The sequence below is a fragment of the Perognathus longimembris genome, chromosome 8 (genome assembly GCF_023159225.1).
Source record: "Perognathus longimembris pacificus isolate PPM17 chromosome 8, ASM2315922v1, whole genome shotgun sequence".
NCBI lineage: Eukaryota > Metazoa > Chordata > Mammalia > Rodentia > Heteromyidae > Perognathus > Perognathus longimembris.
Window position 1 is genome coordinate 14,190,727 of NC_063168.1, and position 144,179 is coordinate 14,334,905.

At 43.1% G+C, this 144,179-nt stretch overlaps 2 protein-coding genes and 2 long non-coding RNA genes across 4 annotated transcripts; 2 read left to right on the forward strand and 2 right to left on the reverse strand.

Annotated features, from left to right (window-relative positions):
* Nucleotides 1-5,036: 5,036 nt before the first annotated feature.
* On the reverse strand, nt 5,037-87,766 carry Kcmf1 (potassium channel modulatory factor 1). Its single transcript, XM_048352591.1, has 7 exons — nt 87,434-87,766; nt 39,428-39,595; nt 33,700-33,839; nt 22,435-22,536; nt 17,551-17,725; nt 14,503-14,785; nt 5,037-7,121 (listed from the first exon to the last, which is right to left on the reverse strand). The coding sequence occupies exons 1-7, from the start codon at nt 87,447-87,449 to the stop codon at nt 6,860-6,862; spliced, it is 1,146 nt and encodes a 381-aa protein (XP_048208548.1). The 5' UTR covers nt 87,450-87,766; the 3' UTR covers nt 5,037-6,859.
* LOC125356238 lies at nt 52,195-66,192 on the forward strand. The gene is made up of 3 exons (XR_007211840.1): nt 52,195-52,424; nt 63,328-63,330; nt 66,179-66,192. It is a non-coding gene; the product is annotated as an uncharacterized LOC125356238 (long non-coding RNA).
* On the forward strand, nt 72,443-80,356 carry LOC125356237. Its single transcript, XR_007211839.1, has 3 exons — nt 72,443-72,692; nt 79,724-79,730; nt 80,336-80,356. It is a non-coding gene; the product is annotated as an uncharacterized LOC125356237 (long non-coding RNA).
* Nucleotides 87,767-141,965: 54,199 nt separating the features above from the next.
* Nucleotides 141,966-143,125, reverse strand: Tmsb10 (thymosin beta 10). Its single transcript, XM_048353554.1, has 3 exons — nt 142,997-143,125; nt 142,584-142,698; nt 141,966-142,278 (listed from the first exon to the last, which is right to left on the reverse strand). The coding sequence occupies exons 2-3, from the start codon at nt 142,681-142,683 to the stop codon at nt 142,244-142,246; spliced, it is 135 nt and encodes a 44-aa protein (XP_048209511.1). The 5' UTR covers nt 142,684-142,698; nt 142,997-143,125; the 3' UTR covers nt 141,966-142,243.
* Nucleotides 143,126-144,179: the final 1,054 nt, after the last annotated feature.

Genomic DNA, 144,179 nt, shown 5'->3' on the forward strand with positions numbered 1-144,179 from the left:
AGGTGTGAGCCTCAGGTCCCGGGCCTTAACCTAAAACGTGTCAACTTTCAGGCTTTGTAACTTGAGGAAATCAACCAAGGCAGCTGCCTTGACAGCGCCTGGCTTCAAGGTGACATGGAATTGAGATTCCGAGGCTTATCTCAGAGGTATGAATTATCTTTCAAAATGGAATTTGCTGAGAAAGTAGCAGGAAATATTGTCTCTTTTTAAAAATTGGCAGTGGTGGGAACCGAATGCAGGGCCTCACGCATGCTAAGCCCCCTACCACAGCAGTCCAACCTGAAGAGTGCATCCGCAGTGAAGTTTGCTGCAGGTTCCTTAAGGAACTTCCTGAGCTCAGGCATTTAAAGAAACAGTTCGACAAGAGATGGGCTTTAGAAAAAGGAACCAGAGTACCAAGAATACTAATCAGAGGGGCTAGGAATATGGCCTAGTGGCAAGAGTGCTTGCCTCCCATATGAAGCCCTGGGTTCGATTCCCCAGCACCACATATACAGAAAACAGCCAGAAGTGGCGCTGTGGCTCAAGTGGCAAAAAGAAGCCAGGGACAGTGCTCAGGCCCTGAGTCCAAGCCCAGGACTGGCAAAAAAAAAAAAAAAAAAAAAAAAAAAAAAACTAATCAGAAAGAAACACTGCTTCAGCAAGGCTGAAGTCGATAGGTACATGGAATTACATTATTCTAAACCATTTAAATCAAGCTGGGTGCTGGTGGCTCATGTTGTCCTAGCTACTCAGGAGGCCGAGATCTGAGGATCACGGTTCAAAGCCAGCCTGGGCAGGAAAGTTTGTGAGCTCACGGACAGTGCTCAGGTCCCGAGTTCAAGCTCCATGACTGACTAAAAAAGGTAAGTAAATAAAAGCAAAAATCTGCAAAATGGGGGGCTGGGAATATGGCCTAGTGGTAAAGTGCTCACCTCATATACATGAAGCCCTGGGCTCGATTCCTCAGCACCACATATATACAAAAAGCTCAAATGGCAGAGTGCTAGCCTTGAGCAAAAAGAAGCTGAGGACAGTGCTCAGGCCCTGAGTCCAAGGCCCAGGACTGGCAAAAAACAAAATCTCCAAATTCTGCCCTCCCTGTCCTGCATTCCCATCCCAACTTCTTCCCACTACACACTGGACATGAGACGAGTCACCCATTTCCTGCCTTCCCATTTCCTGAAGAAAATTGTCCTAAAGGCTCTAGGTGAGCTTTAGAAAGAGCACAACCATTACTTTTTTATCAGCATTATCAACTTTGGCCTAATTCTAGGAAAAGTTCCTTTCTAACATTTTACTTTACCACACATGAAACCAGTGTAGCATGTCCTGACTGTGCACGCAAGTAATTAACAAACACAACAGATACTCCATAGGCTGGGGCCCTAGCTGAAGTCAGTGCCAGGTAAGCAAGTCAGGCCTCCAATCCCATTCTCAGTACTGCCAAAAGAAAACAAAAGCTGGGTGCTGGTGGCTCAGGTCTGTAATCCTAGCTACTACAGATTGAGATCTGAGCATCCCAGTTCAAAGCCAACCCAGGCAGGAGAGTGCGCGAGATTCTTATCTCCAATTAACCACCAGAAAGCTGGAAGTGGAGCTGTGGTTCAAAGTGGTAGAGCACTACACTCGAGCTGAAGAGCTCAGGGACAGCGCCCAGGCCCAGAGTTCAAACCCCATGACTGACAAAAACCAAACCAAACCAAACCTCCCAAACAGCCTCACATGGAGCGGATGTGGTTGTCAAGCTTTACAAAACTGTTGTATTTCTTCAAGAATTTCTAGCACTTGCTCTCCCATCATACATATGGCTTTTTTTTTTTTTTTTTGCCACTCCTGGGGTTTGAACTCAGGGCCTGAGTACTGCATAAGCTTCTTTTGCTCAAGGATAGCCCTCATGCCACTTCCAGCCTTTACTGACTATGTGGTACTGAGGAATCGAACCCAGGGCATCATGCTTCCTAGGCAACCACTTTATCACTAAGACGCACTCCCAGCCCATGGCTGCCTTTTTTTTTTGGCCAGTCCTGGGCCTTGAACTCAGGGCCTGAGCACTGTCCCTGGCTTCTTTATGCTCAAGGCTAGCACTCTGCCACTTGAGCCATAGCACCACTTCTGGCCATTTTCTGTATATGTGGTGCTGGGGAATCGAACCCAGGGCCTCATGTATACAAGGCAAGCACTCTGGCCACTAGGCCATATCCCCAGCCCCATGGCTGCCTTTCTTATACACACCCGTTACTGGGCTGTAGCAACCATACTAGACTCCAATCACAGTGGACAAATCAATTCTTCCAGTTTCAGAAATCTTATTTACAAAGCCGTAGTTTCTATAGCATGCACAAAGCGCTGGGGCTCCAACACTTAAAATCCTTTCAGCCCTCCTTTTCTTATTTAACTTCCAATAGTACTATGAAGGACCTATTTGTCCAGCCCCAACTACCATAAAGTAAAATATGTGAAGGATGTAGAATATCTGTGAACTCTTTTGGGGGAAGGTAGGGCCCACTGAGAGAACTCTTGGGGTTCCTTGTCACACCCGTAACCCTTTCTGCTTTACTTTTTCTTTGCCAGTCCCAAGGCTTGAACTCAGGGCCTGGGCGCTGTCCTGGAGCCTCTTTGTGCTCAAGGGTAGCACTCTACTACTTGAGCCACTCCTGATCTAAGATCAGGTGTGACTCACTGTATCTGGCTGTGTGTGTGTGTGTGTGTGTGTGTGTGTGGTGTACATCAATTCTGAGGCTGGAACTTAGGGCTTGGGTGATGTTCCTGATTTTGGGGGGGGGGGGGTTTGCTCAAGGCTAGTACCCTACCATTTGAGCCACAACTTCACTTCCAGTCTTTTGGAGTCTCATGGGCTTTCCTGCCTCAGCTGGCTTTCAAATGTGAAACCCCCTATCTCAAGCCTTCTGAGAAGATAGCCTTACAGATAGTAGCCACCAATGTCTACCTGGCATTTACCTTTTTTTTTTTTTTTTTTTCTGAGATAGGGTCACATTAACTTTTCCCAAGCTGGCCTTGAACTCTCAATCTTCTGCTTCTTGAGTAGTAGTTTCCATCTACCCTCTCCCTCCATTTTTTTTTTTTTTTTCCCTTCTTGCCAGTCCTAGGGCTTGGACTCAGGGCCTGAGCACCGTCCCTGGCTTCCTCCCGCTCAAGGCTAGCACTCTGCCACTTGAGCCACAGTGCCACTTCTGGCCGTTTTCTCTATATGTGGTGCTGAGGAAGGGAACCCAGGGCTTCATGTATAGAGTCAAGCACTCTTGCCAGTAGGCCATACTCTCAGCCCCTGGCATTTACTTTTGATTGAGGTCCAAAGGACCAGAAAAGGTATGAGTTGGGTGAATAGTGTATTACTTTAAAATACTACTATAAAATATTGAGAGAAAAGAGGAATCGATCTCCGTGCTGCTTGTTATTTGTAACAATCAGCTATGTTAAACTACATTTGGGGGCCACAGAGGGAATACTTCTACTTTACCGGAGTCTAATAGTAGGCAAAAGGTAGGCACCAATGGTTCATAGTTCAAAGCTAGTCTGGGTAGAAAAGTCAGTGAGACTCCATCTCACCAGCAAAATGTTGAAATTAGAGGTGTGATTCAAGTGATAGTGTGGCTAGTCCCAAGCATGAAGTTGAGCTAAAGGCTCAACCAGTACACAGAAAACAAAAGACTAATCACAAACAAGGCTCCATTATTCTGTTAGCTCAAACATGGATTCTAATTCTGTGGGTTAAAACTAAACAAGAGCCAGGTACTGGCGTGGCTCACACCTGTAATCCTAGCTATTCAGGAGAATGATCTGAAGATTGCCCCAGCAGGAAAAACCTGTAAGACTCATACTCATCTCCAACTAAAGACCAAAACGTCCGAAGTGGAGCGTGACAAGTTGTAGACTGCTAGCCTTGAGCCCTGTATTCAAGTCCTGAGACTGGCACAAAAAACAACAACAAAAAACACCAACCAAATAAAGAAACTAAACAAAAGCAACAATGCAACCTAAACACAAATCCTAAGAATTCATTTTTGTGATTGTGGCCATAAAAGAAAGCACTACTATTTCCATTTTTCCAGAGTTGGGAAATCTTAGAAAAGCAAATGAATTAGAGAAAGTAAATTCCTTTTTCTTCCCCCCCCGATTGTCCATGAGATACTTTTTCACATAGTTTGTCTGGGATTATTTTGGGGTTTAACATACCATATATTCCATCCTATAAACTTCACAAAAGTAGAAATGTAGTGAGAAACATTCTCTGTACTTCTTACTCTTTAGTATAAGTGCTTACTTCTCTATCAATCATGAAAATTAAACTCCTTCAGAACACCTCGAGCAGAAACAATCATTTCTAAACAGGAAGTAAAGACAAGCACTGTGGAATTTACAAATTTATATTGTAGACTCTTGAAAAATAAAACACACACACACACACATACACACACAAACCCTCTGAAGACTTAAGATTTGGTCCTTAGAAACTTCAGTGTAGCTGAAATAAACAACAGTATGTTTCAATTGTCTTTTCTCCATCAAAATCTTTGCAACTTAGTAATACATCCAACAATATGATGTTGATTCAGAAACTAAAGAAAAAGGACACAAGAATTTCAAGGGCTTAAATATATTTTTATATTGATATTCTGTGTCTTTCTACCCTAAAATAATACATTATTGATTACATACAAGATGAGGTGAGGTATTTGTAAAATATTTGATAAAAATAATTAATATACAGTATTCTACATGAGATGGAACCTTATGAACTTCTAAGTCTTCTGAAGTGATAAGTTGATCATCTAGTTTAAATTGTCCTGAACAGACTTGTATAGTTGTTCCCTAAAACCATGTTCAAAATGGAGGATCTTACAGTTCCCCAAAATTGATGCTGAAAAGGGAAAGTACACAATTGGCAATTTGTTTTTCATATCCAAAGTAATGCATTCACACAAAATTAAGACCTCCATACTTAGCATAAAAAGAAAAAAATACTGTATCAGAGATATAAAATCTCTAAGCAATGGTTAGGCTAATTCACCAACACCAAAGAAATTCAAGTGGTCAACAGTCTTGAAAATGCTTTATTGAAATGTGTGATTTGTGTGTAGAAGATGTGTTTGAAAAAACCACAGCTTGAAAACCGGTTTTTGAAACTTCTCAACACCCAATTAAAAAAAAAAAAAAAAAAGGAAAAAAGAAAAGAAAAATCCCACTGGACTTGACTTCTAGTAGCCCAGTGTAAAATTTTCCTTCAAAACATTTTCCATTACAGAAACTAAAGGAAACAAAGCTATTATGTTTGGAAATTGTTGGAGTTTCAGAGAAGAAGCAACAGTTTCTTAGACATAGAGGTGACTTCTTTTTGGTACACTTGGATGAACATGAACTTCACAGTTCTCAGTAGAACACCAGAGAGGTGCTCAAGTCTGTATGCTTGTCAGGTTGAAGAAACAGAGAAACACAGACAGGAAAAGACAAAGATGGTGGGAGAGAGAGAGAGGAGGAAAGAGGAATGGAACGAGACATGATTAGGTTTGAGTCTAGTTATAAATTTATCAGAAGCTGTGCGCACCTTTTTTAAAAAGTCCTAAAATTACATTCCAAAAACTGCCCCCCCAACCCCCAGACCCATTGTCCCTGCCTTGGAGCGATTGTGAACATCTATGCACAAAACTTAAAACAGAAAACAAAATAACTCGGCCCCTCCAAACCCCAAAACAAACCCAAAAAGGCTGTACATTTTTTTTTACATAGAATTAATAATATAGGCATATAGGTGGCATGATTCAATTAAAAGGCTTTACTTGTTATGCCAGAAAAACCCCAATAAATAAAAGGTGCTAAGGTTAGCATTAGGAATTTGGTTGTAACATCATGACAAAATCTGGGAAGGCAAATCCTCAAAGCTCCCCTCAGACTGATCCGTCTCAGCAAACTACAGAGCAAATACATAAATAACACAGAATATGATTGAAAATGTGAAAAATTTAAAAACAGACAACATAATTCATGTTAACTTTGTTGAACAGTAAAATAAATGAAATTCATCTACACCTGAATGAAACATGTTTAACAATCAGAAAAAAATTTTAAACAACCACAAAAAGTAAAAACTTGAAACAAATAGTGAGTAGGATTTGTTTTAAGGGCAGGCACACAGCGCCCCAGCAGCAGATTCCGAGTTGTTGCACTGGTGTCTTCTACAGGTGAGTTAGACAGGCTGGGCTCCCACGGGCAAGATGACTAACAGGGCGACAGGACAGTCACACAGGCGGAGCGCCACACCTTGCTAGGACCCCCAGATTCCACTGCAGAGCTGGCTTTGTGCATAGGAGGCACACAAAGAAAGGTGATTCAGGCAGACATTATTCAAAAGCTACTTTGTCCCATAACCGTTGAATAATGTTTGGGAAAGCTTTGGGCTTTGTTTTTGTTTTTTTTTTAAAGTTTTACTCCTTGTATTTAATTTTTAAATAACAAGGTCACTAAAACTCATGCACGCTGCAAAAAACCTCATGCAGTAGTTAAGGTAAACCATCCAAGCAGTTTTTATTCATTAATATTCATAAATACACACAGCAGCTTCATTAGAGATTTCAATTTTCCTCTTCAGTTTGAATGTGGAGTATTAGGAGAGCCTTTTGCATGTCAAGGTACAGGAAGCAGAGATCACTCTGCACTGCTACCTACATTTACCTGCTAGAAGTAAAAATTAGTTAAGTGGAAATGATTATCATATATATTTTCTCTCTTCCTTTTGAATGTACACAATGTAACAAGAGTGACAGACCTGAAATTACAATCACCAAACAAACCCAGGATAGTTGTTGTCCACTTTCATTGGCAAATACAGCACAGAGGACACTGTCTGCGAATTGGGAGGTCATCAAAGAGGAGGTGGTGGAGGCTCATTTCCTTTATTACTCTCTTTTAAATTTAGGTTCTCTAAAGCAACATCTAAAGGCATAATATCTACACAGCCCATAGCACCAAAATCTGCCATCTCCCCCCGTTCATCCTCATCGGAGGATGAGCTCTCTTCACGCACTAAAGTGGACAGAAGGAGCTCTTGGACGAACAGGCTACGGTCTGCACGCTCGCTTTCCATGGACTGGCGCTCTGTTTCAGACATTTTAGGATCATTCAACCTGTGTAAGTTAAAAAGAAAGAATTCATTGGTAAAAGTCAGTGAGTCCAGGGGCATAGCGTCCACTGTGCCAGCTCCAGGGGCAGCACTTAGAACGTGAGACACTTCACTGGAAAGTGTCTACCCTATCACCTTATTGTGGTCCCAAGAATCCCTCACACTTGTAGCGAAACCTTGAGGTTGCCTTGAGCTATTTCCTTGAGGTGTGACTGTCTCAACTGGGCTCAGTGAGAACAAAGCAACAAAAATAAACACTTGGGGGCTGGGGATATAGCCTAGTGGCAAGAGTGCCTGCCTCGGATACACGAGGCCCTAGGTTCGATTCCCCAGCACCACATATAGAGAAAACGCCCAGAAGCGGCGCTGTGGCTCAAGTGGCAGAGTGCTAGCCTTGAGCGGGAAGAAGCCAGGGACAGTGCTCAGGCCCTGAGTCCAAGGCCCAGGACTGGCAAAATAAATAAATAAATAAATAAATAAATAAACACTTGGACTCAGCTCCTACTCCCTCTAGAAAAAACAGTGCTTTTTTTCTTTATGTGCTATGCTGGCCTGGAATTCAGGGTGCCTTAACCACTGGTTTTCTTGCTGGCAGGTGGCCACTGATCATTTGCCTGTACCTGTAGTCCTACTTTTTGCTGGTTATTTAGAGATGGGGTCTTTGCCTGGGCCTCAGCCTCCTGAGTCGCTAGGACTACCTACAGGTGTGAGCCACTGGTGCCCAATTTAATTTTTCCTTTTTCTGAGGAAATATTTCTGATGATTAGATTATTAGATTCTTATTTCCTTATTAGCCAGAATTTCATGTGTGGGTTGGGAGAAAAAGCAGCAACCCTACTGACAAAACAAAATCTAAACATAGTCAGACAGCAGAATATTCAAGTTTTGAGGGAAAAAATATAAAATTTCTTTTGACTGTTTCTATTATTTCCTTTTTTTTTTTGGCTGGTTCTGGTCCTGAACTCAGGGCCTGGGCACTATCCCTGATCTTGTCTGCTCAAGGTTGGTATTCGTATTCTACTACTTAAACTATAGCTCTACTTCTGGCTTTTTGGTTTAATTTGAGTAAGTAAGAGTCTCACAAGTTTTCCTGCCTGGGCTGACATTGAATTGTGATTCTCAGATCTCAGCCTTCTGGGTAGCTAAGATTATAGACCTGAGCCACCAGCTCCCTCATCTTAGACTAACATAAAGGTATGTCTAGAAACGCAACAGCAGGGGTTGGGAATGTGGCTTAGTGGTAGAGTGCTTGCTTAGCATGTATGAAGCCCTGGGCTCAATTCCTTCGTACCACATAAACAGAAAAAGCTGAAGTGGCTCTGTGATTCAAGTGGTAGAGTGCTAGCCTTGAGCAAAGTTCAGTGACTAGGACTGACAAAAACAAACAAAACAAAACAAAAACCAACAGCAAGAAAACTGCCACGATGAGCTGACCTGTGTTCTAGTGAAATATGGGCTATGCTAGGAAACATGGCTCATCCTCAGAGCCTGGAGAAATGTTATGAACTGAGAATCCTACTTATTGCTAACTTGTTAAAACAATTTAACAATGTCAGTTCTTGGCCAGGCATGGTTCATGCCTATTATCCTAGCTACTCATGAGTATTGCAGTTCCTGGCCAGCCTGGGCAAGAAAGTATAAATGTGAGAACCCTAGTCAAAAAATAATTAAAGCAAACATGGTTAAGGATATGGCTCAAGTGGGAGAAGGCCTACAAGCGCTCAGGAAATACGAGGTCCCAAGTTCAAGCCCCAGTATGCTTACCCCTTCACACCCCCCAAAAAAGGGTCAATTCTCTAAATTTAAAAATCATGGAGATTTTGCTCAACTCAGGGCTTGAGTGTTGTCTCTGAGCTTTTTTTGCTTAGGACTAAGTGCTCTATCACTTGAACCACAGCTCTACATCTGGCTTTTTGGTGACTAATTGGTGATAAAGAGTCTCATGGACTTCTCCTGAAATCCTGAGTAGCTTGGATTATGGCCATCAGCACCTGGCTCAGTAATGGATTTTACTTTTGGAGGCAAAGAAGGAAAGCCACCTGGAGTACTGGGATTAAAAAAAGTACAAAATAGAGAGAAGATGGGGTATGAGAGAAAGGCCAGCAGCACAATGGCAGCGACTTCTGAAAACCAGGAGCATTTGAGTTCATTGACTTACCACACCCTGTTGTCTGACTAACTTCAGGCTGAAGGCCAAGTGCATCCTAAAGCCACATGGATGACATGTACTGGGGAATGGCCACAGGTCAGGCTCTAGTTTAAGTGTTTTTTGGTATGCATTAGCTCTTTGAACAACCATCAGTTAGGACCTAGTAACATTTTACAGGAATAGGAACCTGAAGCAGAGATTAAATGAGTTGCTCATAATCTTACAGATGTTAATCTCTAGTGGATGATTAGATTTATGGTTCAGAAATGAAAAGCTCTACATCATAGAAATGAAAGAAAATGTATATACACTGTATATATGCCTACCTGATCTAGGGAAGGGAAAGAAAAATGAGGGTGTAACAGATCACAAGAAATGTATGTAACTGTACCCCCTTTGCACAACACCTTGCCAATAAAATTTAATTAATAAGAAAAAGAAAATGTATATAGAAAGTAGCTATAGGGGCTGGGGATATAGCCTAGTGGCAAGAGTGCCTGCCTCGGATACACGAGGCCCTAGGTTCGATTCCCCAGCACCACATATACAGAAAACGGCCAGAAGCGGCGCTGTGGCTCAAGTGGCAGAGTGCTAGCCTTGAGCGGGAAGAAGCCAGGGACAGTGCTCAGGCCCTGAGTCCAAGCCCCAGGACTGGCCAAAAAAAAAAAAAGAAAGTAGCTATATAAAATCCACTAAATCTGCTTTGAAGGGAAATGACAGGTCACATTCACAATTGAAATTAAGTTAAGAGCACTGGGTGTGCTGGTGGCTCATGGCTATAATTCTAGCTACTCAGGAGGCTGAGATCAGAGGATCACAGTCCTAAGGCAGCTGCAAAGTCCCTGTAAGACTTTTATCTCCAATTACTCAAAAACCAAAAGTAGAGCTGTGGCCCAAAGTGCTAGAGTGCTAGTCTTGAGCAAAAGATCTGTGTTCAAGCCCCACAACCACTGCCCCCCCTCCAAAAAAAATTAAGAAAGTCACTAGAGGGGCTGGGAATATGGCCTAGTGGCAAGAGTGCTTGCCTCGTATACATGAAGCCCTAGGTTCGATTCCTCAGCACCACATATACAGCAAACGGCCAGAACTGGCCCTGTGGCTCAAGTGGCAGAGTGTTAACCTTGAGCAAAAAGAAGCCAGGGACAATGCTCAGGCCCTGAGTCCAGGGCACAGGACTGCCCAAAAAAAAAAAAAAAAAAAAAAAAAGCAAGTCACTAGAGAATAGTTAATGGAACAGTGTGTGGGTACAAGGCTATATAGTCTCAATGAGAACTACATAAGTGTTAAAAATCGAATTGCAAGACCAGGCACCAGTGGCACACATTTTGTAATCCTACTACTCAGGAGGCTAAGATATGAGTCTCCAAGCCAGCTCAGGCAGGAACATCTGGGACAGTCCAATTTCCAATTAACCTCCAAAGACCCAGAAGTGGAACTGTTACTAAAGTAGTAGGGTCCCAGCCTGGAATGAAAAAGCTAAAGGACAAGTGCTGAGGCCTACAGTTCAAGCTCCAATACTGGCGTGTGTGTGTGTGTGCGCGCGTGCACGCGCACACACGGAATGGCATTGCTTTGAAAAGGCCAAGTCAAATCTATTATATGAAGGTACAGGTTGCACAGACTGCTACAGTATCAAGAGAACTGTAAACAAAATAGGGGTGAGGCCTGTAGCCCTTTGGAGAACATGTGATTCTGATATTATTGTCTTGATTTTCAGGACATAACCTGATGTGATACCTAAAAGGAATTGTTTAGCAAAGATCTTTTTTTTTTTGCCAGTCCTGGGCCTTGGACTCAGGGCCTGTGCACTGTCCCTGGCTTTTTTTTGCTCAAGGCTAGCACTCTGCCACTTGAGCCACAGTGCCACTTCTGGCCATTTTCTATATGTATGTGGTGCTGGGGAATTGAACCCAGGGCTTCATGTATAGGAGGCAAGCACTCTTGCCACTAGGCCATATCCCCAGCCCCTTAGCAAAGATCTTTAAACAGGGGTTAGCAAAACTAGCTGGCACCATTACCAAACCCTGATTTAAGACAACTCACCACTTTCTACATCAAGTATCTAGGAACCCACCCCGCCACCCCCGCAAAAAAAAAAAAAAAAAAAAAAAAAAAAAAACAACAACAACAAAAAACAACCCACCCAAAACCAAAAACCTATGTTCCCATTATAAGTTCTCAGGCAAGATAAATAGGAACTGCCTATGGTCAAAGATGAGACCAAAGATAAAGTCCTAATATACTAGATACTAATTGCATGATCAGAGACCTTACAAACACCATGGCTGCTTTCCTTACTTTAAAGTATGATAAAATGTGATGTTCTGAGAAACTCAGCAATCAATAAATCTTATTTCTGTTACTTGGTTTTCTACTTTCATCAGAAAAAAATGAATGAACACAGGTAACTACATATTTGTCAGAATATGTAAAGTTTTGGGGAATTTTTTTTGGGAGAAATACTGCCTTAGATAAATCAAGTGAGTCTGGATCAAATGATATAATGAAAGATGTGAGCAAATGGCAACTCCTTTGTATAGCTACTTAAAGATAATAAAAGTGTAATTTAAAAAATGTTCAAAATGCAGGACATGGTGACATATGCCTGTAATTTCAGAACTAGGGCAATGGAAGCAGGAGGCAGTGAGTATAGGGCTAGCCTAGGCTACATACATAATGAGACCTTATTTTATTTAATTATTTATTTTGGCCAGTCCTGGGCCTTGAACTCAGGGCCTGAGCACTGTCCCTGGCTTCTTTTTGCTCAAGGCCAGCACTCTGCCACTTGAGTCACAGGACCACTTCTGGCTTTTTCTATAAATGTGGTGCTGAGGAATTGAACCCAGGGCTTTATGGACGCAGGGCAAGCACTCTACCATTAGGTTATATTCCCAGCCCTGAGACCTTATTTTAAAATAACAAGAATACCCTTTAAAAAATGGTATGCAAACTGCATGCACAGCTTCAAGTGACAAGAAGTCCTTCCAGAATCTACAACTTGAATCCAAGGACAACATTCAAGAGGCAGCCTACGTTATACTCTGGGAGTATTGGGTAGAAAAAAAAGAATCCCAGAGCCGGGTGCTGGTGGCTCATGCCTATAATCCTAGCTACTCAGGAGGCTGAGATCTGAGATCCGGCCCAGGCAAGAAAGTCTGTGAGACTTTTACCTCCAATTAACCACCAGAAAACTGCAAGCGGTGCTGTGGCTCAATGTGGTAGGAGCACTAGCAGCAGTAGCCTGGAGCAAAAGAGCTCAGGGAAAGCACCTAGGTCCTAAGTTTAAGCCCCACCACTGAACTCCCCCCAAGAGGCCCCCCATCCCATCCCAGATCAAGCCCACTGAGTGAGCAGGTTTGGGGTTAAAAAGTGAAAAGTGACAACAGGCCTTTTTCATACCTCTCACTTGAAACCTCCTCCTTAGATCCATAAAGGGCAAAAACTGGCCCCAACATTTCAATAATTCTCTTATGTGGCAAAACTCCTGGGATACTGATAAAAAAAACAACAACTAGGACTTGGAGAAATCAAGTCACTTGTATATGACCCAAACCTGTGACTCTGCAAAATCATGGGCCCTCATACATTTTTTATTTCATAGTTTCTTCTAATACCCTAATGAATTATCATACACACTACAAAGATAGTTCTGTATACTAATTCTTTTTTTTTCTTTATATTCTTCTTTAAAATCCCAAACTGTTTTTCCAAAATATGTTTCTTTTTTTTTGGGGGGGGGGAGGCGTTGTATGCTGATAATAAGGCTTAAAACTCAACACTTGGGTATAGCCCTAGAACTTTTCTTCTCAAGGCTGGAGCTCTACCACTTGGGCCACAGCTCTCCTGGCTTTTGCTGGTTAATAGGAGATAAAGAGTTTCATGGACTTGTTTGCCTTGGCTGAACCACAATCCTCAGGTCTCAGGCTCCTGAGTAGCTAGGATTCGGGAGTGAGGCCGCTGGCAACTGGCTCAAAAGTTCTTTACCTTGAAAATAGACAAGACATAAAGGGGCTGGAGGCACAGCAACAAGTGGGGGAGCTCCTGCTTGGGAAGATGAGGCCCGAAGTTCAATCTTCTGTTTGCCTATGAACTTTGGGCAGAAAACTATTTTCTTTCTTTTTTTCTTTTTGCCAGTCCTGGGCCTTGGACTCAGGGCCTGAGCACTGTCCCTGGCTTCTTTTTGCTCAAGGCTAGCACTCTGCCAACTTGAGCCACAGCGCCTCTTCTGGCCTTTTCTGTTTATGTGGTGCTGAGGAATTGAACTCAGGGCTTCATGTATGCGAGACAAGCACTGTACAACTAGGCCATATCCCCAGCAGGAAACTATTTTCAAGTACCTGTAATTTCAGTTTATCCAGTGGGTGGCTTACTGTGTGCTGAAAATTATTTACACATGGTACATCACTTTTTAAACATGTTGTGTGCTAATTATAAGAATTTAAAAATGGGGGGGGGGGAGGCGGGAGAAAAAATGTGGGAGGAGGTAACAAGTTGGATAAGAAATGTACTCATTGCCTTATGTATGAAACTGTAATCACTCTGTACTTGACTTTGACAATAAAGGAAAAAAAAGTATATCCCATCCAAAAGAATTTATATTTAGTGTTCTTAGAAATTCAAAGAAAATCACCACTGTATTAGGAAATCTTCTTTTTACCTTTTAATATTTCACAGCTGAATGAAAATCATGTTAGTTATGAAAACAAATGTACTTAGTATAGCTGATATATACATGGTGTTTAAGTTTTTATGTAAGGTATAAGAAAGTAAAAGTAAATTCATATTTGATGATATATGCCTTGAGAAAAAGAAAATCAGAATTCTTTATCTAAAATAATTTGTAGTTTTAATTGGGCTGTTTTGAGTTGTCATGGTTTAATCAAAGGAAGAGTTTTTTTGTTGTTTTTTTTCTTGGCCAGTTCCTGGGGCTTGGACTCAGGGCCTGAGCACTGTCCCTGGCTTCTTCTTGCTCAAGAATAGCACTCTGCCACTTGAGCCACAGCACCACTTCTGGCCATTTTCTGTATATGTGGTGCTGGGGAATTGAATCTAGGGATTCATGTATGTGAGGCAAGCACTCTTGCCACTAGGCCATACCCCCAGCCAAAGGAAAAGCTTTTAAGAGCTCAAATATATACATACATATAAAAGAAAAAAATATTACACTGCATAGAGTCAAATAAAAGTGTTTCTTCCCCACAATGACCCCACCCCCAATCTATTAATAAACGAGTACCTTGTTAAAAGAAACTGGGAATTCTGGAGAGACTGCTGACTGCTTTCTGTATTTGCTGTGTTGGTTGTTGCTGAGGACTGTGTGATTGTAGTGGTGACACTGCTTGTGTTAGTGCGCCGGGTCGCGTTGCGTGCGGTCTCCAGTTGTTGCCGTGCTGCCTGGGCATGCTGCCGTTCTAGCTGCAGCTGCATCTGCAGTTGTTGTAACTGAGAAGCGGAAGGGCCAGAAGAATTAAGCTGTCCTCCTGTAGAACGTCTCACTCCTGATAACTGAGATAAAAGCTCTGCCAATGGAAAAGAAGACAGTTAACACAGAGGAAAATAAAAAACTACAGATCATTCTTTTACTGGGAGAATACCAAAAGCATTGTGAATAGGTAAACAGAGCAATAAACAGTTCAGCTAAGGAAGGGCTCAATTCCTGCCTCTTGTAGGCAGAGATTTCTGTTTATGAGGAATGCAAAAACATGGATGCTAGCTTTATATATATATATATATATATATATTTTTTTTTTTTTGCTTAATGCAAAACTTAAGTTTTTGTGTTTTTTCTTTTTGGTGGCACTGGGGACTGCTAGGCATGAGCTCTTTATTTGAATCATGCCACCAGCCCTATCTTTTGCTGGTTATTTTGGAGATGAAATCAGTGGATATTTTCTACCAGAACTTGAACTCAGGACCTCATACACTTGAGTTACATCACTAATTCAGTATTTTGATAGTTAAATGTGGAGTTGTGCAGACCCTCCAGGTCTCAGCCTTCTAAGTAGCCAGTATTATACAGGCATAAGCCATCAGTGCCTGGCTCAGAGATTTTTAAAAATCACTTTCATGGTGTAAAAATTTATACTACCCCTTAGCAATACATTAAAGTTGGTTTATAGGTCCAAATCATAATATAAACCCTCTCAATGTACATTCCACAAAAGCAAGGATCAAGCTTACTGCTTATTATAACCCTAGCTCTTAGATCAGAGCCTGACACATAACAGAAATTAAATATTGAATCACTGAGAAAATTATGACAAATCCAAAATTCTGCTTCCCTTTATAACTGTGGCCCTTGTATATTTGCCTGTCATGTCTCTCTGGCACCTGTTGTTGCAGAGCACCAGAATGCTACTAGCATTTCTCAGCAGGGATGGTCCTGAGAACCTGAAGTATTGACCTTGCAGAGTATTGAGTGGGCTGTTATGACCCAGACTTGTATTTCTGAGAGTGTACTCATCAAGGGCAATGTGAATCTCTTTGACCTTGTGTTCTCATCTAAGAAAGATGCAGTTATTGCTGTCTCCTGAGTGGAGCATGTTACAGGACAACTGATGATGTACTTATGTTCCCAGGTCAGCAACGGCTCTGATTCACTATTAAAACAAGTTGAGTGCTGGTGGCTCACACCTGAAGTCTTAGTCATTCTGGAGACAGAAATCCAGGATCATGGTTTAAAGCCAGCCTGGGCAGAAAAGTGTAAGACTCAAGTTTCCAGCAAAAAGCTGAGCTGGAGGCATGGCTCAAGTGGTAGAGTGATGGCTTAACAAGCAAGTTGAGTAAATTTGAGGGCATGCGTCCAAATCCCAAAAATAAAAATAAAAACAAACAACCAAAAATGAGCTACAACGTAGAACAGGGATAGTTATTGCTTTCTTGCTCATCCTAAAGACTTTTACAGAACTCTTTAATGGGAGAGACAGACAGACACACACACACACACACACACACACACACACACACACACAGAGCCCATTACTAAACAAATTTTCATTGATGGAAAAAAAATGTAGTATTTCAAGTTTGAATTCTGCTTCCAGAAATTACCTTTTGGGGACTGTACTATAAAGATCCTGGCTTTTTTACTGGTTAACTGGGAGTCTTTGTGGACTTTTCTGCCTGGATTGACTTCAAATCTTGAACCTCCAGGTCTCAGCCTCTTGATATGTGAGCCCACTTGTGCTTAGCAAAAAAAATATTCCCCAAATTCAGTTTATTGGGCTTGTTTTATTGTTGCACTCAAATGTTCAAAGCACATCCTGTTATTTTTTTTCTTATTTTTTTTTGTCAGTCCCAGGGCTGGAACTCAGGGCCTGAGCACTGTCCCTAAAGCTTTTTTACTCGAGGCTAGCACTCTACCACTTGAGCCACAGTGCCATTTCCAGCCTTTTCTCTGTATATGGTACTGAGGAATTGAACCAGGGCTTCATGCATGCTAGGCAAGCGGCTCTACCACTGAGCCACATTCCCAGCCCCTTCTGTTTCTTCTTTTTTTGTGTGTGTCAATCCTGGGGGCTTGAACTCAGGGCCTGGGTGCTGTCTCCGAGCCTTTCTGTCCTAAAGGCTAGGGTTCTACCATGAGCCACAGTACCACTTCTGGCTTTTTTCTGAGTAATTTATTGGAGATGAGTCTTGCAGACTTTCTTGCCCAGGCAGGCTTCAATTTGAACCGTGATCCTCAGATCTCAGCCTCCTGAGTAGCTAGGGATTACAGGTGTGAGCCACCAGTGCCCAGCTTCATGTATCATATTTTAAGTAATATCTTATGAGTAAAACTATTTTGTGCATCACAGATGCTATTTTCAGGTGTTGAGCAAGGTGCATCATGGGTTCTAGATACATATTCTGAACACATTTCAGAACTGAATTTAATATATGATTCCTTCAGTATGTTCCAGAGCAAAACAACTCAAGACGAAGACAAAGTATTTATAGTCTTGTCAATGAGCCTTTCTGTGTTCTGGGGGAGGATGGACCAAGAACTTATAAAGGTCTTTTACTCTGAAACCTTTAATGATTTTATTGTGCTTCAACAGAGACCACAAACATAAAAATAAAGCTCTTCTGTTATTTCAATTCTCTACCTAAGCAAAATGTAAAACAACACCAACTCCCTTATAAGGTATACTTAAAAATGTATTTTGTAATTCTGAAATACTCTAAGATATTTTGCGAGGGAGCATAGGTATAAGAAAAGACTAAAACCACGAATCCATGAAAACATTTTAAAAGGCACTTTTTACCCCCTGCCAATTCCTAAATGAAACTGAGATAAACTTACCAGCGATAGGATCCATGGCTTCCCTATTGCTTGGAGAATATGAACTCTGAGAAGAAGAAAGTCCACCAGTAGAACTGCTAGTAAAGTGCATGTTTGATCTACGAGCACGAGGACCTCCTAATCCCCGGCCAGGGTGAAACATTCTACGTACATGTCGAACACCACTCGATTCATCATAACTTTAAGTTAAGAAAATGACCAACTATTTCACAAAAGGAAAAAAAAAAACCAGTTGAACCACTGCTAGATAACACATTCAGAACTCCTAAATTGTAAACAGCTTAAAAAAGCATATATAAATTCTAAAGCAAGTTTCCCAACTTTATCTATGGAGCCCATTAAACCTAAAAACGTTTCTCAAAGATAAAGATGTGTGTGGTTCCATAAAATGGGAGAAATTTCTTTCTGGGCTTCAGAGTGACAATGCCAGTTAAGGTAAAAGGGATTACTGGCTAGATATCCAAGGTGAACATGTTCCCTTACCACAGTCACAGTCTCAGTATTAAATTTCAAATGTTTACATGTAAGTAATAATAATAAGTGTCAATTTTTATATTTGATACCTTAGGAAACTTTCTTAGTGTAAAAATAAAAGGAACACAAAAATAAAAAAGGAAACCTTTTTGTCTATAATGAAAAAGGGACAATTTGAATAATTTTAATTCAATAGGTAAGTCTTTTAAATTAGTTTTCTCCTTTATCTTCAAGTTCTCCCCTCCAATGCTGCTTTATGTCAGTGGATGCATAATTAACAGGACATTTATTAAGAAATCAGATTTCTGGGATGAAAAATGAACAAATGCAGGACTGGTTCTCAGTAGATACTATGTGGGAAATGAACTATGCAACCTGTAGACAGAGAAGAGAGGAGGAAGGAAAGAGAAGGGATGACATTGTATAAAAACAAGTACTCGGGCTGGGGATATAGCCTAGCGGCAAGAGTGCCTGCCTCGGATACACGAGGCCCTAGGTTCGATTCCCCAGCACCACATATACAGAAAACGGCCAGAAGCAGCGCTGTGGCTCAAGTGGCAGAGTGCTAGCCTTGAGCGGGAAGAAGCCAGGGACAGTGCTCAGGCCCTGAGTCCAAGGCCCAGGACTGGCAAAAACAAAAAACAAAAAAACAAGTACTCATTGCCTGACTTATGAAATGGTAATCCCTCTGTACAATGTCTTGATAACAATAAAAATATGTTTTAAAAATTGGATTTTTAGAGGGAAGGGAATGGAACAAAGGAAGTGAATTAGAATACAGAGTGAACATGGGTAGAAAGGTAACAATGAACTCCCCAATTTAAAAAAGAATGAGTTGTCTTTTTGAAAAAAGGAAACATATTTCTGGCACCTCTTCCATCTTACATAGCTGAGTGTGGGTTGAACTAATGAAGGTCTTGAGTAGCAAATACCTCTCAAAACTATGAGGACAACCTTGTATTTTCCCATAGGGATGGGAGGGGATGGGGGAAAGACAAATATTGTTGAAGAAACTTCTTTCAAAGTAGCAAAGAGAGCAGCTCTGTAATTCAGACTGTCTTGCTGGCTTCTCAGTTTTTCAACTGATGGGGTAATTAAGGGGCAGGGTGGAGGGCAGGGTGGATAGTTCTACAGGGCAGTGAGCACGGTTTTATCGTGGTATTCAAGATGGTGGTGGTAGGCTCTTCAGAAAGGGATAGTATGTTTACAAGAAGTAACTGAGTGTGGAGTGCACTTTAGGAAGACATCCTAGTGCTTAGTAGCATAAAAAAAGGTTCCCTCTGATATTAACAAATTTACTACACAGTAACACTGGAGTACCTATACAATGAGATTTTCAAGCTAACTTTCATAGCAATTTGCTTTTAGAATTTAATGGTAAGAAAAAATTTAAATGTCATTTTTCTTACATTTTTTCATAATTTAATCTTTTTTTTTTGGGGGGGGGGGCAGTCCTGGGGCTTGGACTCAGGGCCTGAGCACTGTCCCTGGCTTCCTTTTGCTCAAGGCTAGCACTCTGCCACTTGAGCCACAGCGCCACTTCTGGCCGTTTTCTGTATATGTGGTGCTGGGGAATCGAACCCAGGGCCTCATGTATACGAGGCAAGCTCTCTTGCCACTAGGCCATATCCCCAGCCCCTCATAATTTAATCTTGATGACCAGAGATATTTGTAAAAATCTCGGGAAAAGGAATGTAGATAACATGGGATAATATCCTGCTGAATGGATACTGATAAAACTGGAGGCCCCAGAATTTGCTGAAGATGGAATGATGAATGGACCAAGGATAACCTTTCTGGGTATTATTAAGGATTCTTTGTGTGTGTGTCGGTCCTAGAGATTGAACTCAGGGACTGGGCATTGTCCAGGTAGGCTAGTGCTTTACTATTTGAGCCATAGCTCCACTTCTGGCTTTATCAAGGATTATAGGCATGAGCCATTGGGCAGCCAGTAAAGATTCTTTAATAGATAATGAACAGGTACTTCCAAGTCAAAAGTATTCCTAGGCCACTTAGATGTTTACATTATGTTTTCTTTGTAGTTTTTGTGTCCCATGCCCATAGAGAAAAGAAGGGCTCACTGGTTTCTTTTGTTCACTGACTGCCAGCCTCTGGCCTGACTCAGGTCTCTTTATTATTCAGCTTGGTTCCATTTTTCATCCTTAGTTTCTACTTTGTCTCATCTGAAGAGCCACATATCCAACTAGAAAATTAAAATCTGTGAAGGAGGATGGGAGCTGCAGAATGAGAAAACTGCAAGCTTATTTGGTATGGCGGTACAGGCCTATAATTCCACCTACGTAGGAGGTGGAGGCAGGAGGATTTTGAGCTTGAGGCCAGAATGGGCAAAGGTAACGCTGAGAGTGGTAAGAGCTTGTCTCGTTATACATAGGCCCTAGTCAACTTCCTGTGCTGGGAAAAGACACCCACCCACCATACACCAACAGGTCTAAAGTTGTGTTATGACTGCTAAGAGGTAATTAAAGGAATCAGAAGAATGTTAAGCAGAGAGAACAGTTCTGGTTAACTCTGAAGTGCTTCACTAAAAACTGAAACTTCGGTAGAACAGAACCCTAAATTTTAAAAAGATAATCATAGCCTGAAAGTTTGCAGAAGCATCGAGTCTTCAAAATAATTGCTCCGGTAGGAAAGTTATCTCAGGAAACAGAACCAAGAACTACTAAGAGATGGGGGAAAGGATAAAGAAATGAAAGCAGGAAAGAACTTAGATAAGACCTATCCTTCTCAGAGACTGGAGAAAGAATGGCTCTCTCTAGAGAAGGGAAATAGGAAGCTCACCTACCTCCTCATCCCGTAACAGGATAAAGCATCAGAGGAACAGAGGTGAAGCAAGTACAGTTTCCTTCTATTTAAAAGTTCTACTTTAATTTGAATGATTAACAGTGTCCTCTCTTTCATGAAAACACCTTCTTGAAAGCCTAACAGTTGTTCAAACTGTCTTGAGGTCAAATGTCAAACACAATTATCATGTTAACAAACATCACCCATATAATAGTGAAAAGTCCATGAAAAGGTCCAGGCATGGGGCTGGGAATGTGGCTTAAGGGTAGAGTGCTTGCCTTGCATGTATGAAGTCCTGGGTTTGATTCCTTAGCACCACATAAACCAGAAAAGGGCACAAGTGGTCCTGTGGCTCAAGTGATAGAGTGCTAACCTTGAGCAAAAAGGAAGCCAGAAAGAGTGCTCAGGCCCTGAGTTCAAGTCCCATGACTGGCCAAAAAAAAAAAAAAGAGAGAGAGAGAGAAAAGAAAAGAAAAGAAAAAAAAAAGAAAGAAAAGGTCCAAGCACAATAGTTCACACCTGTAATCAATCTCAGCTGCCTGGAAAGCATAGGTAGAAGGACTGTGTGGGGGGGGCGGTGAGGGAGGGGGTAACAAGTTTGACAAGAATTACACTCATTACCTTACATAACTATAACCCCTCTGTACGTTGACAATAATATCGACAACAAAATTAAAAAAAAAAAAAAAAAGGATTGTGGCCTGAAAACAATTTGGGTACAGAGTATGGGACTATCTGAAACATAACTAAAGCAGAAAGGGCTAGAGGAGGGGCTCAAGTGAACTCAAAAGGCTCTGAACTCAACTCCAGTACTTCTTTCCCTGTCCTAGAACAAGTTTGTAGAACGAGAAATAAGAAATTGCCTCTCAAAAAGTGAGTCACTGGGGCTAGGAATATGGCTTAGTGGTAAAGTGCTTGCCTAGCATGCATGAAAGCCTGGGTTTAATTCCTCAGTGCCACATAAACAGAAAAGGCTGGAAGTGACACTGTGGCTCAAGTGGTAGAGTGCTAGCCTTGAGCAAAAAGAAGCCAGGGACAGTGCTCAGGCCTTGAGTTCAAGCCCCAGGACTGGGGGAAAAAAAAGTGAGTCACTGGCTGGGTGCTGGTGGCTCACGCCTGTATTCCTAGCTACTCAGGAGGCTGAGATCTGAGGATCATGGTTTGAAGTCAACCTGAGTAGAAAAGTCTGTGAGACTATTATCTCCAATTAACCATCAGAAAACTGGAAGAGGTGCTGTGGCTCAAAGTGGGAAAGCCCTACGACTGACCAAACGAAACAAAAACAAAACAAAAAACAACCCTAATGCTGGGCATAAGTGGCTCACACCTATAATCCTAGCTACTCAAGAGGCTCAGATCTGAGGATTGGGGTTTGAAGCCAGCCCAGGCAGGAAAGTTTTTGAGATTCTTATTTTCAACTAAGTACCAAAAAAACGGGAAGTGGAGCTGTAGCTCAAGTGGTCGGGTGCTAACCTTGAACATGAAAGCTCAGAGACAGTGTCCAGGCCCTGAGTTCAAGTCCTAGGACCAGCACAAAAACTAAAAGCAAAAAACAAAAATGACTAATGTTACCAAGAATTCTTTCCCCTGTTGCACTTATAAGGATATTAAATCTCTAGGGGCTCTGTGTTCAAGCGTAAGATGAGCTGCAAAGTCATCTGTGACATGATTAGGATCGCCTCCAGGTAACGCTGCACATATTGGACAAATCTGAAATGAAAGTAAGGAAAGCAGGTTTAATAAATGGATGTGGGTCAGGCACCTTTCTGGATGAGAATTACTATTAGCACGTTTTAACCAGGCAAAAACATAGTAGTAGATCTTAAACTGCTGAAGAGCAGTAGAGACCTAAGCAAGAATGACCGCAAATTAATGCTCCCACACAGCTAAAATACCACTTTTCAAGGTTACATACATAAGGAAGGGGTGACATTGTCCAAAAGGAAATGTACTCACTATCTGACTTATGAAAAGGTAGCGCCTCTGTGTAACACCTTAATAATAACAATAAAATTATATCAAAATTGTTTTACAAAAATATTCTGCAATGCATATTTATGGCTAAATCCAATCTTGAATGGTAAAGAAAGATATAAGCCTATGCTATACTTCTCTAAAGCAAGGTATCCCCTTGAGGGTCAATTTTCCATGAATATTGATCCTGGTGGCTCACACCTATAATCTAGCTACTGGGAGGGAAGGGGGGTACAGTGGTGTACACCTGTCATTCTGACAGTGACGGGAAGAAGCAGGTGGATTGAAGTCTAAGTGCACATTTGGACAGAAATTGAGACCCTCTATAAAAATAGGCTAGGGGCCAGTGGCTCAAGCCTATAATTCTAGCCACTCAGGAGGCTGAGATCTGAGGATAAAGGTTGAAGTTCAGAATCAGGCCAGGCAGACAAATCTGAGAGAGTCTTATCTACAACTACCCAGCCCAAATCCAGAAGTGGAGATGTGACTCAAGTGGTATAGTGTTAGCCATGCGTTGCGAGAAAGCTGAGTGAGGGCATAGCTGAGCTCAGCCCCAGTACTGGCACAAAAAGCAGTACGAAACAAGGTTGGAGGCATGGCTCAGTGGTAGAGCATCTAGCTAACAATACCAAGGCTCTGATTTCAAATCTCAGTTTTACTCCCACCCCTCAAAATCCTGATTAAAATGCAACTGTACAAATTTATATCCACAGGGCTGGGCACCAGTGGCTTATGCCTGTAATCCTAGCTACTCAGGAGGCTGAGAGATCTGACCATCCTGGTTCAAAGCCAGCTGGGGCAGGAAAGTTTGTGAGACTTTTTTTTTTTGCTAGTCCTGGGACTTGGGACTCAGGGCCTGAGCACTATCGCTAGCTTCTGTTTTGCTCAAGGCTAGTGCGTCTACCTCTTGAGCCACAAGCCCCACTTCTGGCCTTTTCTGTTTATGTGGTGCTGGGCTGGCATGCTAGGCAAGCACTCTACCACTAAGACACATTCCCAGCCCCTCCTTGAGATGCTTAGACTCTTATCTCCAATCAACCACCAGAAAACAGCAAGTGGCACTGTGGCTCAAGCACTTGAAGAGCTCAATGACAGCACCCAGGCCCAGAATTCAAGCCCCATGACCAACCAAAACAAACAAACAAGTTATATCTACTGACAGGTAGATTAAGATTGGTAATGGTTACTAATGTACAAATGTGTTCTGTAAATTCATGAATTCAATTTTGGAGCACAGAATGGGAGCTCATTTAGGAAGCTTTGTTTCTCTGAAAGATGAGCAGTGTGGTAGGAGTTTGTGACCAGGTCAAGTTCAAGGAGTAAAAAAAAACACACACAAACTTTCAAGTTCTTCCTACTCAGCAAGACAAATAATACACAACATGTACAAAGCAGAGTTCAGAGGAGGACTGATTGGGAAGATCATTTCTGAAATAGTAGTTTCAATAAACAAAATCACAAAATGGGAAGCAGGGGAGAGGAAGGACAGGAAGAATGAGAACCTTAGCTGGGCTTTGGTGGCTCATGCCTATAATTCTAGCTACTCTGGAGACTGAGGTTTGTGGGTGGTGGTTTGAAGGCAGCCCAGGCAGAAAAAGTTTAAGACCCCCCCCGCACCAGTGCCAGTCCTGCTTGAACTTAGGGCTTGGGTGCTGTCCCTGAGCTGCTTCTGCTCAAGGCCAGCACTCTACCATTTGAGCCACAGTGCCACTTCTGGCTTTTTCTGAGTAGTTTTTTGGAGATAAAGAGTTTCATGGCCTTTCCTGCCCGGGCTGGCTTCAAATTGCAATCCTCAGATCTCAGCATCCTAAGTAGCTAGGATTATAGGTATGAACCACCAGCACCCAGCCAAGAGACTCTCATCTTCAGTTAACTACTGGGAAAAGTCCAAGAGACTCTTACCTTCAATTAACCACCAAAAAGCAGGGAATGGAGCAGTGGCTCAAGATAGAGTGCTACTAGCTTTGGACACACAAGTTCCAGGACAGTGCTCAGGCCCTGTGTTCAAGCTACAGGATCAGCACAAGAAAGGAAAGAAAGGATGGAAAGAAAGAAAAAGAAAGAAGGGGAGAAGAAGGAAGGAAGGGAGGGGGGAGGAGAGAAGGGAGGGAGGGAGGGAAATATGATTCATCTTGCCAGTACATTGCCATGTGTAAAATTCAGGCCACCAGCTGACTTTATTGTTCGCTTACAGCAGAGTGGGAGATGAAAAAAGGTGAGATGCAGAAGGACAATGGCTCTGATAGCTAAAACCTAAGCAAATACAACTAGAGGGAGATCCTTGAGAGCCTGACTCATTTGAAACCAGTCTCTTATGTTCAATTAGCTGTCCTTATTTTGTGACTCAGAACTTGAGAAATATCCTCAAGAAAATCTAAAGATGCGCTTCAAAGATAATGCATGACAGCCAGGAAGGCGAAAATGGAATGTGCCTGAGGGCTAAGTGAAAAAGACAAGAAGAGGGCTTGGAATGTGGCTTAGTGGCAGAGTGCTTGCTTAGCATGCATGAAGCCCTGGGTTCCATTCCTCAGCACTACATACACCGAAAAAGCTGGAAGTGGTGCTGTTGCTCAAATGGTAGAGCGCTAGCCTTGAGCTGAAGGACTCAGGAACAGTGCTCAGGCCCTGAGTTCAAGCCCCAGAACCAGGGGGGGGGAAAAAAGACAAGAAGACAGGCTCATGATTTTCTTAGAAGATGTCAGACATTCTTTTCCTCCCTGCTCACAGTTTATTATTAATTTTCTCTTCAGTAGAACTTAGGTTTTATAGTCTGTATCACTCTTGTGCTCTGATATATTTATCTTACTTCCTGTGTATTTTTCTGTATTGCTGGCTAGATTATAAATTTGCTTGGGGATGGCTTGGTCTACAACTCTCTTATTTATTACATCTGCATAGCTAGGATTACAGGCATGAACCACCATCCCAGCTTAGATAGTAAACTTTTTAGAGATGCTGGGCAGTATAAGTTGCCTTTGTTTTTTAACTGAGAGGAAAAGAGAGACAAAGAAAGAGAACAAAGTAAAAAAAGAGAAACAAGGTTCAGTTATAGACAAAATAAGCATATTTTGGAGACAGTTCATTTTACAATTGACATGTACTAGACTATGTTCTGTTGTTTTATTACAGTATCATAAGCCACATAATTGTGTGTGTGTGTGTGTGTGTGTGTGTGTGTGTGTGTGTGTGTGTGTTGGTTGTGGGGCTAGAACTCTGGGGCCTGGGGCTGGCTGTCCTTGAGTTCTTCGGCTCAAGGCTCTACCACTTTGAGCTACAGTACCATTTCCAGTTTTCTGGTGGTTAATTGGAGACAAGAGTCTCATGGACTTTCCACCCAGGCTGACTTAAAAGCGATCCTCAGATCTTAGCCTCCCGAGTAGGTAGGTTACAGGCATGAGCCACCAGTGCCCAGCATAAGGCATATAATTTTTATCCAAAGAGAAAATAGTACCCAAAGAGATCTTTCCCCAAGATAGTTCCTTTTAGGCAGGCCTTTGGATAAAATATAGAGAGAACTGGAACTGAACCAAGACAGCTGAAGAAGCTTCAGTGCTCTAAGGGCAAAGTTAGATATTCTTAGATGAGCTTATAATTCTAGTTGAGATCAGAGGAGGCTGAGAGGAGGCAGGAAAGTACTTGATTCTCCATCTCCGAAAAAATGCCAGGCTGGTATGTGGCTCAGATGGTAGGGCAACAGTTGTGAGAACCTTGCAGGCCTGAATTCAAGCCTCAGTATCAGCCAATTAAAAATATACATATATATTTATATAGAATATATACAATATGTATTTTTTCTTAGATGAGAAGCCACTTCAAAGACAAATACTCTTAGAAGACAGTATATAAAGCATAAATACATGTATTAAGAATGCCTTAATTAAGATAATCTACAAACTAGAGAAGTACTTTTGACATGGGGATCTAAATTAGAAAATCAAGATCTCACAATTGTGTATTAACTTCAGTTCGATACTCAAAAAATTTTAAAGTACATTGCAGAAACTGTGCTAAGAGAGCAGAAATGAAGATATTCAGGGAGAAATAAAACAATCTGGCAATCAGCTTCCCTGATGACTCAAAATGCTAGTCATTCCTACAGACCAAAAGGAAACTATTCAAGTAGGTGGATTAATCAGTTTGGCAACTGGTATGGAAAATCAAGAGAACAGATTTAGAACCAAGTAGATGATATTGCTGTCATGTTTGGGCTACATGAAGTTAACTCAGATGATAACCTGAAAATAAAAAGACTAAGTTCCAAGCTGAGTGCCAGTGGCTCATGCCAGTAATCCTAGTTTCTCAGGAGGCTGAGATCTGAGGATCATGGTTCAAGCCAGCCTGGGCAGAAAAGTCCGTGAGACTCTTATCTCCAATTACCCACCAGAAAACTTCAATGGTGCTGTGGCTCAAGTGGTAGAGCTCACTGATATCACGTAGGCCCAGAATTTAAGCCCCATAAATGGAAGGGGGAAAAAAAAAAAAGACTAAGTTCCAACGCTGATGGGCAGAGGTCTGGAGAAGTTTTAAACTTCGTATGTTATACCTATCAGATGAATTAGTGTTTAGAAATAAGTAGAATAAGATTTCCCTCCCCTCTTCTCCCTCCTTTTTCTTTTTTAAAGGTGCCAGTATTAGAGCTCAAAGTCAGAGCCTTGAGCTCTCAGCTTTGTTGCTTCTGGCTGGTGCTCTAACACTTGAGCCACACCTTCCCATTGAAATTGCTATTTTGCTGGGTAAATGGAGATGAAGTTGCACAAACTTTTCTGCACAGGCAAGCTTCTAAAAACAATCCTTCTAGGACTCAGCCTCCTGAGTAGCTATGACATTACATTAGGCATGAGTCACCAACAACTCAGTTTTTTGTTTTTTTAATTCCTCTCTTTAAGTGTATAACCAGCTTTTAAATGCTTATATTCTGATTGTAAGGGGGGGGGGATTATCTTTTTGCTTGCTATCTGCTTTTGTTTTCCTTTCTGGAGTTGGGGGAGTACTGAAGTTTGAACTCACAGCCTTGTGCTTGCTAGATAGGCACTCCACTACCTAAACCATGCCCTCACTCTATGGTTTTAGTCTTCCATGCTTTCAAAATTAATCATCTTTTGGGGAGGAAAGGAGTCAACTCAGATTTTAACTCAGGGCCTTGCACTTGCCAAACTGGCAGTACTGCTAGGCTATGCTTCCAGCCTCATTTTCCCTTTTTTAGGGGGCCCAGTCTTGGAGCTTGAACTCAGGGTCTGGACACTGTCCCTGAGCTTCTTTTGCTCAAGGCTAGCATGGCACTCTACCACTTGAGCCACAGTGCCACTTCTGGCCCTTTCTGTATGTGGTGCTGAGGAATTGAACCCAGGGCTTTATGTATGCTAGGCAAGCATTCTACCACTAAGCCACATTCCCAGCCTCCCTGTTTTTTTAATTCTTATTTTTTTAAAATTTTTTGTTGTTGGTTGTGAGGCTTTAATTCAGGGCTTGTGTACGCTACCTGAACTTTTTCATTCAATGCTAATGCTTTACTACTTTGAGCTATAGTTCCACTTCTGATTTTCTTTTCTGTGGTTAACTGGAAATAAGAATTGCACAGACTTCCTGGATAAGCTGGCTTTGAACTATGATTCTCAGATCTCTGCCTCCAGAGTAGCTAAGATTATAGGAGTAAGGTAACAGCACTTGGCTTCCGTGGTTATTTTTAGGACAGGGTTTTGTGTCCTGCACCCACCAATTTTACCCTTCTTGTTACTGATGGATCATAAGTGGGTATCACTGTGTTCAGCTTCCTTGTGTGGCAACAAAATCTCTTGGGCTCCCTAGAATTGTGATCTTCTGATTTGTTAGCCTCCCTAGCACCTAAAATAACTGATTGTGTGCCACTAGCATACCTCAAAACTAAGCCTGCTAAGTTAATTTAATCTTAAGGAGACAGACAAGTGCTAGAGAAATGGCTCAAGTCATAAAAGTGTTTACCTGGCAATCAGGAGGCCTGAGTTAAAATCTCAGTTCTACAAGCTCAAAAGGAAAATAAGTTTTTTTTGTTGCTGTTGTTGGCTCCATTGGGAAAGGAGGCAAAACCAAAATGAAACAAATACATATATACAAAACACATTAGACAGACAGAGAGATAACAAGATTGTTGGAAAAATTAAGTCTTCAGTAGACTTTATTAGCTTTGTCAGCTCTCCATAAGTACTTATTACGGTAACAGTGATATTTGCTGTGACATATCCTCGCTCCTAAATGTTCCAAAGGTATATTGCTGAGAGTAAGATCCTACTTCTTCTACAGGAATATATGAATTGGTGGTCTAGCAGACAAATGTAGGTAACACTGAGGTAAAAGCAAGATATTGTGAAGAGGAGCTGTGGCTCAGGCAGAACGCTAGCCTTGAACACAAAAGCTCAAGAAAAGCACCTAAGTCCTGAGTTCAAGCCCCATGACTGAGAAAAAAAAAGAAAGCTAAAACTCAACAAAAAGCAAAATAAGTTGAACTGGGCACTTAGAAAACCAAACATTAAGAGGAACAGAAAAAGAGAGATAGTTACTGCTATGTGAATATAACAGCCCACCAAAATGATATGGTTCACTCTTGAACACAGTGGATACAAAAAGAAAAGTCTGATTTACTACAAGTGGCAAAAGACTGTACGGTGATACTGAAATTTTCATGTAACTAACGTACTGGAGTTGATAATACAGTGTATACATGTATAGGGAGGCCTATCTGGCTGTCATCAATCCTAAGCATACTTTAGTATGCTTGGTGAATATATCAGTGCTGGATGGAGGACCTGATCCACATAATTAATGAGAAAACTCTGTGCCTTCACATTGAACATCACTTTTTTTATTTGGGTCGGTTGTGGGGCTTGAACTCAGCACCTGGGCACTGCCCCTGAATCTCTCTGTGCTTATGTAGAGTGCTAGCACTCTACCACTTGAGTCACAGCACAACTTCTGGTTTTTGAGTGGTTAATTGGAGACAAAAGTCTGCCCCGGCTAGCTTCAAACCGCGATCCTCAGATCTCAGCCTCCTGAATAGCTAGGATTACAGGTGTGAGCCACTGGTGCCCAACTTTACATTAAACATTTTTACTTGCTGTTTTTCACTTTGAAATGTCTGGGTGTGTTAATCATTCAAAGTAAGGGTTAACTACATCAGAAAATGAAAACAAGAGGCTTTTTTTTCTTGTTGTTTTTGTTTTCCTTCCTTTTTGTTCATTTGTATAAGGGAGGCACAGAAATAGAGACAAAAGGTGAATAAATGTAGTAATGGCACTCACTAGACACTGTTGAAAATGAAATATACAAGCTGGGTGCTGGTAGCTCATGCCTGTAACCCTAGCTACTCAGGAGGCTGAGATCTAATGATCCTGGTTTAAATCCAGCCCAGGCAGGAAAGTCCATGAGACTTCATCTCTAATCTCCAATTAACAACCAGAAAACTGAAAGTGGTGCTGTGGCTCAAAGTGATAAGAGCTCTAGCCTGAAGCAAAAGTGCTCAGTAACATCGCCCAGGCCCAGAATTCAAGCCCCACAATCCCTCTTACTAACAACAACAACAACCAAAAAACCATAACCGAGAGAGAAAAAAAAAAAAAAAAAGAATAAAGAAAATGAATTATACAACTTGTGAATGGGGATGGAAGGGGAAAATGGGGAGAGTGAGGGAAGGGGTGACATTGTCCAAAAAAGAAAGGTACTCTTTACCTGACTTATCTAACTATAATACCTCTGTATATCATCTTTATAATAACAATTGAAAATTGAAGGAACAAAAGACTAAGGGTTTAAAAGGAAGGTGAAATCCTTAAAACAATAGGAAACCAATAGGAAAAACAAAAATGGTGTCTGCTTTGGGCTGGGAGCCAAAAGGCCGACAACCTAATGTAAGTAAATAACTGAACACAACTTATTGGTGGCAGATCACAAAAACATTTGGAAATGCTTGGTATTTAATTTCCAAATGATCTAATAGGTTGTAGAGGAATGCAAACTGATAGTAACTCTTTTTTTTTTTTTGAGGTGGGGGTCAGTCGTGGGGCTTGAACTTGAGGCCTGGGAGCTGTCTCTGAACCTCTTTGTGCTCAAAGCTAGCATTCTACCACTTGAGCTATATAGTGCCACTTCTGGTGAGGTAAGAGTCTCATGGGGATTTTTCGCCTGGGCTGTCTTCGAACCACAATCCTCAGATCTCAGCCTCCTGGGTAGCTAGGATTACAAGTGTGAGCCACTAGCACGAATCTTTACTTTCTGCAAATAGTACAAAACACAAGGCTGCGTCATGGTGTGTGTATGTGTATGTGTGTGCCAGTCTGGGGGCAGTCCTTGGGCATTTCTGCTTAAAGCTCGTGCTCTATTTGACCCACAGCTCTACCTCCTGCTTTTTGGTGGTTAACTAGAGTTAAGAATCTCATGGTCTTTCCTACCTGGACTGGCTTCAAACTCCAATCTTCAGATCTCAGTCTCTTAAGTAGCTAGCTGGGATTACAGGCCTGAGCCACTGGCACTCAGTTTCTGATTCTTAATTTATAAAAATTAGTAACTCGATTTTCATTTATGAAGTTAGCTTACACATGTATTCTTCAATTTTGGATATGAAAACCAGGTACTTTCCTTACCTCCTTGGTTAATGTACTAGGCCTATTTGCTATATATACTAGGCCTACTGCATAAAGACTTCACAAATGTCTAACCTACAATAAGGGAAACTACTCCCACTCTACTCTTTGCCTTGTAGTATCTAGGTAAATAAGGACCCAAACATAACAGAAATTAAATAAATAAGTGTAAATTTTCTACAACATCAGGATGGTGATACAAAGGGTCAGGCTTTCTTTACTTTGTTAATGCAGACTGCACCAAATGAAAGCCAAGTTATGTTACAGAATGAAAAGAACCAATGAGTAGGAGTAAAATGGGACAATAGTACCCTGAGACTCCCCTAGATGATGAGACCATTCCTGACCTGCAGACAGAGACATCTGTCTTAAAGACTACACAAAAGTAAATTTACCAATTATCTGAACTCTAAATCTTATGACATTTTAGAAAGCACAAACTGGCAGTGTCCATAGGAACAAAGGTGACCTTGTATTATTATTCCAGACAGCAGAGATGCAGCCAAATTAAGCAGAGACTGTGGATCTCACAAGGCCTCTAGCAAAATGCAAACATCTGCCTGCCCTTGAGTGTGCTTGTTTATTTTTCTGGATTTCAGTTAATTTGTCTTTAATACACTTAGTAGTTGAAGTGTGTACTACTACTGGGCCCAAAGTCTCCAAATTCACTGTCTGTGGTTCTCCACAGAAGCTTCACTTTATCAATTATTGCCAATAGCAAAGAGTAACATCTAAATCAGAATTCAAATCTGGTTCTGCCTGATATAGTTACAATATACCCAGATACCTACCTACTTGTGCACGCATCTAGCCATCCATTTATTTCTATGCATTCCTCCCTACCTCCATCTGTTCTTCCCTACAGAATCAATATCTTGAATTTCACACCACTCATTTCCTCAGAGACTCTTTTGGGTGTATTTATCATTTCTTCTTCTTCTCCTCTTCCTTTATTTTATTTTGTTTTTGTTGGTTGTGGGGCTTGAACTTGGGGCCTGGTCACTGTTCCTGAGCAATTTTTGCTCAAGGCTAGTGCTCTCTACCCTTCTGAGCCAGGGCTAGGAATGTGGCTTAGTGGCAGAGTGCTTGCTTAGCATGCATGAAGCGCTAGGTTTGATTCCTCAGTACCACATATACAGAAAAGGCCAGAAGTGGCACTATGGCGCAAGTGGTAGGGTGCTATCCTTGAGCAAAAAGAGGCTCAAGGACAGTGCCCAGGTCCTGAGTTCAAGCCCCAGGACTGGCAAAAAAAAAGAAAAAAAGAGTCTTACAAACTTTCCTACCCTTGCTGGATTTGAGCTGAGATCCTCAGATCTCAGCCTCCTGAGTAGCTAGGATTAGAGCCACTGGTGCCAGGCATTAATCATTTCTTGAAGTTTAATGAATGCCAACTCAGATGTCAAATGAAATATCTAAAAAGTTCCAATGTAAGACTTCTGTAGTATTATGGGTCCCTGGTTTTTAGTTATTAAAAATGATCAGGAAGGGAAATCTGCTGGTGATAACTTTAGCCCAAGAAGCAAGAGATTTGATCTGATGAAAACCAAAGAAGGTCAATGGCAATGATCACTACTTAATGTATAACCAAAGATTTTTTTTTGGGGGGGGGGGGGGAGGGTGGGTAGGTCATGTGGCTTGGACTCAGCGCCAGAGTGCTTCCCCTGAACTCTTTTGCTCAAAACTAGTGCTCTCTACCATCTTGAGCCAAAGTTCCACTTCTGTTTTTTTGATGGTTAATTGGAGATTAGAGTCTCATGGACTTTCCTGCCTGGGCTGGCTTTGAACTGTGACCCTCAATTTTCAGTCTCCTGATTAGCTAGGATTACCACTTCTAGTTTTCTGGTGGCTAATTGGAGATGAGTCTCACAGACTTTCCTGCCTGGGCTGGCTCTGAACCACAATCCTCAGATCTCGGTCTCCTGAGTAGCTAGGATTACAAGCATGAGCCACGGGTGTCTGGCTGACAACCAGAGATTTTTTAAAGAGTCCTTGTGAAAGTTCCTTATAGAAGAAAAATGAGGCATGCAGCAATAACAAATGTAGTTTAAAAAGGTCAAGACTTCATGCTGTGCTCTCAGTAAGAGGGCAATAAAATCTAGTGTCAACAAGTATCTTATATAATGCAACATCCTAGAACTGAAAAATGATTTTGTAAAATAATTTTAATTATTATACAAACAACACCAGTATACTAAGCATGCAAGAGGTAGATGATAAAGTTATTTAGCTCTGTCAAGGTTAGGAATAACAAACTTTATTATATCATTTTAGATCAAGATTATTCACGTACCACTTCTGTTGATGTTTCTGCATGTTCAGAAGTAACATGTTCTTGAAGAGATGTCTCCGTATAGCCCATTTTTCCACAATAGGGACAAGTAAAAGACTGTGGCTGCTCTACAGAGAAAGCTTCCCCACCATAGTATAAATCTGAAAAATAAAGTGGAATTGCATTGAGGATTAATAATTAATAGTTTCTTAAATGTATAAAATAAAATCATAAGGTATAAAATTCTAAAGTAAAATATGTACCTAAAATTCTGTCAATACTTCCTTCTAATAAGGTCTTAAGTGCCTCTCACTCCTCCCATCCCATTCCCTCATCAAAGGTCCACTATAAAAGGCTTAGTCCTCAGTTTGTGGCACTACTGGAAAGTGGTGGAAACTTTACAAAAGGGTGGGGTTGGGGCTGAGAATGTGGGCTAGTGGTAGAATGCTTGCCTAGCATACATGAAGCCCTGGTTCGATTAAAAAAAAAAAAAAAGCCAGATGTGGCGCTGTGGCTCAAGTGATACAGTGCTAGGCTTGAGCAAAAAGCCAGGGACAGTGCTCAGGCCCTGAGTGTAAGGCCCAGGACTGGCAAAAAAAAAAAAAAAAAAGATTCAAGGGCTAGGAATATGGCTTAGTGGTATACATGAAGCCCTGGGTTGGATTCTTCAGTACCACATATACAGAGAAAGCCGAAAGTGGTGCTGTGGCTCAAGAGGTAGAGTGCTAGCCTTGAAAAAAAGGAAGTCAGGGACAGAGCCCAGGCCCTGAGTTCAAAACCCAGGACTGCCTGCCCCTCAAAAGGGTGAGGTCTAGTTGGAAGAAGTTAAATACTAGGAATGTACCCTTGAAGAGGATATTGGGACCGTAGCCCATTTCTTTCTCCTCATTCCCCGCCCCCTTTGTTTTTATTGGTCATGGAGCTTGAATTCTGGGCCTGGGTGCTGTCCTTGAGCTCTTCAGCTCAAGGCTGGTGCTCTACCACAATGCCACTTTTGATTTTCTGGTGGTTAATTGGACATAAGAGTCTCATGGACTTCCCTGCCCTGGCTGGCTTTGAACCTCGATCCTCAAATCTCAGCCTCTTAAATAGCTAGGATTACAGGCGTAAGCTTCTGCTGCCTGGCTCACCACCCCCCCCCCCCCCCCGCTTTAAGTTTAAGCCAAGTATTCATTTTATTAAAAAAAAAAAAAAAAACAATTTTTTTTGCCAGTCCTGGGCCTTGGACTCAGGGCCTGAGCACTGTCCCTGGCTTCCTTTCTGCTCAAGGCTAGCACTCTACCACTGGAGCCACAGCACCACTTCTGGCCGTTTTCTATATATGTGGTGCTGGGGAATCGAACCCAGGGCTTCATGTATATGAGGCAAGCTCTCTTACCACTAGGCCATATTCCCAGCCTCAAGTATTCATTTTAGTATAGTAGGGTCAAGAGAGAAATAGGAAAGGGGAAACATTTTGTGCTCCCTATGTAGTAGTAAATGGGAGTTAAAGACTCCTTGCTCTTTACTTTCTAGCTGCCATTAGGCAAACAACAGCCTTTGTCCGCCATGGGGTCCTGCTATAATGCAGTACCCCACCAGAGACTAAAACAACAGGGCCATACAGTCATGGAGTGAAAATTCTAAAATTGTCATCTGAAACAAATTTTCTTTCTCTCTCTTGGTGCCAGTCCTGAAGTTTGAAATCAGGGTCTGAGAGCTGTTCTTAAGCTTTCCCCCCCCACCCCTCCCAAGGCTAGTTCTCTACCACTTGAGCCATAACTCAGTTGGAGATTAAGAGACATATGGCCTTTGCTGCCCAGGCTCGCATCAAAATGCAAGCAATCCTCAGATCTCAGCCTCTTGGGTAACTAGGACTACCCACCTAGGTAGGTGGGTGAGTCACCAGCACACAGATCCTTTCAAACTGATTATTTCAAGTGTTTTGTCACAGTGCCCAAAAGCTCACATCTTTAATTTTGAAAATGGTCATTCCATAACTGTATCCAATTTTATTGTAATTTACTTTTAATTTCCTCTCTATACACTGTGACAACATTAATATCAGCAGATTTTTTTTTTAAAAGCATTCCACACAAAGGATATAATGCTTTGAGGTATAAAACAGATGATCATGGCCAATATGCCAACTCTTAGATGGAACTACTTGTCCATATACCATACTATTCTTAAAGCAGGAAGGATCCCTAGGTATTCAGTTCCTGTAGATGTAAACTTAAATATGATATGACTACAACACACTGCCCAATGGATTATGGTCTGTGTGGAAAGTGTATTTGCCTAATTAATGTCTCTCCAGGAATAACCCTATTTTTCTCTATAGGTAACATAAAGGAAAGTCAAAGTACATTTACTATGCTATGCCACTTCACCACAAACAACTATTTATTAGCGAGGCACTGGTGGCTCACACCTGTAATCCTAGCTACTCAGGAGGCTGAGATCTGAGGATAGTGGTTCAAAGCCAGCTCTGGTAGGAAAGTCTCCCTCACCTCCAATTAACCACCAGAAAAATGGAAATGGTGCTGTGGCTCAAAAGTGGTAGAGCTCCAGCTTTGAGCAAAAAGGTCAAAGACAGTGTTCAGGCTCAGAGTTCAGGCCCCATGACTGACCAAAAAAGAAAAAAAGATTTATTAAATAATTTCTGCAAAATACTGAAAAAAATTAAGCATTCCAAGAAAGCATAAACATTCTTTTACTTGGAAATGAACTCTGTAGGAAAGGAATTATTGGCATCCTAGGGGATTCTGTACTGTTACATATTGTTGGCACCTCTATTCGTATTATTGTTAAACCTCTAAAGCCTCTGCTTTTGTTAGCCTGTATGCAAAAGTAACCCACTGTTAGGTGATGCGTGTAACCACAAGAGCACCATTGTTCTGTCCTGTTCTCACACGTTCACAAAGGATTATTAACTACACCTGGGCTGATCCACTCACTGTGGGAATGAGAAGGGTGGTCAGAATGGGAGGCAGAAGGTTAGTTCCTCTATGATCCATTGGGTCAGAGCCTCAGCAACCTTCACTGTACACAGGGCCAATCTCCATGTCCCTCTTCCTTTAGGGCAAACCTGTATGGTTTCTGAGAGCACTAATGCCTGTGTGAATGCTTTGTACACACTATAAATTGTTTAGGAAATTCATCAATATTTCTTTGACTCTTATAAAAATATATAATATTTTGTTATGAAACAATCTAATCGAAAAAATGGTTAAGTGCTCTTTTTTTGGGGGGGGGGGAAGGGTAGGTCTTGAACTCTGGGCCTAGGCACTGTCTCTGAGCTCAAGGGTAGGGCTCTACCACTTGGGCCACAGTGACACTTCTGGTCTTCTGGTGGTTAACTGGAGATAAGAGTCTCACGGCCTTTCCTGCTGGGGCTGGCTTTTGAACTGTGATCCTCCGATCTCAGCCTCCTGAATAGCTAGGATTACAGGAGTGAGCCACCAGCACTTGGTTTAAGTGTTCTTTTTCTTTTTGTGGTGAAACTGGGGTTCAAACTAGGGGTCAGGGCACTATCCCTTTTCATTCAAGGCTGGTGCTTTCTACCACTTGAGCACAGCTTTACTTCTCACTTTTCAGTGGTTAACTGGAAATAAGGTTCTCATGACTTTCGGCTTCTAACCACCATCTTTGGATTTCAACCTCTTGTGTAGCTAGGATTAAAGGAATGAGCCTCAAGCACTGGTATTTACTTTTTAAACATGAAACTAATGCCAAATTTAGGAGTATAAGATCACTTCTCTAAGAAGAAGAAGGACAAAGGAGGAAGGAGGAGGAGAAGAAGAAAAGCCAGGTGCTCGTGGCTCATGTCTGTAATCCTAGCTACTTAGGAGGCTAAGATCTGAGGACTGCAGTTCAAAGGAGCCCAGGCAGAAAAGTCCCCCATGAGACTTACCTTCAATTAACCACCCCAAAACCAAAAGTGGAGCTGTGGCTCAAAGTGGTAGAGCACTAGCCTTGAGCAAAAGTGCCCAGGAACAGAGCCCAGGCCCTGACCTCAAGCCTCACAACAAAAATAAAAATTAAAAAAAAATGTTGCCAGGCATTAGTGGCTTATACCTGTAATCCAAGCTACTCAGAAGGTTGAGATCTGAGGATCATGGTTCAAAGGCAGCCGGGGCAGGAAAGTCTGTGAGACTCTTATCTCCAGCCACGAGAAAACCAGAAAGGGCACTGTGGCTCAAAGTAGTAGAGTTTAAGGCTTGAGCTGAAGAGCTCAGGGACAGTGCCCAGGCCCAGAGTTCAAGCTCCACAACTGACAAAATAAAATAAAAATGTTCACTATATAGTACATTTGTTCATATTAATTCCCAGGGAGATTTATATATTGAGCATTTATTATATGCACAAGATTTGCTGGGTAGATTTGGGGTAGTCGAGGATAAAGAACAGGTTTTCTCATTTGATAAAAGGCATTTACCAAAATCGAACAAACTTTACACTTCTGGTAAAAGGCTTTTAAATATCTTTCTCATAAGATCAGAAAGACAACAATGTGATGTCTACTTTTGCCACTTCTATTTAGTATTTTATTGAAGGATGTAATCAGAGTCTGTAAGAGACATCCAGACAGAAAGGAAGAAGTAAAACAATCTATGAGTTTGGAATATATAAAATCATAAGGAATCTACCAAAATCAAATAAACAGGTACAGCATGACTGCAGCATACAAAATTCATATATAAAAAATTTCTATATATTTACAATGAATAACTTAAAAAAACATTTTACTTACAACAGTGAAAAGAATACTTAGGAATATATTCAATGAAAGAAACACAAACTTATACTTTGATAATTACAGAATTTTGTCCAAAGAAACCAAAGACCTAAGTAAATGGAAAAACATTCTATGTTTATGGGCCACTAGATTTAGTATTTTGATGATCATATAAAAATTCCTATCAAAATCCTATTGACTCTGTTGAATAAATGGTTGGGACATCCACACAATGTCAGAACTTACATAAGGCTATAGAGATGAAGATAGTATAGGACTGGTATAAATATGCAGATACAGAACATATGTATATATCATGAATTATTATAATTCAATAATTAATACATATTATATAATTTAAAAAACAGGCAAAGGATCTGGATATTTTTTCAAAGAAAATATACAAGTGAAGAATAAGCACACATAATAAGATGCTATGAGAATTAACCATCAGAAAAATGCAAACCTCAACCACTGAGATACCACTTCACACATACATACTACAAAGGCTATAACAAAAACAAACAAACAAAAAACCCAAAAACAAAACAGTGATGGCTAAGAAGTTATAGCATGAAACATTTATAACTATTTTTTTTGTCTGTTTATATGGTACCAAGTAATTGAACCCAGGGTTTCATACATGTTAAGCAAGCATTCCATATTCCCAGCCCAGCTTTTCTAACAGATCAACAATGGCCTTCATACACTACAGAAATAATTCTCATTCTGGTTCCCAGAGCAAGAACTAGTACTGTATGCTATTAGCAAGAACAGTCTGCTTGATTTGACTCCTTTCCTGAAGTACTTTCAATGTTTCATATGAACTTGTATTTCATAGCTTGCAAGTTGTGGATTTTACAGAAGAGGTTCCATAAAACTCTGATTGAGAGACAAATACTTATTCTATTTTTAATAAATTTGGATATATGCTATACATAGTTTTAGACTTCTTTTGTTTTGACTTCTTACATACATACGCACAAAATTCTAAAATATAATTCATGGAAATTCTCACTGAATACTTACCAAAATCTACCCTTGTTAATATGCACTGCATTGGGTGGTCAGTTGTATGCCTTGTTGTTGTTGCACCACTTTCATAACAAGATGCACAAAGATCGTAATCGTAGCAAATTAAACACTTATATCTGCGACCTCGAAAATTTCCTTTTAAACATGCATCACAGCTGACACCTATTGAAAATATTAAAAAGGAATATATTTAATTAGCAGCTATAAAATTACACTTTCCATTTCACTTGTATCAACAACTAAGGGTTGATTTAACACCATATATCCTTTCCAAAATCACTAGAAACAACACAATGAAGTAACAATTTCCAGCAGTATGGTGGGTTTATATACTTGACAAAATAACTTTAAGCTAGTTAGGTACTGATGATTCACATCTGTAATTCTAGTTACTCAGGAAGCTGAGAGCTAATACTGTGGTTCAAGGCTAGCCTGGCAGACAAGTCCCTAAGACTTCAATTAACCAGCAAAAAGTCCAGAACTGAAGGCCTGGCTCAAGAGATAGTGTGTTGGCCTTGAGTGAAAAAGCTAAGGGGTGCTATAAGGTCCTGAGTTAAAGCCCCTGTACTGGCAAACAACAACAACAACAACAACTGAAAAAAAAAAAAAAAAGTTAAGGCTGGGCACTGGTCTTTCCTGCCTGTAATCCTAGCTACTCAGCCTCCTAGGCTGAGATCAGGATTGCAGTTTGCCTTCCCTTAGGGGATTACATAAAGTGTTCTAGTGAACTTCCCAACCTGAATATGAAGAATAGGGATAGGCGGGGGCAGGGGAAAAAAATCTGAAAAGTCATAACCACAAAGCAGTTTTTTTAGGTTTGCCTTCTAAATTCTACAAAATGGTTCCAAAAGCCAGGGTCAACAATGTAGTTTAATGTACTCTTATAAGTTAGTATTACCTAAGAGGACTAAGCTTCTAAGGAATAAATACACTTTAAATAGAAATCATCAGAAGTAATTATCACAAATTTGAAACAGGGTCTCTGTGTAGATCAGGATAGCCTCAAACTCAAAATCTTCCTGCTTCAGCCACCTGGTTCTGGTCTTACCTGTTTAAGGCCATGCACCACACTCCACCTGACTCCTTGTAACAATTCTTGTTACGTGAAAAACAAAACAAAACCCCCTAAAATTTCAAACTCAACAGACAAGCTAAAAAAGGCCATGTATTTACATATAATGTGCTTATTTATGCAGAAATCTCACATACAACTAGAATCTGAATTATGTATTAATAAGCAAGAGTGCTAGGTTAAAAAAACTAATATTTATTGCATTTCTTCTTTAAAAATATATCAAGTTGGAAGCTGGTGGCTCATGCCTATAATCCTAACTACTCAGGAGGATGAGATCTGAGGATCAAGGTTATAATTTAGGCAGGAAAGTCCTTAAGACTCTTATCTCTAAATAAACAAAAAAAGCAGGAAGTGGAGCTGTGGCTCAAGTGATATAGTGCTTTCCTTGAGCACAAAAGCTCAGGGACAGTACCCAGGCCCTGAGTTCAAGCTCCAGGATTGGTACAAAAAGAAAAACAAAACAAAACAACAACAAAAACTCAAAAAATGTTACCAACTGAGCAGAGTGGTACATTCTTATAATCTCAGTACTCAGAAGGCTGAGACAGGAAGAACTTGAGTTGGAGGTTGCTTGAGGCTATCTGGGAAAAAAAAGCTAGAACAAAAAATAATTTGTGATTTAAGCTAGATCAGTCAAACTGAGAGAAAGTAAAATACTGATTACCAAGGGGACAAGGAAGGGTGGGAATTGTCTAATGTATAGGGTTTCAGTTTGTGATGATATCAATTGGAGATATAGTGGCTAACAACAATGTGAATGCATTTAATGGCACGGATCTGCAAATTTGAGAGGTAAAAACTTTAATTTTATGCCACAAAAAATAAGCTACTACTTATGTCAGGTGCCAGTGGCTCACACCTGTAATCAATGCTAGCTACTCAGGAAGCTGAGATGTGAGGATTGCTGTTCTAAGCCATCCCAGACAGGAAAATCCACGAGTCTCTTATCTCTAATTAACTACCAAAAAGCCAAAAGTGACTTCACAGACAGGAACTGTGACTCAAGTGGTAGAGCACTAGCTTTCAGCAAAAAAGCTCAGGGACAGTGCCAAGGCCTTGAATTCAAGATGCAGGACACACCAAAACCAAAATAAAAGCCAGTTGCAACAGCATTAAAAAAAAAAAATGCCTATGAGGGGCTGGGAATATGGCTTAGTAGTAGAGGGCTTGCCTAGCACGCTGGAAGCCCTAGGTTCGATTCCAGCACCACATAAACAGAAAAGGCCAGAAGTGGTGCTGTGGCTCAAGTGGTAGAGTGCTAGCCTTGAGCAAAACAAAGCCAGGGACAGTGCTCAGACCCTGAGGTTCACGCCTCAGGACAAAAAAAAGAAGAAAAAAGAAAAAGAAAAATTAGGTTCATGAATAGGTGGTTCATAATAAAACTAATTTCTCTTCAAATTCATTTGTGGAGTTAACATAATTCTAATCAATATCAACAAAGAATCTTTTTTTTTTGGTCAGTCCTGGCTCTTGGATTCAGGGCGTGAGCATTGTCTCTGGCTTCCTTTTTTGCTCAAGGCTAGCATTCTACCTCTTGAGCCACAGTGCTACTTCCTGCTTTTCTGTTTATGTGGTGCTGGGGAATGGAACCCAGGGATCGTGTATACTAGGCAAGCACTCTACCACTAAGCCACATTCCTAGCTCAACAAAGAATCTTTTTATGATATGGTAAGTTGAACAGACTTTTAGGCAAGCTGCAAAAAGCCAAGATGTGTTAAAAGACTTCTAAAGAAAAGTAAGATGGAAGGACTCAGCACATCAAGATAAATACAGGATAGGAGGAAGGAGCACAGGGTAAACTGTGACCATTTATCTATATGAAGAAAAATAGTATTGGGTCTCTTCCCTATATTCTCTCTATAAAAATCGATAATAGAATACAGTATAGGGAAAGTATTTTATGTGCTCAGAACAGGAAATAATTTCTCAAATCAATTTCTCTCTCAAACATGCATAGAGCACACAATCCAAACCATAGAGATAAAATAAAACACACTAAAATTAAGACTTTTAGTTAAGCGCTGGTGGCTAATGACTATTAATCCTAGTTACTCAAGAGGATCCCTGTTTGAAGGCAGACCTCGCAGACAAAATCTCGAGACTCTTATTTCCAATTAACTGGCAAACAGAACCAAAGGCCTGGTAAAAGTGACGGAGCCCATGGCCTTGAGCAAAAAAGACAAGCTCTGGGTTCAAGCTCCAGTACTGGCAAGTGTTTGTACATGTGACTTTTATCACTTGACTAAAAAGACAAGGCCCACAATGGTGTTATGCATGACATACATAATAAAGTTTTATACTCAGAACATATCAGCATCTCTGATCTATCAATGACTTATATACAGTAGAAAAATGGACAAACTGTCAATGAGCACTATAATGAACAACAACACAAATACACGAAAAGATGCTCCATCAGATTACCTCATCAAAGAAGTACAAATAAAAACATGAGCTATCTTTTTACGTCTGGCAAAAAGTCATATGATATCAAGTTCCAGTGGGGAGAAAAAGGGGCTACAGAAAGAACTTTGGGGGCTGCGAATGTGGCCTAATGGTAGAGTGCTTGCCTAGCATGCATGAAGCCCTGGGTTCGATTCCTCAGCACCACATAAACAGATTGGAAATACTGAAAGGGAATAAAAATCTAGTTAATATGACTGAGTACCATAATCTTGACAAGTAGTGTGATGTGAGCTTAGAGGCCCAAAAGGTAAATATAGCTCTGAACATTTGACTTTCTGGTGTGTGGCTTAACAGATTTCCCACTTAAAATTACATTTTTTTAAACTGTATTATTATTATTTTTTTGTCTTTTCTTTTTTGGTAATAGGGATCGAACCCAGGACATTGCACTTGCTAGGCAAGCAAGCGCTTTGCCACTGAGCTACATCCCAGCCCAAAATTTCATTCTTTCTATATCTATTTTTCAGAACTTCTATCAATGTATATCAGAGAGTAACAAAATTTGCTCCTTTAGGTAATTTAAAGTTCTTATTACAGAAAACAAGTTAATCCTTGTTTAAATCCTTGTTTAACAATGTTACTACCTGGTACCAGGAGGGTCAGGAAAACTTCAAACAGAAGAGTGGCATAAGTAAAACTGTCAATACATGGTAAGGACAGATTCTTCTGATGAAATATTAGTAAATTATGCATAAGATATTAAGAATCAAAACTCCTGGGCTGGGAATGAGGATGAACCTGGGCTATATGGTTCTAGGCCAGCCTCCACTATACAATAAAATAAAATAGCAAAACCTAACAAAACCAAACAACTAAGCCAGTAGTTTCATCAAATGTCTACTAGAATAAGTCACATCATAAGATGGTGGTGGATTACTTGTGATTCTTATAGGATCAAGTTCACCTAGCCAGATAAATAAAACCATCAGCAAAGTGTTTAATACCAACTCTGACACTGGCATGAAAAACTTGACAGAGAACAGTGTGCCTGACATCTCAACCTGAAAATCTAACTCTGAACACATTCGTATCCTCAGTATTTACCATCAAAATTTAGCAGTTCTGAAAAATGGAATATGTAAAAGCTAGAACAAAAATCAAAGGAATCCCCCTCCTGTGGGAATGCTTTTTTTTAAAGCCACTGAAATAGTAAGAAGTCTTTTTTAAACACACACACACACACACACACACACACACACACACACACACACACACACACACAATGTGGTTTTTCAATTCTGTGTATAGCTTTCTAAAGGGGGAAACCTCCAGGCTAATAAAGTCACTATTATCTTTTTAGGGACCATGCACCTCAATAACAAATTTGACTTTCTTAAAAAGTGTATGTAGGCTGGGTGCCAGTGGCTCGGGCCTGTAATCCCAGCTACTCAGGAGGCTGAGTTCCAAGAGGATTGTTGTTCAAAGCCAGCCTGGGCAGAAAAGTCCATGAAACTCTTACCTCCAATTAACCACAAAAAGTGGAAGAGGAACTGTGTGTGGCTCAGTTGTAGAGCGCTAGCCTTGGGCACAAAGCTTAGGGACAGCACTCAGGCCCCCAACTCAAGCCCCCAATTCAAACCCCAGGACCAGAAAAAAAAGTGTACATATCTATATGTTATACTGTAAACTTAATATTGAGAACTGAACAGAAAATGACATATACAGTGCTACTAAAATAACCACAAGTAAAGATAATTCTCCCTAAGACACTCTTTGCATTTAGACAGCTGAAAAATTATGCAATCCTTATTCAGATGTTACAACAACTTAGTAAATAGCAGAAGCAGTCAGATTATTTGGTTTAAAGAAGATAATGAAGCCAGGCACTGGTAAGGCAGGCCTGAAATCCTAGCTACTCAAGAGGCTGGATCTAAGGATTGATGTCTGAAGCCAGCCCTGGCAGGAAATTCCTGCCCATGAGACTATTACCTCCAACTAACCACTCAAAAACCAGAAGTGGTGCAATGGCTCAAAGTTAGAGCCCTACCCTTGAGCACAAAGAGGCTTAGGGACAGCACCCAGGCCCTGAGTTCAAGTCCTACAACCGACCAAAAAAAACCTGAAGACATGTTTACATGTTTATAATACTTCTTAGCGGAGAGTAGAAAGCTCCTCTGCCCTCTTCTATGTAAAATAATCATCTGGAAAATTAAAACAATTATGCTTTACAACAATAAAAGGTAATACTTTTTTTTTTTTTGTAGTTGTACTGTGTTTTGAACTTAGGGCCTAGTAAGCACTATCACTTGAGATATGCTCCCAGACCTTTCTACTATATTTGTCAAGACAGGGTTTTATGACCAAGGCTGCCTGTAACCTCTATTCTATTCCTATTTATCCAGCATCTGGGATTGCAGGCATGTACCACATCTGGCCTATTACATGTCTCTTTCTTTTATTATTCTTTGATTCCCATACTTTTGTTGTGGAACTGGGTAGTGGGTTTCATTGTAACATTTCCACGTTTATACAATGTATGCCAATCTCCCTCCCACTTTGTCACTCTTTCTCCATCCCTTCAATCACTTCTTAAGACAATTTCAATAGGGTTTCACTGTTCTATTTTCACACATGCAAAGAAATTACAGGAACCATTTTCATGCTCGCTCATCCTCTTTATTAGCCTTTCCATCCCTACTAGTGACACACCCATCCAAAGCCTGTTTTAATTTCCTGGTTTTGTTTTTTTTAGTGTGTATTATGGTATTTCAGCTGTGCATGTATTACATTTTGCATAGAATAACCCTAGATTCCTTTCTCCTTCACTTTATCATCCCCCGTCCCCTAGTGATCAGTAGCTTTTATTGAAGTTCCTTGTATATAGTTGTACTGGATTTGGAAATATTTATCCTCCATTTTTCTCTTTTCTCCTACCTTGCCCTTCATTCTCCTGCACAAGCCCATAGTTAGAATCATGTATTTTGTGTGTGTGTGTGTGTGTGTGTGTGTGTGTACCTGCATGTGCGCACACATTCATGGCTGTTTGTCTTTTAGGTCTAGCTTTCACATATAGCTCAACCAACTGAACTATGCTCCCAACCATTTCTGCTTTGTTTATTCATTAAACAGTGTCTTTTGCCTGGGGCCAGCCTCAAACCTCTACTTTCCTTTTTTTTTTTGCCAGTCCTGGAGCTTGGACTCAGGGCCTGAGCACTGTCCCTGGCTTCTTTTTGCTCAAGGCTAGCACTCTGCCACTTGAGCCACAGCGCCACTTCTGGCCATTTTCTGTATATGTGGTGCTGGGGAATCGAACCCAGGGCCTCATGTATATGAGGCAGGCACTCTTGCCACTAGGCCATATCCCCAGCCCAAACCTCTACTTTCCTATTTCCCAACTTTTCAGTAGCTGGGATTACAGGCATGCACCATCACCCCAGGCCCAATGTATGTCTTCTTAAAGAGCACTCTACTTATTTTTACAATTAGTCACACACACACACACACACACACACACACACACACACACACACACAAAACCAATCTATGCTATACATTTAAGAAACTCAAATGGAGAAAATGGGGGTACAGGGAGCTCAGAAACATATCCTGGATTGAGAATAAATCATGTTAAGTGCTCAAAGAGATGCATGGCTCATGTTCTCTCATATGCAGAATCTAGATCTAAAATACATGATAAATTATAAACAACTCTAGGTGTTCACACGCGGTGAGACCAAAGAAGGACACTCTTAGGGGAGGAACAACATGAACATGCAATGCCTATGGGTCTCTGATCATATAAAATAATAGTTATTGAAATGAACTCCAGGAAATGGAAGCAAGAGGGATTTTTTTTTCTTTATTGTCTTGGTTTTCTGTCTCTGGAGACAAGGCAAGAGGAGGCACAAAAATGGAGGGACATAGGGCAAACAAATGAGGCAGTTGTACTTAGTAGAAACTATGCTGAAAATGAACTATGTAACTTGTGGGTAGGATGGGGGGGCTGGGAGAGAATAAAGGAAGGGGTAACACCATCTCAAAAAGAAATGTACTCATTACCTGACTTATCAAACAAATGGTACAGTAACCCTGTCTGTATATTATCTTTACAAAAATAAAATACAAAGAAGCCGGGTGGGGCTGGGAATATGGCCTAGTGGCAAGAGCGCTGGCCTCGTATACATGAAGCCCTGGGTTCGATTCCCCAGCACCACATATATAGAAAATGGCCAGAAGTGGCGCTGTGGCTCAAGTGGCAGAGTGCTATCCTTGAGCAAAAAGAAGCCAGGGACAGTGCTCAGGCCCTGAGTCCAAGGCCCAGGACTGGCAAAAAAACAAAACAAACAAAGAAGCCGGGTGCTGGTGGTTCACTACTATAATGCTAGCTACTTAGGAGACTGAGACCTGAGAATCATGGTTCAAAGCCAGTTTGGGACAGAAAAGTTCATGAGACTCTTATCTCCAATTAACCACCAGAAAACCAGAAGTGGCACTGTGGCTCAAAGTGGTAGAACACTAGCCAGCCTTCAGCTGAGGGGCTCAGGGACAGTGCCCAGGCCCAGAGTTCAACACCCTCAACTGAATGAATAAATGAATGAATGAATGAATGACCTGTAGCCAGGTGCCAGTGATTCACACCTGTAATAATAGCTACTCAGGAGATTGAGAGTTGAGCATCTTGCCAGCCCAAATAGAAAAGTCTGATACTCTTATTTTTCCAATTAACCACTTAAAAAAAAATTCATGCGTTAAAAAGATAGCAACCCAGGCACTCAGTGCAAGCCCCAATAACAACACACACATATACGTATGTGCACAGCTAACTAGATACAAGTGCCTCACACCTGTAATCCTAACTGCTTGGAATGACTACATTTCAAGGCCAATCTGAGCAGTAAAGTTCCTGAGATCCTTTCTTAATGGAGCTGGATGGAGAGTAGCATGCACCAATCATCCCAGGTAGAATGGAAGATTGACACAGGTGGATCTCGTACAGGCAAATGCCCAAACAGGAAATTAAGACTCTTATCTTAAATAAAACAAAACAATAAAAACAAGAAAAAAAAGCAAAATAAGCAGTAAGCATCTTCCAAACAAGGCTGAAGACCACGTTCAGAACTGCAGTACTGACCTCCCCCCAACCAACCAAACAAGTCAAACAAACTTGTAGCTAAAGCGAGTTCAGAAACAGAGAAATGATAATGGGGACACACAACTGGCAATAGAAGCAACGGCCTTTTTCTAGTAGAATAGGGAAAAACACAAAATTAGTAACAGGTTTTCTAATACGTATGCTTCACAGTTTTCCTGCTTGAAACTGTGATAACCTTCATAGCAAATAAAAAAACCAACAACTCTTTTATACTAGAAATTAGCTTTCTATATGTTTTTTACAACAGGATTTTGAAACAGCTATGTAACCCAGGCTGATGAACTTGAAGCCTGCCTGCCTCAGCCTTCTGAATGCTGCGATTACAAACATGTATTATTACTATGTTCAATTCTACACAGGATTGACTTTTTTTTTTTGGATGTCATTACTAGGGCTTGAACTCAAGGCCAGGGTGTTCTTCCTTAGCTCCAATCAACTTCAGAGTACAAGATGCTAAGCCACAGATTTCTGGTCCCCTCCTGCCCCCGGGTCTGAAATGCTCATGCCTCCGTTACCTTACCAACTGTGGGTTCTCCACCAAGCTCATGGTCACTCTGCTTCAGTCTATATCCCAAATTCTTCCACCCTGAACCAGTCTGTCTCTGTCTTTTCTTTCTTTTGTGCTAGTACTGAGGGGCTTGAACTTGATCAGGTGCTGTCCCTTAGCTTTTTCATTCAAGGATGGTGCTGTGCTCTAACACTTGAGCCACATCTCTTGGCTTTTTGGTGGTTAACTAAAAATAAGTCCCACAGACTTTCCTGCCCGGGCTGGCTTCAAGCTGTGATCCTCAGATGTCATCTCCTGAGTAGCTAGGATTATTGGTGTGAGCCACCAGCACCAGGCTGAGATTTTCTTCCCCCAGTAGAATTCTGTAATATTTGTGATATATATGACAATGAAGAGTACCCGTTCTAATATATGTTGAGATACAAAAGTGAACAAAAACATTTGCTAGAGGAAGGTGGAGGTATAGTTGTAAAATGTGTGCTTATCATGTTTGAGACCTTGGACTTGAGAACAGTGCATAAAAGTCTCTGCTACATAGTAGATTACACTCTGGTGGCATTAGAAGCAAGCTTTTCATAACCTATGGTGTGCCAGATGATTTATACATATTATCTTCATCAATCTCCATAAAGTCACTAGGTAGATGGAAGGCATAAGGAAACTTTTTGTGAATATACATGATCTAAACCAAAAGACAATCAGTCCAACAAAATGGATGAAAAGAAGGGCTTTATATTGTATTTAAGATGTTTCTTATGAACGTTGTCAAGGTTCGTAAGGAAGTCCACTTTGAAATAACTGCTTGGTTTTAAACAGCTCATATACGCTCTTATTTGTTCATAAAAGAGGACTCTCATTGGGGCTGGGAACATGGCCTAGTGGTAAAGCGCCTTACATACATGAAGCCCTGGGTTCGATTCCTTAGCACCACATATATAGAAAAAGCCAGAAGTGGTGCTGTAGCTCAAGTGGTAGAGTGCTAGCCTTGAGCAAAAAGAAGCTCAGGGACAGTGTCCAGGCACTGAGTTCAAGCACCAGGACTGGGAAAAAAATTCAAATGTTTAGAGGTAGCCTGCAAAAATCATTTAGAATACCTTCAGTGAGCAATGTTCCCTCAATTAGTATTTACTGGCTTTGATGTCCTAGACAAGATTTGATCATTGAATTTTTGTTCTTCAATGGATGAATAATCTGAGGCACAGAGACGAAGGACTTGCTCCAAAGCATAAGGCAATTAATAGTGATTACGATGAATGGAATTCTAAGACTGAAGAAGCACTGAGGCAGGTGCTTACAAACACTGCTTTCTTATCAGAGGATGAAAACCAATTACACACAGCTATTCACAGCTAAGTCAGTTCTTAAGACTATTTTGTCAGTCCTTAGACTATTTCTACTTTCTCAACACTGAAACTCCATGTTCTTTTACTGGTAGATGTTTCAAAGCTTTGCCATCTCCTTTACATAAAACATTATAAAAAACTAGAATAATATGTGAGGTGTTATCATACATAGAACTGGGGAGAAACAATATGATTCTCAAACATATATTTTACTTTGAGCTTTTGTCTTTTCAAACATATAAGATACAGACTATATGAAACCATGCATATAAACTGCAAACACATAAAAATACTAAATAATTACTTATGGATATATATGTATGAGGAAAATATAGTGAAATGTATGTAGAAAATATACAACACTAGCAGAAAAATACTGGTGGAAAATGGGGGAAAAACTGGGGAAGAGGTGACATTGATCAAGAAGCATTGTATTCATATCCTGACTAATGGAATTGTAACTCCTTTGTGCAATTACATCATCATCACCATTCTCATAATTAATTATGGCATCTGAGAAATAGGAAGAGAAAAAAGAAAATTAAGTGAAATCAAGAAATGGTACAAAGTGGGGATGTAGATAGCACTAAGCAAGTGCTCAAGTAGTAGAGCCCTGTATTCCATACCCTGAATAGCAAAACAAAACAAGGCACAACGAATCTATCTGAAACTAAAATCAGTTTCTTTCTATATATTAAAAATGCTTGGGGCTGGGAATGTGGCTTAGTGGTAGAGTGCTTGCCAATAGCAAGCATGAAGCTCTAGGTTTGATATCTCAGCACCACATACACAGAAAAGGCCGGAAGTGGGGCTGGGGATATAGCCTAGTGGCAAAAGTGCTTGCCTCGTATACATGAGGCCCTGGGTTCAATTCCCCAGCACCACATATACAGAAAACGGCCAGAAGGGGGCGCTGTGGCTCAAGTGGCAGAGTGCTAGCCTTGAGCAAAGAGAAGCCAGGGACAGTGCTCAGGCCCTGAGTCCAAGGCCCAGGACTGGCAGAAAAAAAAAAAAAAAAGAAAAGGCCGGAAGTGATGCTGTGGCTCAAGTGGTAGAGCACTGGCCTTGAGCAAAAGCAGCTCAGGGACAGTGCCCAGGGCCTGAGTTCAAGCGGGGGGCGGGGGGGGGGGGTTAAAATGTTTCATTAAAAATGTCACAATGGGTAGGGAAGGAGGAGGGAGGAGGTAATAAGTTTGCTAAGAAATGTATTCACTGCCTTAAGTATGGAACTGTAAGCCCTTTGTACATCACAAAATTTCCATCTCATTTCATTGTAAAGGAATATGAAAAATGAGTTGTTTTGCAGTGCTGGTGACCAAATTAAAGATCTAGTATATGCTAGAAAGTAGATAACTTTTGGTAACAGGATGTTTTTAACAGGTAAAATAGTTAATCCAGCAAATGTATGGATTAAACTTAGCTTCCTCCCTTGTCCCCATGAATTGTTTGATGCTGGTTAATTTTGCATGAACTGAGTTTTCACTAAGTGCTTCTTAACTCCTCTCCCAAGCATGGTGTGTGATCAAGGCATACTAAACCTTACAAGCCATGTGAAGACTGTACTACTGGCTCTGATATCATGGTCTAGAGAGTTCTTAGAAAGCTTTTTCATTGTATTTGCCAATAATGAACAAAGAGCAGATGACTTCTGGCCCAGAGACACATGTATATAGGAGAGAATGTAATTTCAAACAGCTAAAGGTGAAACACAATCTTCCTCCTACCTAGCTGAACTGGAACTTCTTGACCTATTGGTTAAATGTTTTCAAATTTATTTTTTAAAACAATTTTTTTTGCCAGTCCTAGGCCTCTCTGTGCTCAAGGCTAGTGCTCTACAACTTGAGCCATAACATCACTTCTGGCTTTTTCTGTTTATGTGGTACTGAAGAATCGAACCCAGGCCTTCATGTATGCAAGGCAAACACTCTACCACTAAACGACATTCCCAGCCCTCAAACTGATTTTCCACAATCATTTTTTCTGGGTGGGGGAAGAAGGCAGGCACCAGTGGCTCACACTTATAATCCCAGGTACTCAGAAGAATCAGATTGAGGATTCAGATGTGAAGCTAACCTGAGCAAATAAATCTGGCATATGGTAGGAAGATTATGGTTCAAAGCAAACCCATGGGCAAATGGCCCAAGACTTTACCTTAAAAACAGAACAAAACAAAACAAAAGCCAAAAGGGGATTTGGGCATGGCTCAAGTAGAACACTTGCCTAACAAGTATAAGGCATGGGGTTCAAACCCCAATACTGAATCGAAAAGGGAAAGGGAGGTCAAAAGCAACACAGATAATAATCTATACTATAGAACTGTAATGAGCATACCAATATTCATTTCTCTTCCTGGGGACATTTGAAGTAAACAGTGTGCTTGTTACTAGTACTGTTTCTTAGCTCTAAGACCATTCTTCTATACTCTGCCAGATTGCCTTTTTTCCCCTTTGGGGATTTCCTAGGGCCAATTTAACAATATAAGAAGATATTCTCAGTTGTAACAACTGTCATCAATTGTGTAGCAACAGGAACTGCTAAAGCATCCTCTTGGCTCATTCAGTATGTCAATAATGTCAAGGTTAAGAAATCATGGTTTAGCCAGGTGCTGGTGGCTCATACCTATAATCCTAGCTACTCAGAAGGGTGAGATATAAGGATCATGGCTCAAAGTCAGCCTGGGTAGAAAAGTCCATGAAATTCTTATCTGCAATTAATGAGCCAAAAGCCAGAAGTAGAGGCGTGTCTCAAGTAGTAGAGCATCAACCTTAAGCAATTATAACCCAGTAGCCATGAGCACATCAGGCAAGTATCAGCTCCTGTGTTCAAATGACATCTCACTAGGAGAAATGGATAATCCAAGTGGTTGTGACAGGGCAAGTACTTGAGCATGTGTGTGTGTGTGTGTGTGTGTGTATGAGATGAATGATAACAGAGATGATCCAGAAAGAATGATGGATACATGCCGAAAAAAAGACTGAAGGTTCCCATTGTCATATGGGAATAATCTAAACATCACACTGCATAAAAGAATATTTTAGCCTATTGAATAAGAATTCATGAGTCCACCATACTAATAAAAATGAAAAGGAGGGGCTGGGACTATGGCCTAGTGGCAAGAGTGCTTGCCTCCTACACATGAAGCTCTCGGTTCGATTCCCCAGCACCACATATATGGAAAACAGCCAGAAGGGGCGCTGTGGCTCAGGTGGCAGAGTGCTGGCCTTGAGCAGGAAGAGGCCAGGGACAGTGCTCAGGCCCTGAGTCCAAGGCCCAGGACTGGCAGGAAGGAAGGAAGGAAGGAAGGAAGGAAGGAAGGAAGGAAGGAAGGAAGGAAGGAAGGGAGAGAGAGAGAGAAAGAAAGAAAGAAAGAAAGAAAGAAAGAAAGAAAGAAAGAAAGAAAGGAAGGGAGAGAGAGAGAAAGAAAGAAAGAAAGAAAAGGAAATTAGGGGGAATAAAACATAAAAAAAAATTCAAAATATTCCTTATAGTAGATATAGCTTAAGATTCCAAGTCCTACTTTACTAGTAGTATAACTGCTATCTAGTATCAAAGACATCAGCCTTTGTGACTATTTAAATGTACTTTTTGTTTTTTCTTTTTTTTGCCAGTCCTGGGGCTTAAACTCGAGCCTGACCACTCTCCCTAGCTTCTTTTTGCTCAAGGTTAGCACTCTACCACTTGAGCCTCAGTGCCACTTCTGGTTTTGTCTATATATGTGGTGTTGAGGAACTCAACTCAGGGCTTCAAGTATGCGAGGCAAACATTCTACCACTAGGCCATATTCCCAGCCCCAATGTCCTTCCTTAAAATTTAAAAAAAAAAATCAAATTTAGTTCCTCAATGGCACTAACTACATTCTAAGTATTCCTAAGGTTAGTGGCTATTGCCTTGAACACTGATCTACTAGGCAATGGTATCTGAGACTCTGAACCATAATTTTGAGAAAAGACAGTACCAACAGTCTCAAGATCTTATCTTGATCTTTTTTTGAAACTCTTTACAATTTTGTCAAGGAACTGAAAAGGACAATTTCATCAGGTAAGGAGAATAAAGGTAAATAGGACTGGGAATGTAACCTAGTGTAGAATGCTTGCTTAGCATGGATGAAGCCTTGGGTTTGATTCCTCACTGCCACATAAACAGAAAAGGCACTGTGGCTCAAGTGGTAGAGCACTAGCCTTGAGCAAAAGAGGCTCAGGGATAGTACCTAGGCCCTGGGCTCAAACCCCAAGACTGGCAAAATAAAAAAGAAGAAAAAAAGAATGAAAGTAAATAATAGCAAAAAATATTTGGAAGCTGGAAAGTGGAATTAAGTAACTAAATTAGGAGAATGGGAAAAGTGGAATCTTAGTTATGGCGAAGGAAGACAGACAAGAAACAATTTATAAGAGACACTCAACATGATGCCTAGGAGTAGCTAGCATCATTAGATATTACAGGAACTACGGTAAACTGCTCAATAACAAATGATAGGTAAAAGCTTTTTAAGAAAATTAAATTTCTAAGCTACGTCTCCAAAACTATACTCCACTTTAGAAGTACATTTGTGCTAAGCACAAGTGGCTCACACTTGTAATCCTAGTTACTCAGGAGGCTGAGGTCTGAGGGTTACAGTTCAAAGCCAGTCCAGGTAGGAAAGTGCATGAAACTCCTTTTTTTCTGTTGGTCCTAGGGCTTGAACTCTGGGCCCCAGCACTGTCCCTAAGCTTCTTTTTTTGCTCAAGCCTAGTGCTCTACCACTTGAGACACAGACAGCCCTGTCGTTTATTGGAGATAAGAAGTTTCACAGACTTTTCTGCCTGGGCTGGCTTCCAACTATCCTCAGACCTCAGCCTCCTGAGTAGCTAGCTAGGACTATGGGTGTGAGCCACCAGTGGCCAGTTCATGAGACTTTTATCTCCAATTAATCACCAAAAAGACTCAAGTGGTAAAGCTTTAGCCTTGAGCAAAAAAGTTCTGTGACAGTCCCCAGGCCTTGATTTCAAGCCCCTGGACTGGCCCACACTAAAAAGGGGAAAAGAAAAGGGGAAAGGGGAAGGAAATTCACTAAGGATCATAATACAGTTGGTTTCTAACCAAAGTGCATATTGCAATAAAAAACAGTGAGATCAGGTTTTACAGGGAAGAAAGGGAAGGAGAGAGTGTGATGAAGAAAGGGAATGGAAGAGAAGGGAAAAGGAAAAGAAGACAGGAAAAGAGAAGGGAGGGGCAGATAAAGGAAATAAAACATAAAAGAGGGAAAACTGGAATACCAGTCTAGGAACTTCAACATTCTGAAAGTGAGAAAATAATCAATAGAATAATTCAAGAAATGTTCCCAGGAGGGAGAATCTGAACTGCCATACTAAAATTGCACATCAACACAAGGGATATTAAGGTATTTATACTAATTACACTTCACAAGAGCAACACAAAAAGGGATAGTCCACTAGCTTCCAGGAGAGACAGAGGGCAAAAAAGCAAAGCAAAGGCCACTCACTCACACTCACATGCAGAGGTTAAGAAGAGTGGCATAAGGTCTATAATACAAGCACTGAGGAGGCTGAGGAAAAGAATCCTGAGTTCAAGCCCATTGAGCTGCATAAGGAGACACTGCACCCCACCCCCCAAAAAGTCTGACGGTTTTTTTTTTGCCAGTCCTGGGCCTTGGACTCAGGGCCTGAGCACTGTCCCTGGCTTCTTCCCGCTCAAGGCTAGCACTCTGCCACTTGAGCCACAGCGCCGCTTCTGGCCGTTTTCTGTATATGTGGTGCTGGGGAATCGAACCTAGGGCCTCGTGTATCCGAGGCTGGCACTCTTGCCGCTAGGCTATATCCCCAGCCCCAAGTCTGACGTTTTCAACAGGATCATGAACAATAAAAGGTTATATACTAATGCCATCAAGATTCCAAAAAACTCCAAATTGAAATTTTGTACCAAAGACGTATCATTTATTATGGTGGATGTAATTTATTTACATATATAAACATAGAATAATAAAACCTGTTGAAATTGTTTTAAGAACAGCGAGTGAGATTGGAGAGAGTGGTAGAGGGATTGAGGTTAGCAGCACATAGTGGGTATGTGTGGAAATGTCTACGGAGACTAGCCTTGTACAATTAAAATGTGCTAATTTAAAGAACTGAAAATTATTATTCAGGTATAAGGGGAGTAAAATATTTTCAGATGTGTATTTTGAAGAAAAATCACTTCCTTTCTCCAGAAATTACAGAACCATGTGTATAAGTTTGAATATGAAATGTTCTCCACAGGCTCAGATTTTCAAATGCTCTATTCCCAACGGATGGCACTATTTTGGGAGGCTCTGGAGAAATGGTGGGAGGTGGGACCTCAGTGGAGGTTACTGCAGGCATGCTTTTAAAAGTTATACTGGGTCCCCAGTCTGCTTCTGTTTTCTGCCCACTATTAGGAAGATTCTCTGCCACAGGCTATTGCCACCAAAATACATGGACACCAAGAACATGGGACAAAATCATAGACTAAGTCCTCTGAAATTATAAGCCCAAACAAAAGAGTCTTTCCTCTTTTAAGTTATTTTTAAGTGTTTGGTCATGACAATAAAGTAATATACTATTGGCTTTTTTTTGGCCAGTCCTGGGGCTTGAATTCAGGGCCTGAGCACTGTCCTTGGCTTCTTTTTTGCTCAAGGCTAGCACTCTACCACTTGAGCCACAGCGCCACTTCTGGCTTTTTCTGTTTATGTGGTGCTGAGGAATTGAACCCAGGGCTTCATACATGCTTGGCACTCTACTGCTAAGCCACATTCTTAGCCCCATACAGTTGTTTTTGTTTTTTGGTTGCTCATGAGGCTTGAACTCAGGGCCTGGGGTGTTGTCCCTAAGCTCTTCGTGCTCTAGGCTAGTGTTCTACCACTTGAGCCACAGTACCACTTCCAGTTTTTGAGAGGTTAATTTGAGAGAAGAGTCTCTTGGAGACATTTCTGCTTGGGCTGGCTTCAAATTGTGATACTCTCAGATCTCAGCCTTCTGAGTAGCTAGGATTCCAGACATGAGCTATTGGTGTCCGACTCACTATTCCTTCTACAAAGAGATTTTAAAAAATAATAAGGGGAGATGAAGTTTGAAACCAGTAGATTTATTCTGAAGGTGAAACAATCAAAATTATTAGGAAGATGGTGAAAATGCCATCCCAGGATGACAGCCTTGAAGCCGACAAAGGCTGGAGCTGTGATACTCAAAAGTCTGACCAAGATTCTAAGATCACAATACTGTTTACTAAGGAGTAAAAAAAAAAAAGAAGGTAGGCTGGGAATGTGGCTTAGTAGAGTGCTCGCCTAGTATGCATGAAGCCCTGGGTTCAATTCCTCAGTGCCACATAAGCAGAAAAGGCTGGAAGTGGTGCTGTGGCTCAAGTGGTAGAGTGCTAGCCTTGAGCACAGAGAGGCTCAGGGACAGAGCCCAGGTGCTGAGTTCAAGCCCCAGGATCTGTAAAACAACAAACAAACAAACAAAAAACAACTAAGCCATAAATTCACAGCTTGGTTTTCACAAAGTGAACATCCTATACAACCAATGTTCTGGACCAAGAACATTATCAGAACCCTAAAGGTCTACCCTACATCTCTTTTCACTGACTATTCCAAGTTACTACCCTTAGCATCCTACATTATTTTAGCCTGCTTTATGTACATGTATATTTATGCATTAAAATACAAATCAGGGGGCTGGGGATATAGTCTAGTGGCAAGAGTGCCTGCCTCGGATACACGAGGCCCTAGGTTCGATTCCCCAGCACCACATATACAGAAAACGGCCAGAAGCGGCGCTGTGGCTCAAGTGGCAGAGTGCTAGCCTTGAGCGGGAAGAAGCCAGGGACAGTGCTCAGGCCCTGAGTCCAAGGCCCAGGACTGGCCAAAAAAAAAAAAAAAAAAATACAAATCAATACTTATAGTGTTTCCACAATCATTAGTGTATATATGCACAGAACAGCATAGAAGTTGAAGTGTGTTCCCAGATGAGGTCCCCACTCAGCTCAGTTTGAATTAAGTGATGCTTGCCTTCTTGTTTCAGCTTTCATAATGCACACTTTTCATATTACAAGTGTATTTTTCATGGTCTAGTTAGTGCCATGTTTTTCACTATTTCTGTTATTTACTGCTTATTTCTCTAATGAGGACCCTAAGAGTGATACTGAAGTATTAACAGCCCCAGCATTCCTAATATCTGCAAGACAAGCTTAGTTCAGGCATGAGTCACCATGTTATTGGTCAAGAGTTCAATGTTAATGATCTGACAATATATTAAAGAATCTTTTAACAAAAATATACATAAAATGACAGTATATACTGATAAAAGATTGTGACCAGAGGCTCACAGGAACCTACTTTAACTCTCTATATACCACCTAGCAATAAAAGTTCAGTATTTGTGTTATGTTAATTCAGTAATCAGTAATGCAGTGTTAATATCAACTTTATAGAACATAACTGCTGCAAATGAAGAGAAGTGACCACAAACCACATAATATTGTACATTTTCTTTTTAATCTGAGGACAGGAAGGAGTTCAGGGAGCAAACTACATCCAGCTTCTTATCCCCACTTGACAAGCCTTGTTTGTATGCTGACAAAGTTCCTGCTCTGTCCTCCAGGAGAGAGTATTGGCTAAGGAGTCTGTTCACCCTAAGGAAGTGTCCTGCCCTGACCTGAGAGCTGGGGGTGGGCCATGGTGAGCAGCCGTCTCTCAATGTGTCCTTGTGGAAATCTACCCTGGCCCAAGGACAGTCCAGCCAAATCTCCTTTCTGTGGTGGGCCCCCTATGCTTCCCCCGTGACCTTGCCCAGTCACTTTTTCAAAGCAACTCTAGGGAATTCCTTAGGGAGGCTAAAGGCAGATCTCTCAGCTTCCTTCTCCCCAAAGCCTCAGCTAATGGTACAATTGATTGCCCTTTTCTCCTACAGCGGAGCTCAATTTTCCAACTGGGCAACACTTGGCTTAGCTGGGAAGACCATGTATTGGGCGTCAACTACAGGAGAGTCAAAAGGATGAGCAAGCAAGACAAAGTACTATTTGTGGTTATAAAGATGTTTGTGAGAAGTTGTCAGAAATGAACAATCTAGTCCTAAATAGAAGGAATTATAGGGGCTGGGAATATGCCCTAGTGGCAAGAGTGCTTGCCTAGCATACATGACGCCCCAGGTTCAATTCCCCAGCACCACATATATAGAAAATGGCCAGAAGTGGCGCTATGGCTCAAGTGGCAGAGTACTAGCCTTGAGCAAAAAAGCCAGGGACAGTGCTCAGGCCCTGAGTCCAACGGCCAGGACTGGCCAAAATAGATAGATAGATAGATAGATAGAAGGAATTACAGGATCAAGGAAAATGAGTGACATTTAAACTTCTGGTGAGCAGGGTGCTAGTGTCTCACTTCTGTAATCCTAGCTACTCAGGAGACTGGGATATGAGCATCGTGGTTCACAGGCAGGAATCCTGAGATTTTTTTTTTTTTTTCGTAATCTCCAATTAGCTATCAGAAAACCAGAATTTGAGCTGTGGCTCAAAGTGGTAGAGCATCAGCCTTAAGAACAAAAGCTCATGACAGTGTCCAGGCCCTGAGTTCAAGCCCTACAACTGCAACAAACAAACAAACTTGTGATTTTTCTGCATTTAACATCATATTCTTGCCTACTTCATAAACACCCCATAATAATATGGGAAAACCACCTCACAACATTACATTCTTTTCATTCCTGACTGAACACATACAGTATTTTCCACTCCTTGCATTTACATTGTGTAGATTAAAAGTTTGATCTTGGGCTGGGGATATGGCCTAGTGGCAAGAGTGCCTGCCTCGGATACACGAGGCCCTAGGTTCGATTCCCCAGCACCACATATACAGAAAACCGCCAGAAGCGGTGCTGTGGCTCAAGCGGCAGAGTGCTAGCCTTGAGCGGGAAGAAGCCAGGGACAGTGCTCAGGCCCTGAGTCCAAGGCCCAGGACTGGCAAAAAAAAAAAAAAAAAAAAAAAAAAGTTTGATCTTTTTTTTTTTTTTCTGTTCTGTAAGATGTGAATGAATAAAAGAGGCTTGATTTCCTAATAGGAGTGGCTAGGCGTGTTTTATTCTCTTTTTATTGTAATGTTAAGATCGTTAATATTATGAACAAATCAGTGAGGGTATACAGTAAGTATCCTACTTTTCTCTAAAAGAAAAATAACTCCAGGGGCTGGGAATATGGTCTAGTGGTAAAGTTCTCGCCTCGTATACATGAAGCCCTGGGTTCGATTCCTCAGCACCACATATCAGGCCCCGAGTCCCACTGCTCCAGGATTGGCAAAAAACAACAACAACAACAAAAACAAACAAAAGAAAAATAACTCCAAAATAAAAAGTTTATCTTAAGAAAATAAACCAGGGGCTGGGAATATGGCCTAGTGGCAAGAGTGCTTGCCTCGTATACATGAGGCCCTGGGTTCAATTCCTCAGCACCACATACACAGAAAATGGCCAGAAGTGGCGCTGTGGCTCAAGTGGCAGAGTGCTAGCCTTGAGCGGGAAGAAGCCAGGGACAGTGCTCAGGCCCTGAGTCCAAGGCCCAGGACTGGCAAAAAAAAAGTTCAAATGAAAGTCGATAGGAATTGAATTCTTTTTTTTTTTTTTTTTGGCCAGTCCTGGGCCTTGGACTCAGGGCCTGAGCACTGTCCCTGGCTTCCTTTTGCTCAAGGCTAGCACTCTGCCACTTGAGCCACAGTGCCACTTCTGGCCGTTTTCTATATATGTGGTGCTGGGGAATCGAATCCAGGGCTTCATGTATGCAAGGCAAGCACTTTACCACTAGGACATATTCCCAGCCCCTCATTTGAACTTTTTAACCTAAAATTAAAACTACTTTCTGGATCATATTTTTTTTCTATCTCTATATTTCCATCCCTAATCCTTGTTTCCTATATTCTTAGTAGACTGCTCACTATCATTTATTTTTAATGTTTTTGTGTTTTGTTTGAATTTATCTTCTCTCTTCCTCCTTTAATATTATTCTTTTTACTTATCTCACTCTAACTTTCTTACTAACTTCTTCTAATAAAGCTTAGCTGATACCCTTCTTTCCCTATATAACCATATATACATCCTATATTATTCATCCTTCCTACTAACACCTAGTCAACTAAGAGATATGACTAAAATTTTTTGGGGGGGAGAGGGGAGGCACTAATCCTGGGGCTTGAACACAGGGCCTCGATGTATCTCTGAGCTTTTCTACTCAAGGCTAGTGTTCTACCACTTGAGCTACAGCTCTACTTCTGGCTTTTTGGTGAACAGTTAAGAGATTTAAGTATTTCACGGACTTTCCTGCTCAAGCTGGCTTTGACCCCAAATCCTCAGCTCTCAGGCTCTTTAGTAGCTAGGAGTACAAGGGTAAGTCACTGGCAGTGGCATGACTAAATCTTTTATATTAATCTAAATATACTATACCAGCAATGTAATCGGTCCTCACTAGGATTTGTCACGAATACAAGGTTGTGGTTTATCAACTGTGATAGTTTTTGCAACCAAGCTTCCTTACCTGACTGGAAAAGAGATATGCACAGTGACAGGAACACTGAAAAGTAAATGTTTGACTATGGATCCATGTCCTTCCAAACCAGTAATAGAAAAATATAACACAATGTCTGTAGTCTGAGAAATGACCAACTAAAAGGACATGGAAGATTGGAACCTCACAGTAAAAACTTGGACTTAGAGGCTGGGAATGTGGCTTAGTGGTAGAATGCTTGCCTAGCATGCATAAAGCTCTGGGTTTGATTTCCTACTACCACATCAACAGAAAAAGCCAGAGTGGCTCTGTGGCCCAAGTGGAAGAGTGCTAGCCTTGAGCAAAAGAAGCTCAGTGACAGTGCCTGGGCCTTGAGTTCAAACTCCAGGAATAGCCAAAACAAACAAACAAAATCCTGGACCTAGGTATATAAATCTCAATGGGAAAAAAAAAAATCACAAAATTCAAGTATAAGAAAGGCAACATGTCTCTTTTAGAAGTTAACACTCTACAATAAAGGATTTAAGTAATCAATAGCAAAGTGGAAGAATTTTTTTTTTTTTGGCCAGTCCTGGGCCTTGGACTCGGCCTGAGCACCATCCCTGGCTTCTTCCCGCTCAAGGCTAGCACTCTGCCACCTGAGCCACAGTGCCCTTTCTGGCCGTTTTCCATATATGTGGTGCTGGGGAATTGAACTGAGAGCTTCATGTGTAGGAGGCAAGCACTCTTGCCACTAGGCCATATTCCCAGCCCCAAAGTGGAAGAATTTTAAGCAATGAATTAAAACAAGGATTATCAATAAAATTAAAGGACATATATAAGCAGACCAATGGATTTAAGGTGAAAACTAGCTGGTGCTAGTGGCTCACATCTATAATTCTAGCTACTCAGGAGGCTGAGATCTGGCCTGAGATATGAGGATCACAGTTTGAGGCCAGCCTGGGCAGAAAGTCCGTGAGACACTTTTCTCCAAATAACTACCCCCCCCCCAAAAAAAAGCCAGAAGTGGAGCTGTAGCTCAAGTGGTAGAGTGCTAGCCTTGAGCAAAAAAGCTCAGGAACATGAGCAAAAAAGCTCAGGAACAATTAGCACCCAGGCCCTCAGTTTAAGCTCTAGGACTGCCACCCCCCACCCCACCCCCAAGATAAAAACTGAGATTAATGATAAATCAAAGGAACAAATGATGAAATAAAGAAGACAGGATATGATTAAGGAAAACATAGAAATCTTGAAAAAATCAAATTGAAATCTTGGAAATTATAGAATAGCCTAACTTAAAAATGCAATAAGAAACATAGCTAAAGCTGGGCACCAGTGGCTCAGGAGGTTGAGATCTGAAAATGGTGGTTCAAAGCTAGCCTAGGCAGGAAAGTCATGAGACATCTATCTCCAATTAACCACCAAAAAGCCAGAAGCAGAGCTGTGGCTAGCCTTGAACATGAAAGCTCCAAGACAGTGCTCAGGCTCAGAGCTCAAGCTCCCGGGCCACCAAAACAAAAACAAACAAACAAAAACAACCACCAAAATAAAACCAAAAAGACCTCATAGCTAGTAGAACAGATCAAGTTAAAAATATGAAAGTAGGGCATGAGTGATTGATGATAAAACAGAGGAATATTAGATCAATGAGTCAAAAAACACTGAAAAAAAAACAATAAGAAAATATGGAGTATGCAAGTGTTAAAGTTGGGACAGTGTTCGGGCCCCAAGTTCAAGCCCCACAACCAACCTCCCCTACCCCCAAAAGAGTACGTATTTGGAAAGTGGGACAACATAATCTTTGCATTAGACAATAATAGTTATTCATTTTATCAAATGTAATGATATTGTGGCCACACACACACACACACACACACACACACACACACGATGAAGCTGGGCACTGGTGATTGACACTAGTAATCCTGGCTATTTAGGGGGTTGAGATCTGAGGATTACAGTTTAAAGTGAGCTCAGGCAAAAAGTCTGTGAGACTCTTACCTCTAACTAACCAGTAAAAAGCTGGAACTAAAGGGATGACTCAAGTGGCAGAGCACCAGTATTGAGTGAAAAGCTTAAAGGACTGTGCCCAGGACCTGAGTTCAAATCCAGTAACAGCACAAAAACAAAAATTCATTCTTGAAACTATATATGTGTATGTGTACATATGTATATGTGTGTGTATATATAGATATATATATATAGAGAGAGAGAGAGAAATAGATGGGGGAAATTTCATCAAAAGTACATTATATGCATGAATGGAAATATCACAATGAAGTCTCTTTGTATAATCAATATATAGTAACTTAATATATAGTAACTTATAAAATCCTGGCATGAACATGTGCTATTTGTGTGATTTAGGATGAATAACCCCTCAGCTTCCTAATCTACAACAAAATAATGTACAACTTGCCAGGTTATTTTGAAATTTTAATGTAGCTTTTAAGAACTTAAATCTCTGGTGTATAAATCAGTCTATAGAGTGTCTGATAGCTCAGTGCTAAGAGCTTGGGTTGGGGTGTGAATTCCAACTCTATCACATACAAACACATCTTAAATACAGTAGTTAACTTAATACATACATCAGTTCTTCACCTTACTAACCTATTAAAACTGGGTAATAATAGATAAGTCACAAGATAGTTGAGAATTAAATTAGCTTGTATATGTGGAATGCTGAGAACAGTGATGATAAGCACTTGAAAAAGCCAAAAAATTACCATTATTAATATGGCAATGTATTGGGCACTGGTGACTCACGCATGTAATCCTTGTTTCTCAGTAGCCTGAAATCTGGAGGATTGTTGTTTGAATCCAGTCTGGGCAAAAAAGTCATCAAGAGGGCTGGGAATGTGGCAGAGAGCTTGCCTAGCATCCATGAAGCCCTGGGTTCAATTCCACAGTAACCAGATAAACAGAAAAGGCTAAAAGTGGAGCTGTGGCTCAAGTGGTAGAGTGTGAGCCTTGAACAAAAGAAGCAGGACTGGCAACAAAAAAAGGAGGGGGAGGGAAGGGAAAGAAGAGGAGAGAGGAGAGAGGAGAGGGAGAGAGGGGAGGATGGGACAGGGATGGGGAAAGGAGAAAGGGGGAAAGGGGAAAAGGGGAGGGGAGGGGAAGGGAAGGGAAGGGGAAAGTAAAGGTAGGGGAGGGGAGGGGAGGGGAGGAAAGGGAAGGGAAGGGGAGGGGCGGGAAGGGGAGGGGAGGAAAGGGAAAGGAAAGGAAAGAGGAAAGGAAAGGGGAAAGGAAGGGAAAGGAAAGGAAAGGAAAAAGGGAAAAGGAAAGAAAAAGGAAAGGCAAGAACTGTTACAGAAGATGGCTTTCAAGTTAATGTGTTGGTTCTTAGCTATTTTTTCCTACTCTGGTTTCTTCTGTCTCTTACTCCTAAATATGAACTCCATCCTTCCTTCTCCATACTTTCTTCCTTAGGGATGGCTTATCCCAAGCTTCTTGTAGAAGGGTATAAAATTCTGATCTCTAACCTGGGTTTCTCTCCCCTAAGTCCTAATATGTTATTTCCCAGCTTCCGATTTCTTTTTTTTTTCTCATTTTTTTTATTAATTAAATTTTGTTGACAAGGTGTTGTGCAAAAGGGGTACAATTACATAATAGAGCAGTGAGTACATTTCTGGTGATATCTTACACCCTCGTTTTTCTTTCCCTTCCCTAGATCAAGTAGGCATATATACAATACCCAGTGAACCAAAATCATATACAGTCCAGCTTCCAATTTCTATTTGATGGACTACCATCACTTTAAATTCACAATGTCACAAGTTAAATTCTTTGTCCTGTCCCCTCCCATGTTCCCAACTTACTGGAAGACTCTGCTATTCTTTATTCATCTTCCTGACTGGTTGATCTGAAATTAGGCTTTCTCCTTGCTCTCTTGCAATAAGACTTTATTCTACGTCATCCTTTTTCTTTTTATTCCTATTGCCACTAAAACCAGGTCCTTTTTATTTCAAGCACATTCCACAAAAAGCCTCTAGCCAGACATCCTGCATGAGTCTATAGGTACCAATCCTCTGAACCTTTTCTCTGCTTAACATTTTTTAAATTTTTTCGAGGTAGGGTCTCATTGCCTCCACACTTCACTGTAAGGCCTTGTAAGTTCAGCTTAAAACTCATGGTTCCCCTATCTCAGCACTAGCCTCCACATTTCACTGTAAGGCCTTGTAAGTTCAGCTTAAAACTCATGGTTCCCCTATCTCAGCACTAGCAGTAAGTGGGTGCGGAGCCACCACTCTCCCTTGGTGTATACCTACTCCTTCAACCTGTATGGAAAAAGCAACACTGACTTTGTGAGGCAATCAAAGTACTTCACTTTATCTACCTGGCTCCAACCTCCATTTCTAATCTTATCTCACACAATAAAAATGCCTGTACCACCAAAGGAGGATACTATTAGGGGAGAAACACAAAGGCATGATTGCCTGTGTGCTTTGATCATATAAATAATATTTATTGAGGGCTGTGAATGTGGCTTAGTGGTAGAGTGTTTATCTAGCCTGCACGAAGCCCCTGGGTTCAATTCCTCAGTACCACAGAAAAAGCTGGAAGTGGTACTGCGGCTCAAGAGGCAGAGTGTTAGCCTTGAGCAATAGAAGTACAGGAACAGTATCCAGGCCCTGAGTTCAAGCCCCAGGACTGGCAAAAGAAAAGAAAATGAACTCACGGAAAGAGAAACAAGAGGGTTTTTCTTCCTTGATTTTGCTTTCTTTTTGTATTATTTGTCCATTTATCTGTTTTGGGGAGAGTAATGGGGGAGGGAGGAGGACACAGAAATGGAGGGACAAAGGGTGAACAAATGTAGTAATGGTACTCACTGGGCACTGTTGAACACGAACTATTCAACTTGTGGGTGGGGATGGGAGGGAAAAAACTGGGAGAGAGCAAGGGAAAGGGTAACATTGTCCAAAAAGAAACGTACTCATCTGACACGAGACTGTAACCTCTCTGTACATTCACCTTTATAATAACAATAAAAAAAACGAAGAAACAAAATATTACTAGCCAGGAGCTGGTGGCTCACGCCTGTAATCCTAGCTACTCAGGAGGCTGAGATCTGAGGACTGCTGTTCACAGCAAGCCTAGAGAGGAAAGTCTGTGAGACTCTTATCTCCAATTAACTATCAGAAACCTGGAAGTGAAGCTGTGGCTCAAAGTGGTACAGCACTAGCCTTGAGCAAAAGAGCTCAGGAACAAAGCCCAGGCCCTGAGTTTAAGCCCCAAGACACGCCCCCCCCCCCCCCCAAATCCAATACTATTGCTTCTCACTTATTCACTGCTTTGAGAGAGATGCTAAACAGTCATTAGTTTCACTCTTTTACAGATGGGAAAACACTTTTAGCCCTGAACCGGAAGTCTGAACAAATGAGTCCTTGTACCACTTGGAAACTTAGGCAAGTCAATTAATCTTTCTAACATACCTCACTCCCACTCCCGGACAGGAGTCTTCTGTTTTAAAAACTGGTCTCACTGCTGGCTCACTCACTCTTTTCAATAGACCTCACATTTCCTTGCCTTTGTATTTTACCCTCTACCATTCTCTAAAATGGATAGCTAACTATCCATTTAGGTAAGCATAACTATCCCTACCCATTTCTTTGTATAAAAGTATAATATTTCTGTCAGGCACCAGTGGCTCATGCCTGTAATCCTAGTACTCAAGAGGCTAAGATCTGAGGATTGTGGTTTGAAGTCAGCCCAGACAGGAAAGTCCATGAGAGTTATCTCCAATGAAGCACACACAAAAAAAGTAGAGGAGTGGCTCAAGTGGTAGAGTGCTAGCCTTGAGCAAAGAAGCTCAGGACAGCTCCCAGGCCCTGAGTGCAAGTCCTAGAACCAGCACACATACAAAAAAAAAAAGTATATCTTCATATCTTCCACTTTGATGGTACCTTTGAGGAAATACATTCTTGGACAAACAAGTCATCCCACTTGCTAACACTAATAGTACTTTTGTTTGACACTTGTTGTTTTACCTTACATATTTGGGTCTTTCTGCTCCATCCATACTGTATCTCTCTCTCATTCATTCATTCATTCATTTATTTATTTATTTATTTATTTATTTATGGCCAGTCCTGGGGCTTGGACTCAGGGCCTGAGCACTATCCCTGGCTTCTTTTTGCTCAAGGCTAGCACTCTGCCACTTTGAGCCACAGCGCCACTTCTAGCCATTTTCTGTATATGTGGTGCTGGGGAATTGAACCCAGGGCTTCATGTATAAGAGGCAAGCAGTCTTGTCACTAGGCCATATCCCCAGCCCTACTACATACCTCTTCAAGAGGAAAAAAATTCTATGTAACTCAATAACAACAGTCACAATTCTTTACGTTTAAGGACTAAAACATTTCTGAATAGTCAGCAGAGGCCAGTGTTCTCCAAACAGCAAGCCACAACTCATATGGAGAATGTAAAATCAACCTAAAAGTTTACATAGTTCTTCTTTTTGCCAGTCCTAGAGCTTGAACTCAGGGCCTAGGCTCTGTCCCCGAGCTCCTTTTTGCTCCAGGCTAGCATTCTACCACTTGAGCTACAGCACCACTTTTAGCTTTGTAATTAATTGGAGTATAAGGGTCTCATCACAGACTTTTCCTGCCTGGGTTGGCTTTCAACTGTGATCCTCAAATCTCAGCCTTCTGAGTAGTTAGAATTACAGGTGTGAGCCACCAGTACCCAGCCATGTAGTACTTTTGTTTGTAATGGAAATAACAGAAAACAGATTTTACCCTCACATAAATGTACTATTTTGCAGGGATATACGACACAAGTGGTAGAACACGCCTAGCAAGTGTAAAGCCCCAAGTTCAAACTCCAGTGTCACAAAAAAAGATAGTGGGGAGGGGGTGAGAGGTACTACTTTAAAAATTTCTTGTTTTAAGCCAGACACTGGTGGCTCACACCTGTAATCCTAGCTACTCAGGAGGATGAGATCCTCTGAGAACTGCCATTCCAAACCAGCCTGGGCAGGAAAGTCCATGAGACTCTTATCACTTCCAATTAAGCACCCAAAAAGCCAGAAGTGGAGTGGTAGCTCAAGTGGTACAACACTAGCCTTGAGCAAAAAAGCTCAGGTACAGTTCCCTGGTCCTGAGTTCAAGCCCCAGGGTCAATACACATGTGCGCATACACCCCCCCAACCCCCACATTCTTGTTTTAGTACAAATTTACATAATTATGTGACTACTGGCTCATAATATATGTCTTACTATATATTCTTTTTTAAAAAATGGAAGGCTGCTAACACAGACAATCAATCTACTTTCAAATAAAGGAAATTTGCTTTCTGCCAAATGTTTCACTCTCCAGGAAAAACCAGTTAAGCAGACACATAATACATGGGGGCTGAGACAGACAAAATGTAAGAGTGATGAACACAGAGTAAAGTTTAGGGGAAAAAAAATGTTTCTTAGAGCTGTTTGGAAGATAGTGCTGGATATTTACTTTCCAGTTTGCTACCTGTTGAGACAAAAAAAAAAATCCCTTTTATTGCCTTAGGGCTTCTGATATGTTTCTGAAGCATCTACAATTAAACAATCCTATTACAAGAAATAGTCAAAGGTGAGCAAAATATGGCATGCTAACTTACCTAACCTTGTCTACCATAATCACCATCTTTCAGCCACACATTCCTCTCAGTTTCAAGAACATCCCAAGTTTCAGGACTTGCACACTTGCTGTATCTTTTCTCTTTTAAATATGCTTTCCCTTTAGACTTCCAGTCTCCTTTAAATATCTTTCACTTAGAATTATCTTTAAAGTCCTATTCTCAGATAGGTCTTTCTTGATAACTCTATCTATAAAGAATTCCCTCTCTTCAGATGCCGGTGGATCAGGCCTATAATCCTAGCTACTCAGGAGGCTGAGATCTGAGGATCTTGGTTCAAAGCCAGCCAAGGCAGGAAACTCCATGACTCTTATCTCTAATTAACTACCAGTAAACTGGAAGTGGCACTGTGGCTCAACTGGTACAGCGCTAGCCTTGAGCTGAAGAGTTCAGGGACAGCGCCCAGGCCCAGGGTTAAGCCCCATGACCAATTAAAAAAAAAAAAAGAAAAAGAATTCCCTCTCTAGTTTTCCAAACAAATTATCATCTCCTACTACCCTATTATATAGTAATCTTTTATAGTCTATTGCAAGTATCCACACACTTTCTGTAAAGAGCCAGGTAGTATGCATTTGCACTCTTTTCTGTAACACTGAGTCTGCCATTGAAGCACAAAGGTAGTGTTAAACCATACATAAACAAACAGCTGTGACTGTGTTTCAATAAATCTTTGCTTATAGAAACAGCAGTTCTTATGTGAAATTATTTCTTTGTTCTTCCCCATGGTTTAGCCCCTGTTGTTACTGTATTTGATTTTGGTACCCTGGGTATTACATACATATTTGAATTGGGGAAGGGAAGGGGAACATCAACATGGTGAGACAGAGGACAAAGGGTAAGCCAATGCAACAGCAATTCTTACAAGAAAATATGTTGTAAACCAACTGTACAACCTTGGGGAGGAGGGAAGGTGGGAGAGAACTGAGGGAGGAGGTAACAAGTTTGACAAGCAATGTACTTACTACCATACGTATGTAACTGTAACTCCTCTGTTCATCACCTTGACAATAAAATTAAAATTTAAAAAAGAAATAGCAGTTGTTCTATGTGGAAAATGAACGATGTAACTTGTGAGCAGGGATGGGAGGGGGAAACCCAGGAAACCAAAGGAAGGGGTGACATTGTCCGAAAAAAGAAATGTACTCATTACCTGACTTGTGAAATGGCAACCCCTCTGTATACCAGCTTACTAATAACAAAATTTTATTTAAAAATTAGCAATTTTTATAGGAAATGTAAATCAAAACAACTTTTAAGATTCTAACTCACCCTAGTTAAACTAGCCAACATTAAGAATTCAAACAAAAACAAATGCTGGTAAGGATGGAGGGAAAAAGAAACCCTACTGCACACACTGTTGGTGGGAATCTAAACTAGTACAACCTTTCTAAAAGGTGGTTTAGAGGTTTCTCAAAAAGTTAAACGGGCTGGGAATGTGGCTTAGTGGTAGAGTGCTTGCCTAGCATGCAACGAAGCCCTGGGTTTGATTCCTTAGTACCACATAAACAGAAAAAGCTGGAAGTGCCAATGTAGTGCTCCAGTGCTAGAGTGCTAGCCTTGAGCAAAAGCTCAGGGACACGCCCAGGCCCTGAGTTCAAGCCCTAGGACTGGCAAAAAAAAATCTCTATGACCCAGTCATACCACTCTTGGGCATCTCCACAGCATTACAAACCACGATGTGGTAAAGACACTTGGACATCCACGTTCAACAGCTGCACTATTCACAACAGGCAAATTATGAAAAGTTCAGATGCTCTACAATACATGAGTGGATCAAAAAAATGTGGTACATATACACAATGGAATTTTATACATCCATTACAAAGATTATGTCATTTGCACAGAAATGAATGGACCTAGACCAAATCATGTTAAGTGTGGTAAGCTAAGTTCAGAGAAACAAAACAGTGCATGTTTTCTCTCATATGTGGACACTAGATTTAAAATTAACTGGACATGGTAATTTATGAAATGGTAAGCATTCACAAGCAGACTAAAGGACAATACTCTTAGGGAGAAACCCAAAGGGATAACTCCTCTGAACATTTAAAATATTTATAGAAAAGAATTGTCTTTGATGATGGCTGTTTTTACTTTTGGCTTTTTTTTCCTTCTTAGGGAGGGCTGTAAAGGTGCAAAAAGGGAAGGAGAAGGGCAAACGAATATAGTATAGTATTCAATATATACTATGTAGAAAACAAACTATGCAACTTCTGGGCAGGGATGGGAGAGGGAAACGGGGAAAGCAAAAGAAGGGGTAACATTGTCCAAAAAAGAAATGTACTTATTACCCGACTTATGAAATGGTAACTCCTCTCATAACACCTTAATGATAACGATAAAATGCCTTTAAAAACTAGCAGCTGTTGGGTGCTGGTGGTTCATATCTAAAATCCTAGCTACTCAGGAGGCTGAAATCAGAGGGACGGACCATGGTTCAAAGCCTTTGGGCAGTCAAAACTCAGAGATTCTTATCTCCCAATTAACCACCAAAAAGAAAGATGTAGAGGCATGGCTCAATGGTTGAGTATCAACCTTGAGCAAGAATGCATGAGGCCCTGAGTTCAAGCCCCCCAGTACCAATACACATACACAATAAAAACTGCAGCTGTACTTGGCCTATGAACCATAGTTTGGCTCCCCTTAGTGTATCTCTTTTAAGATAATCTGAGTATCACAGAAATAGGAACTTACTGCTTTGTAGTATCCCAAATACTAGAACAGTGCCAAACTCAAATATGTATTCAATAAATGTGTGTTGTATAATCTGTGATAGGCTGAAATGGGAGAGCTATACTCCTTTTCCATCTCTTCAAGTGACAGTAACTTGGGAGATCAAAAATGAGGCAAAAGCCAGCTGCAACAATTCCATTTAGTAAATGGTCACTTGATCACTACATGTCCATCATCAGCAATAACCACCTCATTTATAAATGCCTGGATCCAGCAAAGAGCTTGTTAAAAATGCAGATTGCAAGGCTCATTCCAGAAATTCTGATTCAATAGATTCAGGGTAAGATCAGAGAACCTGCATTTCAAACTAACAAGTTCCTGGTAATGATGAAACTACAGATATTTTGCACCATACTTAAAGATTTACTGGATAAGAGCATTATCTACACTTGTAACATTTTTATATATTGAGGAAAAAAGTAAATTCCTGATGTTTCAGTATTCTGGTTGAACTGGGGAAAAAAATTATAAAACTGCTGAAAGTCTAGCACCAGTGGCTCATGCCTATAATCCTAGCTACCCAGGAGGCTGAGATCTGAGGATGGTGGGTTTGAAGCTAGCCCAAGCAGGAATGCCCATGAAGCTCTTATCTCCAATTAACTACCAAAAAAGCCAGAAGTGGTGATGTGACTCAAGTGGTACAGTGCTAGCCTTGAACAAAAAAAGCTCAGAGTTCAAGCCCAAGGACTGGAACCAAAAGGAAAATAAATAATCAAAACCCCTGCTTAGTGGAACTGCTGCTTCAGTAAAATCAAGGCAAAAACTATTAACCATTTCATTTCTTACAGACTGTCTTCCAAATCTGGTTTTTGTTTGTTTCATAATGTTGGGGTTGTGCCTGTAGGCAAGTGGCTATTTTGCCACTAGCCCTAGCCTTTGGTTTTTGAAATAGGTTTTCACCTTACATTGGCTGAGAACATTTATGTTTCCCAAACTGGCCTTAAAAAATCAGTTTTAGCCAGGAGCTGGTGGATCATGTCTATAATCCTAGCTACTCAGGAGGCTGAGATTGGAGGATCACGATTTGAAGCCAGCCCCAGCAGAAAGGTATGTGAGACTCTTATCTCCAACTAACCACAAAAAGCCAGAGTGGAGCTGTGTCTCAAGTGGTAGAACACTAGCCTTGAGCACAAAAGCTCAAGGACAGCGCTCAGGCACCCAAGTTCAAGGACTGTAAAAAAAAAAAAAATTGTAGATTGAGGGTAGGGATGGGAGGGAAAAACAGAACGAAGGTGACATTGACCAAGAAGCATTATACTCATAACCTGACTAATGAAATTGTAACCCCTTTGTACAACTACTTAATAACAATAAAAATAATGTAATTCAGTAGACACTATGTTGAAAAGAAACTACACAATTTGTGAGTAGGAAGAGGAGGACGAAACTGAGAGACAGTGAAGGAAGGGGTACATTGTCCAAAAAGAAAGGTACTCATTACCTGACTTATGAAATGGTCACCCATACATCACTTTTATAACAATTTTAAAGTATTACCGGAAATAATAATAATGCAAAAAAGTTTGTAGAAAATTACTCAGAGCAATAAAAGAATATGAGGACATATAATATGTTTTACCCAGACAGTGTGAAAATTCTGATCCTGGCCTAAAATTGGAAGACCATTTTTCCATGAACAAGGAAAATTAGTTCCATCTTTGCCACCAGTAGACATATCTCGACCTATTAGCCCCACAAACACTGCAGTTTACATTCATTCATAACTATAATTAACTGTATCAGAATCCTTAAGAGTCAAAACTTCTAAGCACAATGGTATCTGCTTCCCATCCATCATCCAATTAACCCTAGTTTGTGTTGTGATTTCATTCCTCCTAAAAAAGGACAAGTCTGTAGCTATTCCTTTATATAACCCCTGCCTGCTTCCCTTCAATGTCTTCAACTCCTAATTTAGATTCTTCCCATTTACTCACATTGTCAATCTTCCACAACCACAAAATGCACCAAAGGGGGATATATATTGGTAGACCAGGAATAACAGAAATAAGGTAGGGTCTAGCTGCACCCTAACAGGTGTTAGCTCTATAACCATCAGCACTTCACAAAACCCCAGATGCAAAAAACTAAGTTTATGAACATAAAAATATTTAATTAAGCTCTTTGCATTCTTAGCAGCAAGAGATAATTTGCGAAGCTATGAGGAATATATTTGAACATACTTCAACATACAGATGTATATAAGACTTCAGAATGACTCTATAGTTTAAGGATAACATTATAAGGGAAAGAAATAAACTGCAGGGCAGAAGAAAAAAATTGTGAAATGTGAATGAAAACAAGCAGCTGGGCGCTGGTGGCTCATGGCTGTAATCCTAAGTTATTCAGAAGACTGAGATCTGAGGAATAAAGTTGAAAGCCAGACTGGGCAGAAAAGTCTACAAGACTCATCTTCAATTCAGGGTGTGGGAGGGATAGGGGGATGGGCTACAGGTCTGGCTAAAGTAGTAGAGTGCTAACCACAGTGGGGAAAAAAAAGCAAGCAAAAGCATAAGGCAGTCAGGGCTGGGAATGTGGCTTAGTGGTAGAGTGCTTGCATAGCATGCATGAAGCCCTGGGTTCGATTCCTCAGCACCACATAAACAGAAAAAAGCCAGAAGTGGCCTTGTGGCTCAAGTGGTAGAGTGCTAGCCTTGAGCAAAAAGAAGCCAGGGACAGTGCTTAGGCCCCCAGTTCAAGCCCCAGGACTGGTAAACAAACAAACAAAAAGCATAGGCACTGAGCTCAAGCCCCAGTATAGACAGACAGACAGACAGACAGACAGACACACACACACACACACACACACACACACACAAACACAGTGTAAGAGGAGGGATTATGTGCAAATATTGCCAAAGTAGTAAAGTACTTATATGGTCTAACAGCCCTGTCATAAATATAAACTTAAAGGGCTATTTCCAGCACACCAGAAAGTATTTGATTTCCAAATCTGTTTCAAATCTATTGAATATTATATTATCATCCCCAGCACTGAATCAACAGCACTGGAAGCAAGTTTGAGTGGTACTAGAATAGGCAGCCCATAAATAGCCACAAACCAATGGCTGAAATGAATTAGAAAAAACTGAAACTCACTGTAACTGATATGTAGAACCCATGTCCAATTCATTTGAAACCAGAGCCAGAGGCAGACCAAAACAGTACCTCATGCCATTGTCACAGCAGTCAACCCCCTTAAGTAGTTTCTGCTATACAGTTTATCCCTCTTCTTTGAGTTTCCCATAATCTCCACGTTAATCAGCATCCCAGATAAAGGAGACCATTTCCAGTCTCCTAGAATACATTTGTGTATATATGTGGGTGTGTGTATGCCAGTCCTAGGGCTTGAAGTCAGATCCTGGGTGCTGTTCATGAGGGTTTTTTTGCTCAAGGCAAGCACTCTGCCACTTGAGCCATAGCTACAAAAAAAAAAAAAAAAAAAGCAAAAATGACCAATTCTGGCTTTTTTTTGTGTGTGTGATTAACTAGATGTAAGAGTCTCATGGACTTTCCTGCCCTGGCTGGCTCTGAGTTAGGATTACAGGCATAAGCCATTGTGCCTGACATCAAAGTATTTTTACACAAGTGTTACCATATCTAATAATCACAAATGCTGCAGGACCTAGGCAGTGAGGGCTGGGAATGTGGTTTAGTGGTAGAGTGCTTGCATAGCATGCATGAAGCCCTGGGTTCAATTCCTCAGCACCACATAAACAGAAAAACCTGCAAGTGGCGCTGTGGCTCAAGTGATAGAGCGCTAGCCTTGAGCAAAAGAAGCTCAGGGACAGTGCTTGGGCCCTGAGTTCAAGACCCAGGACTGCCAAAAAAAAAACCCAAAAAACATACCTAACAAAGCAATTATCTCTTGTTCATTTAACTTTTTATCTACTGGTCAAAAGCTCATTTTACTCTTACCTTCTGGTATGGTACCTCATTCTAAGGTCAATTCACAAAGCTTGAGTACTGATTTTTTTTGGACAAAGTGTCTTATAGCTAAAGCTGGAAAGAAATTAGGGCTCCTCCTGCCTTCCCTGTGGGGTGCCAGGCTGGCTATGCCCCCATGCTTAATGTAAGAGCTGATTTTGATTTTGTTTCTGATACCTCTAGCTATAGGTCACGTCCAAGCTTCATAACCATCTTGTCTTTATCTTTCCTTTGCCAACACTTACCAGGCCTCTTGCCCTCACTATCCCAAGAACATCATGTCTTTTCTTAAGTTCTATCCTTCCCTCGTAATCTAGATAGTACGTTCCCCTAGGAAACTGCCGTATCCTAAATCTCCAACATCAATCAGGACATGGCTAATACACTAAAATTACAATTGCATAATGTTGTGCTCTACAAGTAAATTTTTTAAAAGGCTTTTTCCTGAACTTTAATGAATAACTTCAGAGGCAAGAAAAAAGTTATTTTATAAGGAAATGAAAAAAAAGAATAAACCGTGGGTTATAACATGACACTAAATTAATACAAAACTAATCTTTCGTAAATTTTTTTTTTTTACTATAAACAGAATTCTTTTTTCTTTTTTTCTTTTTTGGGTCCTAGGGCTTGAACTCGGCCTGGGTGTTGTCCCTGAGCTCTTTTCACTCAAGGCTAGCACTCTACCAGTTTGAGCCATAGCACCACTCTGGTTTTCTGGTGATTAATTGGAGAAAAGTCTCATGGACTTTCTTTCCCAAGCTGGCTTTGTATCATGATCTTCAGTCTTAGCCTCCTGAGTAGGTAGGATTACAGGCATGATCCACCTGTATTCTACTTCTAGAAAGGATAAGAAAGTGTTACACCTGAACCCATATTTACAAAACTAATCTCACAGCAGTACTTATAATGTAATAGTTTTCTAGGACAACTGAATGATATCTTAATTTCCACTAAAAACAGCATTTAGAACCTCCAATTTAAAAACCAAAAATACGGGTACTTGTGTAAACTAAGTTATGACTTTTTAGTCCTGATACTGGGGGCTTCAACTCCAGGACTTGCGCTCTAGCTAGGCAAGCCTATGCCTTTTCCACTACCACTTCCAGTTCTAGTTTTTGCTGGTTAATTTGGAGATAGGAGTCTCAAGTATTTGTTTGACTAACTTCAAACCGTAATTCTCAGATGTCAGCTTCTTAAGCACTTATGATTACAGATGTAAACCACTGCCCCCCTGCATAAATTTCTTTTAAAAAGTTATACGCCACAAATGGAAAAACTGGGAGAAAGTGAGGGAAGGGGTGACATTGTTCAAAAAGAAATGCACTCATTACTTGACTAATATAACTGTAATCCTTCTGCACATTACTTTCATAATAACAATAAAAAATTTAAAGTTATAAGCCAAATAAATATAGAAGAATTTGTTTGATCAAAAGTTTTGATACCATGAGCCAGTGGTTCATGCCTGTAATCCTACCTACTCAGGAGGCTGAGATCTGAGGATTATGGTTCAAAGCCAGCCAGGACAGGAAAGTCTGTGAGACTTTTAGCTCCAACTAACCACCTAAAACTGGAAAACTCAGGGATAGAGCTTAGGCCCTGAATTCAAGCCAAATGACCCATTAAAAAAAAGTTTTAAAATAAGTCTGTACTATAAAAAAATTTACTGTAGTACTTGGCAAAAAAAGCGAAAGTATCTATCCAGCCAGTGAGAGGAGAGCACAAGGCTGGAAGTTCAAGACTCAGCACTGGCATTAAAAAAAATTACTATCTTTAGACAAAATTGGTCCTAATACATCTTAAAATTGTAAGATTAAAAAAAGGAAATGCCTCCAAATGAAATTCCTGTGTTAAAATAAGAAAGTTTTATATATATATATATATATATTTTTTTCTTTTTCTTATTTTGCTAGTCCTGGGGCTTGGGACTCGGCCTGAGCACTAGCCCTGGCTTCTTTTTTGCTCAAGGCTAGCACTCTACCTCTTGAGCCACAGTAACACTTCTGGCTTTTTCTGTTTATGTGGTGCTTGAGGAATCAAACCCAGAGCTTTATGTATGTTAGGCAAGCACCACTAAGCCACATTCCCAGCCCTGTTATTACATTTTTAAACTTGCCAAAATATGGGCAAATACACTTCAGACAGAACTTTACATGAAGTCAGACACCAGAAATTAAAATGATACACTTCCCCATAAAATTATATTCTTATCTGTTGTTTGGAAGTCATAGTAAATGTAAAATAATGATTTTTTTTAATGGTACAATACACATAGCACCAATAGCAATGGAAATATAGGTCTAAGTTGCTGGTAAATCATGATTTATTGAAACTAAAAATCTTAAGAATATCATAATCTTTTAATGAGTTGTTAGAAAACATTGATTGTAATGCAGATATTTTCAGTAGTAGTTAATTCACTTTGTTGTAGGAAGGCAAAAAGACTGCATAAAAAATCATCAGCACAACTATGTTCATTGCAGCACTATTCACCATAGCCAAGGTATGGAATCAATGACAAATTTATCAAGAAAATGTCGGGCTGGGATGTAGCTCAGTGGCAAAGTGCTTACCTAGCAAGTGCAACATCCTGGGTTCGATCCCCAGTACCAAAAAAGAAAAGACAAAAAAATACAGTTAAAAAAGAAAATGTGGCATATATACACAATGGAATTTTTACTCATCCATTAGAATGATGCTGCATCATTTGCAAAGAAATGGAAAAGCCTGGAAAAAATTATGTTAAGTGAAGTCAGGCCCAGAGAGACAAAAGCTACATGTTTTCTTTCTTATGTGGAAGCTAGAATTAGTTTTTAAGTATATAGTAAACACTTTTTGGGTAGTACACAAGTCTACACAAATGTACTAAGCGAAATATGGTAGCCTCAGGGAGATTTCAAATGGTTTTAATTCCCTAAAAAGGCTAAATCAAAGGTCAACAAAATAAACATCAGGAAACTGGTACTTCAAAGGGGTAGGGCAGGGTGAAAATAGGGGTGAGGAATGAAGAGGAGAGAATGAAGTTTAAAAAAAAAAAATTGGGAGGCTGGGAATACGGCCTAGTGGTAAAAGTGCTCACCTCGTATCCATGAAGCCCTGGGTTCGATTCCTCAGCACCACATATATAGAAAAATCTGGAAGTGGCACTGTGGCTCAAGTGGTAGAGTGATAGCCTTGAGTAAAAAGCCAGGGACAGGGCTCAGGCACCCAGTTCAAGCCACAGGACTGGCAAAAAACAAAACAAAACAAATCGGGCTGGGAATGTGACTTAATGGTAGGTAGAGTGCTTGCCTAGCACGCATGAAGTCCTGAGTTTGATTCCTCATTATCTAAACAGAAAAGACTGGAAGTGGTGCAGTGGCTCAAGTGGCCTTGAGCGAAAGAAGATCAGGGACAGCACCCAGGCCCCGAGTTCAAGCCCTAGGACTGATTTAAAAACAAAACCAACAACAACAGAACCCCAATGCAGCCAGATGCAGATGGCTCATGCTTGTAATCCTAGCTACTCAGAGGCTGAGATCTGAGGATTCTGGTTCAAAGCCAGCCCTGGTAGGAAAGTCCATGAGAATTTATTCCAATTAAGCACCAAAAATTCTGGAAGTGGAGCTGTAGTTCAAGTGTTAAGAGGGCTAACCTAGAGAAGGAAAAGAAAAAAGCCCAGGGACAGCATCCAGGATCTTCTTAGTCAAGCCCTGGGAATCAGCACTAAAAAAATTCAACACATATCCTACAAAATTAAGAAGAGTAAGGTAAAGAGAGTGGGCTGGGAAGAATGGATGAGAATGTTGAAAGGGTGACATTGATTACGATGCAGTACACTCAAAAACTGCTTTGTTGAATCATGGCAACTTCTTTGCATAACTAAAGAAAATAAAAATATTAATTTTTAAAAATCACACAATTACCAGGTCTGGCTTTGTAATCCCTAAGCTCTGAGAGCAAAATTATTACAACTTACTCTGAGATTATTCCATGTGCTTTTAGTGCATTTTTAAAGAGAAAAATATGGGGCTGGGGATATAGCCTAGTGGCAAGAGTGCCTGCCTCGGATACACGAGGCCCTAGGTTCGATTCCCCAGCACCACATATACAGAAAACGGCCAGAAGCGGCACTGTGGCTCAAGTGGCAGAGTGCTAGCCTTGAGCGGGAAGAAGCCAGGGACAGTGCTCAGGCCCTGAGTCCAAGGCCCAGGACTGGCCAAAAAAAAAAAAAGAGAAAAATATAACCTAAGAGCAGCCTAACTATCAAAAAAGACTGCACTCTATAATGTATATGTGTGTATACATATATTCAAAAACAATAAACAAGATAAAATTGTATTATATATAATATATATTGTGTGTGTGAGAGAGAAAGAGAGAGACACACACACAGAGACACCCAGAGAGAGAGACAGAGACAGTGTTGGAGCTTGACTCAGAGCATGGGTCTAGTACTCAGGAGGGTAAGATCAGATGATTGAAGTTTGAAATAAGCCCAGGCAGGAAAAATCCCAGAGACTACTATCCCAATTAACGACCAAAAAAGCCAGTAGTGGAGCTGTGGCCCAAGTGGTAGAGCGCTAGCCTTAGCAAAAAAGCAGGGAAGCCAGGAACCAGTGGGTCACTCCTGTAATCCTCGCTACTCAGGAGGCTGAGATTTGAGGATTACACTTCAAATCCACCCCAAGGGGCTGGGAATATGGCCTAGTGGCAAGAGTGCTTGCCTCATATACATGAAGCCCTGGGTTCAATTCCTTAGCACCAATATGTAGAAAAAGCCAGAAGTGGCAGTGTGGCTCAAGTGGAAGAGTGCTAGCCTTGAGCAAAAAGAAGCCAGGGACAGTGCTCAGACCCCGAGTCCAAGGCCCAGGACTGGCAAAAACAACAACAAATCCACCCCAAGCAGCAACGTCTATGACTCTAACCTCCAATTAACACCCAAAAAATCCTAAAGTGGAGCTGTGCCTTGAGCACAAAAGCTCAGAGACAATGTCCAGGCCCTGATTTCAAGTCACTTAGAACTGGCACAAAAATAAATAATTAAAAAATTAAGAGTAGGGGCTGGGGATATAGCCTAGTGGCAAGAGTGCCTGCCTCGGATACACAAGGCCCTAGGTTCGATTCCCCAGCACCACATATACAGAAAACGGCCAGAAGCGGTGCTGTAGCCTTGAGCGGGAAGAAGCCAGGGACAGTGCTCAGGCCCTGAGTCCAAGGCCCAGGACTGGCCAAAAAAAAAAAAAAAAAAAAAAAAATTAAGAGTAGCATGGAAGGGGTATTAGAGGAGCAGGATGTGGTGGATTATACTTGTAATCACAAGAGACAAGATTAGGAGATCATAGTTAAGATCAGCCTGAACAAGTTAGCAGGACAGCAATCTTTTTTTTTTTGGTGCTGGTACTGGAGCTTGAACTCAGAATGCTTGAGTTTTTCACACAAGGTTGGCATTCTATCACTTGTGCCACACTTCCACTTTCAAGGTCAATGCTCTGCTACCTGAACTATTCTGGCTTTCTGTTGGTTAACTGGAGATAGAGTCACTCAGGCAAAACCTGATCTTTAGATCTCAGACTCCTATTTTGAGTAGCTAGGATGACAGGCATGAGCCACCAGCAACTCATGTGAGACTACAATCTTTGTGTGTGTGTACACATACTAGGGCTTGAACTCAGGATTTGAGTGCTGTCCCTTAGCGTTTTCATGTAAGACTACCTCTACCACTAGAGCCATAGCTCCACTTCCAACTTTTTTTTGGGCGGGGGAGAGGGATAGTTAATTGGAGGTAATTGTCTTGTGGATTTTCCTACCTACACTGGCTTCAAATTGTGATCCTTAGATCTCAAGTTTCTTGAGTAGCTAAGCATTACAGGAGTGAGCCATGGATACCTAGCTTACAATCTTAATAAAAAGTACTGCATGGCGGCACATGACACTGATGTAATCTAAGCTATAAAAGAGACATAAGTAGGAGAATTTATCATCCTGGTCTGTGCAAGCAGAGGGCTTGAGTTCAGTCCATAAACACAAAAAAAGTAAGGTGAAGTATGTGTAAGAAACTTCTTTAGAGGCAGAGACAGGCACAAGAGTTAGCTTTAAGGGCATCCCAGCAACATAGCCAGACTCTCTCAAAAACAGATTCAGCCTGGTGCTGGTGGCTCATGCCTGTAATCCTAGCTACTCAGGAGGCTGAGAAGCCACCAGCCTGGGTAGGAAAGTCCATGAGATTCTAATCTCCAATATACCACCAAAAAAGCCAGAAGTGGAGCTATGGCTCGAAGTGGTAGAGTGCTAGCCTTGAACTGAGATAGCCTCCAGCATTTGGGTTCAAGCCCCAGTCCTGGCACACGCGCATGCGTGCACGCATGCATGCACACATGCACGCACACACACAAAACCAATACATTTATAAACTGTAAGTATGTTTACTCAGTGCTTGAAATAATGTATTACTCAGTGCTTATTATCTAAAATATGAATGTCCTTATTTGGAGCTTAACTGATTGACTGGAGTAAAAACAGATTTGGCTTTAAGTCATTAGATCTTTTTTTAATCATGAAATGTGGGAGGGGCTGGGAAGGTGGTTTAGTGGTAGAGTGCTTGTCTAGCAAGTATGAAGCCCTGGGTTTGATTCCTCAGTACCACGTAGATAGAAAAAGCCAGAAGTGGTGCTGTGGCTCAAGTGGTAGAGTGCTAGCCTTGAGTAAAAAGAAGCTCAGGAACAGTGCTCAGGCCCTGAGCTCAAGCCCCAGGACTGGCAAAAAAAAGAAAAAAAAAGTTGTGGTAAATAATGAATGAGACACACCTAAGTCTGGTGAGGAAGATGCATTTATAGACTGTTTCTGCAGCACAGCATGAGGAATGCCATAAGGAATAAACCAGTTGATCACAAAGTAAATGCCAACTTTTAGCTGTGTGTGTGTGTGTGTGTGTGTGTGTGTGTGTGTGTGTGTGTGTGTTGAGGGATGAAGCCAGGCCCTTTGCTAAGCCTGCACTCTACCAACTAAGGTACATCCTTAGCCAGAGGTGTGTATTTTTGTGCGCTAGTCCTGAGGCTTGAACTCAGGGCTAGGGCACTGTCCCTAAGCTTCTGTGCTCAAGACTGTACCACTTGAGCCACTGCTCCACTTCCAGCTTTTTGATAGGTAACTGGAGATAGAGTCTTATGGACTTCCTGCCCTGGACTGGCTTTGAACATAACGTCAGATCTCAGCCTCTTGAATAGCTAGGATTACAGTCCACAAAACACTAGTGCCAGTTCAGAGGGTGTTTTTATATATAAATATATAAACACACACCCGAACAATGATTATTTTGTCTTGACATAGAACTAGATAGCATTGATATACAAAGCATTAGGTAACCATAAGTGTTAATGTTTATAAATATCTGCTAATATGACAAGAACATTGCCAGATGAACTTAGAGAAGGCTGGGAATTCTGGAAAACTTCTGGATAAGTCATGATGAGCAGAGCTGGTCAGTCCAAAGACTCTTTCTCCATTATCTGTAGGAATGTCTGAATACCTAGCAGAGAGATCCTTTCAGGACTGCCTGCAGTTCCAGTTCCCTCAATGTTCTAAAGGTCTACTCTTAAGTCAGGCACTGGTGGCTCCTGCTTATAATCCTTGCTACACAGGAGACAGAGATCTGAGGAATTCAGTTCAAAGCTGGCCCAGGCAGTAAAGTCCATGAGACGCTTATCTCCAGTAAACTACCAAAAAGTCAGAAGTAGGGCTGTGGCTCACGTAGTAAGAGTGCTAAATTTGAGCAAAAGAAGCTCAGGGACAGTGTCCAGGCCCTAAATTTGTACCCCAAGGCTGGGAATATGGCCTAGTGGCAAGAGTGCTTGCCTCCTAAATTTGTACCCCAAGACCAGTGCAAAAAAATAAAATAAAGCTTTACTCTAGGACAGAGTCTAATAGGTAAACCAGCCCATGAACCAAATCTGGTTACTGCCAGTTTTTGTGCTGTCTACAAGCTAAGAATGGCTTTTATATTTTTAAATGTTTGTGGTGTTTCAAATGAAGAGTCATATTTCATGACACATAAAAAATTACATAAAATTCAAATGTCAGTGTCCATAAATAAGGTCAGTGTCCATAAATTGGAACATATCCATGGTCATTGGATTACATGTTGTCTATAGCTGCTTTCAAAAGGACAACTGCAGAGCTGACCAATCTTATAGCTCTCTAAGCCTACAATGTTTACTATCTGGCCCTTCACAGAGAAAGAATGCTGACCCTGAGTTAGGGCATTTATCTCTGCTCCTGGTTGTATCTCCTTTCCCCAGAGGCTGTCAGTCCACTGATTCATCAGTTGAGCCTCTAAGCTCCCCAGGAGTCCATCTTGGGGCTGTGTGGTCCAAAGTTACATCAATCATAAAATCATATATTATAAGACAATTCATTAGAGTGGGTAGAAAGACAAAGTAACAAATTATTGGGTACAGAAACCCATCAGAAACAAGGCAGACTTTTACTGGACTATTATATCCAGTTCTAGGTCACACAACTGAGAAAAAAACAAGAACTACAAATTCATAGTGGATAGATGATTAAAAGAGCTCAAAAAAATGGAGCTGGAAATGTGGCTTAGTGACAGAGTTCTCGCCTAGCACGCATGAAGCCCTGGGTTCAATTCCTTAGCACCACATACATAGAAAAAGCCGGAAGTGGTGCTGTGGCTCAAGTGGTAGAGTGCTAGCCTTGAGCAAAAGAAGCCAGGGACAGTGCTCAGGTCCTGAGTTCAAGCCCCAGGACTGGCAAAAAAAAAAAAAGAGCTCAAAAAATCAACCAGTGGCTTATGCCTGTAATCCCAAATATTCAGGAGGCTGAGATCTAAGGTTCAAAGCTAGCCTGGGTAGAAAAGTGTGAGATTATCTCCAGCCACAAAAAGCTGGAAGTGGCTCAAGTGGCAGAGTACCAGTCCTGAGCAAAAGCACTCAGAGACAATGCCAAGGCCCTGAGTTAAGAGCCTAGGACTGTCACACATGCATGCACACACACACACACACACACACACACACACACACATAAAAATAAAGAGCTCAAAAGTCATACCACTCAAGAAATGCTAAGGTCTGAGAATGTGGCTTAGTGGTCAGAGTGCTTGCTTAGCATGCATGAAGCCCTGGGTTCGATCCCTCAGTACCACATAAACAGAAAAAACTGGAAGGGGTGCTGTGGCTCAAGTGGTAGAGCTCTCTAGCCTTGAGCACAGAGAGGTTCAGGAACAGAGCCCAGGCCCCTGAGTTCAAACCCCAGGACAGGGAAAAGAAAAAAAACAAAAAACAGAAATGCTAAGAGGCCTGTATATGAAGCATGAAGCCCAAAGCACCAACTTAAGCAGCACTACACATACACACACATGTATACACACATACACACACGTATACACACATACACGCACACACGATTGATTAGTAGAAGAGAAAGGAGGTGCATTTGCAGATAGGTAAAATTCCTACTGAATAAGAGCAGTGTGAATTAATATTTTACAAGACACATTCATCTCATGAATTAAATGTTATTCATGAGACTGCTATTCCTGCCGTAGTCAAGCATCATATTGTAAGTCTTCAGAGACTATATGTCTCCTTTAAAGAAACATCTGGCATTAATGTTACCAGAAAAGGTGTGCCACTAGTGTGCCTCAGTTCAGTAATAGTCAAGTGATGGTAACTCCAAGTTTTATAAAAACACACCTTCCCACAGGAGCAAATAGGGAAGGATGGACAAGCTACATGATGTATATTATACTAAGAATATTTCCAACTATGAGATTTTAATTACTCCAGTGGAGCACTGAGTTTATATAAAAGAACTTTCTTTCCAGGCCACTCACAGTTCAATTAGAATACTCAATCTGGAGCTGTCAGGATGCTTCCTTATAGCAAAAAGCATGCATTGCCAACATCCTACTTCCAAGACTGCTCTGCAATTTTTTAACTCTCCCAGTTCCTACCATTAGGGAACTCTGCAGCCAGTGCTCACTCTCATTGTGTCTTGAAAGTGGCCAATGAACACAGCAGTACAAATCTAAGATAAACTTTAATATTCCCAATTGAAATTTGTTTTTTCTCTTTCTGGTCAGAGACTGGACTCGAACTGGGTATCTGACCCTTCCACTCATTGGCCAGGGCTCTACTAACTAAGCCACACCTCCACACCCCCCTCCACAGTGAAATTTGATATAACTTCAATCACAACTTTAAAAATTATATAAATGGGGTATGTTTCCATTAAGCAGGTAAAATGGGAAAATAGGGCACAGCTTCCAAATATTTCTGTTCTTTTCAATGAGACCAAACTCGGTAACCTACTATTTCAAAATGTACAACACTTGGAACAGTAAGTACTCAATAAGTGTTCCCCGAAGAAAATAGTCTTATTTTCTACTAGTTGTGTTAACTTTTAACACACAGAATACTTGAACATACTCAAAAGGCTCCTGGAGTCAAATCCCCCGTTTGCAATCAGTAATGCAAATTGTGAAAGCTTGCTCTAAATATAACGTTGATAAACCTGAGGTTTTTCAGCCTTGAAATCCTAAGATCTGCATTTCCTTAAGAATGTCCTTCCCATAATGCGAATCTCACACCAATCTGACTAAACCCACTCAACTCCCAGTTTACCTATAGAGGATGTTAAAATCTAAAGTACACAATAAGTTACTTCTAATATCTAGCAATAACCTGACGAGCACAAACTTTTTCTCAAGTCTGTCCACACTTCTTATTTTAAAACCTATAGTAGGGAAACAAAGAAAGTACAGCCCTCCTCCCCCTTTCCTAAACCATATGGTAGTAAAATTGAAGTTCACTTTTTTTTTTTTTTAAACCAGTTCAAAGCCAATCTACCCACCGGGCCCCAAAACATTTGTGTCTTTGTGCCCTGGGACTGGAGTTATCTGCTTATTTGCAACTGTACCCCAAGTGTGTTTTCAAATCATGAAACCAAGTCCAAAGACCTCCTCCCCCCCCCCCCACCACTAACAGACTTCACCACGGCCATCTATCTATCTAAACCTGGTTTTGGGGGGCAGCGCACGCGGGTGACGGCCCCGGGACGGCTGGGAGCAGGTCCCGCTCCGACGAGGTGACCGAGCGGGGAGTTTGCTCGCCGCGGCCGGGCCTGATCCGCCCGGGGAACTTGGTTACCCGAGCCCAGGGACGCGCCGAGGCCTAGCCGCGAGGCCGGGCGGGCTCCAGTCTGCGAGGAGTTCCGTGCCCGGTCACAGAACCTTCCCGCCCGCCCCGCGGTCGCCCACGGGCGGGGACACTCGCCGTCGTCTCCCGGCGACCGGACGCGCCCGCCGGGTCCCGGGCCGCCTCCCTTATCCTCCGGCCGCCCTCCTCGACCCGGCTCTGCGATCGCACCGGGCCCTTCCGGGGCGGCAGGAGCTAGGCCGCGTTGAGGCCCGCGGCCCCCGGCTAGCCGGCCGGGCCTCGGCGTCCGGTATCAGTCCCGAGGGCCCGGCTCCCGCCGGTAACGGGCCCCGTCGCCTCCCCTCCCCCCCCCGCCCCATGACAGTGCAAACCCTCCGGCCGGGGCGACCGCCCCGCCTCCGGCACCAGGCCCGGTTCCGGGCCGCGGCCGCAACCGTGGCGGCAGCCGCACCGCGACCGCCCGCCCTCGCTCGCTTGCTCGCCGCCGGGCCCTGCGCCTCGGGCCCGGCTCGGGCTCGGCCGAAGTCTCTGCCGCTCCCCGGCCGCCCTCCGCGGTGCCCGGGCGGGGTAGGCCGAGGCCCGGGCGGTGGGGGTGGGGGCGGGGGCTCCTCTCACCTTCATGTCGGGACATCCTAGTTCAGACGGTGGCGGCGCGGCCCCTCCCGGGCTCCGGCTGCAGTGTCCCCCGCGGGGTCCCAGAGCTACCCGCGCCGGCCGGCCGACTCCCACTCGACTCCCGGGCTCGGCCGCGGGGGCGGGGTGGGCAGGGGAGCGCTCCCGCGGCGGCGGTGGCGGCGGCGGCGGCGGCGGGGAGGCGGCGCGGGGCGGGAATGGGGCCGGGCCTGGCCGGGGCTGAGCTCCTCCAGGAGGCGGGTCCGTCGCCGCGGCTCCGCCGGCGCCCGCCGTGACTCGGTCACTCTCGGGCCCGCCGGCTCCCGGCAGCGGCGCCGCGCTCCGCAAATCCCGCTCCTCCCCTCCCCCGGCCCGCCCCCCGCCCCTCTCCCCCGGCTCCCGGCCGCCGCCTCCTCCTCTTCCTCCTCCTCCACCTCCTTCCGCCCGCTCGCCGGCCCCGCCTCTCGCAGCCCGCGCCGGGCCCAGCCGCCCGGAGGCCCCGCGGCCGGCGGGCGCGGCGGAGGCGGCACGGCGCGGCGCGGCACGGCGGCTCGGAGCGCGGCGGCTCCGGGCGCGGTGTGGTGCGCGCTCGCCGGTAGGCCGCGGTCGGGCCTCGGGACCCGGGGCTCGGCGAGCCGCCGCCGCCGCCACGCCGCGTGTGGGCAGGAAGAGGAAATGCCTCTCGGCCAGAGGGCGCCGTTGGTCCTCAGCCCCTCCGAGGTCCGCCACGGACGGCGTGAAGATGTCGCCCCGACCGGCGCCGGATGACCGCGGGCGGCCAGCTGCGATCCGGAGGGCCCTTTTGCCGGCAGGGAAGGGCAGCCGGCCTCGGGTCTAGGCCGTGACTCGCGCGGCCCGGAGGGCAGGGGAGGCCGCGGCGGCTCCCCCGCCGCCGCCTCGGGAGCCATGTCGGTTGAGTCCGGCCCGAGGTCGCCCGGGCGTGCGGCAGGGCCCGCGCAAACCGAGCCTGGCCGCCGCGGCCCTCCGGCGGGGCGCTGCCCCGGGGCGCGGGGGAACGGGCTCAGCTTCCTACGGGTCGACTTCTTCCCTGCTTTGATGTGCATTTGACTCTTCCCCGCCGCCAACTTTGTTTTCAGGGCAAGTGCTCGTCGCGCCCCTCACCACGTGTCGTTGGCGGCGTGGCTGCGGGGTCCGGAGACGGATCGCTCTCCGGGTCGAGACGCACGGCCCGGGGGGGGGGTTTCTGGCTCCGATACCACCCCCCCCCCCCGCCATCAACGTTGAAGAGGTTACTTAACTTTGTCGAGCCTCCCTTTGTCTTTTTCCTTTTTTGTGTGTGATTATTTTGTCTTTTACACTTGAAATTTTGTGATTTAAAAAAAAAAGACAGGACTCAGCTCCCACGCTTAATCTGCTAAAATCAGGTTATAAGGTACGGCTTAGTTTGAGGTTGTTGGTTTTCTGTTTTTTTTGTTTTTTTTTTTTTTTTTTTGAGATGGGGCCTCCCGTAGACAAGTGGACCCAGGACCCAGTCCTCCTGACTCAGCCTCCCCCACGTGCTGGGATTATTGGCTTGCGCCTCTACCACACCCTCCCCCTTTTTGTAGGCTGTATGACTGGGCCAGATTACTTAACCTCTCCGTGCCTTAACTTCCCGTCTTAAAAATGGGTTTAGGGCTGGGAATATGGCCTAGTGGTAGAGTGCTCGCCTCATAGACATGAAGCCCTGGGTTCGATTCCTCAGCACCACATATATGGGAAAAGCCAGAAGTGCTGTGGCTCAAGGGGTAGAGTGCTAGCCTTGAGCAAAAAAGAAGCCGGGGACAGTGCTCAGGCCCTGAGTCCCAAGCCCCAGCACTGGCAAAACAAAAAAAGAAAAAGTGGCTTTAGTAAAACTTGAGGGTGTGGCTCAAGTGGTAACAAGTAGTACAAATATCAGGAGGCTGAGATCTGAGGAGAGAGGGTCTAGTGGTAGAGTGGCAGGCAGCTTTGAGCAAAAAAGCTGAGGGACAGTGCTCAGGCCCTCAGTTAAAGCTCCAGGACCCCCACCAAAAAAAAGAAAAGAAAATAGACCCTAGGTTACTTCTGTCTACCCAAGGGACTATTTGGTGATAACTGGTAATCTAGCACTTAAGTGAGTGTGTTGTCACTACAAATATTTCCATTTTGTGTATGCAGAAACAAACACCAGTCACAAATTCATTCCAGCACAGCTGGGAGTCCAGACTGGACATAGGATTTGAGTAGAGAGAGCAAGACTTTAAAGAAGCCTAATTTATAGTTTTTTGAGGTCTTATCATTGAAAGAAGTATACGTGGATCCTCTGCAGGGACAGAAGCGTGATCAAGTGTTGACTAGCAATCAGGTAGGAGACTGAGTTGACAACGGGGGAAATAAATACTACATATATTATATATAGTTTTTCTTTTCATGCCAGTCCTAGGCTTGAACTTAGGGCCTGGGCACTATCTTTGAGGGGTTTTTTTGCACAAAGGTAGCACTCTACCACTTGTGTGATAGCTTCACTTGCAGCTTTTTGGTAGTTAATTGGGAATAAGATCTCACAGACTTTCCTGCCTGGGCTGGCTTCAAACCACAATCCTCAGATCTCAGCCTCCTGGGTAATTAGGATTACAGGTATGAGCCGCTAGTGACAAGTGTATTTTTGTGATGTTTCTATTACTGGACATGATTGTTAGGCCTTGTAGAACTCTACACCTGAAAAAAATACAAATGACTTTAAAAAGCAAGAACTTGCAGGGTGCTGGTGTTTCACTCCTGTATTCCTAGCTATCAGGAGACTGAACTCTGAGCATTGCCGTTCAAGGCCAGCCCAGGCAAGAAAGTCTGTGAGACTTTCTCCACTGAACTACCTAAAAAGCTAAGAGTAAAGCTGTGGCTCAAGTGGTAGAGCACTAACCTTGAAAAAGCAGCTCAGGGACAGTGCCTAGGCCTTGAGGACAAGCCCCAGGACCAGCACATACACAAACACACACACACAAAAACACAACAAAAAAGCAAATGCTTGTTGTGATAGCAGCTACCTGCCTGAGGCAGGAGGATTGTAAGATTGAGACCAGCCTGGGTTACAGAGCAAGATCCTATCTCTAGGAAAAAAGAAACAGCTTTTATAGCCTCAGCCTTCTGTGGTCAGCAAGATGAAATGTTCCTTGCAAGGCCCAAAGCATCCTGACTTCCTTTTGCAGTGACATCATTTGCTTTTTTCTAGCATTAGCTTGGTTCCTGCCTCTGGACCCTTGTACCTGTTCTTTTGCTTATAAGAGGCACAGGAGATGTGAGTCCTGGTTCAAGTTTTTGCCTACATCTCGATAAGCTTTCCCTGACTCTTTAGGTTCTCTGGTAACTTCTAACTTCCCCCTCTGTAGCTCCTATATATATGGTTGTAATTTTAAATGTGTTTTCATCTTTTCAGGTAGGTTCCTTGAAGTGCAGTGACCATGAGATTCACTGTTTCTTTGGGAATCCAAGAGTGTTAAATGAATGAGTAAGTCAATGAGTGATTTTAGAGCTAGTGGAAAGCTTAAAGTAATGATTCTCGAAGTGTGGTGCAGGGTGCTTCCTAGTGTTCATGCCTCAAGCAACCAGAACATCTCCACTGATGGATAAGATTCGTCTGTCTTCAAGTAAACTAGTCTGTAAAGAGCTTGCAAAATGTCATATATTGTTCCACAGTTTTCTTTTGGCAAGGGACTATATTACGGACTGAGAGGGTTGTATTTTAGTGGTAGAGTACATGCTTAGCAACACTATTCTAGACCCTTATTCAATGAGAAGAGATAGTGATGCTAACATCTCTGGTACCTGGGGCTGGCCTTGCATAAATGCTTTTATGTGTATGTGCTGTGTTCATTTTACTGGTGATAAGGCTAATGAAGCATGGGCTTCATAGGCTTGTCCACAGACATGTCACTGGTGGGAGTCAGAATTTGAGCCCCAGTGGACTTGAGAGTCCATGATGCTAAACTACAGATTTCTACTATCCCCCTGACCTCAGAAGGATCTGAAACACTCATGCTACTTGGTTACCTTACCAACTCTATCCTACCGGGCTCATTAAAGCTGCTTTAATTTGCATCCCAAATTCTTCCACCTTGAGTGTGTGTGTGCGTGCGCACATGCATGTACATGCATACCATTACTGGGATTTGAACTTAGGGCTGTCCCTTCTTTGCTTGAAGCTGATGCTCTACCACTTGAGCCAAGTTTCATGGACTTTTCTGTGCCCTGGGACACTTTTAAGCCCGGTCCTCAGATTTCAGCCTCATGAATAGCTAGTGTTATACTTGGGAGCCACCAGCACCAGCTTTTAAGCAGTCTTTGTGGTCAGCCCCCTCTCCCCTTTTTTACAACTTGGCCTTAACTGTGAATTTTGGCTGGGAATGTGGCTTTGTGTTAGAGTGCTTGCTTAGCATGCATGATACTCTGGGTTCAGTGCCTCAGTATACCACATAAACAGAAAATGTTGGAAGTGGGTCAGTGAGTGGCTCAAGTGGTAGAGTGCTAGCCTTGAACAAAAGAAGCTCAGGGACAGTGCCCAAGCCCTGGGGGGGCGGGGGGAGGACTGTACTTTCATAACCCAGTAGATAACTTTCCTCTTACGAGTCCCCAAAATAATTTGGCCTTGCTGTCACCTACTGCAGAAGAATGGTGTTGTCTTTTTTTCTGTTGAGTCTCACCTCTTTGTGATCCAACATCATTCTGTTCTTTCAGCAACTCCCTTAACATCTGAACTTTTCAGTACTGAGGGTCTACTACTTCATTTTCCCCAACCAAACTGCATTCTCTGGTTTTCACCTGTCTCCCTAGACAAGCTACTTGGAAGAATTGCCATTCTCTTGCTCAGCTGTCACCTGACTTCTTACTGCTGGGCTTTTGTACAGTTGCTTGTGCTCTTTTCTAGGTTCAACTCACCATCTTCCATGCCTGTACTCTGCCTGTATATCTAAAGTCAATATTAACGTAGTCTGTGACCCAAGACACAAAGAAAATTTCCTTTTTCCCGCTCTCTTAAGCCTTAACTGGGACACAGTCCTGTTTATAAAATGCTTAGAAAGAAAAATCAAGCGATTTTAGGCATGCTGTAGACATCCAATGAGAAGTTAGGGAACTATCTCTCCGGTCAGTGGTTTCAGAGGAAGCTGGGGCAGTGGGAACACCTGCAGCAGTGTCTTCTGCTCTGCTGGTCTTGGGGCTGATCAGTACTGTCTCTGGTAAGGGAGTGTTCGGGTTCATGTTGGGTTTTAGTCGGCAGAGGGTAAAGGGTAAAAAAGCCTGTTTATTTGTTTACTGAGACGGTGTCTCACTATGTAGCCCAGACTGGCCTATAACTCAGCATCCTGCCTCTTTCCCCCAAGGGCTGGGGTTACAGGTATATGCCACCATGCCTAGCTAAAAAGACCTTTTGTCTATGAATATTTATCCTGCAATTAGGCAAACAGGAAAAGGTAGAGAGACTTCATACTTATGAACTGTCCTCAGCTTCAGTATCTTAAGGGAAAATACTCTGGGACGCCTAGAATCTGACAGTGGGTAAAGAGGATACCTTCCAAAGGAACAAAGAAGCAGAGAAAAGTACTTCATTAGGACTCATCAATATGAACTACAAGGAGAAACCATATCACCTCTCAAATTGGAAGAACAATATTTTTAATGCTGGTTGATAATGAGTGCTAAAAGGAATATGATTAATAAATTAATAATTCCCAAATAAGCTATCATGGTACATGTCAAGAGCCATAGATTTTTTAAAAAGTACTCAATAAATGTATGTTGAATAAACAAAAAAAAAACTATTTCAACCTTTAAGAAAAGCCATAGATTTTTGCCTTTTTTTTTTTTTTTTTTTTTTTTTTGCTGGTCCTGGGGCTTGAACTCAGGGCCCTTAGCACTCTACCACTTGAGCCACAGCACCACTTCGGCTTTTTCTATTTATTTGGTGCTGAGGAATCGAATCCAGGGCTTGATGCATGCTAGACAAGCACTCTACCCCTAAGCCACATGCCCAGTCTCCCCATTTTTTGGCATTGTGATTTTCCCTTGTTTCATTTAGCTTATTTGATAATAGATGGAAAAGTTTTATAATGTCTTTTTAACATGTAATCTTGAAGACACCCTTAGGTTGTTACAATCTATCCAAAGCTAAAAAAGTTATAGTTGAATAGGAATGAACTAAAGATATGCTTATGATGTTTTTAGTTAAAGGCTTCAAGCCATGTACTTACCCTCTTCTAAGTGACATTTTTAACATGATGTGCTTTTTTTTGGTGTGTGCTGGTCCTGAACTCAGGGCCTGAGCTTTTTGTTCAGGGCTAGTGCTTTACCATTTAAGCCACAGCTCCTCTTCTAGCTTTTTTTGGTGTTTATTGGCAATGAGTATCATGGACTGTCCTGCCTAGATTTGCTTTGAACCGCAATCCTCAGATCTCAGCTTCCTAAGCAGCTAGGATTACAGGTGTGAGCCACCCATTGGTGCCCAGTCTTTTATTTTTTAAGTCAAATACATGGAGACTGAATGGATATATCAGACTCAACCTGGTTATGAGGAATGTGATAAGGACAGTTTTTCTATTTTATATATGTATATATATATAGAGAGAGAGAGAGACAGAGAGTCTTCTATGTTCTAGGACACAGAGCAAAAAACAAAAATAATTTCAACGTCCTCAAGGTCTTTTCATTCTGGTGACAACATTAATGGAAACAAGTGTTTTGAGAGCTTTTAAAAGAGTTATGAAGGGCTGGGAATATGGCCTAGTGGCAAGAGCGCTTGCCTCATTTACATGAAGCCCTAGGTTCAGTTCCTCAGCACCACATATATAGAAAAGGCCAGAGGTAGCGCTGTGGCTCAAGTTGGCAGAGTGCTAGCCTTGAGCAAAAAGAAGCCAGGGACAGTGCTCAGGCCCTGAGTTCAAGCTCCATGACTGGCAGAAAAATAAAAATAAAGGAGTTATGAAAGGCTTTTCCCCTCTTGGTCTGAAATTTGCTATAGTGATCCTATATTGGTTTCAGGAACTTTTTTTTTTTTTTGGCCAGTCCTGGGGCTTGAACTCAAGGCCTGAGCACTGTCCCTAGCTTCTTTTTGCTCAAGGCTACCACTCTACCCCTGAGCCACAGTGCCACTTCTGGCTTTTTCTATATATGGGTTGCTGAGTAATCGAACCCAGGGCTTCATGTATGGAAGGCAAGCACTCTACCATTAGCCATATTCCTAGCCCCAGGCACTTTTAAATTTTTTAATTTGTTTTTCACTTTTTTTTTTTTTTTTGGCCAGTCCTGGGCCTTGGACTCAGGGCCTGAGCACTGTCCCTGGCTTCTTCCCGCTCAAGGCTAGCACTCTGCCACTTGAGCCACAGCGCCGCTTCTGGCCGTTTTCTGTATATGTGGTGCTGGGGAATCGAACCTAGGGCCTCGTGTATCCGAGGCAGGCACTCTTGCCACTAGGCTATATCCCCAGCCCTTCACTTTTTAAATGTATAAAGAAGGGACTGGGAATGTGGCGTGTGTGTGTGTGTGTGTGTGTGTGTGTGTGTGTGTGTGTGTGTGTGGTACCACTGCCAGGATGGACTGTTGAACTACAGAACTGATTCAAAGAAATACACTCATTTTTAGGAGAAATACTTATGTCTACTAAGAACAATCAGTTCTTTTTCTTTTTCTTTTCTTTTTTAATTTTGCCAATCCTGGGGCTTGAACTCAGGGCCTGGGCACTGTCCCTGGGCCTCTTTGTGCTCAAAGCTAGAGCTCTACCACTTGAGCCACAGCTACCCCAGCTTTTTGGTGATTAATTGGAGATAAGGATCTCATAGACTTTCCTGCCTGGGCTAGGTCAAACCTCGATCTTGAAATCTTAGTCTCCTGAGTAGCTAGGATTATAGGCATACGCTCCAGCACTTGGCTGTATCTTTTCCTACCTGAATAGTCCACTGGGAGGTGGTATAAGAATTTTTGGCGTCTTGGATTTCTGAGCATCTGGAATTTCAAAGAGCTTGAGTTAGCTGAACACAAAGAGCCTGGGGCTATTAAGTTAGAGGAGGACAGATAGCTGGTGATTTTAAGTGGAGAGGAGACTCAATAGGAATGGCTTAGTATTGGCTGTTCTGGGACTATGACTGGACTGTGAAGTCAGCTGCAAGTCCTTAGTTTTCCTGAGGGAAATCCCTCGGTCCGCTCAGGCACTGGTAACTTGTGTTTGTTTTGTGGTGGTTCTGGGGCTGAAACCCAAGGCCTGGGCTCCTTCCCTTTGCTTTTTAGCGCTCGTGTTCTACTTAAACCACTGTTCCACTTCTGGCTGTTTGGTGGTAAATTAGAGAACATCATTTCATGGACTTTCCTGGCTGGGCTGGCTCCAAACTTTGATCTTCAGATCTCAGCCTTCTGAGTGGCTAGGATTACAGGCATGAACCACCAGTGCCTGGACTTGGCAATTCTTTTAAAAGTGCTTCTATTAAATTGGGACCTGAGAAACATTTATTCCAGAGTTGAACCAAGTTTGGGAGCCCAAGGCTTATGCATTTGGAAATGAGAGTCTTAAGGAAGAAAGGCAAGTTTTGAACACTGGGCTTTAAAAGCCCTGGCTTAGCAGTCAGAGAACCCTGAAATTTGAGCTTTAGTAGTTTCACAGTCGTTCGCCTATGCCTAAGACTCTATGGGTAAAAATATCACGTGTCCGATCCCTATGGATCAGAGTCCCCTCTGAATGCTTAGAGGAAGGAAGAAAGCAGGATGAGAACAACTTCAGTGTTTTGCTTCCTTGATCTCATTACTAAATCATATTCTTTTTTCTTCATTCTCTACGTCTAGTGACAGGTGTGTGTGTGTGTATGTGTATGTGTACGCACGTATGCACACATACTGGAGCTTGAACTCGAGGTCTCACACTCTTGCTTGGCTTTTTCACTTAAAGTTGCCAGTCTACCACTAGAGTCACAGCTCCACTTCTGGGTTTTGGGAATTAATTGGAGACCAGAGTCTCAGGGACTTTTCTCGACTGAGCTGGCTTTGAATTGTGATCATCAGATCTTGGTCTCCCGAGCCACTCAAGGACAGCAATCATAACTCATTTTACTTGGATTCTCTAGTACTTTGTACGTGCCATAGTAAAATATATGTTGAAGAAATGAATGGGTGCATAAGTGAGTGAGTGAATTATCTTAGATTTCCCATCCCATTGTTTTGAAACTACAGGTACAAGTAGTAACATGATGATGATGAGCTCAGCCCTCAGAACTGAGTTTGAATTGCAGCTTTGCCACACCTTTTGTGTGATCCTAGGAAAATTACCCAACATCTCCCAGCCTTATTTTTCCTTATGTACAAAATGGAATCAGTAATATCTCCCAGCAGGTTGCTTTCAGAACCAGGAATAAAGTCTGCAAAATACATGGTACTGCATGATAGCTCTCAATAAATGGTAGCTGGATTCTGGGTAGGGAAACTGCCATTTATGAGCCAATCTGATTCCCCTCTCCCCAACATTTTTTTAAAATAGTAATTACTTATTGTCAAAGTGATGTACAGAGGGGTTACAGTTTCATACGTTAGGCCATGGGTACATTTCTTGTACTATGTTTTTCTTTGCCAGTCCTGGGGCTTGGGCTTAGGGCCTAAGCACTGTCCCTGGCTTCGTTTTGCTCAAGGCTAGGACTCTGCCACTTGAGCCACAGCACCACTTCTGGCTTTTTCTATATGTGGTGTTGAGGAATCGAACCTAGGGCTTCATGTATACGAGGCAAGCACTCTTGCCACTAGGCCATACTCCCAGCCCCTCTTGTACTATTTTGTTACCTCCTCCCTCATTCCCTCCTTCCCCTCCACCTTTCCCTCTCCCCCCATGAGATGTTCATTTGGCTTACACCAAATGGTTTTGCAAGTATTGCTTTTGGAGTCATTTGTCTTTTTATTCTTTGTCTCTGGATTTTGATATTGCCTTCTACTTCCCTAGTTCTAATACCAGTATATACAGTATCCAGGGTACTCAGGTGAGAGATATAGTGATAGCGCGGGGACAACCACAGGAAGGGGATACAACTGCCTATTTCTTATTCTCTGCTGCTGCTGTGCTATAACAGCATAATGAGTTATAACAGAGACCATATGGTATACAGAGCTTCAAGTGTTTAGCAGGAGAAATTTGTCAACTTGTAATTTAGGCTTTATCACTTAACTCTTAACTTGTACACAAATATATACATAAATATGTATAAATATATATATATTTGGGGGGGCAGGGAGTGGGGAGGGACTGGTTACTGAGGCTTGAACTCATGGCCTTGGACTTGCTCAGCTCATGTCTCTACCACTAGAGACATGCCTCTAACCCAGCTATTTGTTGGTTATTTTGGAGATAAGAGTCTCAAGGATTTTTCTGCCCCAGATAGCTTGGAATCATGATCCTACAGATCTCTGACTTCTGAGTAGCTAGGATTACAGGCTTGAGCCACTACCTGTGGCTGCACTTAACCCTCAACTGGCCTCTAAGCTACTGATATTCCCCTCTTTCTGTTCTAGTATATAGTCAGATGTTTCTCTAATATACAAATACCATGGGGTTATGTCTCTAGTCAGAAAACTGTCTTGACTCCTTTTTTTCTGCAACTTACTAGTGTAGTTTGTGTGTTTGTGTGTGTGCGCGCGTGTGTGCATATGCGCACATGTACATGTGCATGCCAAATCCTGAGGTTTGAACTTAGAGCCTGGGTCTTGTCCCTGAGCTTTTTTGATCAAGGCTATTGCTCTACCACTTAAGCTCCATTTCTGGCTTTGGGGGTAGTTAATTGGAGATGAGAATCATGGACTTTCCTATGTGGGCTGGCTTCTGACCTTGAGCCTCAGATCTCAGCTTCCTTGGTTGCTAGGAATATAGGCATGGACCAGCGGTACCTGGTGCTAGTGTGATGTCCAAGATTCACAACACTCTGGCCCAATCTTCCTCTGCAGAGTCATCTCTTTCCACTCCCTCTCCCCAGGCACAATGCATCACTAGGCTGGCTAGTGGCTTGTGTAACTAGCTCTGTAACACTCTACCCCAGCCCCCTTTCTGGAATGTTGTTTTTTTTCTGGTCTCCAGTGCTTTAATTGGCTTCATCTCTTCAAGCTTTTCTGCAAAGCTAGTCCCAATCTCCATACTTCCATATTCTTCTATGTCAGGATCAAGTAAGTCATGCTGTGGAACAACCTCTCATTGGGTGAGGCCTCTCAGCTACTTGGAGATGGAGACTGGGTAGATCACAGTTCAATGCCAATCAGAGCAAAAATGCATTAAGTCTCCCATCTCAGTCAATAAGCTGAACATGGTGGCTGTAGCTTGTTATCCATTTAGATGGGGAGGGGGCTGTAGCAGGAAGTCCATGGCCGAGGCCTGCCCTGGCCAAAAGTGTGAGACTACCTGAAAAATAATTAAAAGTTTTTGTTTTGTTGTCTCTTTCTATTTGTCTTTTTTGTTCATCTGTCTTTGGGAGGGGAAGGAGAAGCACAGAAATAGAAAGACAAAGGGTGAACAAATGTAATAGTGATACTAAACTATGAACAGTGAAAATGAACTATGCCACTTGTTAGGTCTGGGAATGTGGCTTAGTGGTAGAGTGCTTGCCTAGCATGCATGAAGCCCTGGGTTTGATTCCTCAGTACCACATACACAGAAAAAGCTGGAAGTGGTGCTGTGGCTCAAGTGATAAAGTACTAGCCTTAAGCACAGAGAAGCTCAGGGAACAGTATCTAGGCCCTGAGTTCAAGCCCCAGGGCAGGGCAGAACAAAACCCCAACAACTTGTGGATGAGAATAGGAGGGGAAAACTAAGAGAATGAAGGAAGGGGTGACATTGCCCAAAAAGAAATGTACTCATGCTGGCCACCTGTGGCTCATGTCTGTAATCCTAGCTACTCAGAAGGCTGAGATGAAGATCACAGTTCAAAGCCAGCCCTGGCAGGAAAGTCCATGAAATTCTTACCCCAATTAACCACCAGAAAATTGGAAGTGGCGCTGTGGCTCAAGTGGTAGAATGCTAGCTTTGAGCTGAAGTGACAGAGCCCAGTGACAGAGCCCAGGCCTGGAGTTCAAGTCCTATGACCTACAAAAAGAAAGAAGAAATTACTCATTACTTGACTTATGAAACAGTAACCCCTCTGTAACAGTAACTTTTTATATTTTTCCAGTCCTGGGGCTTGAACTCGGGGGCCTGAGCACTGTTCCTAGCTTCTTTTGCTCAAGGCTAGGCTAGCACTCTACCACTTGAGCCACAGCACCACTTCTAGCCTTTTCTGTTTATGTGGTACTGAGGAATCAAACACAGGGCTTCATGTATACTAGGCAAGCACTCTACCCCTAAGCTACATTTGGCAGCCCCATGGTAACTTTTTAAATAACAAAGAATATTGGGGGGGGGGTGGGGAAACCCAAAGGGAGTAACAAGTTTGACAAGAAATATACTCACTACTTTACACACGTAACATTCCCTCTATTTCCTCTGTACATCATCTTGACAATAAAATTTTAAAAACCAAAAACAGTATCAAAGAATCACTACATACAGCTAGAATGTTCAATAAGCATCTGTTTTTCTTCCTTTCAAGAACAGCCTTTTCCATTCTTTGTAATCTGTACTGGACTAACTGCGTATCACCAATGCTGGTCATTTTGTATAAACCAACTGCTCTTGCAGATGTTATGGTTGATAAGCCATTGTAAAAAGAAACAGTCCTTGGGGCTGGGATGTAGCTCAGTGGCAAAGTGTTTGCTTAGTGCAGTGTCCTGGGTTCTATCTCCAGTACTAAAAAAAAAAAAAAAAAAAAAAAAAGGAAAGGAAAGGAAGAAAGAAAGGGTCCTTTAAAGAAGAAAGAATGGAGAAATGGAGAAGATAAACTATAATGACAGTCATACTTAGCACAGCTTCTGGGCCCGGAAAGGGCTGGCCCCACTGCTGCTTTCCGTGTCTTGAGCCAGGGTTCAGCATTGAGGATGGAGTGAATGACAGCTCAGCTTGGGTAGTGATGCTTTTATGGGCACTCTCCTCTGGGGAAGGGGACATAAAAGCCATGAATATTTTGGGGGGGAGGGTTGCAATACTAGGGATGAAACCTAGGGACTCAAACACCTGAACATTGAGCTACACTTTCAGGAGCTCAGAGGAGTTGCAGGCGCGTGTCTGTCCACTCCTTTCTGAAAGTACTTGGCTTCTATCCAGACAGCTCTAGTCTCTGTCCGGCCTCTTCTGCCCAGCTGCTTCAGAGACACTTTGGGGAAAGCCTGCTGGGCTTCTTTGCTTCCTGGCAGGCAGCCTCTCCATCAGGCCTTGCCAACCTGCTGGTCTACCTGCATTCCAGGAAGCACCGGGGAGCCCAGACTCAACTATGCGAGTCCAGGGCTCACTTTGGAATTCCTGTGTTGTTGTTCTGCATTCCTCAGCTTTACACTGTGGCCCCAGGATCCAGCTCCCTGGGACAGCCAAGGAGCTCATTGGTTATTTCAGAAATCATTGCCTGTGAGTTGGGTGTAGTTCAGTGGTAGAGTGCTTGGCTAGCTTGTAGGGGGCCTTTGTATTCAGTGTGTGTGTGTGTGTGTGTGTGTGTGTGTGTGTGTGTGTGTGCAGTTTTTGTAAGCATAAAATAAAATGAAATAAATTGTTTGCTAAAGTAATGATAAAGAGATGGAGATGTTAACTACCCTGATTCAAACAGTACAAAGTATTTATATATATTAAAATTGAAATATTACACTGTGCTTTGTAAATATGTAGACTATTGCTTGTCAAAAAATGTTAGGCTGGGACTAAGGCACAGTGGCTCATGCTTCTAATCCTAGCTAGTGGGGATCTGGATGAGCCCTAGCTGACATCTGGAGAGTCATAGCTTGATGCCAGCCCTGGCAAAAGGTTTATAAGAACTGCAGTTAAAAAGTTCAATATATGGCTGGGGATATGGCCTAGTGGCGAGAGAGCTTGCCTCGTATACATGAGGCCCTGGGTTCAATTCCCCAGCACCACATATACAGAAAACGGCCAGAAGTGGCGCTGTGGCTCAAGTGGCAGAGTGTTATCCTTGAGCAAAAAGGAAGCCAGGGACAGTGCTCAGGCCCTGAGTCCAAGGCCCAGGACTGGCCAAAAATAAATAAATAAATAAATAAAAATAAAAATAAAAAAAAGTTCAATATAGAGGCTGGGAAGATGGCCTAGTGGTAGAGGGCTGCCTAGCATGCATGAAGCCCTGGGTTTGATTCCTCAGCACCACGTGCACAGAAAAAGCCAGAAGTGGCTCAGGAGGTAGAGTGCTAACCTTGAGCAAAAAGAAGCCAGGAACACTGTTCAGGCCCGGAGTCCAAGCCCCAGGACTGGCAAAATAAATAAATAAATAAAAGTTCAATATAAAGCTGGATGCAGTGGTATATACTTATCATCCCAGCTATCAAGGAAGTGTACACAGGAGAATGGTAGTCCAGGTCAGCTGGGGCAAAAAGTAAAACCCTATTTGAAAAATAATGAAAACAAAAAGGGCTTAGGGAGGGCATGACTCAAGTAAGTGGTGGAGCGCTTGCCTACCATAACATCCACCAGAAGTGCCACCAGAAAAAAAAAGTCGGGGGGTGGGGGTGGGGGACAGGAAGGGATGTAACTGAGTAATAGAGAACTTGCCTAGCATGACCTAGCCCCTGGAACTAACTTGGCCCTTTAGTTCCATCTCCAGCACTTGAAAAAACAAAAGACTTATAAATGCAGACAAGGATGTCCATTAATATGTATGTGTTTCTTTTTGTTTGTTGATACTAGGTTTTGAACTATGGTCTGCTAAACAGGCTTCCCTCTCCCCCCATCTCTAGCCTTTTTTGTTGTTGTTGTTTTCTTTTGTTTTCGCCAGTCCTGGGGCTTGAACCTCAGGGGCCTGAGCACTGTCCCTGGTTTCTTTTTGCTCAAGGATAGCACTGCCCACTTGAGCCACAGCACCACTTCTGGCCGTTTTCTGTGTACATGGTGCTGGGGAATTGAACCCAGGGTTTCATGTATAAGAGGCAAACACTCTTGCCACTAGGCTATATCCCCAGCCCCCTCTAGCCTTATTTATTTGGTACTTGCCAAACCGGCCTCCCCCTCCCCCCCAGCCACATCTCTAGCCTTATTTATTTGTTTATTCATTCATTTAGGGGTGTGTGTGTGTGTGTGTGTGTGTGTGTGTGTGTGTGTGTGTGTGTTCCTGGGGCTTCAACTCAGGGACTGGGCATTGTCCCTAAGTTTTTTTTGTTTGTTTTTTTTTTGCACAAAACTAGCATTCTACCAACTCAGAGTCACAGCTCCATTTCTGGCTTTTTGGTGGTTAATTGGAAATAAGTGGTCTCACACTTTACTGTCCATCTTGGCTTCAAACCTTGATCCTCAGAACTCAGCTTATTCATGCTTATAGACATGAGCCACTGGTACTGGGTCCTATTTTTATTTTATATTTTTAAAGAATATAACATTATTATTAAGGTGCTGTGTAGAGAGGTTACTGTTTCATGTATCAGTAAATTTCTTTTTGTTTTATTTTCCCCCAGTTTCCCCACTGTGTCCCTGCCTACAAGTTGCCTAATTCATTTTCCATAGATGGTTGACTGAGTACCATGCCTACATTAGTTCATCTTTCCTCCCTCCATTTCTGTGGCTCACCCCTCCCCCTTTTTGCCTCCCCTAACCTTCCTTTCCTTTCCTTCCTTCCTTCCTTCCTTCCTTCCTTTCTTTCTATTTTGTGCTAGTCCTGGAGCTTGAACTCAGGGACTGGGCACTGTCCCTGACCTTCTTTTGCTCAAGCCTAGCACTCTACCACTTGAGCCACAGTGTCACTTCCGGCTTTTTCTGTTTATGTGGTATTGAGAAATTGAACCCAGGGCTTCCTGCAGGCAAAGCTCTACCACTAAGCCACATTCCCAATCCCCTGTTTTTATTTTTGAGATAGGGTCTTGCTTCTTACTTGGGCGTGACTCTTATGTAGGCTTGTAGGATATCATGTTTGTGGCATCTCATCCAGCTCTTTTCTGGAGCATCTCATGAGCTTTTTCTGCCCTGGCAGGCCTCAAAACATCTAATCAATCTCAGTCTCCCAAAGTAGCAAATATAGTTACTAGCATGAACCCCTGATCTCTAGATGTATGTATATGGATGTTTATAAACTAAATGTGTATGTCTGCATATATATGCATATATAATCATAATTGGCCAAAATTATATACACAGTTAGATACTTTATGTGGATAGGCCAATAGTCACATTAAATTGGGTAGATATTTTTCCTTACCTTACTGTTTGAATGTTATGCATTGCCTTTGATATGATTAAATAAAATATACTTGGGATTATATTTTTATATACTTGGGATTTTTTAAGGTTCAACAGAGTCTTAGTAGTATTAGTCACAATGTATACAATAAGCAGGTTCCTGCATAAAATTTTAACAATTTCACAATAATCTTTAATACAGTATCTATAACCCATAGCCGCTGTGGCTACAAAGGACAGCTTAGAAAGCTCCATTTGTGGTTTAGAGGTAGAGTGCTTGCTGAGCATGCATGAAAGCCTGGGTTGTATTCCTCAGCACCACATGCACAGAAAAAGCCAGACGTGGCACTGTGGCTCAAGAGGTAGATTGCTAGCCTTGAGCAAAAAGAAGCCAGGGACAGTGATCAGGCCCTGAGTCCAAGCACCAGGACTAGCAGAAGAAGAAAGCTTCCTTGAGAGAGAGAGAGAGAGCGAGAGCCGCCAGTGCCCAGCTTGTTCCTGAATTTCTGTACTGTCTTCCACAGTGGCTACCATCTTCTGGCCTTTAGCTCTCTCCTTGGTTTGCCTACATCTCCCAGTCCTGCTATGGCCAATGTGCTGGATGCCCATTCCCGCTCTGAGTGAGTGACTCAGATATGACTCAAGTGTAACTTATTTCACAGAGGCCCCGCCCAGTTGCCCTGAGGGGAAGGGATGGGAAGAGGGACATGTGTTCTACCTATCACCTATTTACAGACTTCCTTCTGGAGCAGCTGAAGGGTACAGACCAGGCTCCACCTCATTATCCTTCAGCAAAGGAAAGTCTTCTAGATGCCAATGCAGCCAATGAGCAGGAAGCTACTGTCTATTCCTGAGATCCAATAGGTCTAGGAAGGGCTCTACTTGAGGAGTTGCAGGGGCTGGTCCCTCTGTCACTATGCTCCAAAGGAGGGTACTCAGCACCATATAAACAGAAAAAGCCAGAAGTGGCACTGTGGCTCAAGTGGTAGAGTGCTAGCCTTGAGCAAAAAGAAGCTCAGAGACAGTGCCCAGGTTCTGAGTTCAAGCCCCAGGATGGGCAATAAATAAAAAGACCACTGCCTAGCCACCTTAGAGATCGACTTAGAGCCACCCACTCCCACCTTAGGGTTAGTTTATTAGCACCACCAAGCCTCTCTCCAGTGCCTTGGGGCTTGTTCATTAGCTATGCCCATGTCATTTCATTACCATGGGTCCAGGGAAGGGGCATGAGGACCTGGCTGTATTCACTGGCTGTGGTCATCAGGCCATCTGTTCAGTAGGCCTTCTGGTCCATGGATGGGTGTCATCAGCAAGCCTCTGGGCAGGCTGCTTGTGAGTTTGCCCTGTGTTTTGTTGATAACGGACTTGCTCCACACCCTGGATGGCTCTTTGGCTGTGAGCATGTCATGCCTGCAATCCTATCTATTCAAGAGGCTGAGGTCTGAGGATCTTGGTGGCAAGGTAGCTGGAGCAGGCTAGGAAGATGGCTTAGTGGTAGAGTACTTGCCTGGCATGCATGAAGCCCTGGGTTTGATCCCTCAGTATCACATAAACAGAAAAAGCCGGAAGTGGTGCTATGGCTCAAGTAGTAGAGCAAAAGAAGCTCAGGGACAGTGCCCAGACCCTGAGTTCAAGCCCCAGGACTGGCAAAAAAAAAAAAAAAAAAAAAAAAAGTCAGGTGGGGCAGGAATCTCTGTTAGATTCATCTCCAAATAATCACCAAACCAAATGTGGTGGTGTGGTTCAAGTGGTAGAAGATCAGTCTTGAGGGAAAAAGCTAAAAGACAGCACTTACGCCCCAGTACTGACAAACAGAAGAGATTAGTGAATCTCTTCTGTATGTTTATACATCTCTTAGTTCTTAATGTACTGCAGAAGGCTATTTTCTGACCTGCCCTTTTTTTTTTTTAGTAGTTTGTTGGAAATAAGAATCTCATGGCCTTTTCTGCCTGGGCTGGCTTTGAACCATGATCCTCAGATGTCGGCTTCCTGAGTAGCTTGTATTCTAGACCTGAGCCACTGGTGCCCAGCAAAGCCTGTTCTCTTACCCATGTCCAGGCTTATAGCTCAGGCAGCTTTGTGAAACAAAGCTCATACAACTCATTTTCTATGTTCAGGAAGATCAGAGCATAACTGAAAGCATGGCCTGCACAAGTTTAAGCAGAAAAATAAATTGACTCACATGACTGAACTTTGGAAGTTGGGGGGGGGGTAAGACTTAAATTGAAGCATGACTAAATAAATCTAGGGTTGTAAGCACTATCAGGCCCTTGATTTTACTCCTGATGATTCAGCTTTACTTCCTGTTTCTCGGCTCTGTTTTCAGGAGGTTCTCTCCAGCTGCAGTAGCTCTAGCCTGTTCCTTCAATACTTAAGAAAAAATAAAAAAGAAAGAAAAAAAGAAAAGGAAGCCTGTTATCTCTAAGTGCATGTAACAGTCCCCAAGTCACTCTGAGGGGACCAGGAAGGTTGTTTGTTGGCCCCTGAATGATTTCTGTGACCAGGGAACCATGCTGGAGAGAGATGGTTCCAGGGTAGCGCTGGGCACAAGTGCTAGGTATTCACTATGGGGCATCAATGCTCTGAAATCTCTCCCAAGGTGGCGCTCAGACATTCCCAGCACTTGGCACATTGCAAATCCTAGGAAAGACTTCAATGCTGCCTAAAAGTATGCCACCATTGAGCTATGACCCAGGATTCTAAGGTAGAATCTTTCCAGAGAAATATGATTAAGAAGACAAAACCCGCACCGGGCACTGGTGGCTCACATCTGTTAGCTACTCAGGAGGCTGAGATCTGAGGATCATGGTTCACAGCCAGCCCAGGTAGGAAAGTCCGTGAGACTTTTATTTCTAATAAACTACTCAGAAAAAACTGGAAGTGGTGCTGTGGCGCATGTGGTAGAGCCGCTAGCCTTGAGCACAGAGAGGCTCAGGGACAGTGCCCAGGCCCTGAGTTCAAGCCCCAGTACCAGGAAAAGAAAAAAAAAGAGATCCACCATTTTATGCTTCTCCCCACATCTGGGATGACAGATGCACACCACTATGCCCAGCTTCTGTCATCGAGGAGTTTCTCAACCCCCATCCCCACCCCAATTGGCTTAGAACCTTGTTCTTCCCTATTTCATCGTGAACTTTATTCTTCCCTATTTTATTTCTTCTAGGATTGTATCTTTCCTTGCACATGTGAGAAAGGACAATTTTACAAGCTTTTACACTGCAGCTGTACTGGTAACCACCAAAGCCAGAAAGAATCCTGGTGTTTAACACAAATAATGAAAACAGTGCAACCATATGAAGGAGCTTTATGCAACCATAAAGGAGCAAGGAGAAAACTTTGTGTACTGATTTAGAACACGTTTCAAGATACGCTAAGTTAAAATCAGGCATCTGATCTGCTTTATAATTTGTTATATTACAATATTTTGTGTCACTCCTGGGACTTGAACTCAAGAGTCTGAGTGCTGTCTCTGGGCTTGTTCGCTTAAGGCTACTGCTCAACCATTTAAGCCACAGCCCCACTTACAGCTTTTTGGTGGCTACATGAAGATAAGAGTCTTACTGACTTTCCTGCCCAAACTGGTTTTGAATCATGATCCTTAGATCTTAGCCTATTGAGTTGTTAGAATTTGAGGCATGAGACAATGGTGCCTGGAAAAAAATATATTTTAATACAAATATATAACATATATTTGTGTATTACAAATATACAACTCAGGCTGGAAATATGCCCTAGTGGCAAGAATGCTTGCCTTGTATACATGAAGCCCTGGGTTCGATTCCTCAGCACCACATATATAGAAAACAGCCAGAAGTGGCGCTGTGGCTCAAGTGGCAGAGTGCTAGCCTTGAGCAAAAAGAAGCCAGGGACAGTGCTCAGGCCCTGAGTCCAAGGCCCAGGACTGCAAAAAAAAACCCAACAAATATACAACTCATTTATATATTTACATTCTATACAAATATGTATTATATATTTATATATCCATACTATATACTTATATTCCATGTGAATATATTGTAATGAATATGATATATGTATAATTTAACATATATAACTTGTATATGATTAAAATAGCTTTGGAAGAGAGAGAAAAGAAGCTCATAGTTCCCAGGGGGAGAGACAGAGTGTGACAGAGGGGAAATTTTGTAGTGTACTCTTTTACATTATGAATTTCCTTCCTTCCTTCCTTCCTTCCTTCCTTCCTTCCTTCCTTCCTTCCTTCCCTCCCTCCCTCCCTCCCTCCCTCCCTCCCTCCCTTCCTTCCTTCCTTCTTTTCTTCTTCCTTTTGGTTGGTCATGGTGCTTGAATTCTGGCCTGGGCACTGTCTCTGAGCTCTTTAGCACAAGGCTAGTGCTCTACTACTGGCTCTACGGCCACAATGCCACCTTGCCATTTTCTGGTGGTTAATTGGAGATAAGAGTCTCATGGACTTTCCTGCCTGGGCTGGCTTTGAACCTCAATCCTCAGATCTCAACCTCTTGAGTAGCTAGGATTTCAGGCCCTGTGCCATCAAAGCCTGGTTAATTCATTTTTTTATCTATTTATATACAGGGTCTTGAGATATGTAGCCCATAGTGGCCTTGAACTCTCAACTTTCCTGTCTTAGTCTCCCTAGTATTAGAATTACAGCTGTGAACTGTGTGCCCAGACTTCTCTCTCTCTCTTTCTTTCTTTCTTTCTTTTCTTTCTTCTTTCTTTCTTTCTTTCTTTCTTTCTTTCTTTCTTTCTTTCTTTCCTTCTTCCTTCCTTCCTTCTTCTTTCTTTTCTTTCTTTCTTTCTTTCTTTCTTTCTTTCCTTTCTTTCTTTCTTTCTTTCTTTCTTTCTTTCTTTCTTTCTTTCTTTCTTTCTCTCTCTCTCTCTCTCTCTCTCACCCCCTCCCCTCTCTTTCTTCTTTTTTTGTCGGTTGTGGGGCCAAATTTCTTTTTATATCTTAAATTTTGTTTTGTTTTGTTTTTTGCCAGGCCTGGGGCTTGAACTTGGGGCCTGAGCACTGTCCCTGGCTTCTTTTTGCTCAAGGCTAGCACTCTACCACTTGAGCCACACTGCTACTTCTGGCTATTTTCTATATATGTGGTGCTAAGTAATCGAACCCAGGGCTTCATGTATACAAGGCAAGCACTTTACCACTAGGCCATATTCCTAGCCCCTTTATATCTTAAATTTTGAATTTATACAAATGGTACGTAGTGTTGAGGTGTTGAAAGGCTGGACATGTAGCTCAGTAGAATAGCCCAGGTAGGCAAGCATGAGTCCTTGGGTTAAATCCCTAGGACCGATAGACAAAATGAAACAAAATAAATGATGCCACCCTAGCAAAAACCATAACAACAGAGGAAAACAACAACAGCAGCATCAAAAAACCCCACACTACCACCACCACAATTCTCCTGCAGTCTTGCTGGGGGAGGGCAATTTGTCTCAGGTAAGTTAATTCAGACTGATTGAACCTCAACAGGTCTTTTGTTTTGAATCAGGGTTTCACTATGTAGCCTAGTCTTGGCTTGGACCTACAGTCCTCCTGCTTCAGCTTCCTGACTGCTCTGGAATATACCACCAGGCTCAGTTTCAGGGAGGCCTCTTCCCTTCATCAAAAAGGCAATCTTGGGATATTTCATTTGTCATATTGACTTGGAATGAATTTTTACTAATATCAACAGCTGCATCACACAGCTTTCTTTTCCTTTCTCCTCCCTCCACGAAGAGTACATTTTTGAGCACCTAGGCTCTGAGTTCACCCATTTCACACATTTCAGGGTTTGCTCCAGGAAAGGTCTTGGGTCTCAGACTTCGCGGTCACCTGGTTGGCTCTTGCTGTCAGCCTCCGTGTAAATGGCTCCACCTCTCAGTCTGTGTTGCGTGCCAGCAGTAGCTGATTTCCGTTAAGTGTGTCCCTTACTCAGGGCTATATACCAGCAGTCAGTTCTTCCTGTTCCAGCAGGGAAAGTCCCCTTTCATGCCACATGCTTTAAACTGAAACCAAAGTCTAACTGCCAGCTGCCACAAGGGCTAGGTCCCCACGCCCATCTATTACCCAGCCCAGGTACCGTCTACACCCCTGCACATGGCCTCTTCCCTAACAAGCCCAGGGCCAGGTGGTTCGGGGAAGCCAGTCCCTGGCAGTTTCTAAATCTACATTCCTTTTCCTTCCAGAGAGGGATTTTTGTGTGTGTGTCCCTTGCCCCATCTTCCCAAGCCTTTTCTTTTATGATTCATGTTTTAAATTTAGCTAAAAATTGCAGATCATTTTTGAAAGGTGAAAGGAAGCCAGTAGGCGATTCTATTTTTCTCCCTCAGTAAAGGAAAGCTGAAGAGGCATCACCCCAGTTCCCTAGAAAACCTCAAGTGAGGGGTAGGGTGTACCTTAAGGGCCAGGCAGGCGGAGAGTAGCTACCAGTGTAAGGTGGTGGTGGTGGTGGTGGGTGTACTAAGAGCCACTGCTGGTCTATATCGGGACCTAGGATTTTTTCCATGGGAGAAGGAGGTACATGAAATTCTGTGCTCTGTATGTGTTTGTGTAAGGGACTAAGCATAGGGTTCAAGCATGTTATCACTGAGTTCTGTCTGCATGTAGCCCATGCATATTTAGTTAATTTTATCTTTTTGGTGTTGGCCATGAGGATTGAATTTGGTGCCTGTACTTTTGTTTCTCTTTTGCACTCACAGCAAACACTGTATCCTTGAGCCACAATCCAGTGCAGCTTCTCTCTCTCTCTCTCTCTTTCTCCCTCCTTCCCTCCTTCCCTCCCTTCTTCCTTCCCTCCCCTGTCCTGGGGCTTGAACTCAGGGCATGGGCATTGTCCCTGAGCTTCTTTTGCTCAAGGCTAGTACTCTACCTCTTAAGCCACAGCACCACTTCTGGCTTTTTCTGTTTATGTAGTACTGAGGAATCGAAACCACTCTACTGCTAAGTACTCTATGGCTAAGCTACTCCCCAGCCTTCTTTTCTTTCCTTTTCTTCCCTCCCTCCCTCCCTCCCTCCCTCCCTCCCTCCCTCCCTCCCTCCCTCCCTCCCTTCCTCCCTCCCTCTCTTCTTCCCTCCCTCCCTTCTTTCTTTTTTTGGCCAGTCCTGGGGCTTGAAATCTGGGCTTGGACACTGTCTCTGAGCTTCTTTTGCTCCAGGCTAACACTCTATCGCTTGAGCTTGAGCCACAGCAATACTTCCAGCTTTTTCTGAGTAGTTTACTGGAGATAAGTCTCATGGATTTTTTTCTGTTCAGGCTGACTTTGAATCAGGATCCTAATATCTCAGCCTCCTGAGTAGCTAGGATTACAGGCTTGAGTCACCAGCTCTTCTTCTGGCTTTTTTTTTTTTTTTTTTGGAAAGGGTATCTGACCTCAAGGCCTTGTGCTTGCTAAATAGGTATTACAATACTTGTGCCACATTTCTTGCCCTCAGTTCAGCTCTGTTTGTTGGTTAATTGAAGATGAGACTCTTTTAAAAATGAATTTACTGGGCTGGGAATATGGCCTAGTGGCAAGAGTACTTGCCTTGTATACATGAAGCCCACGGTTCGATTCCCCAGCACCACATATATAGAAAATGGCCAGAAGTGGCGCTGTGGCTCAAGTGGCAGAGTGCTAGCCTTGAGCAAAAAGAAGCCAGGGACAGTGCTCAGGCCCTGAGTTCAAGGCCCAGGACTGGCAAAAAAAAATGAATTTACTTTATTGTTATTATAAAGATGATGTACAGTGGGATTACAATTACACAAGTCAGGTAATGAGTACATTTCTTTAATATCATAGACTTTCCTGCTTGGGTGGCTTTGGATCTTAATCCCTGTATCTCAGCATTCTGAGTAGCTAGGATTATAGATATGAGCCACTTGAGACTGGTGATTTTATTTAGAATTTTAAAACATAGCCTTGGATTTTTTAATTGGGGTAAACTTCATAAATGACCTGCAATCTAGAGATATAGTTACCTACATATTCCAAATTTTTTTTCTCAAATTTTTATTATCAAACTGTTGTACAGAGAGGTTACAGTATCATACGTTGGGCATTGGATACATTCTTGTACTGTTTGTTGCCTTGTCCCTCATGCCCTCCAAATTTTTTTTTAATGTCAGCATTTTGTGTTTGGAAAAGATCAAGTAGGCAACTGATAAAGATCAAATGGCTCCTCCTTATTTTAGCTTTGTGGTGATATTTTGAAGTTGCAAAAGAATCTCTTTGGCCAAGTAAGTATCACAGTATGCATTCATATTTGTTGGCTTATCTCTAGTAATTTCTTTTGTGTGTGCTGGTCAGGGGCTTGAACTCATGGCTTGGGAACTATCCTTGAGCTTTTTTATTCAAAGTTGGTGTTCTACCACTTGAGTCACAGCTCCACTTCCAGCATTTTTGGTGATTAATGGGAGCTAAGAGTCTCACAGACATTTTTGTCCTGGCTGGCTTTGAATAGTGAAGCCAGTGGCTAATGTCTGCAATCCTAACTACTCAGGATGTTGAGATCTGAGGACTGGTGGGTGCTGTCCCTGAGGTTTTTTTGGCTCAAGACTAGCCCTCTATCCCTCTGAGCCACATGGCCACTTCCCGTTTTCTGGTGGTTAATTTGCACAGTGATCCTCAGTTCTCAGCCTCCTGGTGTTGTGCCAAGTCGCAAGACCACCCCCAAGAAGACCACCGAGATTCAGACACTCCGAAATGCAAAAGCAAGGCAAGGCTTTATTTAACGAGCTGCCAACTCGGGCCTCGTCCTACCCACCGACACAGCGGAGGTTAGGAAGAAGCCTCGAGCTGTGATTACACAGGGCTTATAAAGGCAAAGAACAAGGTTACAACAATCAGCTGTGCAAGCAAGATTAGAACACAGGTACAAATCTGATTGGCTCAGGGTTCGATTCTAAAATGGGGTTCACGTGGTGGGGCCTGACTTCAAAGTCTGGCACCTCATTTCCCCCTTTTTCTTTTTGGTACCTTGGGAGCCAATCATGGCTCCATTCTGTCCATTTCAATGGCTTGCATGTCTAGGGGATGATATAGAGGTAAGGCATGGGCCAGTAGGGCCAAAAGTAGTATCCGAAAATAACTCTGGTCCCTCGGTTTTAAAGGGGGGCTGATGGGTGAAGATCATCCATCTTCTGTAATTTCTTCAGGCTGACTCAGGGGCGTTGACCTTACCTAGCCAGGAACCTATAACCTTAGTCTACTTTACCAAGGGACTGCAGGAGTCACCTCACTTTGGAGTGAGCTGCCAAAATAACATTAACACTAGCCAGGGTAGTAAGGAAAGAAGGCAAAAAGAAAATTATAACAATATTCAGTCTAACTTTCTTTTCTTGAGGCGAAGGCGAAGCGGCTGAGTTGGGTGCTTGGAGACCTCCCATGTTCCACCACGGTAGTTGTCATCCAGGGCAAAGGGGTCAGCTGGCCTGGCGTGGAAGCAATGAACCCAAGTGGCGATGCCGTCTAGGGTTCCTTCCACCGTGGTTCTTAGGATTTCAGTCCCCTGGTCTGAATAAATGGGGGGTAGGGACAGAAGCAGAATCATATCTTTTAGAGTCCAATTCATTTTCTCTACCTGTCCTGCACTCTGGGGTCTATAAGCACAATGCAATTTCCAATCCGTCCCCAGTGCTGCAGCTATTCCCTGACTTACTTTTGAGACGAAAGCCTGTCCGTTGTCTGACCCAATGGTGGATGGGAAGCCATACCTGGGTAGGATTTCTTCCAGGATCTTCTTAGCCACTACATTCGCAGTCTCATGCTTTGTTGGATAGGCTTCAACCCATCCTGAAAAGGTGTCTACAAAAACTAGCAAATATTTGTAATTTCTGTGAAATCTACTTCCCAATACACACCTGGCCTATTCCCACAGAGGCGAGCTTCTTTAGTAATCTGTTGATTGGGGGCATTGGCAAGCTGACAGGCCTTTAACAGATCTCAATAAGGACACAATCTCAGGTCTACAAGCTTTCTTTACTAAACAAATGTATGAGCTTAAAATTCTCACTGCCAGTCAGGGCTTTGAGTAAATGCGGGGGGTGAGATTTTAATCTATCCTCTCATTTGACAAACTTACCCTTACTAACCACTATCACAGATGACTGGTAAATTCCTGCCCAGTAGACAGACATGGGCATTAGAAAGGCATGCTTATGAACTATTCTTCTAGGACTTCCCGGCTTTAACTTTTGAAAGGCCAACAGTAGTGACTCTAGGATCTGACACCATCTCTGCCATCCAAGCAGTGGCTTACTGCCTCTGGATGCTCCATCACTTTTGTCCCAGGAGGAGTGACTTTCCACTGGACTTGGACTCAGGGCCTGAGCGCTGTCCCCCAGCTCTCCAGCTAAAGACTGTGAGGCTCTACCAAAAAAGACAAAGCAGAGCTATGGCTCAAGTGCTAGAGCATTGGCCTTGAGCAAAAAAAAAAAAAAAAAGCTCAGCAACAGCACTCAAGTCCAGGACCAGCCTCAGGACCAGAAAAAAAAAAAAAAAAAAAGACTGGGATTGTGGCTTAGTGGTAGAGTGCTTGCTTAGCATGCATGAAGCCCTGTGTACCACATAAACAGAAAAGGCCAGAAGTGCCGGTGGCTTATGTCTAGCTACTCAGGAGGCTGAGATCTGAGTATCATGGTTCAAACCCAGCCAGGGCAGGAAAGTTCATGAGACTTGGATCCCAAATTAACCACCAGAAAACTGGAAGTGGTACTGTGGTTCAAGTGGTAGAGCACTACTAGCCTTGAGCTGAGGAGCTCAGGGACAGCACCTAGGCCCTGAGTTCAAGCCCAAGGACTGACAAAAAAAAAAAAAAAAAAGAGCCAGAAATGGCACTGTGGCTTAAGTGGTAGAGTGCTAACCTTGGGCAAAAGAAGCTCAGGGACAGTGCCCAGACCCTGAGTTCAAGAAAAAAGGAAGAAAGGAAGGAAGGAAAGAAGGAAGGAAGGAAGGAAAGAAAGAAAGGAAAAGGAGCTCAGGATTAGTGTCCTAAGACCAAGCCCCTGGACCAGCACCAAAAAACAAAAAGGGCTTGGAATATAACATAGTGGTAGAGTGCTTTCTGTTGTGGGGAGCAGAGCTGATTCCATCTTGATTGGGGAAACATGGTAGGAAATGTTGGGGGCAGTAGATTAGGTCAACCTGACCTAATCTGCTCCTGTAATTGGCTTGCTTAACTTGTTTGTTGCTTGCTCTACCTTCTGTGTCAACCTCGTACATTTGTGCTACACTTTTACCTTTATAAACCCCAATTTGAGGACTGCTCGGGGTCACGGTGGCAGCTCCAAGTCTGCGCTCTGTCCCTGGCCGGTCAGTTCACTTTATGCTTCCCCAATAGACCCATCTTTTTGCTTGAGACTGTCTCTGAGTGGTGGACTCTTGGAGGGACGGGGAATCCCCTCCCTCAAATCCGGTAACATTTCTTACCCTGTAATACTTTCCTCCTATAGAAGAAGCCCTGCATTGGATTCCTCACTACCACATATATAGAAAAACTCACAAGTCTGAGAATGTGGCTTAGAGTGTTTGCCTAGCATGCACAAAGCCCTGGGTTCAATTCCTCAGCACCACAGGAACAGAAAAAGCTGAAAGTGGTTCTGTGGCTCAAGTGGTCGAGTGCTAGCCTTGAGCAAAAAGAATCCAGAGACAGTGCTCAGGCCCTGAGTTTAAGTCCCAGGACTGGAAAAAATAATCCCTCGGTACTACAGGTTTGAGGATCTAGAAAGAGACTAAAGTTTTGAGGAAACAAAACAGTTTTAAGTTAGATGCTGGTGACTCATGACTGTAATACTAGTTCCTCAGGAAGCAGAGATTTAGAGGATTTCAACTTGAGGCTAGCCTGGGCAGAAAAAATTTACTAATCTCCAAAATAACTAGCACCAGCTAAGCAAGCTCAAGACCCTGAGTTTAAACCTAGGACTGCTTAAGTTTTGACCTAGCAGTTATAAAATCTTCCTTTATAGAAAAAATTAAAAAAAAAAAAAGCAGCCTGGCCTGTTGTATATGCCTAGAAAGGCTAAAGTAGGATTGCAGGTTCCAGGCCAGTTAAGGCAACTTAACAAGACTCTGTCTCAATCAATTAGTTAAGTAAATAAAAAGGGCTAGAGAGGTAGCTCAGAGGTCGAGTACTTGAGTAGTATGCCTAAGGCTTAGGTTAGATTTCCAGCAATGGGGAAAAAAGTCAAAAGCTGAAACAAACAAGAATGAGAGATCTGGAGAAAAGAAATGTAGGAGGGACGGAATCTTATTGGCACTAGGCTTTGCCCACACAGGCCTCATCTGGTTATCAGGGTTTTTTTTTTGGCCAGTCCTGGGCCTTGGACTCAGGGCCTGAGCACTGTCCCTGGCTTCTTCCCGCTCAAGGCTAGCACTCTGCCACTTGAGCCACTGGCCGTTTTTCTGTATATGTGGTGCTGGGGAATCGAACCTAGGGCCTCATGTATCCGAGGCAGGCACTCTTGCCACTAGGCTATATCCCCAGCCCCTGGTTATCAGGGTTTTAAATGCACTCTCCCACAGGTGAAGCCCACATTTGTATTTCTATGCCACACCCATTCCTGGAACTTCAGCTCCTCTATCTAAAGGTCTACTCATCACCAATATCTGACAAGCACCCACAAGCACTTTGAGAAAGCAACTCTAGTCACAGCCTTCCCCTTCTGGGACCTAGAAACTGTCCTTGAACTTCCTCAGCTCACGACTCCTAAGCATACTTCATTTCTCCCTTTTTAGGCCACAGCACACCTGCTACAGAGCTTGGCTAACTCTCCTTTCAAACGCTATCCAAGATCCAAGCACTTACCACCACCATCAGGAGCCCATCCCCACCCTGGGCCAAGTAACTGAGACTGGAGCTTGAACTCAGGCTCTCACACTCTCCCTTAGCTTTTATCACTTGAAGCTGGTACTCTACCATTTGAGTCACAGCTCCAACTCCCAACTTTTTGCTGGTTAACTGGAAATGAGAGTCTCATGGATTTTCCTGCCTAGTCTGGGTTCAAATTGCAAGCCTCAGATCTCAGCCTCCTGAGTAGGTAGAATCACAGGTGTGAGTCACAGGCACCTGGATCCTTAACTCTACTTAACTCTGGCTCCCTAACTTCCTTTCTCCTCACTTCTTTCTGCCTACTTAATTGCCATATCCCCTTCCTTTCCTTTTTATTTCCATTCTTTTTTTCCTTTTAAATAACTGGGTGTAAGTTGGAAGTTGGCCACTTGTTAGGTAAAAACTCCTTGGCAGTTCCCCATCTCTTTCAGAACAAAACTAGAAGTGAATCCCCTCCCCTCCCTTTTTGTCAGTCATGGGGCTTGAGGCCCAGGCACTGTCCCTGAGCTCTTTTCATTTTGAGCCACAGTCACATAGGTTTGGGTGGCTAATTGGTGATAAGAGTCTCATGGGCTTTTTTTTTTTTTTTTTTTTTGGCCAACAACAATGACAAGAATGCTTTTTACATTTTAAGTGGTTAAAGAAACAGAAAACAACCTGTGGGCTGTGGCTCAAGCACCTAAGTGTAATCCCAGCTACTTGGTAGGTGGAGATTTGGGAATTGTATTTGGAGTTAGCCCTGCAAAAAGAGGTTTTGTTAAACTCCATCACAACTGACTATTGAGTGTGTTGAGATGGCTGGTGTGCACTGGACACCCCTAGAGACTGGAGGAAGCAAAGGCAAGAGTAGTGACGTCCTGTCTGGCCTGGGCAGAAAGTGAGACCCAATCTTAGTAATAACCAGTACATAAAAGGATGATGAATTGGCTTAAATGGTAAAGGGCTTGCTTAGCAAGTATGGGGCCTTGAGTTCAATCCTCAGATCCTCAGAATCTCAGAGAAAGCGAGAGAGAGAGAGAGAGAGAGAGAGAGAGAGAGAGAGAGAGAGAGAGAGAGAGAGAGAGAGAGAGAGAGAGAGAGAGAGAGAAAGGAGGTTGAGATCTAAGAATCACAGTTCAAAGCCATCCTAGGCAAGACAGTCCCTTACACTCTTATCTCTAATTAATTAGCAAAATGCTGGGAGTAGAGACATAGCCCAAGTGGTAGATCATCAATTTGAGTGACAAAGTTGAGTTCAAGGGACTGAATTAAAATCTTAGTATTGGTGTTTGTGTATGTGCCCCTGCATACACATATAGAGTGATAGACCTATTGGATGAGCAAAGAGAGCCAGAGACCAGTAAATGAGAGGGATTCCTCTACCTCAGAGGCTTGTGCTGGGAGGGCTATGCTAATGTCTGCAAGCAAATCCTAGCTCAGAAAATCAGGGTTGCAAGAAACATTTTTTTTTTTAAATTAAAAACTGTACTCCCAACTGAATTTCTATTTTCCAGCTAAGGTTTCCTCAGTAAATAGTTTGGGGGCTGTGAATGTGGCTTAGTGGTACAGTGCTTGCCTAGCATGCAAGAAGCCTCAGTACCACATAAACAAGAAAAGGCCAGAAGTGGCACGGTGGCTCAAGTGGTAGAGTGCTAGCCTTGAGCAAAAAGAAGCCAGGGACAGTGCCCAGGTCCTAAGTCCAAGCCCCAGGACTGGCAAAAAAAAAAAAAAAAGTTCTTAAAAAGATGATGTACAGAAGGGTGACCATCACATAAGTCAGGTAAAGAGTACATTTCTTTTTGGACAACGCTACCTCTTCCCTTTCCTCTCTCCCCGTTGTTCCCTCCCATCCCCATCCACAAGTTATATAGTTCATTTTCAACACAGCGTCTAGTGAGTACCAGTGCTGCATTTGTTCACCCTACAGCTCCCTATTTCGGTTCTCCTACCTTACCATCCTAACAACACACAAATGAAAACAAGACCAAAAGAAAAGAAACAGAAAAAAAACCTTAACTTCAACTTAACTTCAATTCTCTGGAAGTTCTTTAAAAAGAAGAAAAATGGCACACACACACACACACACACACACACACACACACACACTTTGTTTCCTTTTTCTCTTGCAGTTATAGGTATGGAATCAAGGGGTTTCCCACATGCTAGGAAAGTACTCCACCACAGAGCCATAATCCCACTCTTAGTAACTTTTCTTTTTTGTGTCAGTACAGAGGTTTGAAGTCAGGGCCTTGAAACTGCACTGAGGCTTTTTTGCTTGAGCATAGTGCTCTACTACTTGAGCCACAGTTCTACTTCTGGCTTTTTTCTGGTTAATTGAAGATAAGGTTCTCATAAGTCTGGTCTGGCTTCAAACCTTGATCCTCAAGATCTCAGCCTCCTGAGTAGCTAGAGTTATAGGTATGAGCCACTAACATCCAGCTCACTCTTCGTTTCTTTGTGAGGATTTGGGTTTCTAATTTATGTCATTTTTCTTCTTTCTAAAGAACTTCCAGGAAATTGAAGAGTTAGGGAAGGTGTGACATTATCCAAAAAGAAATGTATTCTTTATTTGACTTTTGTAACTGTAACCCCTCTGTATATCACCTTTATACTATGTGTGTGTGTGTGTGTGTGTGTGTGTGTGTGTGTATTCAAGTTCAAGTTCAAGGCTGGGACTTGAACTCAGGGCCTGAGCACTGTCCCTATGCTTCTTTTGCTCAAACCTAGTGCTCTATCATTTGAGACATAGCACCACTTTTGCCTTTTTCTGTGCTTCTAAGGAATCAAACCCAGGGCTTCATGCATACTAGGCAAGCACTCTACCACTAAGCCACATTCCCAGTCCTCTGTTTTTGACAGGTAATTGGAGTTAAGAGTTTCATGGGATTTTCCTGCCTGGGTTGGCTTTGAACCATGATCACCAGATGTCAGTCTCCTGAGTAGCTAGGATTACAGGTGTGAGATATCAATGCCTGGCCTTGGCTATTTGTTTGTAGTCTGCGGAGGCCCCTAGTTATTGTTCTACTCTCCCCATTTTTTCCCCCTGCTTCAAGGTCATGGAACAAAGTACAAAATGGGTTTTCAATTATACACTGCCACCCCAGAAATGGCCACAAGATGGAGCTCCTCCCCCTTTCTCAGGTCCCATCCTGCCCAAGAAGTCCCGTCCTCCCCTCCCATACCTGGAGTCATCTATGGCTGCTTGCAGCCACTAAAACATCCAGTGTTTCTTTAGGGAGGACAGAGTCACATAAAATGGAGACCTGGCTTGGGTTTGGATACGTGACAGCGTATTGGAGATAGGGCTTCCCAGACGACGCTTTTGTTCACAGGGAGGACAGGAAGGCTGATTATGTCCTCTGTCTAGAAGCTACGTGAGGACCAGGGTGGCAGCCTTTGGGATATCAGACACCTGAGTTCATTGTGTAGTGATGACACAGAGACAAGGCATGGAGACTGGCCTCACACAAATCCTGTCATTGGCAGCCATACCATTCTAGGCCACCCAATAAGCTTGCAGGCTGCATAAGCAGGTACTTCAGGGGCAGCTAGGAAGCAATTACAGATTACAGTGAAGTGGGCCTGGTAGTAGAGCAAGTTCTTTATGACTGTATTGAAATTCAAAATTGTTTAAAACATTATGTAGGGCAACATTGTCCAAAAAGCAACATACTCTTTACTTGACTTATGTAACTGTAACACCTTTGTACATCACTTTTTTTTTTTTTTTTTGCTAGTCCTGGGGCTTGAACTTGGCCTGGGCATTGTCCCTGGCTTCTTTTTTGCTCAAGGATTGCACTCTACCACTTGGGTCACGGTGTCACTTCTGGCTTTTTCTGTGTATGTGGTACTAAGGAGTCGAACCCAGAACTTTGTGCATGTTAGGCAAGCACTCTACCACTAAGCCACTATACCTGTTCATCACTTTTATAATAGCAATAAAAACCACATTTGCTTAAAAGTGCACATCTTGGGCTGGGAATGTGGCTTAGTGGTAGAGTGCTTGCCTAGATGCAAGAAGCCCAGGGTTCAATTCCTCAGCACCACATAAACAGAAAAAGCTAGAAGTGGCGCTGTGGCTCAAGAGGAAGAGTGCTAGCCTTGAGCAAAAAGAAGCCAGGGACAGTGCTCAGGCCCTGAGGTCAAGCCCCAGGACTGGCAAAAAAAAGTGCACATCTTGAGGTTACCGACTGCTTTTTGGACAGTTGTGTGGCTTGAACTCAGTCAGGGCCTATGTGCTGTCCCTGAGCTTTGTGTGTGTGTGTGTGTGTGTGTGTGTGTGTGTGTGTGTGTGTGTGTGTGTGTCAGTTGTGGCACTAGAACTTAGGGCCTGGAGGCTATCCCTGAACCTCTTTGAGCTCAAGGCTAGCCCTTTACCACTTTTTTTTTTTTTTTTTTTTTTTGCCAGTCCTAGGCTTTGGACTCAGGGCCTGAGCACTGTCCCTGGCTTCTCTTTGCTCAAGGCTAGCACTCTGCCACTTGAGCCACAGCGCCACTTCTGGCCATTTTCTATATATGTGGTACTGGGGAATCAAACCCAGGGCTTCATGTATACGAGTCAAGCACTCTTGCCACTAGGCCATATTCCCAGCCCAGCATTCTACCACTTGAGCCACAGGATCACTTCCCCCTGAGCTTTTTTTATTCAAGGCTAGTGTTCTAACACTTGAACCACAGCTCCATTTCTGGCTTTTTAGTAGTTAATTTCAGGTAAGAGTGTCATGGACTTTCCTGCCTGGGCTGGCTTTGAACTCTGATCTTCAGATATCAGCCTCCTGAATAGCTAGGAGTATAGGCATAGGCCACTGGCACTCAGTTTAGGCTACTTACTTTTTAAATGTCTGGCATTGTGTTATATCCAAGCTGCATGGCAGGGTCCTTTCCTGTCCACTGCTATCCTCACTTCTCTCATCTCTTCCCATATATATTTAGTCAGCCTCCAACCATGACCTTCAATGTCCTTTGTTGAGGACATAGGTCCTTGGTTCATAAGGCTCTTTTTCTTTTCCCAGTCTGGATATTCCTTGAAAGTCCAGCACACATGGGGGCTATAGGGACCTCCTAGGCTGGCACAGACAGAACTATCTGTCTGCTTAATTTCAGGGGGGCACATTTTCCATTAAAATCTGTAAGTTGATACCTCCTAATGTTCCATGGATTGTGCAGAGAGTAGTGTGACCTGTCACTGGAGTCACTCTTGTCTAGGCCACTTCCATGTCTGGGCACCAGATGGCGATATTTGTCTCTTGGGATGGGGCGCTGCATTCAGAAGTGAATTGATGGGGAAGCCAGATTATGAACATGTTGGTGGCTCTATTAGCTAGGAAGAATGGTTTGTTAGAAATGATGCTAGACCTCCTGCACCTTGTAAATTCTGCCTTAAGTGAAATTCCCCCCCCCACTCTGTGTCCCACAGCAATCACAATTTCTCCCTAGAAGAAGAATATGAGATCAAGAAATTGGTCCTTGAGCTGTATGTTGGTGGCTCATGCCTGTAGTCCTAGTTACTCAGGAGGCTAAGATCTGAGGATCATGGTTTTTAAAATTTATTTATTTTTTTTCTGGTCCTGGGGCTTGAACTCAGGGCCCAAGCACTGTTCCTGAGCTTCTTTTGCTCAAGGGTAGCACTTTACCACTTAGGCCACAGTGCCACTTACAGCCTTTTCTGTTTATGTGGTGCTGAGGAATTGAACCCTTCATGCATGCTAGGCAAGCACCCTACCACGAAGCCACATTCCCAGCCCCAGGATCATGGTTTTGAAGCCAGAGCAAGCAGTCTTGGGGCTTGAACTCAGGACCTGAGTACTGTCCCTGAGCCTCTCTGTGATCAAGGCTAGCACTCTACCACTTGAGCCACAGTGCCACTTCTGGCCTTTTCTGTTTCTGTGGTACTGAGGATCGAACCAAGGGCTTCATGCATGCTAAAGCAAGCACTCTACCACTAAGTCACATTCCCAGCCCCTCTGTGAGAATTTTATCTGCAATGAACCATCACCCCCTCCCCAAAGCTGGAAGTGAAGCTGTGGATCAAGTGGTAGAGCCCCAGCCTTGAGCAAAAAAAGCCAAGGTAGAACATGAGACCCTGAGCTCAAACCCTAATACTGACATAAAACAAGAAAGAAAGAAATTAGCTCCAGACTCTTCAGTTTTATGCTGCTTAAGATATTAGCCTCCATATCCTACTTGCCTGGATTGGACACACTTACCTGTGTCCTGGCTTGGAGGATAGGTAGGGACAGAACTGGGCTTGTATGTGGACCCACGAGGCAGACTACTGACCCTAGTTACAATGGAGGATAAGATTCCAGGAAAGCTCAGCATCTTTCTTAGCCTATTCACTGAAGGGAAAGAGTCAGCTCTGGGAGGGCGTAGCCAGCTTCTGCTCCTCTCAGGAGAGCTGAGATGGGAACAGTATGACTAAAGGATCATTTGTTTGTTTTGTTTCCAGCAGCACCTCTAGAATTTCTACAGAGAAGGGCCCAGGGGCACCAGTCTGGCTGGAAAGGGGTGGCCTAAGGAATGCAGAAGAGGGAGGCACTTAGGAATGTATGTGACTAAGAAGGATGCTGCTTATCCTACCTACAAGCAACAATATTTCTAGAAACAACTTTATTCACATTCACACAAGGGCATTGTTATAAGTTCCTATTTTATTGATAATATTGATGAAGGCTATGATTATGGCATACTATGGTACATAAACATCGTTGCTCTGGATGATGGGGGTTTTACAGGAGCAGAGAAGAGATGTTTATAGTCATGAGGAATTTCAATGGTTTCAGGACCCCAATGGGCCAATTCATCAAAGAGTATTCAGGATTCTCAAGAATGATGGTGAAGAGATTATGTGGACTAACCCCAAAGGGAGAGGCTGGGAGGAAGGGGCAAAACAAAGAGAGGAAGGCGTGATGGCTCACACTTGTAATCCTAGCTATTCAGGAGGTTGAGATTTAAGGATTTTGGTTTGCAGCCAGCCTAAGCAGAAAAGACCATTAGACTCTTATTTCTATTAGCCACCCAAAAGCCAGAAGTAGAGCTGTGGCCCAAGTGGGAGAGTGCTAGCCTTGAGCAAAAAAGCTCTGAGACAGTGCCTAAGCCCTGAGCTCAAGCCCTGGGATGGATACAAACAACAAAACGCTGGAGGCATAGTTTATTTGGCAGAGAGCCTGCGTCTCTAGTAGAAGGCCCTCAGTTCAAACCCCACCCAAAAAAAAAGGAAAAGAAAGAGGATCTATCTTTCCTCTATTCTTTTGCTCTATTGACTCAGCCAGTTGGTTAAGACATGTTCTTTTTGAGGGAGAAGAAATCTTCCTTAGTCCACTAACACAGGCCAGTCTTTTCTGGAAACTCCCTCCTGAACACTCCAGAAACAATGCTTTGCTTGTTCTCTAGGTGTTCTTAATCTAGCCAATTCTTAAAACTAACCAACCCAGGAGACATATGGCCTTTCCTAGCTACTGAAACAAATCTTGAGATACTGAAGTTATTGTTTTCTTGCAGCTTTGAGAGAAATCATCTGCGAAACCATCTGGGCCTGGCACTAGTCTAAGTGGTAGCTCTGTGTGTGTGTGTGTGTGTGTGTGTGTATTATGTTATTCAGTTATTCATAAGGATTTATGTTTATTATGTTATTCATAAGGATTTATGGCTGATTTCTGTGTGTATGCACATGCGTTTGTGTGTGCATAGGTACAGGCGCTTGAACTCAAGGCCTTATTCTTTTACTTAGCTTTTTCTGCTAAAGGTTCAGGCTTAACCATCTGAGCCACATTTCTATTTTTGGATTTTTGCTGGTTAATTGGAGATAAGAGTCTCTCTCAGATTTTTCTGTCTGAGCTGGCTTTGATCCATCTCAGCCTCCTGAGTTGTCAGGATTACAAGCAGGAGCCACCAACACCCTGCACAAAGAAGCTATTTTTTTGGCCTATCCTGGGGCTTGAACTCAGGGCCTGGGCACTGTTCCTGAACTTTTGTGCTTAAAGCTAGTGCTCTATCCCTGGAGATACTTTCTGCTTTTTAGCAGTTAATTGGAGATGAGTCTCACAGACTTTTCCACTTAGGCTGGCTTTGAACTGCGATCCTCAGATCTTAGCTTCCTGAATAGCTAGGATTTCAGGTGTGAGCCATAAGCTCCTGGCACAAACAAACATTTTTTTTTTCCAGTCCTGGGGCTTGAACTCAGGGCCTGGACACTGTCCCTGAGCTTCTTTTGCTCAAGGCTAGCACTCTACCACTTGAGCCACAGCACTACTTCTGGCTTTTCTGTGTATGTGGTGCTGAGGAATTGAACCTAGGGCTTCATGCATGCTAAGCAAGCACTCTACCACTAAGCCATATTCTCAACCAAGGAAGCTTTTTTTTTTGCCATTAATTCTTTTTTTTCTTCAAATTTTTATTATCAAACTGATGTACAGAGAGAGTTTATAGTTTCATACGTTAGGCATTGGATACATTACTTGTAATGTTTGTTACCTCGTCCCTCATACCCCCTTTCCCTCCTCCCCCTTTCCCTTTCCCCCATGAGGTGTTTAGTTCACTTACACCAAACAGTTTTGCAAGTATTGCTTTTGTAGTTGTTTTTCTTTTTTTACCCTGTGTCTCTCAATTTTGGTATTCCCTTTCAATTTCCTAGTTCTAATACCAGTATACATGGTTTCCAATATACTCAGATAAGATTACAGAGATAGTGTAGGTACAACCACAGGAAGGTGATACAAGAACATCATCAATAATAGAAGCTACAGATACACATGGGACGTTGAAAGTAGTTACAACTGTGATATAACATATCATTTCCATAACATGGAGTTCATTTCACTTAGCATCATCTTATGTGTTCATAAGGGTAAAGATATTGGGCTCTTGTGGTCCTCTGCTGTGACTTGCCTAAACCTGTACTAATTATTCCCAATAAGGGAGACCATAGAGTCCATGTTTCTTTGGGTCTGGCTCACTTTGCTTAGTATAATTTTTTCCAAGTCCTTCCATTTCCTTACAAATGGGGCAATGTCATTATTTCTGATAGAGGCATAAAATTCCATTGTTTATATGTACCACATTTCCTGATCCATTCGTCTACTGAGGGGCATCTGGATGGGTTCCAGATTCTAGCTATGACAAATTGTGCTGCGATGAACATTGTTGTGCTGGTGGCATTACTGTGATTTTGTTTGTGGTCTTTTGGATAGATACCCAAAATGGGGCTGCTGGGTCATAGGGGAGTTCTATATTTAGCCTTCTGAGGAATCTCAAGGAGCATAATTCAAGATAGTAGAAATTAGACTAAAGAGGATTTTTTCTACTATGAGTATAAATTAAGTTTTAGAAAATCTTTGTGAAAGACTCTCAGATTAGGTCCAAGCTATTTTTAACTTTATCTTTTCCAGAAAAGGATTATCTGGGAAAGAACTTTCCAGAAAGGTAAGATTAGGATGTAAAGATGTTAACATCAAACAAAGTAAACTTCAGGCCAGAGAGCAGTATCGTTTATTACATGTCGGTGCTGGGGCTTGAACTCAGGGCCTTGCAATCTTGCCTGATTTTTTCCACTCAAGGATGGTGCTCTACCACTTGAGCCACAGCTCTGCTTCTACCTTTTTATTAGTTAATTGGAGATAAGAATATCACAGACTTTCTTGGGCTGGTTTTGAACTTGGATCCTTAGCTGTCAGCCTCCTGAGTAGTTAGAATTACAAAGCATGCACCACTGACACCCAGCTAGTAATAGAAATTTTATAAGAGCTTATTCCCCCTTCACACAAGGGTGTCCAAGAGTAGCTCCTCATGCCTAGTACAGCAGCGTTCAGATCTAAGGCTCAGAACTATGGCTCTCTCCATTTTTCTCCTCTGCAACCCAGCATTAGTTTCTATACTCAGGGTCATTTCCTAGCCCTGGATGGGATGGGAACTGGACTCCTGGGTTATGTGCCCCACAGCAGGCTAAACCAAGCCTGACTGGTGCCCAGGCTTAGGGAGACAGTCTGCCAGAATCTGGGTGCTGATGCTGAGGAAACTGGAAATACATTTCAAACAATGTAATTTTTCTTTCTTTTTTGGAGAAATTTTCACATGTAACCTTTATTTTGGGGGAGCGGGGCTCGGTCATGGGCCTTGAACTCAGGGCGTGGGTGTTGTTCCTGAGCTTTTTTGTTCCAAGCTAGAGCTCTACCACTTTGAGCCACATTGCTACTGCTGGTTTGCTGGTGCTTAATTGGAGATAGGAGTCTCATGGTCTTTCCTGCCTGGGCAGGCTTTGAACTATGATCTTCAGATCTCAGCCTCCTAAGTAGTTAGGATTACAGACATGAGCCACCAGTGCCTGGCTTCATGTGAGCTTTTTTTTTTTTTTTTTAAACAAAACAAGTCAAAACAACTTAATTTTATTTTATTTATTTTTAAAATGGTTACTACAAAGGTGATGTACAGAGGGATTCCAGTTACATGGATCAAGTTAGGAGCATATTTCTTTCTTTCTTTCTTTCTTTTTTTTTTTTTTTTTTTTGGCCAGTTCAGGGGCCTGAACTCAGGGCCTGGACACCATCCCTGAGCTTCTTTTGTTCAAGGCTAGCGCTCTACCACTTGAGCCTCAGTACTACTGAAGAGCCAGACTAAAGCCGTTTTGAAGTCAGGCCCCACTTTACCACATGAACCTGAGATAAGCAGGCCCTGTGAGCAAACCCAGGACAAGCTTAATAGGGCCCAGCCAGTCAAGAACTCTAACCGCTGGGAATGCTTAACTCTAACCGCCCCCAGAATGCCTTGAGCCCTGAGCCAATCAGATTTGTACCCGTCTCCTAATCCTGCTTGCTTGAACACCTGATGGCTGTAACTTTGTTTTTTGCCTTTATAAGCCCTGTGCAATCGCAGCTCGGGGCTTCCTCCTAACCTCCACTGTGTCGGTGGGTAGGACGAGGCCCGAGTTGCAGCTTGCTTGAATAAAGCCTTGCCTTGCTTTTGCATTTCGGAACGTCTGAGTCTCGATGGCCTTCTTGGTGGTCTTCTCGCGACTTGGTATAACACTACTTCCTGCCTTTTCTGTTTATATGGTACTGAGAAATCAAACCCAGGGCTATATGTATGCTAGTGAAGCACTATACCACCAAGCCACATTCCCAGCCCAAGAGTACATTTCTTTTTGGACAATGTCACTCCTTCCACTCTCTCCCTGTTTTCCCATCCTGTTCCCACCAACAAGTTGTATAGTTAATATTCTTTTTCTTTTCCTTTTGCCAGTCCTGGGGCTTGAACTCAGGGTCTGTGCACTGTCCCCGAGCTTCTTTTGCTTGAGGCTAACACTCTACCACTTGAGCCACAACACCACTTCCAGCTTTTTGTTTGCTTCATCAATTGCAACATCTTTATTCTCAGAATAAATCGTTTTATAGAATCCTGCTTTTGTTTGAATATTATGCTATATTTTGATGCTTTTGTTGATATTCTTGGTGAACTCAGGACTTGTAAGTTTGTATACTACTGTCTTGAGTGGTCTGGGAGGATGGTTCAGAGCGATCTTTTCTGTGGAAAACCTCAAATATTGGTACACTTATGTCTCCAGAGAAAATACTTCACAGATTCTTATCTTGAGGAGAAAAAGCTTAGATGCTTCAATTCTGAGTCTAGTATACTACTTCATTTAATTTATTGGATCATCATCTGTGTCTAGTGCTTGTTAGGCTTCAAAAGTAGTCATGCCCTTTGATGAACTCACACTTCCAGGTATGCATATTTTTGTGCCATGAAATAATTTTCAATCTGTGTTTCTATTTGTGATCATCTTCTGACCAACACAATGTGAGAAAGGCAAGTCTATATCAGAGCTCAGAAACTTCCACCTCAGCCTGCTACAATGCTTGTATTAGAAGAAGTCCATCTTCATGGGAGAATTTCACCTACCAGACTGTGATTGAGCCAAACCAGCCACACGATGAGGCTGGATGGCGAGCTTGGTCATCCCTTAGTTGGTCCACCCATCCTCCTTGAGGCTCGAAGTCAGTGTATGAGGCATCCATGATGGCTATCCGTCCATTTGGCTCTTCAGAGCTTTTAGCCCAGACAGCAACGGACTAAGTAATTTGGAGAGTCCCAGTAAAACCTCCTCAACGGAGCCCAGCCTGTCAATAGAACACAAACTATAATAATAGGTGGTTCAAACACCACATTTGGGGAATGGCTTATTAGATATCAATAGAACAGAACACCCGTAGTTCATAGGATCTGTTGATTTCTTCTCCAAAGAAGAACGTACAAATCTTTGTGGGGAAGAAACAGTGACAATCTTGTGGCTGTGTGTGGCAAGGATGGGGACTTTGGTTTCCCACTTGCTCTTTCTTTTCCTCTCTTCCGAATTCTATCTACAGGGAGAAGTCCATGAGAACTTGCTGCCCCAACAAACCAATTCAACTCCAACGGAGAGCTGATGCCATGGTGAGCAGAGGCGAGCCAGGAGCCCGGACACAGAACACAAAGATGGAGACACGTGGCATGGCCTCCACGTCAGCCTTTTCTGGTACTGAGGAATCGAACCCAGGGCTTCATGCATGCTAAGCAAGCGCTCTACTACTAACCTACACTCCCAGCCTCCATATCATTCATTTTCCACATGGTGTCTAGTGAGTACCATAGCTGCATCGGCTCACCTTAGTTTTTCAGTGTAAGTGCCAACTTGCCTCTGGTGCCCAATCGCGCGGTCAGATGCAGAGGAGATAGGGCTGTGGAGGTTTGTACATGTGAGTAACATTTATAATCAGCCAACTTAAACTAAAGGAGGTTATCCTGTGGGTGGATCTCATCCAATCAGTTGAAGGCTTTAAGAACAACAAAAATTTCCTTCTCTTGAAAAGAAGAAATTCTACTTGGGGCCATAATGTGGAATAACCTGAGTTTTCCAGCTTGCTATCTGCCTTGTAGGTTTCCATGTTGCCTCCACAATTGTGTCAGCCAAGTTCTTAAAGTCCACTGCTGTGTGTGTGTGTGTGTGTGTGTGTGTGTGTGTGTGTTTGTGTGTGTGTGCTACTATGGGCTGTTTTCTGGAAAATTCTGATGTGAACACCAAATATTCCTGGGATCCAGAAGCATCTTCAATCATTATTATTTTTTATTTTGTGGTACTGGGGACGGAATCCCAGCTCAATCATAAATGAGGCCACATTCCCAACCCTAGCCATTATCATTGATGTCACCTTGTTCAGAGCCCATGGATTCTGATTCTCTTTTCTCTCCCTCCCTTCCTTTCTTCCTTCCTGCCTCCCTTCTCTTTTCTTTTCTTCCTTCTTTTATTTTTTCTTCTGTTCCTTTCTTCACCTTTCTTCCCTTCTTGTTCTTCTCTGCCCCCTCCTTCTTTTGATCTGTCATGGGGCTCGAACTCAGGGCCTGGGCACTGTTCCTGAGCTTTTTCACTTAAGGCTAGCACTCTACCATTTTGACCCACAGCTCCACTTCCAGTTTTCTGGTGCTTAATTGCAGACAAGAGTCTCATGGACTTTCCTGCTGGGGCTGGCTTTGAATAGTGAGTCTCTGCTCTCAGCCTCCTGAGTAGCTAGGATTATAGACATGAGCCACCAGCTGCTCAGCGTGTGTGTGTGTGTGTGTGTGTGTGTGTGTGTGTGTGTGTGTGTTGGTGCTTGAATTCAGGGCATGAATGCTCTTTCTCAGCTTTCTTACTAGAGTCTGACACAACTTCACTTCTTGCTTTTTGTGGTTAATTGGAGATAAGAATCTCATGAATTTTACTGCCCAGGCTGGTCTCAAATCTCCATTCTTAGTTCTCAACCTGCTGAGTAGCTAGGATTACAGGTGTGAGTCACCAGAACCTGCCGTCTGCTTTTTTTCTTGACCCTAAAAAAGAAAGGTACTACTACTGTATTTCTCAACTCCACTTTAGGAGTCAGTGTGTGCCTGGGCTTTGTTTTCCTAGTTGCTTTAATGGATTGTTCCAGAGTAAACATTTCATCAGCAGCCTAGTTCACATTGCTGTTTCTTTTTCTTTTCATTTCTTCAAAATTAGGGCAGAAGATAAAAGAATTTTATGATGAGTCAAATTCATTGTCAGCTTTGTCAACATCTAGTCTTCTAGGGAGTTGCACTCAGAGACTCAGTACCAGAGTTTGAAGTCAGAGTATTATGCTTGATTGGCTTGCTGCTTGGCTGGTGCTCTACTTCTAGAACCATGCCCCCATCCAGCTTTATTCAGGTCATTTTAGAGAAGGAGTCCTAAGGTCTTTTCTGCCCATGGTGGTTTTGAACTGTGTGTTCAGCCTTCTGAATAGGTTGGATTACAGTTGTGGGCCATCAGGGATGGCTAACACTTTTAAAAAAGGTATTCGTTGGGGGTGGTGGGGGGGTGTTGGATAAATGGCTCTGTTGGTAGAGTGCCAGCCAATGAGTGACAGTGTCAGGTACCAAGTTCGAGTCCTGGTCTTGGACCAAAAAAGAAAAGAGGAGAGAAAAAAAACATATCTGTTGGGGTTGGACGTGTGACTCAGGTAGTAGCATGGCAGTCAGTGAATTAAAGCAAGCATCAGAGAGCAAGTTTGAGTCCTGGTCTCAGACAAAAACAAAAACAAAACAAACAGGCATCTGTGAATGGGGAGATACTTCTTGATTAAAAACCTTTTTATTATGAATAATTCAAATTCATAGAACATTTATAATAATACTGTACATTTCTCTTATACTCTTTGGGTTTAGCAATTGATAGCACTTTGTTACATTTCCTTTTCTACACACACACACACACACACACACACACTTATTTTGTTGAATTGGTTGTAAATAAATTGCAGACCTGATTAACATTCTTAAATACTTAATCCATATTCTATTCCCAAAGGGCAGGACATTCTCTTCTATCATCAGAGTGAAGTGGCCAAAATCAGAATGTGCAAATTTCATTAGTAATGTCCTTTGTAGCATTTATTTTACCAATGCCAAGCAAGCAATGCATATTTGTCACTTCTCTTAAATCAGTCTTTTTTTTTTTTTATTTTTTTTTTATTTTTTTTTTAATTTTTTTTTTAAGAGTTAGTTTTTTTGTTTGTTTTTTTTGGCCAGTCCTGGGCCTTGGACTCAGGGCCTGAGCACTGTCCCTGGCTTCTTCCCGCTCAAGGCTAGCACTCTGCCACTTGAGCCACAGCGCCGCTTCTGGCCGTTTTCTGTATATGTGGTGCTGGGGAATCGAACCTAGGGCCTCGTGTATCCGAGGCAGGCACTCTTGCCACTAGGCTATATCCCCAGCCCCTTAAATCAGTCTTTTAAGAATTTAACAGTGTGGCAAGGCATGGTGGCTTATCCCTGTAATCTCAAATGCGTGAGGGGTAGAAATTGGGACAATTATGGCTCAAGGTAAGCTAACCTGGGCAAAATATCCAGATCTCCTCTCAAACAATAAAACTGGGCATGATGATGTGTGCCTGTTATCTCAGCTACAAGGGGGGTGTAAATGGGAGAACTACAATCCAGGCTAGCCCAAGCATAAACAAGAGACTATTAAAAAAATCACCCATGGGGCTGGGGGTGTAGCCTAGTGGCAAGAGTGCCTGCCTCGGATACACGAGGCCCTGGGTTCGATTCCCCAGCACCACATATACAGAAAACGGCCAGAAGCGGCGCTGTGGCTCAAGTGGCAGAGTGCTAGCCTTGAGCGGGAAGAAGCCAGGGACAGTGCTCAGGCCCTGAGTCCAAGGCCCAGGACTGGCCAAAAAAAAAAAAAAAAAAAAAAAATCACCCAGGCAAAAAGGACTGGGGGCATGGCTCAAGTGGTAGAGTAAGTGCAAGGCCCTGAGTTTCAAATCTCAGTACTATCAAAACCAAACATACAGGGCTGGGAATTCGGTTTAGTGGTAGAGTGCTTGCCTAGCATGCATGAAGCCCTGGGTTCAATTCTTCAGTACCACATAAACAGAAAATGGCAGAAATGGCACTGTGGCTCAAGTGATAGAGTGCTAGCCTTGAGCACAGAGAGGCTCAGAGACAGTGTCCATGTTCTGAGTTCAAATCCCAGGACCAGCAAGCCCCCCCACCCCCAAAAAAAAACCAAACCCAAATCAAACCAACACAAAAATGTACAACCAATGGGAGTAGCCTTTCTCTCAGGTTGTCATGACATTTTTGAAAAATACAGGGCAGTTACTTTGTGGATGATTTTTATATTGGGTTTTTATCTGGTGGTTCCTCTTGATTGGAAATTTTTAGCCATGAAATTTTGTCAGAAATATCATGGATGCTATGCTGAGTTCATTTCATAATGTCATAGCAAGAGGAATATGGTGATGGTGTTGGTTTACTGCATTCTTTTTGTTTTTGGCCAGTACTGGGGCTTGGACTCAGAGTCTAATCACTGTCCCTGGCTTCTTTTTGCTCAAGGCTAGCACTCTACCTCTTGAGCCACAGCGCCACTTCCGGCTTTTTCTGTTTATGTGGTGCTGAGGGATCCAACCCAGGGCTTTGTGCATGCTAGGCAAGCACTCTATGTTTAAGTCACATTTTACTGCATTCTTGATGATGCTAACACCAACCTGTTCAAATCAGTTTCTGTCCCTTGCCCTAACCAGTGTGAGGAGATGAACAAGTTCAGGCGAGTTCGGCCCAACCATTCTGTTTGAATGAATGAACCATTCTGCTTGATGAAGAGAAACTCTCTCCTTTGCGTTGTTTCTATACCTGGGAGGAGCATAGTTCTGGAGCTGTAGCAGCCATACTGTTACCATGAGGCCAGGGCCTGCCTGGGAACCAGAGAAATGGAGATGGAGAAGCCAGGTCCTGTGATGGCATTTGACCATCACCATCAGTCATGCCTGCATCACCTACTCCTTGGACTTCCAGAAGTAAATAAACCCTTGTTCTTAAAGCCCATTGGGAGGATTTTTTTCCTTTTTTGATTGCAAACCAACATTCTACATGAGGCAGTTATGCACCTTATTGAGTGTGTGTGTGTGTGGTGTGTGTGTGTGTTTGGTTGGTTCTGGTTCACTCAGGGCTTGAGTGCTGTCCCTCAACTTTTTTTTGCCCAAGGCTGTTGCCACTTGAGCTACAGTTCTACTTCCAGCTTTTTTTTGGTGATTAATTGGAGATAAGAGTCTTGCACACTTTCCTGCCTTGTCTGCCTTCAAACCATGATCCTCGGATCTCAGCCTCCTGAGTAGCTAGATTTGCAGGCATGAGCCACTGGCACCGAGCCTCATCTTACTGACGTATTTCTAAGAACAAACCAGATCAAATAACCTGGTCAGAGGAGCAGAAAACATAGTATGAGAGAAAGCTTGGCAGTAGATAACATTTGAACACAGAAAAGAGATTCAAAGGAGTTTCTTTTAGCCACAGATACTTAGAGGGAGTCTTGGGGCTGCATTGATATACGAGTAAAAGTTTTTCTTGGCAAAGTTGCCTTCCTAGTGAATAGGATTTCTCTACAATGTAGGGAAAAAAACCTTAAATAATGTGAATGAAGTCTGTGGGTTTTATCTTCTAACCAGTAGGCAAGTCTTTGACCTTATATACAGAGAGACATAAATGCAACAGGAAGTCGCAGCAAAAATGTGGCTTGTCTCATTTCAATCAGGTTACAGAAAAGATTCCATGTCCTGAATCTAGGTTTTCTGTTCATTCCACCTAAGAGACAAAGAGTTCCAGAAGAATCTGTTTCACTTGTCTTTAGCATTGACCCAGCCTAGAACACAAGAATCAGCAGATGCTTGGGGCACCATGCTGGAATAAAGGGAGAAAGCAAGGAACACTGAGCTCATTACAACTCCTTCAGCTCAGCCCTAACTAGTGCTGGGTCTCACCAACCCAGCCTCTGGTTTTCCCATATCCTTGCTAGAACGGTGTCCTGGCCTTGCTGCTGCAGCTTCTAGGACAATGGGTCTTGGACACTAGGAAGCATGGCCTTGTGTGACTGCCTCATTGTACAGAATGCGGGCTGTAAAGTTCATTTCTAAAGTTCTCTGGGCGCCAGGAAGACGTGTTATCGCCAAGCTGTACTGCATTCCCATGTGATTTCTGGGGAATGCCCTGGTCAAAGGGTGCTTTGGACTTCCTCCAAACCTTGAAGTGCAACAATGAAATCACACACATCAGTAGATGTTTCTGTGTCAGTTTGATTACAACTTCTCTTTTGAAAAAAAAACTTTTTAATTTTTTATTGTTATTATAAAGGTAACGTACAGAGCAGTTACGTACACGGGGTAATGAGTACATTTCTTTTGGACAATGTCACCGCTTCCCTCACACTCTCCTAGTTTCTCCCTCCCATCCCCACCCACAAAGATTGCAACTTCTGTAATTGCCCGCACAACCTGAAATCCTTTCTGTCTTCCTGCTTTCCTGTCCCTGCACTCAGTGCTTGTTCTTGAGCCAATTGGACCAAATTCTCCAGGCCCCAATAGCTAACTTTGTTGGCTGTTACACCATTGGCAGCTTGAAAAGCACACAATATTCATACCATAAAATCTGCAAAGCTGAGCACTTGGTGGTTCCTGCCTGTAATTTTAGTTACTCAGGTATCTGAAATCTGAAGGATCAAGATTTGAAGCCCAAGAAGTTTGTGCGACATGATACCATCTCCAATGAATAAGCAAAACATTGGACTGGAGGTGTTGCTCAAGTGGTAGAGTCAGATGTGAGCAAGAAGGCTGAGCAAGAGCATGAGGTCCTGAGTTCAAGCCCCTGATACCACACACACACACACACACACACACACACACACACACACACACACAGAGTCATAAGGTGCATAATTGCCTCATATAGATTGTTGGTTTGCAATCACAAAAGGAAAAAATGTTACAAATGACTTCTTTGCCACTTGGCTGAACAGAGCCAATTGTTAGATATTTCCCATCATGCCACCTCTTCCATTCTTTTTCCTAATTTGAGTCTTCATTCCTCTTACCTAGACTGGTGCAATATCCTTCTAACCAGTATTTCTGCTCGGAGATTCTCTCATTCTTTTTTTTTTTTTTTTTTTTTTTGCCAGTCCTGGGCCTTGAACTCAGGGCCTGAGCACCATCCCTGGCTTCTTTTTGCTCAAGGCTAGTACTCTACCACTTGAGCCACAGCGCCACTTCTGGCCATTTTCTATATATATGTGGTCCTGAGGAATCGAACCCAGGGCTTCATGTATTGGAGACAAGCACTCTTGCCACTAGGCCATATTCCCAGCCCCTCATTCTTGATGACCATTGTTAGAACACATGTATGTATGTATGTATGTATGTAGTGCCTGTCCTGGGGCTTGAACTCAGGGTCTGGGAGCTGTCCCTGAGCTGTTGTGCTCAAGGCTAGCACTTTGCCATTTGAGCCATAGCTTCTTTTCATTTCTTTTCTTTTTTTTTTTGCCAGTCCTGGGGCTTAGACTCAGGGCCTGAGCACTGTCTCTGGCTTCTTTTTACTCAAGGCTAGCACTCTACCACTTGAGCCACAGTGCTACTTCTAGCTTTTTCTGTTTATGTGGTGCTAAGGAATCAAACCTAGGGCTTCATGCATGCTAAGCAACAGCTAAGCCACATTCCCAGCCCCCATTTCTGGCTTTTTGATAGTTAATTGGAGATAAGAGTCTCACAGAGTTTCCTGCCCAGTCTGGCTTTGAGATATGACTCTCATTTCTAGCTACACATGAGCCATTGTAGACTATTCTACACCTTTCTTAAGGCAGTCACTGACAAGGTGATGGAATTTGACTGCTTCAGACTACTGCTTACCAATCTAACATATGATACATGTATATATTATATAACATATACACATTATATATATATATACATATATTTATTTTATTTTATTTTATTTTTGGCCAGTCCTGGGTCTTGGACTCAGGGCCTGAGCACTGTCCCTGGCTTCCTTTTTGCTCAAGGCTAGCACTCTGCCACTTGAGCCACAGCGCCACTTCTGGCCGTTTTCTGTATATGTGGTGCTGGGGAATCGAACCCAGGGCCTCATGTATACGAGGCAAGCTCTCTTGCCACTAGGCCATATCCCCAGCCCCATGATATATATATATATATATATATTATATTGCATATTTATGGTATATATGAGTGCATATATATGTTTGTACACACACACATATATATATATATATATATATATCGCCAGTACTGGCGATTGAACTAAGGGCCAGAGTGCTATCCTTGAGCTTTTTTTTCTCAAGGCTGCTGCTCTACCACTTGAGTTCCTTCTGGATGTTTTGTAGTTTAGTGGAGATAAGAATCTCATGGGCTTTTTCATGCCTGGGCTGGCTTTGAACCATATCATCAGCTTCCTGAGTAGCTAGGATTACAGGAGTGAGCCATTGGCATCTGGCTTTTGTTCAACTTTTTTACCTCATTGCTTGGCTCACAGTTGGTGTTCTACTACTTGACTCACACTTCAGTTCCAGCTTTTTGTTGGATAAAAATTTCTTGGAGTTGTCTTCTTTGCTGGCTTTGATCCATTATCCTCCTATCACAGCCTCTTGAATGGCTAGGATTGTAGGCATGAGTGCTGGGCTACTAGATCTTTTATAACACTCCTCTTTTCTGAAATGGAAATCAAATGTAATGTGACTCTCCACCCCACATTTTAAAAACATAAATCAATATAAGCCAACTGAAATATAAAGGTAGACTAGGGAATGGTGAATCATAAAAAAATTATCGTATGTACATTATCAAATACATGGTAGGTTGCATTATAGACTTCAGTTACTTCCTCCCATGTCTTTAATGGAATTACTCTAGCCTAATGCTGTGACATACAGTACCACACATGCTTGATTTCAGGCTTGCTTTATGATTTATTTTGTTCAGCATAAAGTGAATGCTACATCTCAGAGTAGCCTGAAAGTATATTGAGTGATTGCTTTTTTCTTTTCTTTTGCCCTGCATAACTACAGCATGTCCTAAATAGGGACTGTTCCTCTAGTATGGCCCTTAAAATGCTAAATTTACCTGGAATAGAAGCAGAGAAGTCACCACTGTATAATGTGGACAAAACATGCTTTTCTACTGTGGCAAGCTAGTGCAATGTAGGGGTCCATTTGTTACTGCAACATAGCCTATCAAAATCTGACTAATACGGCATGGTAAAACATATTCTAACATATAAAAAGCAGTCTTGCTTTAATTCTGATAATCCCAGCTACTCTTGGGAGGTGGCAGGAAGACCTCTAGTTCAAGGCCAGCCTGAGCAAAGTTGTTGAAACTCTATCTCAAAAAACAAACATACCAGGCTGGGAATATGGCCTAGTAGTAAAGTGTTCGCCTCATATACATGAAGCCCTGGGTTCGATTCCTCAGCACCACATATATAGAAAAAACCGGAAGTGGCATTGTGGCTCAAGTGGTAGAGTGCTAGCCTTGAGCAAAAAAAGCCAGAGACAGTGCTCAGGCCCTGAGTTCAAGCCCCAGGACTGGCAAAAAAGCAAAAACAAAAAACAAACATAGGAGCTGGGAATGTGGCTTAGTGGTAGAATGCTTGCCTAGCATGCATGAAGCCTTGGGTTCGATTCTTCAGTATCACATAAACAGAGAAGCCGCAAGTGGTGTTGAGGCTCAAGTGGTAGAGTGCTAGCCTTGAGCAAAAGAAGCTCAGGACAGCGCCCAGGCCTGAGTTCAAGTCCCAGTGCCAGCAAAAGCAAAAGCAAAAACAAAACAACAAAACCCCCCCAAACATATGCATAGTGGCTCATGCCTAACTTCAGTTACTCAGGAAACTGCCATTGGGAAGACAGCAGTGAGAGGCTAGCCCAGACAAGAATGTTTGCCACTCCATTCTCAAACAATAAGAAGCTGGCCCTGGTTGTGTATGTCTGTCATCCAACTACAAGGCAAGCACAGTCCAGACCAGCCTGGGAAAAAAGGGAGCTCCTATTTGATAATCAAAGCCAGAAGGGCTTGAGGTGGATGGGGCTTAAGTGGCAAAGCACCTGCCTAGTAAGCTTGAAGCCTTGCATCCAATTCCTAGTACTGACAAACAAAACCAAACAAACCAATAACACCAAAAAAATTCATCTAAGAAAAGAAAACCAGTCTGGATTTTATGTCTGTTTTTTACCTATACACAGTGGAAACATGGTCCAGAAGATTCTGAATTGTTGAAGGGAACAATTCACAAATCGAGAGGACTGTTGCTATTAGTGGCAGATTTTTCTCAGTGGTGATCAACTGTTAGTGAAGCTGTGAATGTAAAAAATCCTTCAGTTTACACGGTAGTGAGCATTTCTGGCAAATGAAGCCAAAGAAAATTAGTTGTTGCTAGACACATAATTCTAAAAAGATGTTTTGTCTACATGAATGAATGTGATTTGTGGAAGGTTCAAAAAACAGGTCAAATATGCTGTTAGAACATACACAGGTATGTATGGGGAAAGAGCTCAGTGTAGAGTGCTTGCCTAGTATGCAATACAAAAGAAAAATAAAACCATTATAGGTGTATTCGTAAAAGGAGGCACTAGGGTTTATTCAGTTTGTGAAGACTGATGAAACTTGACACCTCTGTGCATTTTCCATGTGTATGGTATTCTACAGTAGAAGGTTCTGAAAGACTCACTGAGATAATTAGACACATTTTTCAAGTGTCGAATATGCCTTGCAAGATGTCAAATAATCCTGGTCTCTACCTGTGAAACACCAATAGTATCCCTGAATCATTAGGACAACAATATGGCCTCTCCAATTTCTATAACGTGGAATCCTTTGTGAGCTGGGCCCCTTGAAGCTTATCTGGTGTCTGAATTTTAATTGGTCTTCCATTGCTGTTTTTCATGGCAGGGAGGAGGGAATGAAGAGTAGGTGTTTTTGGTACTTCTAGTGGTGATTGTAGTGGACGTGTGCGGTGATGTGGGTGGTGATATTGGTGGTGGTGATGATGGTGAAAATGGTGTTTGTGGTACTGATCATAGTGGTAAAGGCTGTATTGATTGTGTGATGGTGCAGGTGGTGATGGTGATGGAGGTGATGTGATAATGGTGGAGGTGGTGGTATTGATGGTGGAGATAGTGGAGGTGGTGATGATGATGGAGATGATAATGGTGATGGGTGGAGGTTGTGATGATGGTAGAGACTGTGATGATGGTGGAGGTAATAGTAATGGCGGTGGAGGTGGTGGCAATAGTGGAGGTGATAGTAGTGATGATGGAGGTGGTGCTGATGATAGAGGTAATGATAATGATGGAAGACGTGATGGTAGTGATGGCGGAGGTAATGGTGATGATGTTGGAGATGGTGGTGATGGACTTTGCCTTACCCCGTAAGTGTGAAGTGGTTTCTAAATATCTATAGGGCTGATTTCGAGGCTGCTTCCATCTTCACTGAATTGTTACCTTCTCCCTTCACTGAATGTGCTCTGGTGTTATGTAAAGCCCTATCTCCTGTTGAGAATGCTCACTCCCACCCTCATGTCCTATTCTTCATTCAAATACTTTCCGGTCCATGAAGCAGCCCCTGCCTCAGCTTACTTCTTTGTCTGTGTTCCATGGTGTGTTCCTTATGTCTCTCTTGAGCACTTCCTGGATTTTGTCCTTTGTGGCTGCTTGCATGTCTTTTATAGCCTCCGCAGTCTTAATGCAGGGATAAGTACTGCTTGGGTGCTCGGAAAGCCCTTGCTGACTTAAACAGAGCAAGAACTTCTGAATGACACCGAACCAGCAACCCAGTCTCCAAAATCTTTTAGCTGGTTGTGACCTACAGTTTTTTCTATAGCTTGGATCTCAACCGTCCTCCAAATTCCCTGTTAAAACTTGTTTCTTAGGGTGGTACTGCTGACAGGTAGTGAAATGGGGCCCCGTTGAAGGCCTTTAGGTCACTGAGGATTTACCCCCCAAGTGGGTTGTGGCATCCCTCTCTTTCTCTGCTGTGCTTCCTGGCCATGAAGTTTTGCTCTGCCCTGGACTCCTACCACAAAGTGCTGTGTGTGTGTGCGTGCGTGTGTGTAAGCCAGTCCTTGTGCTTGAACTCAGGGCCTGGGCACTGGCCGTGAACTCTTTTCTTTTGCCCAAGGCTAGTGCTCATACCACTTGAGCCTCAGCTTCACTTCCTCTTTTTTGGTGCTTAATTGGAGATAAGAGTCTCAGGGACTTTCCTGCCTGGACTGGCTTTGAACCGTGGTTCTCAGATCTCAGCCTCTTGAGTAGCTAGGATTATAGGTGTGAGACCGGCTAAGCTTTCCTCTTTCTAAGTTATTTCACATGCAGTGACATATATACTGATAGAAGGCTGACTAATGTAGTTGTCATTTGGGTAATGTGCAGCCTTCCATCATTAGTTGCATTACTTCCTTCCCCTCATTGTACCTCGCCTGTATTCTGGATGAGGCCCAGGGAGGGAAATGAAATATGCTTGCCTTCCCTGAACCATACAAGTGCCCACAAGTTCACCATGCTTGGGTCCCTTGAATGTCAAGTAAAAAGGACAGTGCGGGGAGGGGGTCCTGGTAACAGATTGGCTTTAGCATGATTAAGATGCAGCTGGTGAGGACACGTGACAGATGAGCATTTCCTGAGTGTTTATCACACCCTGACTGCAGTGGGGCTCACCAATGTAAGTGGATGAGAATCCTTCACCCACCAGGTACTAGCTGGTCCCAGATTGATCAGTAGATCACTCCTTTAGATGAAGCAGGCAGTGGCTCCCTCAGCTTAGGTGGCCCCACTGTGGTCTTCTGACCCACTAGATTTCTAATTTCTTGCCCACAACGACTGCAGCTCATTTAAACGAGCTGTCCTCACCCACTGTGGTCAGGCAAAAATGTGGGGCAAATCACTAGGCAATGCCTCTCCCTTCACTCCCTTCTTCAGGAAGAAAACCCCACCCCTCAGTCACCAGCCCGACAGCCTCAGGCTCCTCCTCCACTAGGGGCCTCCGGGCCAGCCCCCCTCCCTCGGGTCCAGAGGGTGTGACCGCTAGGGGCTCTGCCTCCCTCCCCGGCACATTCCCACCCTTCCTGCTGATCGCAGCACGGGAGGCTGCTGGCCAGCGCCCCCTCTAACGGCAAGCTACGGAGCTGGGTTCTGAGCTGGGTGGAGAGACAGACAAAAAGCCAGGCGACCCTCCCAAGTCCCCACGGCTTAGAGTTGTGCTGTTCCCTGCTGCGGTTCCCCTAGATCCTGCCTTTGTTTTGTCTTCAGGCCTCCTTCTCCCCAACCCCCCCCCCAGAAGCATTTTGGGGGCTGTGTGACCTCATCCAATTTTCAACATTTCAGATCAAGTCTATCCGCCGTCCTCCTCCCCCCCTCTCCCGCCCCCAGACTTAAAAACCGTTTGTGTGAAGAGTGAAAGAGCAGGGGCCTGAAAAATCCTATTAATAACCAATCTTACTTTTTAGAGACAGCATCTCCCCCCCACCCCAAGCCAGTGAGTGACAGGAGACAAAATGGGGCTTAAATCTTCACACGGACTGCATTAGGAGCACAAGCCAAGTAGCTAAGAGCTTGTGAAACAGAAAAGCGGGTAACCCCAAGCCCCAGCATTGTGTGCTTCCCCCTCTGCCCTCCCCTTCCCTCCCCTCCCCTCCACCGCACAACTAACTCCGACGAGAGGGGGGCTTTGCTGCAGTGGCCCTGCCCACGCACCACTCAAAAGAGATCCAGACCACGCCAGCCATGCCACGAGGTGTGTTTTATTTTCATTAATCATACAAATAATTTTTCTATAACATCCCAGGGCAAACCGAGAATTTGGCAGTCCGATGGGGGGAGTAGCGTCCCCTCAGAGACCCACAGGCCGATGGCATTGGCACGGAGTGCCCGGGGTTCACAGTGCAGGCTGGTGGCTCGTGTCCATTTTTCAGGTGGCTCTTCCTCCACATCACGAGGTGTCTCCGAGATGACGGGGCGGGGACGGGCGGGGAGGGGGGACGGGACGGGGGACCCTCTAGGTTCTTAGGAAATTTCACTCTGCTTTTCCTGTTCAATGGCTGCCGAGAGCGGGAAGCAAGACACTGGAGGATGAGGCCACTTTGCAAACCACCCCCACCCCGGGGGGAGCTCACAAACCCGGTGTGGGCGAGGCACCCACGAGGGCTGGGGATTTTTAAGGCGGGGGCTTGGGGCTGGGGAGACTCGGGGGGGGGGGGGCTCTGTGTGGCTGAAAAGGGTGGCTGGGGACGCTGAGGCCGGGGACCTTGATATGGTGGGGGGTGGGAGACCGGGGCGGCCGGGGAAGGGCGGGGTGGGGCGCTGGGGCGGAGACCCGCGGAACCCAAACCCGGGGCGCACTCACTCTCTTTGGTCGGCAGGGTGTTCTTCTCCTGCGTCTCGGTTTTCTTCAGCTTGGCCTTATCGAAGCTGGCGATTTCCCCCATGTCGGGCTTGTCTGCCATTTTCTTAAAACAGTTCTGGGTGGGCAAATCGAGGCGGTTGGCCCGGAGCGGGTGGCCAGCGCCTCGCCCCCTGCGCTTTCCGCCAACGCCTCTCGACGTGGCACTCTTTGCCGGGGCGTGCCCGGCAGTCCCGAGCCCCGAGGATCTGGGTGCACACCGCACCTTCCCCCCGAAACCCCGGGGCGGGGTGGACCCGCTCCGGGGGGGCCCGTTCTGGAACGGACGCCCAATTTCGGGGCCACCGCGCGCGGCCCACGCCGCCGCACCAGCCCCAACCCCACCCCGCGGGCCCGCGTCCCGAGGCGGCGCTCACCGCGGCGTCTGGCTCCGAGCCCGAGGTCTGGTGCTCCCACTCGCGTTGCAGCAGCAAGAGACAAAAGAGCGGCGCCCGCCCCTCGCCTTATATACGCCGCGCCCCGCCCGATCCCCCCCCCCGCCCACCGCAGCGGGGGCGGAGCCGGCACCCAGGGGGCGGGGCCAGCGCGGGCGGCTCCTCTCCGCGCCGCGCCCTCCGCCCGCCCCGCTGCCCCCGGGGGCTGGGCGCCGCCCTTCCCGCTCCGCGCCCCCGAGCTAGCTGTGTTCCGGCGTGGGGGTGGCAGGCGCTGTGGGCTGCGGGCTTTCTTTTGGGTTGCCCGTCCCTCCCTCTCCAAATCTGCTGTTCACTCGGCAGGAAGGGCGTGGGCGGAGGCGGGGAGGGAGGGGAGGGGGCCGACGACGACGGGCGTGTGGTTTTATTGTGTGTGTATGGCTGGTGTGTACTTGTGCATGTGCGGGTGTGCATGCGCGCTCTGCAGCAGTCCTTGCTCGCGGGAGACACCCCACCCATGTCGCCCCACGTCTCCGGCGTTAGCCCTCCGGAGCCCGCTTCCCGGTCCTCGGTGCTTGGGGTTTGTGCCGCTTAAACATTGTTACAGTCGCTGTGTGAGGGCGGAGGCGGGAGCGCCGAGTCCCCGGGAGGGCTGCTCCTTCTCCCGCGGGAGGCCTGGGAACCCGGTATCCCAAGGTGCAGCTTTCCTCCTTGAGTTAACCTTGAAGATGATGCCGAGACCCGAAGGCCTGCCCATCTTGATTTTCTCAAGAGTCCACTACAGGAGTGGTGAGAGGCGATTATTAAAATCTGCCCTAGAAAAGGTGTATTTTCAGCCCGTGCAACACCTTTTGAATAATAAAGCTCCATTATTTAACAGTCTCTGGGTAAAACTGGGCACCCATTCGTTTTTTTCTGTCCTAAACTCCCCCACCCCCATCCCACTTAAGGAGTGGAGTGTATTCCTGTCATATCATGTATGAAAAGTTGACTTCATGGTCCTGAAGGCAAACACACACACACATACCCGTATATGTTATGCATGTGAGCCTGAACATACACACACACACTCACACACGGCCTTTAAAGATAATTAAGAAAGCCCTCAAGGTAGCTTAGAGTAATACGTTTCACTTTTTATTTACGCTGCAGCACTGTGCTCGTTTTCTGGTTTTCAGCTCTTCTCCAT

Coding starts and splice junctions, on each gene's coding strand:
- Kcmf1 (XM_048352591.1), bottom strand. Junction 22,537..33,699: donor CAGAAACATCAACAGAAGTG/GTACGTGAATAA, acceptor CTTTCATTTCAG/ATTTGTCCAATATGTGCAGC. Junction 17,726..22,434: donor ACAGAGCCCCTAGAGATTTA/ATATCCTTATAA, acceptor ACTTAAAGTTAT/GATGAATCGAGTGGTGTTCG.
- Tmsb10 (XM_048353554.1), bottom strand. CDS start 142,683: ATGGCAGACAAGCCCGACATGGGGGAAATCGCCAGCTTCGATAAGGCC. Junction 142,279..142,583: donor CACCCTGCCGACCAAAGAGA/GTGAGTGCGCCC, acceptor CGCTCTCGGCAG/CCATTGAACAGGAAAAGCAG.